This window comes from Peromyscus californicus, unplaced genomic scaffold (assembly GCF_007827085.1).
Source record: "Peromyscus californicus insignis strain IS unplaced genomic scaffold, ASM782708v3 Scaffold_7__1_contigs__length_154581171, whole genome shotgun sequence".
Lineage (NCBI taxonomy): Eukaryota > Metazoa > Chordata > Mammalia > Rodentia > Cricetidae > Peromyscus > Peromyscus californicus.
This window is the reverse complement of record NW_026294595.1, coordinates 101,240,222-101,352,832: the sequence shown is the minus strand read 5'-3', so window position 1 is coordinate 101,352,832 and position 112,611 is coordinate 101,240,222. Positions and strand designations below refer to the sequence as shown.

General features: G+C 38.9%; 1 protein-coding gene across 5 annotated transcripts; it reads left to right on the top strand.

The window, feature by feature from the left end:
* Positions 1-7,585: 7,585 nt before the first annotated feature.
* Positions 7,586-106,515, top strand: Trpm7 (transient receptor potential cation channel subfamily M member 7). 5 transcript variants are annotated; one of them, XM_052723049.1, is made up of 39 exons: positions 7,587-7,869; positions 29,535-29,614; positions 35,497-35,535; positions 36,423-36,621; positions 41,881-42,094; positions 44,266-44,390; positions 45,424-45,595; positions 48,043-48,217; positions 49,819-49,942; positions 51,702-51,774; positions 55,649-55,749; positions 56,378-56,512; positions 58,295-58,348; positions 59,881-60,021; positions 60,868-61,002; positions 62,124-62,404; positions 64,105-64,333; positions 66,015-66,170; positions 66,248-66,391; positions 68,322-68,450; positions 70,906-71,184; positions 72,256-72,430; positions 74,464-74,590; positions 76,634-76,818; positions 79,002-79,134; positions 80,471-81,183; positions 83,643-83,710; positions 86,634-86,727; positions 90,034-90,101; positions 92,831-92,865; positions 94,449-94,474; positions 96,459-96,509; positions 96,589-96,654; positions 97,839-98,122; positions 98,249-98,331; positions 98,469-98,674; positions 101,883-101,934; positions 102,035-102,141; positions 105,099-106,515. In XM_052723049.1, exons 1-39 carry the CDS (start codon positions 7,867-7,869, stop codon positions 105,227-105,229), a joined length of 5,592 nt encoding a protein of 1,863 aa, XP_052579009.1. In that variant the 5' UTR covers positions 7,587-7,866; the 3' UTR covers positions 105,230-106,515. The 5 variants fall into 5 exon arrangements, 4 of the variants coding, with proteins under 4 accessions (XP_052579010.1, XP_052579011.1, XP_052579009.1 ...); XM_052723048.1 differs by having other exon boundaries at positions 90,031-90,101; XR_008214845.1 differs by lacking the exons at positions 98,249-98,331; positions 98,469-98,674; positions 101,883-101,934; positions 102,035-102,141; positions 105,099-106,515 and adding an exon at positions 95,260-95,308 and having other exon boundaries at positions 7,586-7,869; positions 90,031-90,101; positions 97,839-97,883.
* Positions 106,516-112,611: the final 6,096 nt, after the last annotated feature.

The following is a 112,611-nucleotide window of genomic DNA, read 5'->3' as shown; positions in this document are numbered from 1 at the left end:
CTGATGAAACTTTCTAATGTTTAAAATGACTGCTGTGGGGTCTATTTGTGTAGCCATTTCCTGAGAGTAAGACCTATCATCGAGGGAAGCTCATTAAGACACAGGATGTTAAAATGGGGGTAAAAACAACAGGACATTCTAACCTGAGGTGAAACAGCTGGAAGGCTTCGGGAAGTCCCTGAGGCTGACCAGATGCACTAGGTCCCTCCCTCACCAAGTACATATGTAACCTGCAAGGACTGCTGAGAGACTCTTTGACAAGCTGAGTGCCTAGAAAAGGCTCAGACACCCAAGCTACCTGAAGGAGACAGTCTCCTGTTTCCCACTTGTTGAGCTGCCCGAAAGTTGTGTAGTGCTCAGGTTCCCAGCTTTTGTGAGCCATCACCATGTTGAGATGGCTTTTTATTGTTGTTTTGTTTTTTGAGACAGGGGTTTCTATGTGTAACTCACTTTGGAGACCAGGCTGGCCTCAAACTCACAGGGATCTGCCTGCCTCTGCCTCCCAAGTGCTGGGATTAAAGGTGTGTGTCACTACGCCTGGCTCTGGGATGACTTTTTGATGAAACTATCTTTGAGGCATTTCTACTGCTGTGAGCAACCTCTCATCCACACTCTTGTAAGGAACCCCAATCAAATGAGCCGCCTCACCAAGTTGGACTTTGCTGGTATCCTTCCTCTGGCCTGCCATTAGCTCCTTATCTGGGATGAGAGACATTCGTTCACGTTTTCCTGGGAATATTGTCACCCAATAGGCCTTGGGTGTAGCTTAGTCATAGTGCCTTTGCCTGGCATGTGTGAGGCTTCGGGTTTCATCCCTAGCACTGCAAAAATAAATGATTGCTCTACAATGGCCTTATCTGTGCTGCGGCTGTTGATGAAACTGACAAAGTGTACTTCCAAAAGTTTGTAAACTGAAAGTGTACTGTGTATATTTGTTTACAAATTTAAATTAGAGACATAAAGAAACCATGGAGGCACTAACTGACATTTGGGAAACTAAATTTCATTATTCTAGTTCTGGGAATCAAATCCGGGTGTGGTTTCTGTGGACGCTCCCCAGATAAGCTGATACACCCATGTGTAATGGCTGATGAATTCACTTTGCACTGTAGAACACAAATTTCCAGTCTGGGCTTTGCCTCACGTTACCCTCTACTATGTAAGGACCAGCTTCTTGTCTCAATTTGACAAGATGCTCTGTGCGCCAGAATTGGAGGACAGAGTTACATATTAAATTATATATTATGACAGTGTTTGTTTATTTTTATGTATGTGTGTATTTATCTGTCTGTGCCTATGTTATATGTCTATGTGCCCTCAGAGGACAGAAAGAATGTTGGATCCCCTGGAGCTGGAGTTACCAACAATTGTGAGTCGCTGATATGGTTACGGAGAACTGAGTTCTGGTTCACGGGAGGATCAGCCAGTCCTTAAGGATTGTTTGTTTTTAAACAAATGCCCTGAGTCATTAAGTGCTGGGCTGGGATACACTGGTGAAGATGGCTATGGTTAGGATCCTCATTCAATTGACAAATAAACTGGTAATTAGAGCAGAGAAAGAACTGGTGGGCTGGAGAAATGGCTTGCAGTTAAGGGTGCATACTGCTCTTCCAGAGGATGGTCAACAGCCAGCACCCATGTGGTGGTGGTGGGGGTGGGGGCTACAACTGCCGGTATCTACAGCTCCATGGGGATCCAATGTCTGTGGCCTCTGTAGACAATTGCACTCACATGCACAAATAATTAAAAATAAAAATCTTTTTAAAAAATAAATTGTTTAGTAGAAAATATACAGTATGCAATGGGAACGGACATTCCAGAAAAGGCTCCTAAACCAAACTGCATGTGTGTTGAGGGGAGGGCTACCAGTTCTCGAATCAAGGACCTTATAAAGTTGCACTAATAATGGACTCTTCATAGAAGAGTGTTTAGAAGTATCCAGAGGCAAGGCTGAAATGAAAAGATTTTTAGGGCAAGTGGACATTTTTATGTATGTGTGTATGTATGTATGTATGTATGTATTATTGAAACAGGGTCTCACTATGTAGCCCTGGCTAGCCTTGAACTCCCAGAAATCCTCCTGCCTCTGCCTCCCAAATTGTGGGATTAAAGGAGTGTATCACTTATGCCTAGCTCAAAGAGCCACAGAAGGATTTTCAGTATAGGAGTGACTTCAAGTGCAATTCTTATCACATGAATTCTGGGTAATTCTTTTGGGCTCATTACAAGAATCCCAGACCTCTTACCACTTGAAAGGGTTGATGTGGGTTGGTTATGTCTTTCTGCAGTATTCTCTTGTCTGGGAATGCCCTTTTTCTGTATATTTTCACAAGACTCAATTGTAATTCAACTGCGTTGATGATTTCCAAACATCCCCCATGATTAGATTCTACCGTGAAATAACGATTTAGTCAGACCGCAGTTTTACCAGTTAGATATTGCTACATAAATTATCCCAAAATTTAGAGGCTTACAAGAACAGTAAACAGTATTTTTCACAGTTCCCAAGGGTAAGAAGGTTGGGAATGGCTTAGCTGATTTCCTCTCAGAGGTTTTTTGAGTTAATGAGGGTGCTGAAACCTTCCACAATGGCTTACCTACGTGGCAGGCAAGTAGGCAAAGGTTGTTGGCAGGAGGTCTTAGCTCTTGTCATGTGTACTTTTTGAAGGGCAGCTTGGCAGCTAGCATTTTCTGAATGAGTGATCTAAATGAGCAAGATGGAAGCCAAAGCATTCTTTGTGATCAAGCCTCAGAAGTCACACGCTGTCATTTATTTCTACAATACCCCACTGAGAACACGAGGTTAGCCCTATTCATGTGAGATTGTCAACCACAGAGTAAGTAAGACTACCAGGAAGATGAGAAACACTGAGGGCATTGTCAAGGCTAGCTAATAAGGTATCAGTTGTGTTTATCTTCACTGTGGGTTCATTCATCTTATATGGAACATTGTACTCTTGTGTACTACTCACCCTTACAATAACCCACTCCAGGTAACCAAAAGTCGGTGCTCCCGCCCCATGACCTAAAGATCTCCCACAGGACACCACCTTTAAAAATGTTGTTATGATTATTATTGTAGTACAAGAAGATAAGGAGTGGGCTGGAGAGATGGCTCATCTTTAAAATTCTTATTATTATTAGTGTGTGTTCTCTTTCTGCCTTAATACTGGGTCCAGGGAAGGAACTCAGATCTCTAGGCTTCTGTAGCAAGCACCTTTACTCACTAAACCATTTTGCCATCAAAAGTTTCTTGAATTAAACTGCTTTATTTCTATTTTAAAAAATTATTATTTTTATTTTCTGTGTATGAATGTTTTGTTTGTATGTATGTATGTGTACCACAGTGTACCTGGTGCACATGAAGCCCGGAAGAGGAAGTGGGATCCCTTGGGACTGGGGTTACAGGTGGCTATAAACTGCCATGTGGGTGCTGGAAATTGAACCTAGGTCCTCTGAAAGGGCAGCCAGTGCTCTTAACCACTGAATCACCACTATTTACTAAACATTTTCTGAAACACTCAGTTTATAAGTCTTGTTCATCACTGTGCTGGATAGTTATATGTTAACATGACACAAGCTAAAGTCATCTGAGAGGAGGGAAACTCAATTATGAAAATGCCTCCATGGGTGTAGGAGCTGGCTCCACCCCTCACCCGAGGGGGCCTGCCCCAGTGGCTTGGACTAAATGGCTCAGCTACCACCCCGGCCCACAGCCAGGCCTGGGGTTGGCCCACCCTAACATCTACCCCATCTAGGACCTACTGGAGCTTGTGAAGGGACTGGTCCTGTGGAAAGATACCCGGAGGTGTCTGAGAGGAGTTCCAGTGAGGATCCAGTGATGATGGTGTACCAGAAACCAGAGGCCTTGAACCAGACCAATGACTTGTTGCAATGAACATTTGCAAGTAAAGTTGATTGAACACAAGGGTTGGCTGTGATACACCTCGGCTCCCAATGCCACAAGGTCAATGAAGAGGTGTTGGAGAGGCAGGAAAGATGGAAGAGTGAAGACTTGTTTTGCTTGTCTTGTTTTTGTTTTAATTTTTCTTTTGGGGGATACTGCAGGGGTGAGGTGAGGATATGGGGGAACTGAGAGGTTAGAAAATTAGGGTGCATGACATGAAATTCCCAAAGAATCAATAAAGAGATTGTTAAATTTAAAAAATATTATAAAAAGGGAAGGAAGGGAGAGAGAGAGAGAGAGAGAGAGAGAGAAAGAAAAAAAGAGAAACCAGGTGGTGGTGGTGCACGCCTTTAATCCCAGCACTTGGGAGGCAGAGCCAGGAGGATCTCTGTAAGTTCAAGGCCAGCCTGTTCTACAGAGGGAGATCCAGGACAGGCACCAAAACAACAGAGAAGCCCTGTCTCAGAAAAAAAAAAAAAAGAAAGAAAGAAAGAAAGAAAAGGAAAGGGAAAATGCTTCCATAAGATGATCAGGCTGTATGCAAGCCTGTAGGGCATTTTCTTAATTGGTGATTGATGGGAGAGGGCCCATGGATCCCAGGGCTGGTGGTCCTGGGTTCTATAAGAAAGCAGGCTGAGCAAGCCATGTGGAACAAGCCAGTAAGCAGCACTGTTGTTTTAAAAATAAGCAGCGCTGTTACAGGGCGGAAAGATCATGAGACACAAAAAACCCAACATCAGAGCTTTATTGGGGGTGGGGGGACGACAAAAGAACCAGACCTGGGGAAGAAGCACATGCAGAGAGAGAGAGAGATAGTGGGGGGAAGGAGAGAACAGAGAGGAGAGAGGAGTCTGTGTCTGGCTTTTTAAGGACTACTGTGCACATGCACAGGCGTGCTTACGGAGCTACACACGCATGTGCTGATTGTGTGACTGCTGCACGCATTTATGCAATCACGCAGCACGGATGATGTAAGATGTAAGACCCCTTGCTTAACTCCTGAACTGCACATGTGCTGTCATGCAGCTGGAGTGGCAGCAGAATCCTGACAAGCACCCCTCCATGGCCTCTGCATCAGCTCCTGCCTCCAGGTTCCTGCCCTCGCTGCTTTTGATGCTGAACTGTTGTTCTATGGAACTGTGAGTGAAATAAACCTTGTCCTCCCCAAGTTGCTTTGGTCATGGTATTTCATTACAGAAATAAAACCTTAACTAAGGCAGTCACTGACATTAAATACAGCTGCCTGACATATACAGGCTGGCCTTAAACTTGGAGATCTGCCTGCCTCTGTCTACAGAGTGCCTTTGCCTCCCAAGTGCTGGGATTAAAGGCATGTGTCCCTGCACCCAGCTGTGCCTGGCTCATTCTTAGGCACTTAATAAATATTTTTTTATTTAATAAGTTATTCTTCAGAATGACTGTTGGTAAACATGCATAAACTTCAAGGCTGTCTGATATCTGAATATTAGAAATTTATTTTGGTTAGTTCAACTAAAGGTTATTCCCACTCACCATTTTTACTTTATGTTTTTCAATTTATCAGACTTCGGAAGCTTATTTGCCATTTTATTTCTACATCATCCATGAAAAGAGAGAAACATTTGCTACAGGTACAAAAAGACCAGAGTTACAAAGTTCCCAAGAAATAAAGTACTTTCATTTCATTATACTTTGATTTTTAAAGGCACAAAATGTATAGATCCAGTTGAAATAAAAAATATATTTATTGAATGATTGCATAAGTTAGTTAAGATCTCTGAAATCTTGATTGGAAATCTATTAAAACTTTTTTTGTTCCTTTTTCCTTTTTTTTTTTAGACAGGTTCTCACTATGTAGCCCTGGCTGGCCTGGGATATGTAGACCAGATTGGCCTTGAACACAGAGATGTGCCTGCCTCAACATCCCAAGTGCTAGGATTAAAGGCATGTGCCACCATGGCCAGCAATTAAAACATTTAAAAACCCTGTTCCTCCTAGTCCTGCAAGATAGGGAGAGAGTACCTAGTGCCTGAAGATTGCTTATTAGTACCTCAAAGCTTGCTAGCGGAACAGTGCTTGGGTCAGTTTTGTTGAAGAGGCTCTGCTTCAGTGAACTGTGGGTCCTATTGCCTGGGAGATAATAATTATGCAGTATGAAAGAAACTAGACCAAAACAAGTTATGTGCACATTGTACCATTCTTCAGCTTGTACAGAGTACATCTGTAGTGACAAAGCAGGCCAGTGCAGTTGACTCTCCTCATCCTTGGGTTCCACATTTGTGGACTCAACCAACCAAATTTTCCCAATATTCCAAAATATTTGGAAATAAAATTGTATCTATACTGAACATTTTATTAATCTCTAAAGAAATAAACGTTTGCATTTTGTTAGGTATTGCATGTATTAATTTAATGCATACTCAAGGGTGTATGTTATATACAAACATATACCATTTTATAAAAGGATCTTGAACGTCTGCTGTTTTTTATTACAGGTATGGAGGGTCCTGGAACTAATCTTCTGCACACACCTAGAGACAACTGCAGTTAGAGGGTGTGATAGTCAGACATAGGAAAAACAAACAAACAAACAAGGGAGCCTGGGACTTGGGGTTAATGAATTCGTTCACTGCCTTGATTGTCGCGATGAGTTCATGTCGAAGTTTATCAAATTGTACACTTAAATGTGTCAGTTACTCATCAATAAATCTGTTTTTGCTGTTGTTTTTTTTTGAGACAGGGTCTCACTATGTATCCCTGGCTGGCCTGGAACTTGCTATGTACACCAAGTGGGCCTTCAGTTTATAGTGATTCACCTGCCTCTGCCTCCTGAGTGCTGGGATTAAAAGCGTGCATCCTCACGTCTGGCTTTATAATTAAAACAAAAAAATTAAAGAGAGAAGATAGAGTTGGAACAGAGTCTCAAGATGAGGAGCCTTTAAATCTGTAAGAGCAGAAAGAAGACGTGTCAAAAGCAGATTTGGTTTTATTTTTAAGACGACGACACTCGTAACTGGCTAGCTTAGAATTTACTTCAGTCCTCTTACTTTAGCCTTCTGAGTGCTGGGATTACAGGTATGTACCGTTATTCCTAGCCTAAAAAAAAAAAAAAAAACAAAAAACAAAAACTGTTTCAGGCTGGCAAACGCCTGCAATCCCAGCACTGTGGAGTTAAAAGCAGAATCCAAAATTCAAGGTCATATTGGGCCAAGAGCCTGGGCTTACAAGAGACTCAAAAACCACTAACTGTCTGAAATTCCAATTCCAGGGGCATTCAGCGCAATCTTCTGAGGACCCTGCACACACATGATAACACAAGACATACATTCAGGCAAGATACACACGCACAAGAAAATAACAAAATAAGTCACTAATAATAACAGTGATAAAAAATAATGAACAGATTGCACCCTTGATGGGAAACGATAACGTGCGGGAAGCGATCACTAGTAACCAACGTAGACCGCTGCGGTAGCAAAAGAGACAGGCGTGCGCGGCTGCGGGAGCTATTTTTGGCGAACCCTGGGGTCTTGTCAGTAAAGCGGAACAAGTTCTCACTGGCGGAGGCAGGGGAAGCCGAAGCCGGCAGCACCCGGGAAAGCGGCGGCTCGGCCCTTCCCGGCCGGCGGCGGGGGCGGGGCTTCGCGCTGGGCCGCAGTAAGCGCGCCCTTCACGTGACGCGCCCTCCGCGCGACGCACTCGACGCGGCCGTCACGTGGCTGCCTCGGCCCGTCTCCGGCGGAGGCGGGCGCGGGCGCGTCCCTGTGGCCAGTCACCCGGCGGAGCTGGTCGCACAATTATGAAAGACTCGACTTCTGCTGCTAGCGCCGGAGCTGAGTTAGTTCTGAGAAGGTTTCCCGGGGCTGTCCTTGTTCGGTGGCCCGTGCCACCGCCTCCGGAGACGCTTTCCGATAGATGGCTGCAGGCCGCGGAGGAGGAGGAGGAGCCGCTGCCCTTCCGGAGTCCGCCCCGTGAGGAGAATGGTATGGAGCCGGGCCTGGCGCGGGCGGGCCTCGCGGGAGCCTGCGCGGCGCTCCGGGGAGCTCGGCGGCCCTCCGGGACGCCGTCGCTAGCAGAGGAGCCGCCGGGTTGACGCGGCAGAGGAGGGAGGGCTGGCGTGTTAACGGAAAGGGGAAGGGAGCGGGTTCCGAGCTGTGACTTGTTGGCTGTGCCGCAAGCGCTCTACAGGTACATTCTCTCTCTCTCTCTCTCTCTCTCTCTCTCTCTCTCTCTCTCTCTCTCTCTCTCTCTCTCTCTCTCGATATATGTCTATATCTATATATATAGATAGATATAGATATCTATATCTATTATATAGATATATCTATATCTATCTATATATATAGATATATCTATATATATAGCGCCGAACCGGAGTGATTTTGATGGTGTAGACGGTGATGTGGCTCGGGGTTTTCTTTAGCATGAGTGAGGGGACGGGGAAGGGACAATTCCTGGGAGGCTGAGACAGTGCGTTGCCCGGTCTGCGTCGAACTCGCTCATCTGTTGTCCCAGACAGTTTGAAGCGAAGGTGCAGACAGGAGGGAGTCGGTGCGTTGCAGCGTTGGGAAAGCTTTTGTTGTTGCTAAGGGCAGGAACCGGATTTGGAGATTTCTTACAAAGAAAGCCATTTAGATCAAGGACCTGAGCAGGGAAGGCATTCCTGGTCAGTAGTTTCACTTGATAGGCTTTATGCAAACTGGTCTCCCTTTGGCGAAGTCTGAGAGGTTTAGTTTTCTTCCTTTCTTTTCTTTATTTTTGAGACAAGGTATCGTTATGTAGCCCTGGCTGTCCTGGAACTCACTATGTAGACTAGGTTGGCCTTTAAACTCAGAGATCCGCTTACCTCTCTGCCTCTCCGAGTGCTGTGGTTAAAGACGTGCGCCACCACGCCGGGCTAGATTTAGAAGTGCCTTACCAAACTTAAATCAGGGTTTTACTTATAAAGTACTGTAAGTTAAACTTTGTAAGTAGTGCATTTTCCACCTTCTTTTGTAATGTGTCAGTGAAGATGAGTTTTCTGTTCGTTTGTTTGAGACCGGGTCTCTTGTAGCCCAGGGTGACCTCAAATCCTGAGACTGCCAGTGAGTTCCTTATGTTCCTGCCTTGATCTCCTGAGCACTGGGAATACAGTTGTCTGTCACCATCCCTGGCTTTTCCTATTTCCTGAAAGGAAAGTTCATATCCTTCTACCTCCGCTAAATCATTTCGTTTTAAGTACTTCAGTGGCTTTGATGTAAAGGACTCTACTGGCGGGTGAATTGAATCGAAGTGCCTTGCAAGTCGTTAAATACTGAACATATCTAGTTTTTCATTTTAGATGGTAAATAGCATAAATTTGAACATACTGACTCAATATTTTGAAAAAGCTTTCATTAACAGATGAAATTGCCCCAAAAATTACTTTGTAAGTAATTCACCATATATGGCGAATATTAATAGTATGAACTTAATATTGTTTGGACATGGATAAGCTTGTTGAGAGAACAATCTCACTTTAAAATTTGAAATTGAGTCCTTTGTTTTGTTTTGTTTTTGTTTTTCGGCACAGGATTTCTCTGTGTAACCCCTTACCATCCTGGAACTTGCTCTGGCTCGTTCAGGCTGGCTTTGAACTCAGAGATTGTCCTGCTTCTGGCTCCGGAGTGGGGATTAAAGGTGTGGCCATCATACTCCGATGAAATTGAGTCTTAATTTTCTTATTTTTTTAAATACTGCTTAAATCCTGATTTCTATTGAATTGAATGGTTAACATTACAATATGCAGTTGAGTTATAGTGAAACTTTAGGATAACTTAAAATGTGGATTTTGTTTTTGTTTTAAGACAGGGTTTCTCTGTGTAGCCCTGATTGTCAGTAGACCAGGCTGGCTTCCAACTCAGATCCGCCTCCTGGATGTGGGATCAAAGGCTTGTACCACCACACCTGGCTAAAAGGTGGGTTCTTTATTCAATAATTCAGTTCAGTTTCCTCACCATTTAGGTTAATCTGACCAAAAAAGTAACAAGATACCAAAAAAACAAACAAACAAACAAAAATTCAACTGTCTGGAGTAGTTGCGCATGTCTTTAGTCCTAGAGCCAGAGGCAGGTAGATATCTGAGTTCTAGCCAGCCAAGGCTTCGTAGTGAGTCCCTGTCTCAAAAACAAAAACACAAACACCCCCCCCCCCCACACACACACACATAAAACCCTACAACAAAATTATATGTCATAGCTACAGGAAACTTTTGTCTTACTGTTTGATAGTCAGTTGCTTATTTAGTTATGTAGTCCAAGTACTATGATACATTGGAGTGACAGAGATAGGCTGGACAAGTCTACTTTCTTTTCTTTTTAAGATTTACTTTTATTATTTTAAATTAGGTATAGATGTGTATCTTCCTGTAAGTATGTACACCTGAGTGCTGGTGCCCACAGAGGCCAGAGGTGTTGGATTCCCTGGAGTTGGCATTATAGACCATGGTGAGCCACCTGACTTGGGTGCTGGGAACCCAGTTTGGATCCTCTTTGGGAGAGCAGCAAGTGCTATTTACTGCTGAATCACCTCTCTAGTCACTTTTATTTGTTTGTTTGCATTAGTGGGACTAGATCCCAAAGTCTCAAGTGAGCTAGGCAATTGCTTCAACACTGAGCTGCATCCCTTGCCCTATAGACAAATCTACCTTTAAACAGCTCACATTGTACTAGTTATGAAATAATCTACTTGTCCAGTTAAAGATATATTACTTCATGAAGCAAACATTTATTGTCTCTTATGATAATAACCTTGAAGGGCAATATAAGTATGCATAACATAAAAGGAGAGTTTAATACCATTGCCTGGATTACTGTGATATACGTAGATAGGACTGCCCAAGAGAGAAAGGATTATTTTGATTAGACTTGTAAAGGAAATAATGATTGAAGTAAAGAATAGGAATAGAGGTGGTGGGCTGGAGAGATAGCTCACAGGTTAAAAGCACTGCTTGTTCTTCCAGAAGACTGGAGTTTGATTCCCAGCACTCACGTGGCGGCTCACAGCCATCTGTAACTCCAATCCCAGAGGAATCCAGTACTCTCTTCTGATCTCCACAGGCACTGCGTGTATGTGATGCACATACATACATGGAGTCAGAATACCCATACACATAAAAATAAAGGCTGGAAAAAAAAACCAAAACCAAAAACCGGCCGGGCGGTGGTGGCGCACGCCTTTAATCCCAGCACTCGGGAGGCAGAGGCAGGTAGATCTTTGTGAGTTCGAGGCCAGCCTGGTCTACAGAGCGAGATCCAGGAAAGGCGCAAAGCTACACAGAGAAACTCTGTCTCGAAAAACCAAAAAAAACCAAACCAAAACAACAACAACAAAAAACCCACAGAAGATAGGAATTGGTACTGGAGAGATGGCTAAGTGGCTGAGAGCTAGAGAAGACTGGAGTTTGGTGCCTAGTATCCCATGTCCAGTGGCTTAGAACCACTGGTAATTCTTTTTTTTTTTTTTGGTTTTTCGAGACAGGGTTTCTCTGTGTAGTTTTGCGCCTTTCCTGGGACTCACTTGGTAGCCCAAGCTGGCCTCGAACTCACAGAGATCCGCCTGGCTCTGCCTCCCGAGTGCTGGGATTAAAGGCGTGCGCCACCACCGCCCAGCAACCACTGGTAATTCTAAAACCAGGGGATGCATGACTGTCTTCTGGTCTCATGGGCACCTGCATATACATGACTTTCTCTCTTTGTCTCTCTGTCTCTGTCTCTGTCTGTCTCTGTCTCTGTCTCTGTCTCTCTCTCTCTCTCTTACAGACACAAACACACACATGTAAAAAGAAAATAAATCTTTAAAAAGAATAGGAATTAACCTGGAATAGATGAGTTTCTGAATTGGTAATTTTAGTGCAAGGGAACTAATCTCTAGAAGAGAAGGGCATCCTTTTCTAACACTAGTGTACAAAATTAGACATGGTTTGAATGAGTACAGTGTGGCAAGATAGGCAAGCATGGTGGGAATGTTATAAAGATAAGGAGCAGATTTCTGAAGGTAACATGTCATGTAGTGGAGTTTGCATTCCTCTGAAGGTGTTGGGAGTCTACAGAAGGCAACACTAGATGGTGAATTGGTGTGTCATTAAATTGAGAGCAACTCATATGACTCTGTTCTAGGCCATGGAGATGGCTCATTGGGTAAAGGTGGGAAAAAAAGTTTAAAATATTTAAAAATGAAAGAATTAGGTCACTTGAATACAGTAATATTTCTAAATTTTTTATAACCAGCTGTAAAATGAAGCCATCTTTCATTTGGTCATTGTTTAAAATGTGCAAGTATAATGGTTGAAAGCAGTACTTAAAATGTAAGCTAAAAGTGCTTATAGCTGGGTACATAGTTCTCTGGCAGATTGAATGCGTACCTAGTATGTGTGATGCCTTGGTTCAACTTCTAGTATTAAGGATGGGTAAATAAAAGTTTTGAAGTGGTTTACCAAAGTAAGCACTTGCAAAGCTGATGTTGGAACGTTCTAGATAGAGATATTCTGACATAGTACCCTTATATTTTTGTTCAGTATTTGAACACTGGATTACATACTTCTATCTTAAAAAAAAAAAAAAAAGAAAAGATTGACCAGTGGATTTGTTACCAGCCTTAGTTTAAAATTTCCCTTAGCTCATTCACATAATACTTTTAATGTAGTCATTAATGATTTTTGCCGTTGATAATTAGTCTTGATTCCTTTTCTTTCTTTTTGGGGAACTTTCAGCACTGAATATGTTGTGTGTGTGTGTGTGTGTGTTTCTCTCTTTTAAAAGTATGTTTTAAATTTGATATCTGGAAGTAAATTTCAGAATACTTGAGATTAGCTTAGGATATAAGCATCATGAGGATTTGAACTCCCTGTTTATGTGATCTATAAGAACTTAGATGGGTGTCATTTTATTTTTTTAGTGTGTGTGTGTGTATCTGTCTGTATGTATATGTACATGTGTGCAGGTGCCTGCAAAGGCCAGAGTTGTAAGATCCCCCTGAAGCTGGAGTTACAGGTGGTTGTGAGCTATTTGATGGGGGTATTGGGAATCAGTTTTTGATCCTCTGGAAGAGCAGTATATACTCTTTACTCCTGAGCCATCCCTCAGGTCCCAGGTGTCACTTTTTTTTTTTTTTTTTTTTTTTTTTTTTTTTAAATGGAGTCTCACTAACTCTGCCTGACCTGGAAATTGCTGTGTAGACCAGACTGGCATTGAACTCATAGAGATCTGCCTGCTTCTGCCTCCCAGTTGCTAGGATTAAAAGGGTTCACCACTATGCCTGGCTCAGTGTGTCACCTTTAAATGGTATTTTGTAGCTATTAAACTAGTTTGGATGGTTCATGTATACAAATGAATTGGAGAATTGAACCTTTCAGTTTATTTTAAAAAGTTACTGATTCTAATTTGAAGTGGATTAGTACTTTTAGAGATTTATTGATCCTCTGATTCAGTTCCATTTATATTTAGAAAATGGTTACCTAGCTAACACTTTTGGTTAGTATGCTCAGTTCCCTGAAGATTTAGACTTTTTAGAACCTATTAAGTCTTTCTGTGCAAAGGTGAGCAGTTCTTCAACTTTGGTAGACTTGGCTCTTACTGAGCATCTTTATCAGATCAAAATCATTTTTCTCTCTTTCTTTTTAAGAATGGGTCTGGCTGTTTTGCCTAGGCTGATTTCCACCTCCTAGGCCTAAGGGATCCTTGTGCCTCCACCTCCTGAATAACTAACTGTAGTTGTATGCTGCTCCACCTAGTCTAATGGCACAGCGTGCTATCATTATTCACTTCTAAAGGTAGACGGTCATTTTTCTCTTTGACATCAGGAGCTATGCTAGGATTAACGTCTGTGAAGCACTTTTTTTTTGTCTCTCCTATCATTATTCAAACACACCAATAACCTAACACCTCAACTATCCAAATTCCAGAGTGCTGGAAACCTAACCCTTTCCTTTACTCATGGGAATTCAAGACTCCTGAGCTAAGTTATATTGAGAATTTAGCAACCTTGACAAGTTTACATATCGTAAAAGTATGAACAAAGTGAAATTTAACAGGTGTGGTTACCCACTTTCTTCTGACAGTTTGTTAGTGTGCCAAAAGTGATAGAAGAAAAGGTGGCCAAGAAGCTGTTACTATGAGGAGACGACTGGAGAAGCACTTTTTTATTTGAGAAAGAGAGCTTCACCTTACCTTTTAACATGTGAATCAAGTCTTCGTAATGTTTAAGAATATAATTTACTATAACAGACACAGGATATTGTATGTATATAATAGGCTTGAAACAAAATTTGATATGATTAGCTAGTAGATGTTAGCATTTAGATGTGGCTATTGTCCTGAATGTTTTACATATGCCAGTTATAAATCACTCAAGAAAAGTATGAATAAACACTTATTTCTCTATTAATTACCTAAGAAGATAAGCACAGTAACTTATTAAAGATTCCCAAGGTGTTGATCTGCCTGCGAGTGGAGCTTGGTGTTTTTTTTTTTTTTTTTTTTTTTGGTTTTCGAGACAGGGTTTCTCTGTGTAGCTTTGCGCCTTTCCTGGAACTCGCTTTGGAGACCAGGCTGGCCTCGAACTCACAGAGATCCGCCTGCCTCTGCCTCCCGAGTGCTGGGATTAAAGGCGTGTGCCACCACTGCCCGGTGGAGCTTGGTTTTTGTTTTTGTTGTTTTTTAGTTGTTTTTGAGACAAGGTTTCTCTGTGTAGCTTTGGTGCCTGTCCTGGATATCACTCTGTAGACCAGTCTGGCCTTGAACTCACAGAGATCTGCCTAGGTCTGCCTCTTGAGTGCTGGGATTAAAGGCGTGCGCCACCACCGCCTGACTAGAGCTTGGTTTTAAGGAGATGTATACTTGTGAGATTTCAAATGAAAGGTGTTAAGTTGTTGTTGTTTTGTTTTGTTTTAAACTAAGATTGGAAGCTGGAGAGATGTCTCAGTAGTTGAAGAGCACTTGCTGTTCTTCCCAGAGGATCAGAGTTTGGTTCTTAGCACCTGCATTGGGCAGCTCACAATCAGCTGTAACTCCAGCTGCAGGGGGTCTGACACCCTCTTTTGACATCTGAGAGTATTAACAAGCACAAGGCACATATACATAATAAAGATAAAAATCTTAGTTTTTAAAAAGTAAAATCACTGTAAATCTCCCCCCCCACACACACACACACAAGGTTTTCTCTGTGTAGTTCTGACTGTTCTGGAATTCACTCTGTAGGCCAGGCTAGCCTCGGACTCAGAGATCCACCTGCCCCTGCCTCTGCCTCCGTAGTGCTGGGATTAAAGATGGCAGGTATATTTGTTGCTTATACCATAATTTCTTCCAGTGACATGAAACTTAGTAGAATTTACTTTATTGTTAAGCTCCTTATATGTAGATAGGTTACATACAACTCAGTTTTATTAATTTTACTTTGACATAGTACAGACTTAAACTACGTGAGGGATTCTTAGTAGATTGGAAAAGTCATCTACTAAACTAAATAGATTCTTTGAGAGTAAATTCTGTATTAAGGACTGAGAAACATGTATGTATCAATAAAGAGCTATGAAAATACTCGGAAATAGACCATATGTTAATACCATTTGCTTATAGTATAAAAACTAGGCTTTCTAGTAGATAATGCCCCAGTACTTATTTAGGTTTCCCCTTTTCAGAATAATTTTTGTTATATATCCAGATATTATCCTTGGCTATTGGTGGGTATATACATTTATTTGATGTATCTGCTGTTTTGTTAGGAAAAAAGTCACTTTATTAAGAGAAGCTTCCTCTAAGCATCTGCTTTGAATGAGCATGTATAGCCAGAGGTTTCTCTAGACGAATCTTTCCCATCCATGGTTCCTCAGCCACTTATAAAATAATTACTCGCCGGGTGGTGATGGTGCATGCCTTTAATCCCAGCACTTGGGAGGCAGAGGCAGGCGGATCTCTGCGAGTTCAAGGCCAGCCTGGTCTCCAAAGCAAGTTCCAGGAAAGGTGCAAAGCTACACAGAGAAACCCTGTCTCAAAAAACAAACAAACAAACAAAAAATTACTCAAAGGCTTATATTAATTACAAACTGTATGGCTCAGGCTTCTTGCTAACTAGCTCTTTCATCTTAAATTAACCCATTTCTATTAATCTATATGTTGCCACATGGCCATGGCATTACCGGTCTGCTGGCATCTTGTTGCTCCTTGGACGGCAGGATGGCATCTCTCCTGACTCCACCCTTCTTTGTCTCTGTCTTCAGTTTGAATGTCCCACCTAACCTTATTCTGCCTTGCCATTGAACAGCTTTATAATTAACCAATGAGAGCAACACATATTCACAGCGTACAGAAAGACATCCCACAGCAGACATATTTCCATATCTCAGGCATTTGAACACTTGGTCCCCAGTTGGCGGTGCTGTTTGGGGAGGTTTAGGTGGTACAATCTTGCTGAAGAAAGTATATCATTGGGGGTGGGCTTTGAGATTAAAAAGTCTAGTGTACTTCCAGTTCTTGCTCTGCTTCATATTTATGGTAAAGGGTGTTAGTCTCCTGTTCCTGCCGCTTTCCCACCATGATGAACTCTTATCCCTCTGAAACTGTAAGCCCCAATGAAGTCTTTATAAGTTACCTTGCTCTTGGTGTTTTATCACAGCAACAGGAAAGTAACTAAGCATTCGTCATTAACTAGTGAGCTTTCCCGTTAGCCCAGCAGTTCTCGACTTGTGAGTTTCGACCTCTTTGGCAAACCTCTGCCTCCAAAAATATTTACATTACGATTCATAACAGTAGCAAAATTACAGTTATGAAGTAGCAATGAAAATAATTTTATGGCTGGGGGTCACCACACTATGAAGAACTGTATTAAAGTGTTGCAGCGTTAGGAAAGTTGAGAACCACTCCTCTAGCTTCTTTGTGGTTTTAATTTTTTTAAAGTATTTATGTGTGACACCCCTCTCGTCTTCCCCACCCATATCGTAATCCAGGGCCTGCTTGGATTTACTTGGAGCAACACTGTTGGAATGTGTCTGGCTCAGAACCGTGACATTTTAAACCTAGCTAAACTACTTGAAAGCCAAGAAGAAACCCTTTAGTTCCTGATGCCTACCCAGTGCTGCATTCTGGACTCACTTATTCCAGTTCTTGTGGATCCTGCTCCATTTACTGACTCATCCCAAAGCCTTTGAGTTCCTCTTCAGTCTCAGACCCTGTGTGTTGCCTCAGCCAACAGAGGGCCAAAAGAGTCACCCTTCGTGTTTTCAGCAAGCTCACTTCTTCCCATAGTCTCCTTCCAGCTACTTGGAAGGTGTAAGACTGAAATTATGATGCTAGATTAGCAAACAGAACCTTTAATTGTTGCCCACCCATCCTATTATCAGGAAAATTACTGAGTTTCAATATCTGATCAGCTATAAGCAATGTTGCTAATTTCACTGTCTAGCTAGCAGTTTCGAGGGTGTTCGTTAGACTTTTTTTTTTAATTTTTTTTTTTACTAAATTTTATTTTAAGGTAACTAAAATTAATATATCAAAAGTTACATAATATATATGAATGTATGTATTGTAGTTAGGGTTTTTATTGACTGAAAGCACATGGAATCTTAAAAAGTCAAAAACAAGCAGAATACAGAACAATGGTTACCAGGAGTGGGATGGTAGAGTGTCAGGATAAAGACTGAAAGCCCTTTCCTGCCTGATCTTCATATGGAAGAATGATGCTCCAGAAGAGCCTGTAGGGTAGGTGCAAGAGGTAGATGCTTTATAAAGGGCCATATACTCTGTGTGGCTCAGCACTTTTGGGGCTTTTCCCCTCAGATCACTTGCCCACTCCCATTCTCAGGATGCTTTCCCTTTCTGAAACTGTCTCTATTTTTTTTTTTTTTTTTTTGGTTTTTGGTTTTTGGTTTTTCTGGATCTTGCTCTGTAGACCAGGCTGGCCTCAAATTCAGAGATCCGCCTGGCTCTGCCTCCCGAGTGCTGGGATTAAAGGTGTGCGCCACCACCACCCCCCGGCTCTACTCCTATTTCTAATCATGTGTCACGGGTCCAGTTCTTTGCTGTGGGACGTAAGAACCTAAATACTTAGGCAGGAACCTTTAGACTCAGATCCACACCTATAACATTGGGAGAGAATCGAGGGATAATGTTTAAAGTGTTTAAATTTATACTCATAAGAGGAATACAATCTGGAAATCTAATTGACATGATGAATGTTTTGTATACTTGAAATCTGCTGAGAGTATATTTGGATGATAGATACATTAGTTGAATTACAGTTGCTTCACAGTTTCAGATTGCATACCTTGAAGATACACTACTTTTCTTACTGTTTTGTTTTGAAACTGGGTCTGGCTTACAACCCAGTTAGCCCGGAACTCTTTGTGTATCCCAGACTGGCCTCAAATCCCTAATCCTCCTGCTTCCACCTTCTAAGTGTTGGAATCATAGGCAGTGCCACTACACCTAGATAATTCATACAGTTCTTTTTTCTTAACTTGCTTTTTTTTTTGTTGTTGTTGTTGTTTTTGGTTTTTTGAGACAGGGTTTCTCTGTGTAACAGTCCTGGCTGTCGTAGAAGCATACAGTTCTTATTAGTCAGTTATACATCAGTAAAGATATAAATTTTTTCGGAGGCTGGAGAGATGGCTCAGAAGTTAAGAGCACTGGCTGTTTTTCCAGAGGACCCAGATTCAGTTCCCAGCATCCATATGACAGCTTACAACTATATGTAATTCCAGTCCCAGGGGATCTGACACCTTCATACCAATGCACATAAAATAAAGTTAAATAAATTATTTTAAAAAAACGAAAGAAAGAAGCCGGGTGGTGGTGGTGCACGCCTTTAATCCTAGCACTTGGGAGGCAGAGGCAGGTGGATTTCTGTGAGTTCGAGGCCAGCCTAGACCACAGAGTGAGTTCCAGGAAAGGCGCAAAGCTACACAAGAGAAACCCTGTCTAGAAACCCCCCCACACACACACAAAAAAAGAAAGTTTTTTCTCTCCCTCTAAGAACAAAAAAGCAGGATTAGATTTATCTGCTCTATGGTTGATCTAAGAACTCTCACAAGAGAGGAACAATTGATGCTGACTTGTTGATAATCTGTGGTCTTTTTTAAAAGAAATTTTTTGATTTTTATCATTTTGTGTGTATGGGTGTTTTGCCTGCATGTATGTTTGTGTACCATGTGTAAGCAATGATAGTTGAGGCTAGAAAGGGCCTCAGACTCACTAGAACTGGACTTTCGGGTGGTTGTGAGCCACAGTGTGAGTGCTGAGAATTAAACTCAGGTCCTCTGGAAGAGCAGCCAGTGCTCTTAACCAATGATCCATTTCTCCATCACCATCTGTGACTTTCTGAAGTCCTTATCTTTCGTTGGGTCTAGGAAGATTCCTTGGAAGATGTAGTAGATATTTGTCTGTTGCAACATATGGAAGAAGGGGTATATTTGGATTTATAGTTCAGAAGGATAGAGTCTCTGTCATGGTGGGGAAGGCCGACAGCAGGTGTATGAGTCATACCTGACAGTCAGGAAGCAGAGAGATTAAATTTCATCTGCATAGAGCAAGCAAAGAAAGAATGAGTTGGGCAATCCTATGAAACCTTAAAGCCTGCCCTCAGTGATTATTTCCTTCAGCAAGATTCCGCCCAAAGGTTACATAAAATCCCCAAATAATACCACCACCTGGGTTCAAGTGTTCAAATACATGAGTCTGTGAGGGACATTTCTTTTTTTTTTTTTTTTTTTTTTTTTTTTTTTGAGACAGGGTTTCTCTGCGTAGCTTTGCGCCTTTCCTAGAACTCACTTGGTAGCCCAGGCTGGCCTCGAACTCACAGAGATCCGCCTGTCTCTGCCTCCCGAGTGCTGGGATTAAAGGCGTGCGCCGCCGCCGCCGCCGCCGCCGCCGCCGCCGCCGCCGCCGCCGCCGCCGCCACCACCCGGCAAGGGACATTTCTTATTCAAACTACCACTGTAAGTTTTTGTACTCCCATGACTTTATTGTATATTATTATATAAAGCAATTATTTACATACTTTATTATTTTGGAACAAGATCTTTCTCTGTAGCTCAGGTTGGCCTTGGACTCACTATAGCCCAAGCTGGCTTTAAACTAGTGTGTTGTGGAATATTTATATGTTGTGTGAAGGTACATTGCTATGATTGGTGTAATAAAAAGCTGAACGGTCAATAGCTAGGCAGGAAGTATAGGCAGGACTTCCAGGCAGAGAAAGGAAGTAGGAAGAAATAATCCGGTGCAGGGGAGAAGCCAGCCAGTCACTGAACGAGTAATATACACACAATGGGATAGAGGAAAAAGCCACATGATAGACTGTAGATTAATAAAAATATGAGTTAATTTAAGTTATAAGAGCTAGTGGGACAAGCCCAAGCTAAGGTCAAGCTTTCATAATTAATAGTAAGTCTCTGTGTCATTATTTGTTAGTTGGCAACCCAAAGAAAAATCTGACTATATTAGTGAGCCTTCTGCCTTAGCATCCTAAGTGCTAGATTACAGCTGTGTACTACCATTCATGGCTCTATAAAGTAAATTATAAACAACTATCTTCAGGTATCTTGCATACAAAACTGTAGTTGGAAGTTTTCCTGTGTCCCGACCAGCGGTCGGGACAGATTTCTCCCACTCACATCTGCCAAGTAAATACACAGAGGCTTATATTAATTATAACTGCTTGGCCATTAACTCAGGCTTTTTTACTTTTAACATAGTAAAATTATATATAATAGAACAGTTATCAAGCAGGAATTACAGTTATAATATCTAGTCTATTTGTATTTGGCAAAATTAAAGAAAATATTCTATCTATCCTATATTTATGAGTCTGAAGTTTCATATCTAATGTATCTTTTATCATAACCAAGGAAAATTATAACTATCTACTCTTAAACTATATCAAAGACCCCAGAAGAATATATTACCTAAGTAAGTAGGAAATGCATTGTAAGCAACTTCTAAAAATCTAGAATGGTAGCCACAGCTGGCTGCCTGGACAGTCACCTATAGTTCCTCTGTAATGTTTGGGCATCCATTCTTCAGCCTACAGGCCTAGAGTCTCTCATTCGCTTCTTCCTGTGTCCTGTAGAACGTCTGGCAGTCTCCTCTGCAAAGCAGGAACCTGAAGGACCATTTCATCTTGCCAAGTTTAGTGGTCACGTTCCTGTGCGTCCTGCATGTCTAGTCAATACAACATTTTGTCAAGCAGTCCAGTCTCTTGCTCAAATGGCTATTTTTGCCAAGAAGAAGATGAACTCCATATAGAGTGTCTTTAACGCCCATCTTTCTCTTTGAAGTAAATCATTGCTGACAGGAGCAGATGTGTCTCATTGTCCAGAAAGTCTAAATTTTTAAACCATTTTAAATGCCATATTCTGTAGGTCTTTGAAGTGTTTGAAGATTACCTACCTAATTGAAATATATCTATGTATACCTAGAAAATGTAACTAACATGACTATAAGTTTGATTATCATGGATGACTAATTATTAATCTGTATTTCTTAATTATACAATTTCAAATGAGCTTTACAAAATACCTTAAACAAGAATAGAAATATACATACAGTATGACAAAATTAACTTTAAATTTGTAAGGAACTAAAATCTAGCTGGGCGGCGGTGGTGCACTCCTTTAATCTAGCACTCGTGGGGCAGAGCAAGTCAGATCTCTGTGAGTTCAAGGCCAGCCTGGTCTACAGAGGAAGATCTAGGACAGGCACCAAAACTACACAGAGAAACCCTGTCTTGAAAAAAACAAAACTAGGGACTCTGACCCTGCCACATGGTACCAAGCCTCAGCTTGGCCTCTTCATTCCTGGACCTTCTGCTGCAACTGAGGCTGCATCTTTACCACTGGCCTCTCCTGATCTCTCATAGTGCCAGGCCCCAGCTGTTCTCCTTGACTCTTTCATTCCTTTAGAACCAAGTATCACTCTTATACATCACCAAGTTTGGCTGCCAACACGAGGTACAGCTTTGGCCCCCTCTGGACCAAAGCTTTTATGTACTAACCCTGAGGAAACACTTCCCAGAAGATTTTGCCTCAGTTATGCTGTTCTCTTCTTAATTTTTTTTCAAGGTTTCTTTTTTTTTTTTTTAAAGATTTATTTATTTATTATGTATGCAGTATTCTGCCTGTATGTGTGCCTTCACATCAGATCTCGTTATAGATGGTTGTGAGCCACCATGTGGTTGCTGGGAATTGAACTCAGGACCTCTGGAAGAGCAGCCACTGCTCTTAACCTCTGAGCCATCTCTCCAGCCCTTGTTTTTTGTTTTTTAAGACAGGGTTTCTCTGTGTAGTTTTGGTGCCTGTCCTGGATCTCACTCTGTAGACCAGGCTGGCTCTGCCTCCTGAGTGCTGGGATCAAAGGTGTGAGCCACCACTGCCTGGCTAATCTTTTTCAAGTTTTGATCATTTGTTACTTTTTTTGGTTTTTCTAGACAAGGTTTCTCTGTGTAGCCCTGGCTCTCCTGGAACTCACTCTGTAGTCTAGGCTGGCCTTGAACTCAGAGATCCACCTGCCTCTGTCTCCTGAGTGATGGGTTTAAAGGCATGCACCACCACTCCTGGGTTATTTGTTGTTCTTGCTTTTTTTTTTTTTTTTGGTCTGTTGGAGCTGAGGACCAAACCCAGGGTCTTGTGCTTGCTAGGCAAGCGCTCTACCACTGAGCTAAATCCCCAACCCCTATTTGTTTTTCTTAAAGACTTATTTTTGACTGGACTCAGATTTAGAAGTAGAAGCTTTCAGACAGTCCACATCTATGTCTCTTGACAATCTGTTCCTGGCACTTTGGCTTCCTTCATTCTCTTGTCCAAAGTTTAGCATATTCTGAAACCTGTTCTTTGCTTTTATTCTTGTGTTGTTTCTTCCGAGTAATATGTTGGCATTTATGTTGCAGGACATGTGGAGTAACAAGATTTCAATCTTGGGTGCTTTGGTCCTGGACTCCTTATATTCTTTGTTCAAGAACTGTCTGATATCATATTGATACACATCATCTTCTTTAAAGAGTTTGAAAAGCTTTCAGACTCTGTGAGCTCTTTTGGCCCCCAACCCTTGAGGTACAGTAATATCTGTCAGCCATTGAGGCACAGTAGTACTCTGTTAGTCCAGGAAAACACACATGCATGCACTCTTTCCCTCCCTCTTTCCCTCTGCCTTTCTCTCCCCACCTCCCTCTTAACAATAACCAAGTTGAGAGTGTCCAGATTGGCATCCAGAATGCATCCCAGAACAGACTTGTGCTTCCTCTCTCCAGTTCTTGCTCTATAACAAGAATGCCCCTTACTCAACAGCAGGCACACTCTGCCACGGCTCAAGACACCTTGCTTCATAGGAAAACCTTGTTTGTTGTTCCCACCACATGTTCTACCACATAGAACCTCTCCACTCCTCACCCAGAGCACCAGCAGCTACTTCTGCGGCCATGTGCTTCTCATAGAAAGTACGAAGTCTGCGTTCATCACCCACTTCAGTGAGCTTCTGACAGCTGATGGCTGGGAAGGAGATATTCAGCTTCATCTCAACACGACCGACTGCCTAGGAGGTGCCACAAAAAGAGTTGTTCTTTCCTTTTTTTTTTTTAATTTTATTTTCCAAGACAAGGTTTTTCTATGTAACAGTCCTGATTATCCTGGAACTCACTCTGTAGACTAGGCTAGCCTCTAACTCACAGAGATCTGCCTGCCTCGGCCCCCTGAGTGCTGGAGTGCACCACCACCATCTGGCAAGCTGTTCTCTTTTTTAAATTATTTATTTTTAATTTATTTGCATTGGTGTTTTGCCTGCATGTATGTTTATCAGATCTTGGAGTTATAGACAGTTGTGAGCTGTCATGTGGGTGCTGGGAATTGAACCCAGGTCCACTGGAAGAACAGCCAGTGCTCTTAACTGCCATCTCTCTATCCCAAGCTGTTCTTTTCTTAATCATAGCTGATTCTTCAGCCCCTGTTGACCAGTATGGATTGTCCCAGCAAAGCAAAGATTTCACTTTAGTGGTTCTGGTCTCTTGTTAATGAAAGCTGATTCTTCTATACCAGCTGACCAGAACCACAGGTTTTTAATTCAGTATATGGAATGGTCCCCATATAATTTTTAAGAAACTCAAGCTTCCTCTGAAATGGCACAAGCTAGGCCTCTGTTGTCTGCTCTGTTCTCAGCATTATCTTCTGAGTTCCCACAGCAGCTCGTTAAACTCCGAACACTCAGTGGGTTTTCCAGCCCAAAGTTCTAATGCCCTTTGACAGTTATCCCCCAAACATGGTCAAGTCTGTTATAGAAATGTCGTATAATGTAGGTACCAATTTCTATTTTAGTTAGGGTTTCTGTTTCTGTTGTGAAAAAACACCATGACTAAAGCAAACTGAGGAGGAAAGGGTTTATTTCAGCTTACAACTCTCAGGTCACACTCCACCATTCACTAAGAAAAGTCAGAGCAGGAATTCACAGGGAGGAATTGAGGCAGAAGTCATGGAGGAACACTGCTTACTGGCTTGATCATATGGCTTGCTCAGTCTGCTATATTATATGAACCAAGACCACCTGCCCAGGGATAGATAGCACTGGCCCCAGTGTGGTGGGCTCTTCTATATCAATCATTAGTAACCACAGACTTACCTACAGTTCATATGAGGGAAGCATTTTAGGTGTAGATTTCTTTTTATAACTTTGCTTGGCTTCTCGTCTTGATGGCACTTGTAATCTCCACAGTAGAGAGCTGTATTTCAGTCACTACAGTATTGAGAGAATTAATTTGCCATTTGCTGAGATAGGCAAAACTGCATGAAGAATGAGTGTTTGCATGAAGGTTCAATTTTAAGTTTGAGGTGCATTTTAGGTATCAAAAGAGCTGAATGCCAGGCAATTGATATGTGACATAAGAGTTTAAGTGGAAGATTTGGATTGAAATACAATTTTTTGTTTGAGATCTCTATATAGATCAGGCTGTCCTTGAACTCACTCCCAAGTGCTGGGATCAAAAAGGTGTGCACCACCACACCTGGCCTGCAATTTTTTTTTTTCCAGTGTTGAGATGGAATGTAGAAATAACTTTTTAAAGGGCTGGAGAGATGGCTCAGGAGTTAAGGGCACTGGCTGCTCTTCTAGAGGTCCTTAGTTAATTAATTCCCAGCACCTACATGGTGACTCAAAAACCATCTGTAATGAGATCTGGTGCCGCCTTCTGGCACGCAGACATACATGCGGACAGAACACTATACATAAAAATAAATAAATCTTTAAAAAAAATAAAAAATTAAGTATACCAGCCTTTAAAAGATTGAGACGGAAGGTTGGGCATGGGGGTACTAATCTCAGCATAGAAACAGAGGCAGGCAGATCTCTTGAGTTTGAGACCATTGTATTCCAGCCCTAGAGTTCTAGGCTAGCCAGGTCTGCATAGTGAGACTTGTCTTGTCATTTAATTTCATTTCATTTTATTTCCCTCCCTCCCTCCCTCCCTCCCTCCCCTTCCTCCCCTTCCTCCTTCCTCCCGTCCCTTCCTCCCTTAAGGAAGGAAAATAAAAACAACTGGAGAGGGCTGGGTATATAGCATAGTGGTAGAACGTCATTAGTTATGGGCATGTCCCTGAATTCAGTCCCTGAGAACCAACCCCCACCTTAAAAAAACAAACAAACAAACAAAAAACCAAAAAACTGGGAAAGGAAATGAAGAGTGGACCATGTAGTAACAGTCAGTAATGATCTACTTTATTAAGTGCTTCTCTTTTATAAGTGAGAACAAAGTCTGAGAATTGACCTGGGGATCTAAAGAATGTCAGTTGGTGGTCTGTCAGACATATTTCAGAGATGGGTGTATTGGTGCATGCCTTTAATCCCAGCATTCTAAAGTCAACGGCAGGTGGATCTCTTTGAGTTTGAGGCCAGTTTGATCTTTATAGTTCCAGGCCAACCAGAGTTGCATAGGGAGACTCTGTTTCAATAACATTGAAACTTACATAAGAAAGTTGACTTGAAAAGCCTGACTCTATACAGTAGATTCTAGAAGGTGTTGGAGGAGATGAAGAGAGTAAAATCAACACTTTCTTCTAGTGCCCTTGTGGTACCAAGTAGAGGCAGAAACTCCAACTGTTTAGCTTGAGGGAAAAGTGGAGTCAAGAAAAGGTTTGTATTTTGTCTTTAAAGAGTTGGAGATAATATGCTGCATCCTGATGAGAATGAGCCAGTTAGTATAAGGGGAAAAAACTAGAGAATTGGTGAAGAATGTCGGTATGGGATCCAAGGCCAGTGGTTGGCGTTGAGTGGGAACATAGTTGTCACATAGGGGAAAGTGACTGTGTTGATACAGTAGAAAGGTAATCTTGTTGTTTTGTTTTGGGTTCTTTTGTTTGTTTTTACTGAGACTGGGTCTGACTATGTAGCCCAGGCTGGTCACAAATGCTTAATGCTCCTCTGGCCTTTTTCCAGGAATCAGACTCAAGTTACCAGGTTTGTCCTGCACCTACTTTTGCCCTCTGAGCCAACTTGCCAGCTCTAATAGGAGTTTGTTGCAGTTCTCTTCTGCTTGCTTCAGTTTTTCTCAGTAGTGGGATAAGAGACTGAGAATGATGATGGCAAGGTGGGAGTTTGAGAAAGAAATGCAGGTATACCTGAGGAGCAAAACAATCCGTCAAGTTTCAGGTGTTCTAAAAAGACTGCCAGGGTAGTGAAGCCACAAGTTTTCCTCATGTGTTTTGTTTCCTGAGTGATGGAAGAGAAACACATTCTTCAGCAAATAACCAGATTTTAGTTAGACTAAGAAGGTTCTGGAAATACTATGCAAAATGAGTTTTGTTATGTAAGAAATGTTGAGAAAAGACCCTAAGTTCCATAAGGCCTCACTTGTGACTTTGGTGGCTGAGGGCCATGGTATAATTTTTGTCTAAGTAAGTGCATTCAAAGGAACCTTTCCTAGCAGTAAATGGAGAGTTTGAACAAAGTCAGAATGATTGAATTTTGGAAACAAGTGGGTTTGAGATGAATTAAGAGTTATCATTAGGGTGTTTGACCTTCACTCCTAATTTTGTTTCTTGTATAGTTTTCCTTTAGAAATATATCCTTCTGTATTGTCTCTGTGTGTCTGCACATGTCTGCATGCTTGTGTGTGTGTGCGTGTGCATAGGATATAACAACATTTTTTCTTATGTAGTTCTGGAAATTGAACTCAGGGACTGTACATACTAAGAATTGCTCAGACACTGAGCTGTGGTTCTACAATTTTTAATTACTCAACATTAGAGAATTTTTTTTTTTTTTTGGTTTTTCGAGACAGGGTTTCTCTGCGTAGTTTTGGAGCCTGTCCTGAACTAGCTCTGTAGCCCAGGCTGGCCTCGAACTCACAGAGATCCGCCTGCCTCTGCCTCCCAAGTGCTGGGATTACAGGCGTGCCCACCACCGCCCGGCTAGAGAATTTCTTATAACTTAACTTGATAGCTTTAGTTCTCCTTCCTGTTGTTTTTTGCTTTATTATTGTTATTATTTACACTTATTTATTTGGTGCATGTGTGTGTCCACGCACATGTGAAGATCAGAAGCCGGCTTTTGGGAGTCAGTTCTCTCTTCCTATATGTGGGCTTCAGGAATTGGATTCTTTTATCTACCAAGCCATCTTACTGGCTCAGTGATGTTTTTTAATTTTATCTTTTCTTTCTTGGAGTGTGTATGAGTGTGTGTGTGTGTGTGTGTGTGTGTGTGTGTGTGTGTGTGTGTGTGTGTGTGTCTGTGTCTGTGTCTGTGTCTGTGTGTGTTCCTGAAACAAGGTCTTAGTGGGTAGCCCAGGCTGGCCTGGGTCTCAATATGTTCCATTCTCTTGTCTCTCAAGTACTGGAATTACATGTGTACTCCACTATGCTTGGCTTAAAAGAAACTATATAATTGTTTATGTGTATGCCTGTATGTGTGAGGAAATGATACTTGAGTGTTCTTTTTTTTTGGAGGGGGTGTCTTGAGACAGGGTTTCTCTGTGTAGCACTGGCTGTCCTGGAACTCTGTAGACCTCGCTGGGCTGGCCTCAGACTCAAGAGAACCTGGTTTAAAGGCATGTGCCATTACCACCTGGCCGGCACGTTCTTAATTGTTACTTGATGTACTGTAAGTCGTGCTGTCCTTAGGCAGGTGGGCCTAGGCTATATAAGAAAGGTAGCTGGGCGGTGGGTGGTGGCACACCTCTAATCCTAGCACTCCAGAGGCAGAGGCAGGAGTATCTCTGTGAGTTCGAGGCCAGCCTGGGCTACAGAGTGAGTTCCAGGAAAGGCTCCAAAGCTAGAGAGAGAAACCCTATCTCAAAAAACAAAAACAAAACAAAACAAAATAGAAAGAAAGGTAGCTGTGTGAGACTGTAAATAGTATTTCTCCATGAGCTCTGCTTAACTTGACTTCCCTCAGTGATGAACTGTTAGTTGGAAGTGTAAGATGTTTTTGGGTTGTGGTGTTTTATCACCACCACAAGGAAGCAAACTAGAACAGACTGACCATCATTCACATCCAAGAACTGTAGATACTTGTGACTTTTGTTTTGATTCTTAAGTATTTTATTGTGAATATTGAGGGCCGATTTTATCTGTGCTTTGTTAATTACAGTGTGATCAACCAGTATGTTGTACAAGTATACATTGTATGAATATTTGTTGATTCATCTTTTATGGATAAATATACTGTCATTTTCTTGTGAAATTCCTATGTGTGCTTGAAGAAAGTGAATGGGTCTTATGTGGTATGCAGAAATAGGCATGTGTTCACTAGGTTGAACTTGTTAATTGTGTTAAAACTTTTTTTTTGGTTGTTTTTTGTTTTTTGTTTTTGTTTTTCGAGACAGGGTTTCTCTGTGTAGCTTTGCGCCGTTCCTGGATCTCGCTCTGTAAACCAGGCTGGCCTCGAACTCACAAAGATCCACCTGCCTCTCCCTCCCGAGTGCTGGGATTAAAGGCGTGCGCTGCCACCGCCCGGCTGTGTTAAAACTTTTAAAAATACCTTTCCTGAATAGAGAGAAATGTGATAAACGTATGTGATCTAGAATTGTTTAGTTATCCTCATCGAATTTTTGCTTTGTTTTTTAAATCTGTTTAATGTGGTTGATCTTACAAAAAAGATCAACACATAAATTTGGCAGATTAAATGTTTGTAATCAGTTAATAACTTACTGTATCTCCCATCTGAGCTTCCAAGATCAGATGAGATTGACTGCTTTCTGAGTGGATCATAGATAACCTTTATTTCTGTTGATGTTTAACATTTTTTTCCTGATATCTTTCCTTTGACTAGAATTTTGCTTTCTGTCTTTTTGTATCGCTGTACCATTAGCCATTTATGTGCCCTTTAGCTTTCTAGAAATACCTGATAGCTTAGGGCTTTTGTTTTCTCTAAATTAAATGTGACTGTCACTTTTGGCTCTTAAATGGCTTAGGATCATATTAATCCCTCTTGAGGCTGTGAGTCTCACACTTGGTTTGTTTCCTTTGGCACAGCACTGTTAAATCATGTTGGATTTAAGTGGAATTATTTTAATGATTTAGGTGTGCCACCACTGAGAATAGTATATAGCACATATTTAGTGGATTAAAACAAAATTAAATACCACACACATTTTTGTGTATGTATTGTGAAATCATTTCCTTAGATTAGCAGGCTGTGAAATTGTAAACCATCTTTGAACTCTGTTTTAGTCCCAGAAATCCTGGATAGAGAGCACTTTGACCAAGAGGGAGTGTGTGTATATTATACCAAGCTCCAAAGACCCTCACAGGTAAGCACACGTTGGTTTCTTCTTGGATCTTCTCAAAACTTAGATGTAAATTTATTGTTATTTGCTTGTAGTAAACAAAAGTCACATACATAATAATTTAAGGTCACTGTTAAGTTTTCTTTTGAGAATGGCAAGGGAGACCAAGCAAGGTACCAGTGTGCTGGAATTTCTTCCTTACACTGTTTAGCTGTCCCTGAATCCTAACTGTCTAATCACAGTAGAAGCTACAATAAATAAAGCTCTTGCCACTACCACCCCCATCCCAAGAACAAAAAGATACTTTAGAATTTGTTTATTGGACATCTTAATATACATGTTATAGTTGATGCTGAAGAATATGAGTTCAGTAGGCACTTCCTCTGCCGCCTTATTTGAAGATCAAACCTAAGGCCTCTCACATTCCTGTTTATATAGATTAATATTTATTAGAAAAACTGTCACCAGAGAATTATAGTTATCTAATTGCCTTTTGATCTTTTTTTTTTTTGGTTTTTCGAGACAGGGTTTCTCTGTGTAGCTTTGCGCCTTTCCTGGAACTCACTTGGTAGCCCAGGCTGGCCTCGAACTCACAGAGATCCGCCTGGCTCTGCCTCCCGAGTGCTGGGATTAAAGGCGTGCGCCACCACCGCCCGGCGCCTTTTGATCTTTAAAATGGCCTTGAGAGGAAAGGAATTTGACAGTTGACGACATTATAAATCCAGAAAAAGTTGACCTTGTGAAAGAAATAGCTAAGAAATAATCTCAATATGACTAGAGAGATGGCTCAACAGTTTAAAACTCAACAGTAAGTTTTATGCTTACTGTTATAAGTTATAACTTAGAGAGGACCCAAGTTCAGTTTCCAACATCCACATCAGGCTGCTCGCAACTGCTTATAACTCCAGCCCCAGATCTGACACACTCATTTGAACTCTGCTGTCATTCATGTATACATATCCCCCCACAGTTACACACATATGCACAGAATTACAAATAAATAAAATAAAAATGTAAAAGAAACATTCTTGGGCCAGTGAGAGATTGGCCCAGTAGGTAAAAGGGCTTTCTGTACAATCCTCATGACTAGGGTTCAGTGCAATCCCTGTGACCCACCTTGAAGGAGAGACCATTGAAAGCTGTTCTTTGACTTACTTCTGTGTGCACACACACTAGTAAATTTTAAAAAGTAATTAGTAAGATTTTTTTCTGAAGCCTAAAATTAGTAAAAAATAAATTAAAAATACAAATCAAAGGTCATTCCCTTTTCTTCTAAGGGAAGAAACATGGCAAGCATTTAAAACACTGGTTCTCAAGCTTCCGAACACTGTGATCCTTTAGTACAGTTCCTCATGTTGTGGTGACCCCCAACCATAAAATTAATTTGTTATTACTTCATAACTAATTTTGTAATGTAAACATCTGATATGTAGGGTATCTGATATTTGACCCCCGAAGGGATTACAACCCACATGTTGAGAACTGCTGATTCAGAAGATCTCTGGATCTTGTCCTTTTTCTCCGTCAGACCCTGTTCTCTGTCAGATTACCTGCTCTGTAACTTTACTTCTCTTTGATATGTGATTTTCTTTCTCCCCTCCCCTCCCCTCTCCTCTTTCCTGCCTAGCTTCAATCTCAAGGCAATCCTTTCTCAACCTCTAGAGTGCTGGGATTACAGGCATGAGTCACTATACCTAGCTAGGTATATAATTCTTTCAAAAATTGCTAAATGATCAGCACCTCTGTTACCCAGGAAGCACTGGGCTTGATCTACACCCCCCCCCCCAATGAAAGATTTTTGTCAATAATACTTTTTGTTGTTTTTGGTATTTAAAGACTCCACTGTTTATGTAATGCCAAATGATTTGTAAGAGAGTGAATTATGACTGGCAGCTAATACAAGCAGGTGCTTTATTGAATATTGGCTAGGAGAGTGGATTCTGTTATCTTTAAGAAATAGTGATAAATGGAGAATAGTTCTTTTTCTCTTCGCTTTTTCAGGACAGGGTTTCTCTGTAGCTCTGGCCATCCTGGAACTAGATCTGTAGACCAGGCTGGCCTGCCTCTTCTTCCAAATGCTAAGATTAAAGGAAAGGAGTGTTTGACCCACTACCCTGCTTCTCTCTCTCTCTTTCTTTCTCTCTTTCTCCCCCCTCTCCTCCTCTCCCTCTCCCCCTCCTCCTCTCCATGTCCCTCTCCCCGCCCCCTATTCACTCACTTACTTTTTTTTTTTTTAAAAAAAGGTTTTTTGGTTGGTTGGTTGGTTTTGTTTTGTTTTCCAAGACAAGGTTTCTCTGTGTAACAGCCCAGGCTGTCCTGGAACTCACTTTGAAGACCGGGCTGGCCTTGAACTCAGATTCATCTGGGATTAAAGGTGGACACCATCATGCTTGGAAGGTTTTTTTTTTTAAATGTGCCTGGTATGTATGGGTATGCCTGCCTGCATTTAATTGTATCATTTGCATGCATGGTGCCTGTGGAGGCCAGAAGATAATACTGATTCCCTGGAACTAGAGTTACAAGTGGTTGTGAACCTCCATGTGTTTGCTGGGAACAGAACTGGATCCTTTAAGAGCAGCAAGTGCTCTAAACTACTGAGCCATCTCTGTAGTCCATTTTTCTTTTGTTTTCGCACTGGGCCTTGCTGTGTTGCCCAGGCTAGTTTTTGAACTCCTGAACTCAGGTGATACTGTTCAGTCCTCTGGTTGCCAGGACTGCTGAAAGAAACTGTCAGCCTCTTGATTTTCAGTTGGCCATAATAGTGTATGTTATAAATTTGAATTTAGTTGATGACTCTATAGAAAATTTTTTTTTAAATGTTCTCCAGATTTTAGTAAATTCTGAAAAATTTTTTTCTTTAATTTTGTGTGTATATATGTGTTTGTGTGTGTGTGTGAGTACCTGTGTGTATGGGTGTATGTGTTTATGTAGAATGTGTGCATTCATGTGGCAACCCTCCATCTTACCTTTTGAAACAGCCACCCAGTGGCCAGGCTAGATGATCTGCAAATTCTAGGGAGCCCTTCAATATTGGGGTTGCAGGCATGCACTGTTTCTAGTCCTCCCCACCCCCTTTCTCTTTCCTAAATGTGGATGCTGGGAATCTAGACTCAGGTCTTTATGCTTGGGTGGAAAGCAGTTTACTGACTGAAGCAATTTTCCAGACCCTGCAAAGGATTTTAACTCTTTCAATCATTACAAAAACTTAATATTCCTTGAAAGAATGAAATTCTGTGATTTTTTTTTTCCAATATCTTATAGCTTACTAAAGATAAGTTCTGTTGTTATATCACAGGGAAACACGATGAATAGTTACTAACACTGGGGTTCCTATTTAGGATTCTAATTTACCATGCTAGTTCTAAGACACCATTTTTCTCCCAGAAAAGTGTGATTTTTTTTTCTTTATTAAAAACAATAGATTCAGAGCCAAGGGTGGTGACACACTTGGGAGGCAGAGCTGATGGATTTCCAAGTTCCAGGCAGAACGAGTTACAGAACAGCCAAGGCTATACAGAGAAACAAAACAAAATCTACCAAGACCCTCCCAAAATATCACCACCAACAAAACCCAATAGCTTTGGCAGGGTGTGTGTGTGTTGGTGAAAGCCTTTAATCCTAGCACGTGGAAGGCAGAGACAGGTGGATTTCTGAGTTTCAGACCAGACAAGGCTTGCATATTGAGACCTTGTTCCCCTCTCAAACAAAATCAATAGATTCTGTTATTGATAAGGACTTTGTTGTGGTTTTGTTAGTTTTACTCTGCAGTGGAAATAATATAAGCACTCATCAGACATTAAAGAAACCACAAGTTGTTATCAGATACTTTAAATGAAACTCTTCTTTCCACTACTATTCTTTGGCCATAAATTCACTTCAACAGAATATTCTAGTACTGTCCATTCCTTGACATACCTTCCAGAGAGACCTGGATAAAGAGCAGTGAATGATGAATTTAGCTCCCTAGCACTCATCTAAAGCTGAGTGTGGTCTCATGTACACAGTAATCCTAGCACTGTGGTAGGCAGAATAGGCACGTCCGGGGGCCATGCTGACATGCTAATCTAGCTGAAACAGCAACTTCCAGGTTCAGTGAAAGCAATCCTGAATCAAAAAACAATGTGGAGGGCTGAAGCAATGGCTCACTGGTTAAGAGCACTGACTGTTCTTCTAGTGGATCCAGGTTCAAATCCCAGCTTCCACATGGCAGCTCACAATTGTCTATGACTCCAGTCCAAGGGGGTTCTGGTTCCCTCTTCTTGAAGGGCATTACACACATTTGATACACAAACATAAATTCAGGCAAAACTCCCATACACATAAAATAAATCTTAAAATAATTAATAAGTTGGAGCTGGGCCATGGTAGGGCACACAGAGACAAGTGGATCTCTGAGAGTTCAAGGCCAGTTTTGTCTCTGGAGTGAGTTCCAGGACAGCCAGGGCTATATAGAGAAAACCAAGTTGAAGTGATCAAGGAAGCATATCCTTCCAAACCTCCTAGAAATAGTCTTCGCATGTCCAAGCAGATGTATGTATAACCTTCTTCCCAACTTTAACATATATACTGTTTTATCTGTTGTGTTGACTTATCTTGGAGATCATCGCTTCACTCTGGTTTTTTTTTTTTTTTTTTTTTTTGGTTTTTCGAGATAGGGTTTCTCTGTGTAGCTTTGCGCCTTTCCTGGATCTCACTCTGTAGACCAGGCTGGCCTGGAACTCACAGAGATCCGCCTGCCTCTTGCCTCCCGAGTGCTGGGATTAAAGGTGTGCGCCACCACCACTCGGTACCTGTTTTTTTTTTTTTTTTTGGAGACAGGATCTTACTGTTCAGCCCTCACTGACCTGAGACTTGGCTATGTAGACTAGACTGATTTAGAACTTAGAACCATGCTGCTGCCTCCCATATGCACCATCACACTAGACTGAAAACTTTTTAAGTGGTACTAGGAATAGAACTCTTAGCCTTGCATGTGCTAGGCAAGGGCTCCACCACTGAGCTATAGCCCAGCTTAGTTCTTTATTCTCATTTGTTGCATTTCTGAGTTCTATGTCAGAATCATTTAGTAGTACTTTATTGGTGAACATTTAAATTATATTCTGTTTTTCTCTGATGTTCAAAATGCTTATAATGTATTGTGTTACAGTTTTCATTTCTCACATACACTTCAAATGCTTTAGACTGACTTTAGTACATATTTTCAAAATGCTTTTTGGTTATTAGTGCTGGGGAGTTGAAGCCAGGGTTCCATGCCTGTTAGACAGGTGTTCTACCACTGAGCTACATCTCCAGTTCTGGTCCGTACTTTTAGAACTTGAGATAGAGTGTGAGGAATTGGTATTTTTTATTTTGACAAATATTATAAAATTGTCTTCCATAAAAATACAGTTCACAAAATATAGGTCACCAGCAGATAAAAAACTTCTCTATATGTTCATGAAGCTATTCAAATATTTTTTAAATCTTTCCTAATTGAATCTTTATATATGTTTTTACTGTCAACTCTGTTCATATTTTTTCATTGTTTTATGTTAGATTTTTACAAATTGATTTAAAGAAGCTCTTTATATATTGGGGAAACTAACTTGTTTTAAAAGTTTATGTTTAGATCTTATTAGTTGCAGATTTTTACTACATGTAAATGTAGTTTTATGTAGTTAAATTTGTCATTTTACTCTGTAGTTGCTTAGTTTTATTTCAAAATTAATAATACTTACAAGTCTATGCAAATTTAAAAAGGGTCATTTGAATGTATAAACCAAGGTGTACATGATCTATGGTATCACTGAAATTAATTATATAATATAGTTTTCCTTTGTTTCATACTTTTGTATGAATTTAATATAGTTTACTTTAAAATAAATGTTTTTTCATGAAGTAATAATTTATCTTTCTGCATTTTATAGATGTCTTCCAGGATGTCAGATATGTCAGCAGCTTGTCAGGTACGTTTAATATGCGTTGCAGAAATTTTGAAAAATAACTGATATATGAGAAACACTCACTAGGTATAACACAGTGGGATAAAATTCACATGTTCTAGAGTAGTTTTAGGTAGCATACTATAACTCTTTCTGCTCCTGCCACAGGTAATCATTTTATCACCCTTCGAAAAGATAGGTTAGTTTGCATTTTCTTGAATTTTGTGTGCTTGGAGTCGTGTAAATACATTCATTGTGGTGGTTGGCTTATGTCACTGGCAGCATGATTTTGACTTTCATCCATATTGTGTCTATTCAAAGTTCATCTCATTCTATAGCTGAATATTATTTCTCTTATATACCACAATTTATAAATGGCTTACACTAAATTTTTCATTATCATATGCTATTGTACTTGTTCTATTCCTAGTCTGTGGTTAAAAAAAAAAAACAAAAAAACGTAGAATCAAAAAGTCAGACTTTTTATGTTCATTTTAATCCAGTTTTTCAGTAACTTAATTTTTAAATTTACTTTCTAATTAGCTTACAAATGAGCAGGTTTCTTTACAGCATTTTCAGACATGCACAGTTTGGGTTATTTCCCCCCATATCCCTGTTCCCCATGCCCTTCCCTTGCCAGTCTTCCCTCTGTTACTGTTGTATCACAGGGATTCTGTTACCCTTCCTACCCCTTTCCAGTCACTCTTAATTTTTTGAAAGGTCTCTTTAATTTAATTTATTTATATTTCAAGACAGAATTTCCCTGGCTGTCCTGGAACTCACTTTGTAGAACAGGCTGGCCTTGAACTCACAGATCTGGCTGCTTCTGCCTCCAGTAGTGCTGGGATTAAAGGTGTGTGCCACTATTGCCTGGTGAAAGGGTGCTATATGCTCTTGCTTTTTCTTTTTAGGTGTTTCTGTGGTCGTTTGGTCAAGCAACATGCTTGCTTTACTGCAAGTCTTGCCATGAAATACTCAGATGTGAAATTGGGTGAACATTTTAATCAAGCAATAGAAGAATGGTCTGTGGAAAAGCACACGGAACAGAGCCCAACAGATGCTTACGGAGTCATCAATTTTCAAGGGGGTTCTCATTCCTACAGAGCTAAGGTATGTCACTTATTTGGTTTATTTTTTATTTCAATTATCTTGTAATACGTGTAGCACCAAAACAGAAAGTAAGGTTCAGTGCATATATTAAAGTTATTTATATGGTTGACATAAGTGCAGAATTATTGTATTTTTATAGATCAAATCATTTATCATTATAAAAAGTCTTATTTTAATTCTGTTGAAAGAATCTGTGTTTTCTGAAAGGAGAGCTAAACCTCCTTTCTTTCCTTTCCCTTTTAAACTCTTCTTAAGGTAAAAGACATCATTTTCTAGGCATTGAACCTGTCACAGTGTTACTTGAGAAAGCAAAGTACAAGGATCACTTGAGCCCACTTTTGGCATCAGTCTAGGTAGTATAGGAAAAGCCTGTCTGCTAAACAAAATCAAATCTCCAAAAGTATCTTTTTAGTAGCTTGTATAGATTATTTTTTAAAATTAAATCTTTGTATTTGAGTTTAAGTTTAACCATCATAGTATTACCTATCTGCTTGTCTCCCTATTTTTCCTTATCCCCTTGTCTTATTTTTGTTAAATAATTTTTTTTGTTATTGGCTTCCTTAATTCATACATTATCTGTTCTTTAGTGTGATCTTGTAATAAACACAGTTTTTATAACTTGCTCTCTGTTAAATATTAACCATCTCTCATTTTTACCACTCTACAATGTAAGAACTTTCAGAATATCTGTAACTGCATTATTTCTCTTATGACTTATATGCATTTGTTGGCGGGAATTTAAATTCTGTGTATTTAAAAGTTCTGTCATGTAATTGTTAATCATTTACATTGACATTTTATAAACTTTGCATTGTTCTTCCTCCTCCCTGTCTTAGGAAAAGTAGTGCATATTCATCTCCAAGTTTTCCTGTTTAATCCCATAAGTTCTTACTGCTTTTTAGCTGACTGGTTCCTAAAACATATGTTCTTTGTTAATGTTTCCTACTCTTTGTGTACTCATAGTTAAACAGGGCAGTAAGTGCTGCTGATGAATTAATTGATAATTGAGTATAAATAGATAAATGAATATTTGTATTAATTTGTGTGAGTTATAATGCTAGTACTATATATCACAAAAATTTTTCAAAATTTAAAAGCCATTTGCTATTTTATATTTTTAGGAATGTAAATATTGCCTAATTTATGTAAATTTTTGTTGGTTTTTTTTGTTTTTGTTTTTGTTTTTGTTTTTTGAGACAGGGTTTCCCTGTGTACGCCTGGCTAGCTTAGAACTCACTCTGTGTAAGGAGTCTTTCTCTGTCCTGCCAGCCAGCTCCTAAATAATGACAGGGAGACTTGTATTAATTATGAAAGCTTGGCCTTTAGCTTAGGCTTGTTTCAACTAGCTCTTTTATAACTTAAATTAACCCATTTATATCAATATATATTCTATCATGTGGTGTTACCTGTCTTTCCTCTTGTACCTCCTGTTTCCTCTCTGTGTCTTCTGATGCCTCTCGTGCACCTATAGTCCTCTTTCTTTCCCGAGAAATCTGCCCTATACCTCCTGCCTAGGTATTGGCCATTAGCTTTTTATTGCATCAATTACAGCAATATATCTTCACACAGTGTACAAATATTCCACATTTCCCTTTTTTTTTCTAAATCAAAAGGGAAGGTTTTAACTCTAGCATAGTAAAACTATATACAATAAGAACAGTTATCAGGTAAGAATTAAATTTACAATGTCCAGACTATTTATATTTGGCAAATTTGGAGAAAGTACTGTGTTATCTATCCTATCTTAGTGAGTCTAAAGTTTTATACCTAAACTATCATAACTTATATTATCATCCTAATAAGTATCTTTTTAAATAGCTTAAGTTTTTATGTTTCTCAACCTTATAAACTTTACATCTCTTATGTAAGTTTTTTTTCTGAATTTGATAACAAGGAAAACTGTAACTATACCTATCTGGTCTTCAATTCCATCAGAGCCCTGAGAAGGATATATTATTACCTGAGTAAACAGGAAGTGCAGAGAAAGCAACTTCCAAAACTATAGAAATGGCAGAAACAGCTGACTGCCTGGACAGTCACCCAAGGTTCCACTGCAACGTTGGGGCATCCTTCTTTGGCATATAGACCTAGAATATCTGATAGACTTTTTTGTGAATTAGGAATTTTGAAGGACTATCCTACCTTGTCTTGGCAAATTTCGGCAGCTGCTTTCTTTGTGTCCTGCTTGTCTGGTTTGGACAACATACTGTCAGCAGTCAAGACAAGGGCAGTTTCTTTGCCTAGTGGCTAACTTTGCCACAAATGAAAACAAACTCTATATGGAGGTTCTTTGATGCCCATCATCCTTTTTTGAAGTAAATTGGTGCTGCCAGGAGTTGACATGTCTCACTGTCATGAAAAGTCTTAGATTATTAAAACATTTTAAGTGCTATTTATGTAGGTCTTTAAAGTGTTTGAAGACCATTTATCTATTTAAAATATATCTCTGTTTGTTCTTGAAAAGATACCTAACATGACAATAAGTTTGATTATTATGGATGACTAACTACTAACCTGTCTTTGTTTATTATCCTACATAGCTTAGCTTTCAAGGACTAAAACTTTACGTTTTTAAATGAGCTGCATAGGCACAACAATACTTTCAACAAGAGTAGAAAGGCTGGGTGATGTCTTTGGAGGCAGAGGCAGGCAGATTTCTGTGAGTTCAAGGCCAGCCTGGTTTACAGAGTGAGTTCTAGGACAGCCAAGGCTACACAGAGAAGCCCTGTCTCAAAAAATCAAAAAACAAACAAGAGTAGAAACATATATACATTTAACAAAAATAACCTTAAATTTGTATCAATATACAAAAATCTATACCAATGTAAAATATTGAGACTAGTAGTTGGTCAAAAGGAGACTCAATAATCTACCCTTTTATCTCATCATTTTTGTGTTCTATGCCCCCTTTTTCTCTTCAGAATGAGATCCCTGAATCTAACCTCCCTGTTTCCTCCCTTACCATGACAAGTAACAATTTGCAACCAACCCCCCAAACAATGACAAACATCCATAACCCACCAAATGACCAAAAACCACACACTCCACCTCTTGTGAATGTGGGCGTCACGTTCTCTAAACTGCTTTCTGTTTGAGTGTGATGGCATCTTTTGGGGACCCTGAGAAAATTGGGATAATAATGGTCAAGTCGTGGGAGAGCTAGCTGAACCATCTCAGCTAGCAGTTTTGAAGTTGTTCTGGATGTAGAATTTTGAGGAAATTGCAACAGTGGCATTCTGAGAGGCTGGATCTTCCAGGCTATTTCTCTTTATTGGTGTCTGGTCCTTTTTTGTCTGAAAACACAAACTTTTCAAGGCAACATATATTTCTTCATTAACACAAGTATAGAATATGCAGTATGCACAAGTCAGTTAAAGATGATTTTTTGTTTTATGTTTAAGCAGGTAAAAGGCATCTGTCAACTTAAGTCCATTTGGATTGTATAAGCAAACCTCTATTCATGCCATATGAAAGGATGGCATGTAATAAGTCATGAGGACTCTGTAGCGAAGAAGATTTATCGTGTCTCATCCAGTCTCAGAGCTGTTCCCATATCAAGGGATCAACATGTCATATCAACATGTCATCTGTCCTGTAGTCTTCTCTCTCCTCTCTCTCTCCTCTGTCCTCTGTCCTCTCTCCTCTCTCTCTTTTTCCATGTCTGTAGCCAGGATTTTCAGGAGTTCTCCCCAAATCAAATCTGATCTTCATTAATTTTGAAGAGAACCATAACTTTTTGTTTCCCATGGAAACAAAGGCATTACCTCTCCCCCAATGCAACATATTTTTTGACTTCCATTTTAAAGTTAAGACATTCTTTTTTTTTTTTGGTTTTTTTTTTTTTTTTTTTTTTTGGTTTTTCGAGACAGGGTTTCTCTGTGTAGCTTTGCGCCTTTCCTGGAACTCACTTGGTAGTCCAGGCTGGCCTCGAACTCACAGAGATCCGCCTGCCTCTGCCTCCCAAGTGCTGGGATTAAAGGCGTGCGCCACCACCGCCTGGCAAGACATTCTTAGAATATATAGATTGGTTTACTTTAGCAGTTCCTTTCATAATCCAGTGTCTCTCAGCAGCTGCTGTTCTCTCATCAGCATTCAAAAAATTTAAAGTCTTCAAAGCACCATACAGGATCCAGATGCCCTGTGCATTTTCCATCCTTACATGGCGCGTATGTGTGTGTGTGTGTGTGTGTGTGTGTGTGTGTGTGTGTGTGTGTGTATATATATATATATATACACACACATTATTATATGATATATTATTACTTTAATATATATTACTTTACTCTTTCTTTAAAGACTTTATTATTATTTTTAACCTTTTTTTTTATGACTGTCTATTCTCATTTTTTGCTGTACCTGTTTTAGAGGTTTTCTTGGTCTGGACTGCTTTGCTGTACATCTGCAGCCTTCTCTGACTGTGCGTGCCAAGCCTTAAACCTGCTTGCTGCGTGGCTCTGAGCTGGCCACTGGCTCTGTTCTGCTCAGGTCTGTGAGAGCCAAGCCTTATGTCTACAGCACCAGCTGGGAGCAGCATCTCCAGCTCTGGGAATTTGCTGAGCCTATGCTGTTTCTGCTTAGCTCGATGGCTGCTCAAGTGCTCACTGTACAGCAGCCACCGTCTCTTAAGTCGAAAGCACTAGGTTACTATAAAGTGCTGCTTTTTTTTTTTTTTTTTTTTTTTTTAAAGTTTTCTCAGGCCTTATGTGGAAATATGTGCCTGCAAGTTGGGCCCCATATGTAACAAGTCTTTCTCTGTCCTACTAGCCAGCTCCCAAATAATTATACAGAGACTTATATTAATTATGAAAGCTTAGCTTTTAGCTTAGGCTTGTCTCAACTAGCTCTTAGAACTTAAATTAACCCATTTATATTAATCTATTTTCTATCACACGGTGTTACTTCTCTTCCATCTGGTACATCCTGTTTCCTCCCCATGTCTCCTCCTGCATGCCTATAATCCTCCTCTTCTTCCTTTCTTTCCCCAGAAATCCAGCCTATACATCCTGCCTAGCTATTGGCCATTCAGCTTTTTATTATACCAATCATAGCAGTAAACCTTCACAGTGTACAAATATCCCACAACAACTCTGTAGACTGGGCTGGCCTCGAACTCCCAGCTATCTGCCTGCATCTGTCTCTCAATTGTTAGGATTAAAGGCATGTGCCACCAACCCTAGGCAAGTAAATTTTTTGAATAACAGATAATGTTGCATTATTAAATCTGTGAACATTGTTATTTTGGCCCTTTGTTCATTTTAGTATGTGAGACTGTCATATGATACCAAACCTGAAATCATTCTGCAACTTCTGCTTAAAGAATGGCAAATGGAGTTACCCAAACTTGTTATTTCTGTACATGGAGGCATGCAGAAATTTGAGCTTCATCCAAGAATCAAGCAGTTGCTTGGAAAGGGTCTTATTAAAGCTGCAGTTACAACTGGAGCTTGGATTTTAACTGGAGGAGTAAACACAGGTAATATGAACACTTTCAGTTTTATTAAATATATTTGTCAGTCTTTCATATCAGTTAGGCATTTGAAATAATAAATTATAAATATATTTGATTCTTCTATTAATCTATAATCCTTGGTAATATCACTGGTAAAAATAACTTAATCTGCTTGGTTGTCATTCAGGCCATTAAAACACACACTTTAGAGCAAAAGTTGGCAAAGTTAACCTGTATGCCAAATCCAGTTTAGTTAATCTTTGTTCGTATGGGTAAAATTTTATTTGAACATAACCACATTCATTTGTTTATCTGTTTGTGCTACAATAGCACAGGTGAATAATTGTAACAAAGACTAGTAAGTAAATACTCAGCACAGTCAAAATGCTTACTGCTTGTCCTTTACAAAAATATTTGCTGACTACTGTAAAGCAAAGTGTTACCGTTTTCTGACTACTGATACACTGGTAGAAGAATGATAGTCTGCTCCTTTGGTAGTGGTAAAGGCGTTTCCTTTGCCAGCAAGAGAGATGGCTCAGTAGGTAAGAGTATTGGCTGTTCTTGCAGAGGATGAATTTTGTTTCCAGCACTCACATGGCATCTCACAGTTGTCCAGTTCCAGGGAATCTGACACCTTCTTTTGGCCTTGTCAGGCACAAGGGACATATGTGGTTCACATACATACATGCAGGCAGACTTGTATGCACATAAAAATAAAATTGTGGAAAAAAATGGCCTTCAAAAATTAATTTTTTTATCTCTTATTCCCCCTTCATTCAAGATCTTTTGTGTAATGTTTAAACTTGGAATTGAAGGAGGATGGGTTAATTTTAATGATTAAAGTGAAACATAATTATTTATTTAAATCACCTTAAGTATCTCATTGATTCATTATTGATAATTATTTATTGAGCCTCATTGTTACACATTCTTTGAGCTGTAGTATATATATATATATATATATATATATATATATATTCTTTAAAATAGACACTTTCAGTATTATAGTGGGGGATATGTATGCAGTAGGAGGATAATTTAGATATGTATATATAGTATATTAGATGATCAGTGCTATGCAGAAACATGGGATAAAGAAGCACCATCTCACAGAATGATAGACTACTATAGCTGTTTCCTTACATTACCCATACCTGAGAAAAACCACCTTTAAAGAGAGGTACTGTTTATTTTGACTCATGGTTTTAGAAATATCAGTCTGCCATGGTGGGACGAGCATGGCAGGGTAGAGAAGTTCATGCCATATTGGCCAGGAAGCAGGGAGGTTGAAATATAAGGAGCAAGGACATGTCTGTAGAGATTTGCTTCCTTCAGCTTGGCCCTATCTCCTACCCTTCATGACCTCTAAATAATGGCATTGTACTATGAATCCATTTATCACATCAGAGCCTCCCTGATCAAATGTGTCTGGAAACATCAGACACCCAGACCTGAGCTTTACCAGTCTCTTCACTTCTCAATTCAGTCAAGTTGACAAGAGTAAGCAGATTTTTACTGATAAGATGACATTTCAAGAAAGATGAAAGGAAACAAAGGAACAGAAAAACTTAGGGCAGAGCACGGAGAGATGAGAAAATCACTAGTGTATTGTAATATAAGGGGAAGTAAGCAATGAGTGTTGGTTAGAAGTTCTTGGGAGATGGTAAAGCATGGTGATATGGAAGCGCAGTGGATCACGGGTAATAGACTGATAACTTTTTAAGGTCTTAAAAGCCATTACAAACATTGTGCCTTTACCTCTTGAATAAAAAGTGAAGGTTTCTTAAGGTGCTAATTGGTAAGAACAAAGATTACTTGAATGTGTTTTGAAAATAAGACTGTAAGCAAGGAAGGCAGTGGGAAAAGATCAGTGAAGATGTTATTTTCTATGTTTTATATGAAAGATGGGATCTAATATGTTACAAGAAGCAAACTAAAAGATACATCAGTTGGTTAGGACCAGGACTACTTACCAGTGTGATAGGATTCAGTTTACATGTGTTTTGAACAGTTGCAATGGATTTGATATTGTGGGATTTTGTTTTGTTAATCTATTTGGTTATTTTACATTTTTTGTAAGCTTGGCTTAGGATCTTACAGCCTTAGAATCTTCTGTTTAAAGAAACATCGTAAATTGTAATGTTAGAAGGTAAATACAGGGTTTTTCTAATGGTGAATAAATTTTGTATGAACAGGTGTGGCAAAACATGTTGGTGATGCCCTCAAAGAACATGCTTCCAGATCATCTCGAAAGATTTGCACTATTGGAATAGCTCCATGGGGAGTGATAGAAAACAGAAATGATCTTGTTGGGAGAGATGTAAGAATGCTTTTTGTATGTCTTAAATTTGAGCCTAAACAGAAATAATGTTGGCCGACTTGATAGGCTATACTATACTTTAACATTAAGTTTAAAACAAAAGTTCCAGTGGCCTTTTTCTGATCCTTTGGAAAATGCATTTATCAATATAAATGCTTATAATAGTGTTGGTACTTTTTGTTTTCTGTCTTTGATGTATGTAGAATGTTATTTTAACATGTTTTCCATATCATATTAGTATTTGTAGTTGATTTTTTTGTTTGTTTTTTGAGAGCCCTGGCTGTGCTAGAACTTGCTCTGTAGACCAGGCTGGCCTCGAACTTAGAGATCGGCCCTTTGTTTATAACATTAATGATTAATTTTGTCATTAAGATTAGGAATCAAATTACAGTATTTTATTTGAATAAGTTGAAGATGTGAATTGGTTTATAGATATTCATCACAAGCCTATTAAAATAAAACTAGCTGGGTATGGTGGCACAGGCCTTTAATGCCATCGTGAAGCAGTGGCGGCAGAGGCAGGCCAGTCTCTGAGTTCAAAGCTAGCTTGGTCTATGTGGTAAGTTCCAGGCAAGCTGGGACTATATAGTGAAATCCTGTCTCAAAAAACAAAACAAAACAACAACAACTGAATTATGGAGATCATTTTCGAGTGTTATTAAATTTCTAATGTCAGTTTGAAATGGTTGTATCTATGCTTTGGAAAATAACACTATCATGTTTTGCTGTTTTCTTATTGTCTTCTGTATTGTACTTTACTCACTAAATAACCTTATAGTTTATTAGCACTGTATATATACTTCCTTACTGCTCCATTTGCATGTGATGATAAAAAGCATCATTTTGCAGAAAGGAGCAATATGTAATTATGTGGTTCAATCTGTTACTCATCTTCAAATACTTAAAAGCTTATGCTTTTTCTTCATATCTAAATGAAAATAGAATGATACCTTTTGTGGGTCACTTCAGAATTTAACTTACACTGAATTACATTCAGCTGCCTTCCATTGACTCTTATTTTGCTCTTGTTTAGGTGGTTGCTCCTTATCAAACCCTATTAAATCCCCTGAGCAAATTGAATGTTCTGAATAATCTCCACTCCCATTTCATATTGGTGGATGATGGCACTGTTGGGAAGTATGGGGCAGAAGTCAGACTGAGACGAGACCTTGAAAAAACCATCAATCAGCAAAGAATTCATGCTAGTAAGAAGGTCACAGATTTGTTACTGTTTAGTTATTCAAAGCTGTATTAATAGCCAGTAGCATACTTGAAAAGTAGCATGCTCTTTGAAGTAAGTACACCTTTCTTTACATAGCAAGAGAACCTACAAAGCATCTAAAAATGGCTGATCTTAAACAAAATGGTACGACCTAAGAAAAGGCATCTCAGGCCAAGTTGCATACTTAGGTTTCAAGGCCAAATCCAAAAAGAAAAACTTTTGTTTGTTTTTAAACTTTGTTGCTATTGGAAACCCCTATAGCTCAAAGTAGTTAATAACTAACAGCCTTAATGTGTGATAATTATTATTTTGTTTGTTTGTTTGTTTTCCGAGACAGGGTTTCTCTGTGTAGCTTTGGCACCTTTCCTGGAACTCACTCTGTAGAACAGGCTGTCCTCGAACTCACAGAAATCCACCTGCCTCTACCTCCCGAGTGCTGAGATTAAAGGCGTGCGCCACCAACGCCCGGCATGTGTGGTGGGTGATTCTAATACGTATCTTCAACATTCAAGATAGTGGTGTATGCCTTTAATCCCAGCACTCTGGAGGCAGAGGCAGGCTGATCTTTGTGAATTTGAGGCCAGCCAGGGCTACACAGAGAATCCCTGTCACGAAGAAAAAAGAAAAAAAAAAGGGGGGTGGGGGGTGGGGGGGTAGGGAGGCAGTAGTGATGTAAAAGGAGCAAGCAATACCAGTAAGAATGAGCTTTGCCTAAAGTTTATCAAGTGAGCCTGTATTGCTGTTGGCAAATGAGTCTTCAAAGCTGATGTTCTTGGAACAGATTTTCCTTTCCAACTGTGACTGAACTTTCTTCTTCAACCTCTATATTTTATTACAAGTAGAAGGAATTCTATAACCCTAGTACACCAAGAAGATGAACTCTGATGCTGTGATATAGAAATACAAAAATTACAGAAGAGCATACATAGTAGAGTCACAACGTTTGTGTAAACCAGTAATTTAAAAAATATTCTTGGACTGGATAAATGGCTCAGTGGTTGAGAGCACTTGTTACTATTGCAGAGGATCTGAGTTCAGTTCCCAGCACCCACATGGTGGCCTATAGCTGTCCATAACAACAGTTCCAGGGGATACAGTGCCCTATTCTGACCTCAAAGGACGCTAGGCACACATGTGGTGCACAGACCAACATTCAGACAAAACACTTGTACACATAAAGGACATCTTAAATAAAAATAAATACAATTATTCTATTTTATTACTTCCTCTCTCCCTGTGTGGGGTGACTGGAGGTCACAGGATAGCTCCTGGGAACTGATTCTCAAGATCTGCTGTGGAACTTGGCAGTTGAACTCATTGATGCTTTGCTTTGCTCACTGAGCCGTCTTGCCCACTCTGAGAACTAGTGATGTTTTATAAACCTATACTTAAAGTATTTTATGGGGGGCTGGAGAGATGGCTCAGATGTTAAGAGCACAGACTGCTCTTCCAGAGGTCCTGAGTTCCCAGCAACCACATGGTGGCTCACAACCATTTATAACGAGATCTGGTGCCCTCTTCTAGCCTGCAGTCATACATGCTGTATACATAATAAATAAACAAATCTTTAAAAAAAGTAGTATTTTATGTTTTGTCACCACACTTTAGGTTGTTGTAAAAATGAAAAGTAGCATTCTTCACTAATTTCTTTCTTTTATCTTGTAGATGTCTTAGATTCTTTTTTTTTTTAATTTTATTTATTTATTTAACATTTATGGGTGTCTCATTTTCCTGTATCATATGTCTGTGCACTGTGTGCATGCCTGGTGCCCACAGAAGCCAGAAGAGAGTGTCAAATCCCCTGGGACTGGTGTTAAAGCAGGTTCTGAGTTAAAGATGAGTTTAAGCATGTGGGTGCTGGGAATTCAGCCCGGGTCCTCTTCGAGAACATTCAGTGCTCTTAGCTGCTGAGCCATCTCTCCAGTCCTGGTCTTAGATTCTTATTGAAATTAAATAAAAGTAGATATATATTAGAAATTCAACCAATACAGTATTAAAATGTAAAACAAGCCCCACATGGTGCTCTTGCTTGTAATCACAGCTCTCAGGAGGCTGAGACAGGAGGATCTTATATTCTAGACATGCCTGGGTTACATGACAAGACTTTCAAAACTAAGAAAAAAACAAAGAAACTAGGCATACTAAGCCACAAATTAATCCTAATACATAACTTACCAAGAGCTCAGTTAATAAATACACAAAGTTTATTTTCAGTAAATATGCACATTCTAGTTGGCACTAAGTCATTTTTTGAATTTCTGATTTTATCACCCAGAACAGATTTCAGCGATTAAGTGTTTAGTGCTCCGTTGTATGAGACTGACTGTTACTAACATCCAGTGCATCAAGAAAAGCCAACTGTCTCATAAGAAATAAGATTAAATTACTGAGTTTTGTTAGATTTACTAATTAAACTTTTATCCTTTTCAGGAATTGGGCAAGGTGTTCCTGTGGTGGCTTTGATATTTGAAGGCGGGCCAAATGTCATCCTTACAGTACTGGAGTACCTTCAGGAAAGCCCCCCTGTTCCAGTTGTTGTGTGTGAAGGGACAGGCAGAGCTGCAGATTTACTAGCATATATCCATAAGCAGACAGAAGAAGGAGGGTGAGTGTAGAGTATAGCAGACTTTATAATATATTAGAGTCTTGTAGTTTATGCTGTACTGGACTCCTTTGTCTAATGAACATGAAAATTTCAGATTGAATAAAATACTTTGTTCAGACCTAAGGCAGTAGCTTGTGTCATACACTTTTGGAATGAACTAAATTTTGGTCATCTTTAGAAAACAATGATTGCTTTGGAGACATACCTTTGACCTGATAGTTTAATTTAAAGTTTTTTTTTTTTTTTTTTTTTTTTTGGTTTTTCGAGACAGGGTTTCTCTGTGTAGCTTTGCGCCTTTCCTGGAACTCACTTGGTAGCCCAGGCTGGCCTCGAACTCACAGAGATCCGCCTGGCTCTGCCTCCCGAGTGCTGGGATTAAAGGCGTGCGCCACCACCGCCCGGCGATAGTTTAATTTAATGTAATGGTTTCTACAGGTGAACACTTGTATAGAATTTCTTGTTGTAGGGTGATTTGTACAAGCAAAGGACATAGTGTAACATAGTGTAACATCTACCAGAAGAAGCCTAAATAAATAAATTTTGGCATATCTGTACAGTGGAATGGTTGTAGCTGAGTAAAGATGGAACCTGTGTGTTAAATTTCTGAACATTAGCAGTTAACTAAATGGGCAGATGATGTATGAGTCTGTTTCCAGAGGAGGAGATACCTGTGCTCGCCTACAGCAGCACATACACCCAAACTGGCATGCATGTGCAGAGAGTAGTGTGCCCTTTAGGCCAGGATGACATGGGAACTTGTGAACTTTCACTTTTAAGAAGAAAATTACTCAAATTACTAAAAAAAGATTTTAGAACATGTACGTGGAGTTTTTCTGTGTCCTGGCAGCTGCTCCCAAATAACCACAGTAAGATTTATTATTGATTATAAATGCTCAAGCTAATAGCTCAGGCTTGTTACTAGCTAACTCTTACAACTTAAATTAACCCACTTATATTAATCTACTTTTTGCCACATGGTTTTACTTCTCTTTCACCTTGCATCTTCTGTTTCATTTCCATGTCTTGCTGGCGACTCCGCTGATACCACCCTTCTTTTTCCCGTGTCCTTAGTCTGGTTCTCCCGCCTAACCTTATCCTGTCCAGCTATTGGCCTGTCAGCTTCTTTATTAAACCAATCACAGCGACATATATTCACACAGCGTAAAGGAATATTCCACAGAACATCACATTTGTTGACTTTTGTGATTCCTGAAAAGAACTGAAGTGAAACTAGACCAACAGAGACTTTGATCATGAACTTCTCCATTTTGATACTTTGAGCTGTGTAAATGTGTCCATGTTGAAGACACCTTGGTAAATTGTTTTATAAGTCATAATATAGAATTATCCTTATGATACCTTGTAAAATCTGAGTACTAATACTACACCACATACTTTGTTTAAAACATTCACAAAATAATTTGAAGTGAAAATACTCCATTCCTTTTCTTATGCCATATATTAATAATGGGTGTCTCAGGAAGTTACTAATTAGCATTACTACAGAACCTTCAGGAAACCTTGCTTGAGTCTACCTGTACTTCGTTTTGATCCTACAGAGAGGGTGAAAGTGAAATAAGTTGTTTTTCTTCTTCTACCAGGAATCTTCCCGATGCAGCAGAGCCTGATATTATATCAACTATCAAAAAAACTTTTAACTTTGGCCAGAGTGAAGCAGTTCATTTATTTCAAACGTTGATGGAGTGCATGAAAAAAAAAGAGCTTGTGAGTAGATTTTAGCAAAATAAATATTTTATTTCTTTTAAAGCACATTCTAATTCATACAATATTTTACTTTTTAGTTTGTGTTTTAAGTTTTTAAAGCTGTTCTGTCATTTACTTACCGATCTCCAGCTGACTGATGGCATCTAAAGACTAATTTTCATATAGTGTTGAGACATTGTATTTATTCTTTTAAAGGAATTTTCATAACTGAGTCTCAACTGCCTATGCTTAGTATTTAAGAAGACTGCAGAGGAATAAGCAGCATGGCTCAGTGGCTATAGGTGCTTGCCATCAAGCCTGATGACCTGAATTTGTAACTTACCTGGTGTAAAGAGAGAACCAACTGTTGTTAATTGCCCTTTGCCTTTATGTGGATGCTGTGTGCAAACCACACACACCACCACCACCCCACCCCTGCACACACCCACAAAGGAGAAGAACTATAGTTGCTAGTGGCTTCTCTAACTAACAAAATGTTTGGGAAAGTATTTTAAGCCTTTTACTCTGTTGAAGACTACTAGATTAAAGGTCTGTGCTGCTTCGTTTCATACATGTAAACATAGGCTTATTTTCAGAGATAAAAGTGTAAGTTTTGTAAGTAGATAGGAACATGGAATTGCTGTCGCTTCTTGATCTTTGACTTTGATCAAGTGCTGATGTGCATTGTCTGTCATTGCAGGCTTTGTTCTCCTTGAAATGAAGGTAGTTGAACACTTTGTACTTTTGTAGTAATCACCTTTTACTTTTTGAAAGTACTTACGTAAAAGCTTCCTACATTGCAGGAATTTTCCTCAAAAGAAAAAAAGGAATACATTAATCACTTGAATAAATTCTCACTCTGTAGAAAGAGCAACATGATTTGTCCTGATAGTAATCTCTAACCTCTACCCACAAACTGCTTAGTCAGCTGACAGACATAAGATAGATTAAAAAGAAGTGATTGTGATATGAAACAAACTACTTTTGGATATACCTGATGATATATTTGATTAGTGATAATCTTAATTTTCTGTTTCATTTTAGGGTTGAAATATTATGTCTATAGATTTAGTAATCTGTAGTTATAGAGATATGTAAGTGACTTCAAAAATTTATTTCTGTATAAAAACATTAATATTGTATGTGTGTGTGATTGTATGGGCATGCATGCATCGAGGTCAGAGGACAACTTTGTATAGTCAGTTCTTTCCTTCCACCTTTACATGGTTTCTGGAGACTGAACTTAGTTGTCAGGTTTGTATGGTGTCTTAATTACTTTTCTTTTGCTGTGTAGAAACACCATGACCAAGGCAACTTACAAAAGAGCATTTAATGGGGTCTTACAGTTTGAGGGTGAGTTCATGATCATCATGGCAGGGAGCATGGCAGTAGGCAGACAAGGAGTTGGAGCAGTAACTGCGAGCTTTCATGTTGAGACAACCACGAGGGAGGGGAGCTAACTGAGAATGTTATAGCTTACCAAACCTCAAAGCTTACTCCCAGTGACATACCTCTTCCTATAAGGCCACAGCTCCTGATTCTTCCCCAACAGTTCTACCAACTGAGGACCAAGCATTCAAATACGAGCTTACAGGGGCCGTCCTCATTCAAATCGTCACATATGGCAAGCAAGCACATTTACCCACTTAGCCATCTTGCCAGTCCTGCAGATATGTTTCTATATAAAGACATTTTTCTTTGTAGTAATTGAAATTGTTTTTTGTTTTATAATACCTTAGCTTTAAAAATAAAGACATAATATTAATATATTTTGAACTAGATCACTGTTTTCCACATTGGATCAGAGGAACATCAAGATATAGATGTGGCGATACTTACTGCACTGCTAAAAGGTAAGGGTTTTTTATTTTGTTTGGTTTTTTGAGACAGTCTTGGCCATAGCTGTGGCTGTCCTGAAACTCATGTAGATCCTCCTGCCTCTGCTTCCCGAGTGCTGGGTTTAAGGTCTGAGCCACCATGCTTGACTAAAAAGGTAAGATTCTAAAATCTTATAATCTTTAATTTGTATCTTATTTATATAAGGTAGGACTTTTCATTTAGCTAAAGGTTAAGGAGTGGGTTTTCAATAGTTTTTTTTTTTTTTAAATGAAAGACACCATTACTTTTTTGTTAACAACAAATTAGTTTTGTAGATTTGTAGTTTTCTGTCCTGTAGACCTTTATTTTTATTTTTGAAAATTTATGCCTCCAGAACAGGTTTTGCATTGACCAATTATTCCTGGACATTGGAGCTGCCCTGGCATCTGTGGTTTATTTTTGTAGGGGGAGAATTTTTATTTCATTTTAGTCTTTTTTTATTTTATATTATTGGCTTTCTGTTTGTTTTCATTTTCATTTTGGGGTTGGTTTTGTGTGTCTGAGTGTGTAAATGCTTACATGTTTGATAGGGGAGAGAACATGACATTGAGGAGGTAGAATGGATCTAGGAGGAATTGAGGGGAACTTGTTCAAATACATTATATGGAAAAGCAGTTTTTTAATTTAAAAAAAAAAAAAAAAACAGGTGTGAGTTGTGGGTAAAATGCTTGCTGTATATAGGCCCCTGTATGTAAAGTCAGGTGGTGCTGTGCACTTGTAATCTCAGTACTGGAATTCCAGAGCGTCTCACTGTCGGCCAGTGCCTCTGAAAGGGCATACTCTAAGGTAGTAAGATGCTCCATCTCAAGCAAGGTGTGTGTGGGATATGCTGTTTTCTTTTGAAGAAAATTTGAAAACTAGTGTTGTCTTTTAGGAATAAGGGATTGATACGTATGTACTTTGTTTTTCTCCCAAAATCTTACCAAACATATCCACTGATAGAACAAAATGTCACAGTGAAAAATATTTTCAGAAATAAGACATGAAAATAGTGTCTTGTCTGGGTACCTGAAAACGACATATTTGGCAGGAGCAAAGGTCACTGTTTCGTTATCCATAAGGATGTCCCAAATATTAGACCACAACAACTTGCCAGTATGTTTTTAAAAATAATGTTTTAAAATGTAAACAATAACATAATTAAGTATATATCATCTTGGGATCAAGAGATGCATAAGTATTAAGAAACCCAGAAGCTATAAATATAGTAAAAAGAGAGATGACATAGATATCACAACGTAAGATAATAATAGAACACTATGTCTCTTTACTGTTTGTCATATGTATTCTGTGTGCTAGCCAGTCATCCTACGTGGCCTGTTGTTTTTTTTTTAATCTTTTCTTCATCTTACAAAGGAAGAAACTAAGGAATCAATGTTAAAGTGAAGGAATTTGAAAACGGCTATATTGGGCCATTGAGACAGCTGAGCGGATCAAAGCACTTGCCACATGAGCCTGATAATATAAGTTCAGTCCCTGGAATCTATAGTGGAAGGAGAGAATCAATTCATGAAAGTTGTCCTCTGGTCTACACATGATTGCTGTGGCACAGACACACCCAGACACACACACACACACACACACACACACACACACACACACACACACACACACGCTCGCTCGCGCTCTCTCTCTCTCTCTCTCTCACACACACACACACACACACACACACACACACACACACACACACACACAAGTAATAAATAAATTAAAAGTTGTAAATTTAAAAAAAAGATGAATATCTTATGGAGAAAATGAGTATGAAAATTTGAGGAAGAATCCAAAGACATGGTTAATGGAATTGTTTTCCAATATTATTATTGTATAAAAATAGAAACAAGGCATTCTGTGTGCTGACCTAGTCTAATAAATGTAGCTCTCACTCCTCATCAGAGAAGCTTGTTTTAATGTAAGATAGGGATGTTCACAAAAACCACAGCTGCTGAAAATGTGGAGAACAACTTGCAGTGGGGTGCTCAATCCCAGTTGCTGCATTTGCAACACAAATGTACACCTAAGGAACATTTTGCAAGAAGACTGTAAGCCAGGAGACCAAGAAGTCTGCTGTGATATTATATCTTCTAGCTGTGAGAGGGTTGCCACACGAAACCTCAGCAATATGTTATCTAAACAAGACCAAAACAGTAAGACCAATTGACATGTAAAGTGGATGGGTGACTCTCACAAAGTTCCTCCCCCTAGATGAATAGCTACAGGTAATTAACCACTGCTGAGAGTTAGTCTTCATCAGGAAGAAGTCCCACAATTGGTTATTCTAGAAAATAAATTTTATTTATTAAAAATAATAAATTAACTTTGCTGGGCAGTGGTGATGCATACCTTTAATTCCAGCGTTCGGGAAGCAGAGGCAGGTAGATCTGAGTTCAGAGCCAGCCTGGTCTACAGAGCGAATTCTCGGACAGCTAGGGATATACAGAAACCCTGTCTCAAAAACTCAAAAATTAATAATAATAAATTAAAGTAGAAATAAATTCTAAGTAAGTGCCACTACCTCTCCTCCCACGTAGAGAAGTACAGATCTTCTATATAAATGGTACAAGCTTCTTGAATGTATCGAAAGCTTTAAAGTGATATTTTGTTTGTTTGTTTGTTTGTTTGGGTTTTAAGACAAGGTTTCTCTGTAAAGCCCTGGCTATCCTGGAACTTGCTCTGTAGACCAGGCTGGCTTCAAATTCACATAGATCCGCCTGCTTCTGACTTCCGAGTTCTGGGATTAAAGATGTGCGCCATCACCGCCTAGCTTAAAGTCATATTCTTATATCCAGAAAATTAGCTTCTAGAGAATCATTGTATTTAAATAATCAAACATGAACTAAAGTATACTTGAAAATTTTCAGAGTAACCTAAATATCTATGTACTGGAATGTTTTAACTATTTCATGCTTTGAAGATTATTACATACAAAGTAAACTATTCTGTTAAGGAAAGCCACGTAGAGTGAGTCTCATAAGGCAGCTACTAAACTTAGGTTTTTAGTCAGACTTGCTCTGTAGATTTACCTGGCTTTAATCTCATGGCAGTCCTCCTGATGCAGCGTCCCAATGCTAATATTACAGATGTTACATGTCATGCTCATCTCTGACTCCATCTTTCTGTGTGTGTGTGTGTGTGTGTGTGTGTGTGTGTGTGTTTAGTTCACTGATCTGTTGAGACTGGTTGGCAAGCAAACTCCAGAAATCCACTTGTCTCTCTCCTCCCCATCCAAGCCATAGGGTTACATTCACCATTTTTTTCCTTCAAAGGTGATAGGGATCAGAACTCAGGTTCTCATGTTCGCAGAGCACATACTTTATCCACTCTGCTATCTTCTCATCCCTGATCCTGTTTATTCAATCTTTAAAAAAAAAATGCATTTATTTATTTATGTGTGGTGTGTAAACCCATTCACATTTGCGCATGCTGTGATGCACATGTAGAGGTTGGAGAACATTTGTTTACCATGTGGGGCCAGGAGATGGAAGTTGACAGGCTTGGGAGCAGGTATGTTTACCCACTGAGCCATCTCTCCAGCTCAGATCCCACTTACTAATGTATAGTCTATCCCTTTCTTAATAATTTAAAATATATGGCTATACTTATATATGTGCAGAAAAGTACCTGAAAAAACATTTTTCACAATCCTTGAAGTACTATGCCTGTGGGAGAAACAAATCATCTTTGGTTCCTCGGTTCCTACATTCTGAGGCAATGTAGTTTTTATACTTGAAAATACAAATGCTCCGTGGTGGTAGACACCAGCTGTGTAAATTAAAGGGTTCTAGGGACAGTTTGTAAATGCTTACAAAGTGATAGAGATATACTCACCAACTGTTTTCTTTATTCAATTAGGTACTAATGCATCTGCATTTGACCAGCTTATCCTCACACTGGCATGGGACAGAGTTGATATTGCCAAAAATCATGTATTTGTTTATGGACAGCAGTGGTTGGTATGTAGATAATCTAAATACACCATATAATGACAATGGACACTTAGTAGCTACAGGTTTTATATCCATGGATTCCCCCAACCACAAAATGATATTAAAACAGCAGTGTACACACAGTGATTTCCAAATTAATTTTTACTACAAAGAGTTCTTTTTAAGCATCTAATGATGTAGTATTAAAAGTAGAACTGGGATGTAGTCTAGTAGGTAGAGTGCTTGTCTCGTTTGTAGGAATCCCTGGGTTCCATTCCAGCACTGCATAAACTGAGTGGGTGACACACTTCTGTAATTCCAGCTCTCGAGCTGGGCAGCAAGCAGGCACCTACCCACTGAGCATCTCCAGCCCTGTTTTCTCAATCTAATTGGTGATGGATTTCGTAGCTCCTTTCTCCCACCCCCATACAACATTTGCTGTCTTACAGATAGAGCATTTATGCAACATTATTTAGGGAATCCTGTGTAAGGTGGGTCTTTGTATACATTCTCTAAATACCTTAGGTAACCGTTTTGCATCTTTCTCATTTTGTTCCCACACTTTGAGAACATTTAGGTATAAATCATAAGGACTTGTATTTAAGGAATTGATAGTTGGAACATGTGAAATGTATTTATTAATTTGATACTCTAGGTTGGATCCTTGGAACAAGCTATGCTTGATGCTCTTGTAATGGATAGAGTTTCATTTGTAAAACTTCTTATTGAAAATGGAGTAAGCATGCATAAATTCCTTACCATTCCGAGACTGGAAGAACTTTATAACACTGTAAGTCTGATAAAATTCTTTGTTCACTGTTTTATTGTCTTTGAAAATGTCATTTTATCTGAAAATATACACTCCTATTGCTAGTTTTCAGTGTCTTAGTTGTTATGGGGGAGAAATGCAGCGTTTCTTACTATGGATTCTTGTTTGACAGTCTGAAGCCACTCTCCGGTTTTATAAGCCCTTCTCTATTGATGTAGCCATGTGGGAAAAGTGATGTTGACGTAATAATCCATCTTTTCTTTCCCTTCTTACCTTTTAAAAGTATAGGATCCACTTCTAACTTAGAGGATGATGTTTTATTTTGGTTTTTTATTTTTCGTTATTGGAGAATGTACATAATAGTTTTCCTTTCTTCTTAAATTCATGGTTGTTGACCTTCTGGTATATTTCTTTTGGTGTATTTTTTCTTATAAAAACTTAATATTCTTTCTCTCTCTTTTTTTTTTTTTCATATTTCGTGTTAGTACCAATGGGAAAGGTAAACACTTCCTCATAGTTTTCTGTGAATCCAGTGCAAATTTAATTGAGCTATGCTGTGAGGAATACTGAACAAAGCCAAGCTTTATAACTTCTAGAAAACTCAATACTAATTCATCAATTTCTACTACTTTTTTTTTTTTTTTTTACTCCTGATAGCTTTGTACTACTTGGTCGTTTTTAATTGAGTTCACTACCACTATTTATCATTTTAATTTTCTTATCTATATTTCTTTAATCTCTTTCCTTGATCAAATTCTTTAGGTTTTATAATAACATACTTTGCAATATCTTTCTGTAGTTTAGAAATCTTTGGTGGCTCTTTAGTATCCTCACCATATAGCTGGATTGTTTTCAGAAATAGACACTGGTGATTTTAAATTTCTGATACAGGGTCTCACTATGTTGACATGGCTTACCTGCAACTCTCAGTATAGACCAGGCTGGTCTAGAACTCATAAAAGTTGGGCTGCTTCTGCTTCTAGAGAGCTAGGATTAAAGGCCTATGTCATTATGTTAGATAGTAGCCACATTTTCACCCTACCTACCTTTCTTAGTCTTTTTTTTTTTTTTTGGTTTTTCGAGACAGGGTTTCTCTGTGTAGCTTTGCGCCTTTCCTGGAACTCACTTGGTAGCCCAGGCTGGCCTCGAACTCACAGAGATCCGCCTGCCTCTGCCTCCCGAGTGCTGGGATTAAAGGCGTGCGCCACCACCGCCCGGCCCTTTCTTAGTCTTTTTATTTGGTACCTCCAACCTCAGATGCTGTGTGTGCTGAGTATATTACCTACCATTTTCTTAACACACAAACTATTTAGTAAAGTATTGATTACTTAATATGCTGGCCTGCTTTTTTCTGTCTATCTAGTCTTCATTTATTGAAATTTTATTCTGTGCTTAAAGCAGCTCACATATTCCACAGCTTTCAGTAAATCTAGACTAGTTAAGAAGAATTGTATCTTCCCCCCTGGGTTATAAATTTCTTTTAAATAGGGTTATAGCCTTATTTTGGTTTTATCCATTATTACCATCTAATATAATTACACTGAACCTTATTTGTGTCCTGTCTCTAAATTGATGTAAAAATTAAAAGGATTACTCATTGTTGATAAGAAGTTTCTCCCTGAAATATAAACCAAATATAAAACAGTAAAAATTAAAATTGAACCCATTAGCAAGGAAGTCTTTAGAATGTGTTCAAGAGGCTCTTGGTAAGTACTGTAAGTATCAGTATGTACTGTAAGGAACAAAATGGGAGCTTATTTATTTTAGACCAAAGCTAATAGTTTCCTCTTGTTTTCCCTTAAGAAACAAGGTCCGACCAATCCAATGCTGTTCCATCTCATTCGAGATGTCAAACAGGTAAGAGACTGTCTCTGTTATAGGAAAACTATACCTTTTAGTCATTTGCACTTTATTTTTGCCCTCAAAACACCTAAGTACGTTTTTAAAAATGAGAATAGAAACAACAGCTTTTTGTGCAAGATAAAATAAGAACTATCTTTGTCATAAAAGTAAGTAACTTAGCACTGCAGAGATGGGTCAGCTAGAAGAGCACTGGAGAGAACTCCAATCCTTTTCCCAGCACCCACATGAGCCTAATTGTAACTCCAGGTCCTGCGCATCGGTCCTTTTCTGCCTTCTGGGCAGTAAGTACACATGTGATTCACAGACACACATGTAGACAAAATACCCATACACATACAGTTTTAAAAAACTGTATAATAAAGAACCTACTATATTCACACCAAGAAAAAAGAAAACGTGAAATTAATCCCAGTCTCCTAAGCTTCTACTCATAGCAGATAGAACACAATATATTTTATAATGTTAATTGGTCCAGAAGAGGAAGGTCAATGATAGGATATGTCATCTTTCTCTTATCAGAAATATCTTACCTAGAAATATGTCTCAGTGTAAAGGACACTGAACGATGATGATATTCAGAGCTGAAGAAAAGCCAAATGCTTTTAACACTCATGCTAGCAGTTGTCACCCTGGATATATGAAGCATGATACCTTTCTTCTTTTATGTTTTTTGTGAATTAGTCATTTTAATTTTAGAGTCAAATTGTTGGGGTCAAATACTTTTTTTTTTCTTCCTTTCCATTTTTTTTTTTTTTTTCAAATTGTGAGATCCACCAAAAAAAAAATTGTTAGTTTTTTGAGACAGGATTTCTCTGTATAACAGCTCTGGCTGTCCTTGAACTCGATTTGTAGGCCTGGCTGGCTTCAAACTCACAGAGATCTGCTTGCCTGTGCTTCTGGAGTGCTAGGATTGTTTTCTTGAGACAGGGTGTAACTATGTAGCTCTGGCTGTCCTGGAACTCACTATGTAGATCAGGCTGGGCTCACAAGAGATCTGCCTGCCTCTTGCCTCCTGAGTGCTAGGATTAAAGACGTGTGCCACTGCATCCAGCTTAAAATACTTTTTAAAATTTATTTTGTCAAACTTTGATGTTCTACTGTTAGTGTACTATTAATAAATCATTTTTCTTTTTGAGAAAGGATCTCTAAATAGCCCTGGCTTTCTTGGAACTCACTATGTATACCAGGATGGCCTTGGTCTCAGAGATCCACCTGCTTCTACCTCATGAGTGCTGGGATTAAAGGTGTTTATCACCACACCTGGCAATAAACCAGACTTCATAAACAAAAAAATGTCATTTCTGTGGTTTTTGATGTAATAATATAGGAATTATGTGGTTTTATGTAATAATATAGGAAGAGCTTAAACTTTAAAGAAGTGGCCAGTTTGTGATATGTACTGTATTTAGGTTTCATAGATTATAGCCTCTGTGTATGCAATGTTGGAGGGTGTAAAAACAAGCTGTCTTTCTTTGTTAGGTTGGACTGACTCATACCATCCTGTCTATTTAATATTTTGTTTTCAGGGTAATCTTCCTCCAGGATACAAGATCACTCTAATTGATGTAGGACTTGTGATTGAATATCTCATGGGAGGAACCTACAGATGCACATACACACGAAAACGTTTTCGATTAATATATAATAGTCTTGGAGGGAATAACCGGGTATGTATAATTTTGGTGGTTAAATGTTAAGAATTAGGTATATGAGCTGAGTTTGATGGGGCATACCTATAATCCTAACAGGTGCAGGAGGCTGGCTGTGAGTTTTAGGCCAGCCTGGTTTACATAGTAAGTTACAAGTTAACCAGGACTGCAGCTGAAACCCTGTCTCAAAGCAACAACCAAAAAAATTAAGGGGATTTCCAAGGTAGAATGATTCCCTAGTTTGTATCAGTCACTTCCTAAATTAGACACCCAGCATCATAAAAAGGACAAAGTGTTTTAGTTTTATTAGAATAGTGACAGTGATAATTGTCTTTGAATGTGAGATATCAGTTGGTATAGCAGTGCACACCTTTAATCCCAGCATTCATTCGGCAGAAGCAGGAGGACCTCTGTGAGTTCAGTGTCAGCCTGATCTACAAAGAGTTCCGGGCCAGCCAGGGCTACTTTATGTCATAAAACTAAACCTGACATTCAAACTAAAAGTAATTAAAATATTTTTTAAGTTGGATAGGTAACATGTACGTACTTGTAGTACCAGTTCCTGGGGTGGCTGAGCCAGGCTTGACAACATCAGAGAGAGCTCTGTCAGAAAGAAAGGAGACTACAGCCAGAGGCTGGATGAGTGCATTTGTTGTGATACACATGTAATCCTTGCCCTTTGGGGCCAGAAGCAAGAGTCACAAGACTAGCCTAGGCTACATAGTGAGACAGATATTTCAAAAGAAAAAAGGGAAGAAATCCTAAACCAACTATTTTTACACATAAATGTTTATAAATCATCCTGAAATTTTTTGTAACATATCAGCATTTTAAAATTTTTTTAAAATAAGCTCTCATTTTCAGAGATCAGGTCGAAACACCTCCAGCAGCACTCCTCAGTTGCGAAAGAGTCATGAAACTTTTGGCAATAGAGCTGATAAAAAGGAAAAAATGAGACACAATCATTTCATTAAAACAGCCCAACCCTACAGACCAAAGGTATGTTGTTTTATTCTTTAAAGAAAATAGGTTTGGGCCAGCAGTAGTGGTGCACACCTTTAATAGCACTCAGGAGGCAGAGGCAGGTGCATTTCTGAGTTCAAGGCCACCCTGGTCTACAGAGCAAGTTCCAGGACAGCCAGGGCTACACAGAGAAACCCTGTCTTGAAAACCCTCCCCTCAAAGAAGGTTTGTTAAGCATACTAAAGATGGAAATATTTTCCTTCCTAAATTTTGCTTTTTACTAATTAGTATTATTAAGTAAAAACTTGGATTATCTTTTGGTTTAGGACTTTTTTATGTCTTTGACTCTTCATTTTCCCACAAAGACAGAGAATTATTAATTATGATTCTATTAAATTTGTCCAATTTTAGCTGTGATAATAGCCAGATTTAAAAATTTTTTTTTTTTTTTTTGGTTTTTCGAGACAGGGTTTCTCTGTGTAGCTTTGCGCCTTTCCTGGAACTCACTTGGTAGCCCAGGCTGGCCTCGAACTCACAGAGATCTGCCTGCCTCTGCCTCCCGAGTGCTGGGATTAAAGGCGTGCGCCACCACCGCCCGGCGTAAAATTTTTTTAACTGACTTTAATTTTTATTCTAGTATACCCAACAAGAGTATTATCTAAACTTTTACTAAATTTGTATTTTATCAGATATTAGTTCAAATATTATGACCATGCCTCAGCCTTTTTGTTGAATTGACATTTTTATAAGATGAATTATGAATTTTGTTATAGGCATTATGAGTTGAATAAAGGATATTTATTTAAAAACTTCACTAAGCCAGGCAGTCAGTGGTGGCACACGCCTTTAATCCCAGCACTCAGGGAAGCAGAGGCAGACGGATCTCTGTGAGTTCGAGGCCAGCCTGGTCTACAGAGCGAGTTCCAGGACAGCCAAGGCTACACAAAGAAACCTTGTCTCAAAAAAAAAAAAAAAAAAAAAAATTCACTAAGATGGTTGTCATATGGCCTTCTTATTACCGTCACTAATGGTTTAAGATGCTGGAGGTCAGGTCCAAACCTCTTTGCCTAGTAGGCAGGCTGTGTCCTACAGAGTTATGTCCCCAGCCTCCTCATGTGGCCTTACTATGAGTCTTACAGTATTTTTTTCCCTTGAAGATGGATACAGCTATGGAAGAAGGGAAGAAGAAAAGAACCAAAGATGAAATTGTAGATATTGATGATCCAGAAACCAAGCGCTTTCCTTATCCTCTTAATGAATTATTAATTTGGGCTTGCCTTATGAAGAGGCAGGTCATGGCCCGCTTTCTGTGGCAGCATGGTGAAGAATCAATGGCTAAAGCGTTAGTTGCCTGTAAGATCTATCGTTCCATGGCTTATGAAGCAAAGCAGAGTGACCTGGTAGATGATACTTCAGAGGAACTCAAACAATATTCCAAGTGAGTGACATTTTAATGACATTTTAACACATTAAAGTGTTTGCCTGCATGCTCTGTCGGGTGCTGCTAAGTCTTTAATAGGGATGTATGTAGGGTTGAGGGGCATATTGAGTTTATTGGTGTAACTAAGACAAAAATATTTTAGGTGCATTATGTAATTTTAAAATTTGAAAAGAAATTTGCTGTTTGATGTGTTAAAAATTTCAGAAATCAAGAAATAAATGGGAGAAGTTAAATAAGTATACATAGTAGCAATTACATTAAGAATTCTGTTTGGAATATAAAAAAAAGAACATGGGGCTGGAGAGATGGCTCAGCGCTTAATGGAACTGGCTGCTCTTCCAGAGGACCTGGGTTCAATTCTCAGCTCCCACATAGCAGCTCACAACTGTCTATACCTCCTGTTTCAGAGAATCCAACACCCTCATACAGACATATATGGGTAAAACATCAATGTACATAAAATAAAAATAATTTTTTCTTTAAAAAGAATATTTGGTTTGAGGTGTGGTTGTTTTGGTTTTTCAAGACAGGGTTTCTCTGTGTAGCTTTGCACCTTTCCTGGAACTCACTCTGTAGATCAGGCTGGCCTCGAACTCACAGAGATCCCCCTGCCTCTGCCTCCCAGTGCTGGGATTAAAGGCGTGCGCCACCACCGCCTGGCTTGAGGTGTGTTTTTGAGAAATGAACTGAATTTAAACAGGGAATCCATTTTGGATGATGGAATCACAGATACTAAAGAATAAAATAGTTTACAAGTTTATAATTTGCTTTGGGAGATAGTGTTCACATCAGTCTAGAAAGGTAATTTTTAGAATTTTTATAATAGATATTTAGTTCTTCCTGTCTCCAAGTAAGCCAATTTTGGAAGAGATTAACAGTTGTTGCTGAAAACTTATAGGGATTCTTTTTCTACTTAGTGGGAATTTACAGTGTATGTTATTTCTGGTGATGAAATTAGACCCTAGCTACATTGTTCCTGTTTCCAAGTTTGAAATACAATGTAGAGGGGCTGGAAAGATGGCTTAGTGATTAAGGGCACTGTCTGTACTTGTGGAGGACCTGGGTTCAATTTGCAGTACCCACAGTAACTACAGTTCCAGGGGATCTGATGCTTTCTTCTGACCTCTGTGGGCTCTGCCCACTTTTAGTGCACATACATATACTTAGGCACACACATACCCATAACAATTAAATTAAAAATCAATATTAAAACAATAAAGTTAAAGGATAGTTTAAGAGTAGTTGGTTAAAAGTGCACTTGTAGACTGGGGGTGTGTGTAAACTCAGTAGTAGAGTATCTTTAAAAAAATTTTTTTCAGTTTATGTGTATGGGTATTTTGCTTCCATATATGTCTGTATACCTCTTGTGTGCCTGATGCCCAAGGAGTCCAGAAAAGGGGGTCATATCCCCTGGGACAGAGTTCCAGACCATTGTGAGTCGTCGTGTGGGTGCTAGGAATCACACCTAGGCCCTCTGGAAGAGCTGCTAGTGCTCTTAACTGCTGAGCCATCTCTCTAGCTCTTAATTTTTTAAATTATATTTTATTGATTCTTTTGTTTGGAGAGGGTATTAGAGTTTCCGACTAACATGCTTAAAGATGTTTTATTCTCAACAAAAACAAAATAGCCTTATAGTTTCTTTACCTGTGTATACTTTAGTGGGTTTTTGTTTGTTTGTTTGTTTGTGTGTTTTGTAGTGATTTTGGCCAACTGGCAGTTGAATTATTGGAACAATCCTTCAGGCAAGATGAAACCATGGCTATGAAATTACTCACGTATGAACTGAAAAACTGGAGTAATTCAACCTGCCTTAAATTAGCAGTTTCTTCAAGACTCAGACCTTTTGTGGCTCACACCTGTACACAGATGTTGTTATCTGATATGTGGATGGGACGGCTGAATATGAGAAAAAACTCCTGGTATAAGGTATATCTGAAAAATAATTAGATTTGAAGTATATAATGAGATTCAAAGTATGTCAGGGACCCACCCTCAACTTTTCCAGGGTTCCTATGAAGATGTGAGAAGAATAAGGAATGATAGATAGAATGATAGGCCTAGCCAAGAAGAAGATAAAAAGAGACACAGGTTAGCTTCAGGAGGACTTGGATCAATATTCAACAGCCCAGAACTTTATTCAAAAGGGCTTTTTATAACAATGCCACTGGGTGATTCAAAAGACCTCACTTACTAGATACAGCCAAGTGCAGACCCTTCCAAACACCTGGTACCCAGGCCCGTGATCCAATCATCCCTTTATGCAGCCCTGTTGGTAAAGCAAGCTCAGATCTCACTAGGAAACCTCTGTGGGCTTCCACAAAAGTATGAACAAACTAGCCTACACATCTGCAGTAAAATGATTTGTAAGGATAATAGAAGGCAATTAGAACATGAGGAAATGAGTGATTACTAATTTGTAAAATTCTAGAGCTATCATCTACTGACTTAATGTGTTACTGAAGGATACCGAATACATTTATCCATGTGCCTAGTTTATAGTATAGATTAGTGTATCAATGTATGCAGAATTTAAGGTTAAGAATTTGGGTAACCGGGCGGTAGTGGTGCACGCCTTTAATCCCAGCAAGGGAGGCAGAGGCAGGTGGATCTCTGTGAGTTCGAGGCCAGCCTGGTCTACAGAGCGAGTTCCAGGAAAAGTGCAAAGAGAAACCCTGTCTCGAAAAACCAAAAAAAAAAAAAAAAGAATGTGGGTAAAATGGCTAGTCCTTTTAGTTTGTCATTGTATAAGAGATACTACTTTAAACTTCCTTTTTATTCTCTCTTACATCTTTTAATACAGTAAAAAATTAGAAGGCAGAAGGTTGGATAAGAATGATATGTAAAGTTTAAAAAATAAACTTTGGTTTATAGTTGTTTTTTTTTTTTTTTGATTTTTAAAAATTTTTATTTTATATGCATTGGTATTTTGCCTGCCTGCATGTCTATGTGAGGATGTCAGATCCCCTAGAACTGGAAATACAGACAGTTGTGAGCTGCCATGTGAGTGCTGGGAATTGAACCCAGATCCTCTGGAAGAGCAATCAGTGCTCTTAACCACTGAGCAGTCTCTCCAGTCCTGGTTTATAGTTGTATAATGAGTCATCATGCTATAGCATAGGGCACTTACAAGAGAAATCTCAGGTAAAATAACAACAGCACCTTTATAATGCTGAAGTTTTGCTAAAAATATTTTTCTTAACAAATTATAATGATTATTTGTTTGTTTGTTTATTTATTTATTGGTTTTTTGAAACAGAGTTTCTCTGTGAAACAGTCCTGGCTGTCCTGGAACTCACTCTGTAGACCAGGCTGGCCTCAACTCACAGAGATCTGCCTGCCTCTGCCTCCCAAGTGCTGGGATTGTGTGCCACCACCACTTGGCTTATAATGATTTTACTTAAAGGACCGATTTGTACTGGTTATTAAACCTATGCTGTCACTATCATAATGCTAAGATGATACAGTATGTAAAGAAAAATGAATTTTTAATTTTACCTACAGTTTTTAGGGCAAAATGGGTAGCAATCAAAAGATATTTAATGCATAACTTGCTGTTTTATTCTCAAACATTTTAAAATGCAAACTTTTATGTTTCTAAAAACTCTAGGTCATATTAAGCATTTTAGTTCCACCTGCCATATTAATGCTAGAGTATAAAACCAAAGCTGAAATGTCCCATATCCCACAATCTCAAGATGCTCATCAGATGACTATGGAGGACAGCGAAAACAATTTCCACAACATAACAGAAGAGATACCCATGGTAAGGATGGAAGACTTCAGAGTAGATGTAAGTTTGTTATGAGGAAATAGAAACTAAATACGTATTTTTAATTTTAGGAAGTGTTTAAAGAAGTACGGATTTTGGACAACAGTGAAGGAAAGAATGAAATGGAGATACATATTAAATCAAAAAAACTTCCAATCACACGAAAGTTTTATGCCTTTTATCATGCACCAATTGTAAAGTTCTGGTTTAACACGGTATGTTTTTAAATTGCTATGTTCATGGTTTGGTTTGGTGGAGTTTGTTTATTTGTTTTTAGTTCTGGGGAAAGCATGGTGTTTTTAAAAGATACTTTTTGGGGCGGCGGGCGGTTCATGACAGGGTTTCTCTGTGTAGCTCTGGCCGTCTTGGAACTCATTCTGTAGTCCAGGGCTGGCCTCAAACTGAGTGAAATCTACCTGCTTCTATCTCCCAAGTGCTGTGATTAAAGGCATGCACCACCACTGCCCAGCAAAAAGTTGCTTTTTAGAAAACTTTTAGTCTGGAATCCATATTAATCTTCATATAATTTAGATCACTGAAAATACATTCCTTATTAAAAGAGCATTACATTTGGCTTACTTCATGTAAGCTGCCAATGTCTAGAATAATAAGCACTAACAAATTTTAGTACGGATTAGAAATTAAAATTTTATTAAATAATGTAATAAGCATACACCTTTCTAAAAGGTAACAAGTATAAGCCGATTGTGGTGGCACATGCCTTTAATCCCAGCAGGTGGATCCTTGGGAGTTCAAGGCCAGTTTAGTCTACATAGAAAGTTTCAGGACAGTCTTCAAAAAAACAAACGAAAAGAAGGTAACTTGTAAATTTTCTACTGAAAATAAAGTTGTGAATATAGCCCAGTAGTAGAATATATGCTTAGCATGTGTGAGGCCCTGCATTTAACCTCCAGTACTTGATGGATATGGGGAAAAAATCGAAAGTAATGCTGGCAGTTGGCAACATGGCTGTAAAGATAGTGAAGAACCAAATCCACAGTGTTGCTTTCTGACCTTCACATGTGCACTGTGTGACACACACACACCCCATAAGCATCAAACACACACATCATAAGAAAAACAAAAATAATGCTGAAAGGTCAACTCAAAACAATAAACTTTGTACTTTGTGTTTTAGCGTTGTGCATATAGCACACAGAAAGGTTCAGAAATAAAAATCTGCTTCTTTAAGATGGAAGGCAGAGAGTAATCCAGATGATCACTCTCATGGCTTTATTTACAGTGGCCATTTCTTTAGTCATGTGCTCCATTGCTTTCCTGCATTGGCCTTTCTCTTAATCTGTAGAAATAATGTATTGACAAAAGCATAAATCCATAGACGAATGTATCCATATGTTGAAATGTAGTTTTTACTCATTGTTGGTTCTCTAGTTAGGAACATCTAGTTGACTGTCTTGTTGGCATCCTGTAGGAAGGAACATGTCTGAAGAAACGCATGAAATTAGCCTCTCCTGCAAACCACAGGCTTTATCTGAGATGATTTGGGGTTATTTGAAACAGGGAGGGCTTCATGTAGCCAGACTGATCTTGAACTTGCTATGTAAGCAAGGCTGGCCTTGAACTCTTGATCCTCCTGCCTCTACCTCACAAGTGCTGGGCTTAGAAATTCCTGATGCTTGTATATGTTGGCATGTGCCACTGTACCTTGCTTGAGAGAGTGAGTTTTTATTGCCTTTCCCAGGAAAACAGCAATGGTGTTTGTTCACTTTTATCAGTATTAGACATTTGCCAGAGTTGACAAATGGTCTCATGTTAGGATGAATATTTGAGTTTGTTCATTGCTTTCTCATTCAAATTCACACCTTATTATCCCCAGATTAATTTATTGCGTTTCTTCTGTATATGAAAATTTCTTGTTCCTTCTAGATGGAGATAATGCAAACACCTCTATTATCTGATCCCCAAATTCTGCCCCACTAATGGAAATAATGAGAATTGCTTACATTTGCATTTATGTGAGTGGCTGCTTAAAACAGCCAGCCCAGGTTGCCACATGTATATCTGTCTTTACATTTCTGTAGCCTTCCATAGCTCAAATTAGATTTTGTGTGTACATGAAAATATCCATAATGTTTTATTTTGTAATCAATTTTATTCATGTAACTTTTATTTCTCTTTTATTAGTTGGCATACTTAGGATTTCTGATGCTTTATACATTTGTAGTTCTTGTACAAATGGAACAGTTACCTTCAGTTCAAGAATGGATTGTTATCGCTTATATTTTTACCTATGCTATTGAGAAAGTCCGTGAGGTATGTCTACAGTTTTTCTTACCAGTAACTTACGTATGCATGCAAGATTGTTTAATTTTGTTGTGTGTGGTTATGTTACTGTAATTTCAATAGTGATACATAGAAGTCTGGAGCATGTTTAATTTTGCCATTATGAAAACCATGGTTTTAAAAAAAAGTGGTTCAACTGGGCGGTGGTGGTACATATTTTTAATCCCAGCACTCTGGAGACAGAAGCAGGCAGATCTCTGAATTCAAGGCCAGCCTGGCCTACAAAGAAGTTCCAGGATAACCATGGCTACACAGAGAAATCTTCTCTCAGAAAAACAACAAAGTGTTTATTAGTAACTTATGTTCACTTTGCCACCATTACAAATATAATAATTTGTCTCAGAAACAAAGCATAGGTTTTCTTTTTTATCTTACTTCCTCAAGTTTTACATGATCTCTGACACTCCTCAGAAATAATGACTATGCATGTGAGTAGTCAGGTAAATAAAAGGTAGGTTTCCATTGGGCACTTATGCTGTATACCCACTCAAGTGTCCTGTGTTGCCCCTAGTCACCAGTTGGGTTTATTTCTGTGTCTCTTATTTTTCCATTTTAAAATTGTCAGCTTTATAACACCCTAAGTTGGGAGAGGGAGGTTCTTTCCTTAAAACAAACAAACAAAAAGCTTAAGGTGAGGGATGGTGGTGTACATCTGTAATCTCAGCATTGGGAAGCAGGCTCAATGGTTTAGATGTTCAGGGTCATCCTCTGCTATACAGTGGATTTGAGGGCCTATCTGGGCTACTTGAAACCCTGTTTCAAAAATAAAAACAAATAATTTATTTACTTGTTTTTTTTTTTTTTTGGTTTTTTTTTTTTTTTTTTTTGGTTTTTCGAGACAGGGTTTCTCTGTGTAGCTTTGTGCCTTTCCTGGGACTCACTTGGTAGCCCAGGCTGGCCTCAAACTCACAGAGATCCGCCTGGCTCTGCCTCCCGAGTGCTGGGATTAAAGGCGTGCGCCACCACCGCCCGGTTACTTGTTTGTTTTTTGAGACTAAGTTTCTCTGTGTGGCTTTGGAGCCTGTCCTGGATCTCACTCTGTAGACAAGGCTGGTCTCAAACTCAGAGTTCTGCCTGCCTCTGCCTCCTAAGCGCTGGGATTAAAGGCCTGGCTATTTACATTATTTTATTTTATGTGTATGAGTGTTTTAACTGTGCTTGTGTCTGTGTATGATGTGTGTGCCTGGTGCCCATTGAAGCCAGAAAAGGGCATCAGATCTCCTAGATGAGTTGAGGTATGTGCTGCCGTGTAGGTGCTGGCAATGAAACCTGAGTACTCTGGAGGAGTAGCCAGTGTTCTTTACCACTGAGCCACCTCTCTAGCCCAAAAGACTTTTTTTTTTTTTTTTTTTTGGTTTTTCGAGACAGGGTTTCTCTGTGTGGCTTTGCGCCTTTCCTGGGACTCACTTGGTAGCCCAGGCTGGCCTCGAACTCACAGAGATCCACCTGGCTCTGCCTCCCGAGTGCTGGGATTAAAGGCGTGCGCCACCACCGCCCGGCCCAAAAGACTTTTTTATGTTATGAATGTTTTGTTTGCAATGTATGAATATGTACTATGTGCATGCCTGAGTATTTTCTATTTAGACTAGTAGCTATATTCTTGTAACACACTTGTGAGTAGTTCTAAGTTACTCCATGTCTGAAGAAGTAGTTAGGCATAGTATTTCCCTCCTGCTTTGCTACTGCATGTGTTTTTGAAATCTATTATTTTGTCAGCATGATTGAAATTAATTTGTTTCATGATAACATATTCATAACACTTTTTGCATGTATTTGTGAATATAGTACTATTTGTATCTGCCTTTAGTGGGAAGGGAAATTGCCTGAGAGGAAAGCAAAAAAAGCAGGCTTCACTATTGGGGAACACTTTTATTTTGTAGCCATGAATATATTACTCAAAAGGTAATTGTTTTAATTACTTGGGTAGTAAATATTTTTAATAAGTTAGATATACACAGCTACTTCAACCATTGAATTACTTATTTTCTGCAAATAAGGCGTCTTTGGAATGTACTACCAGTGTGTTCAAATACTGCTTTGATTTGAAAAGAACATTTCAAAAACATTCCACATTCCAGCTTCCTATTTACATCACCTTGTTGAGCAAGTCATTCATTTATAAGAAGACTTTTTTTGTTTGTGTGTTTTTTGGTTTTTGTGACAGGCTCTCACTATATAACCCTGACTGCCAGTTCTGCCTGTCTCTGCCTCCTAGGTGCTGGGATTAAATGTATTTGCCACCATGCCTGACCCTGTAAGGAGTCTTTTACCTGTTATTGTACTGTTTTATTATTAAGTACATTGTCAGATACAAGAGATCTCAGATACTTTGAAACTAAAATTCCTCTGTGATGTTATAATTGGATTGTATATGTGTTTTAATAGGAAGAATTTAATTTAACTTTTTTCCTTGCTAAACCTTTAGGTCTTTATGTCTGAAGCTGGGAAAATCAGCCAGAAGATCAAAGTGTGGTTTAGTGACTACTTCAACGTCAGTGACACAATTGCCATAGTTTCTTTCTTCATTGGATTTGGACTAAGATTTGGAGCAAAATGGAACTTTATGAATGCATATGATAATCATGTTTTTGTGGCTGGAAGATTAATTTACTGTCTTAATATAATATTTTGGTATGTGCGTTTGCTAGATTTTCTAGCCGTAAATCAACAGGCAGGACCTTATGTAATGATGATTGGAAAAATGGTAAGTTGAAATGTCTGCTGATATGCATGAATTAATTGTTTCTTTAAAATTATAAAAACATTTTAATATAGCTTTACTTGGATCCACAAAGATCTCTTAGTTAGGTTTATTTGCCTCATACTCTGAATCTGCCATTCCTTAAGCTTACTTCATCAATGTGTGTGTGTGCTTATGTGGAGTGGGTTTGTGGTGTGTGGGTGTGTGTATGCATACGCACATCTGTAGTGGACAAAAGATGACATTAGATAGCTTCTGTTAGCCTTCATCTTATTCCTTGCAGACAAGGGCTCTCACTGACACTAACTTTTCTTCTTCCCTTCCTTCTCTCCCTCCCTTCACTCTCTCCTTTGCAGCCTCCATCCGTTCCTCCTCCCTCTCTCTGTTCTGTTCCTACCATTTTTCTTTAATTTTGAGATAATTATAGATTTCACATGGAGCTGTGAATCTATAATAATAATATTAATATAATTAATATAGAAATAATAATAATCCCAGTAGCCTTTATCTTGCTTCCTCCAAAGGTTACATCTTCATTTTTTCCATTTAAGCTTTATCTCATATGTTCTTGGCCTCTTATCTATACTGTACTCACAGGGGCTTTTATATTTCTTTCTATTGAAGATTTGCGTGGTGGTATGTCTCTAGTCCCACCTTCTGTGATGTGAGCAAAGTACAGATATATGAGGCAATGTAGAAGAAAGTCTGCACCTCCATTGTTAATTGACAAGCTTTAAAAGTTGGCATTTACTGAAATTAAGTCTCCAAATTTACCCATGTAACTATAGTTTTTGATATATTTGTCAGATAGGCTATATTTTGAACTACTGATACAGTTTATTATACAGACAAAGACACCTGTGACTTGCTTGGCTTCACTGGTCATTTTAAAGTACAATCTCATAAGGTTTATGTAGCAATAACATTTTCCTGAATGCTATTATCAGCAATAAATGGAAACTCAAATATTCTACTATCTATTTCAACATTAGAAACACTTTTTAGGATGAAATTTGTTACAGGAATTAAATTTTCTTGTGTCTTAACAGTGACTTTGTTTTTTTTTTTAAACAGGTGGCCAATATGTTCTACATTGTAGTGATAATGGCTCTTGTATTACTTAGTTTTGGTGTTCCCAGGAAGGCAATACTTTATCCTCATGAAGCACCATCTTGGTCCCTTGCTAAAGATATAGTTTTTCATCCATACTGGATGATTTTTGGTGAAGTTTATGCATATGAAATTGATGGTAAGGATTTTTGTTTGCAAAATCATCTTTTGGTTATCTTATAAAGTCAGAATTGCATTCTAAAAGTATTGCATATTTTCCTTACAATAGTTAACAGTAGAAAAAGCAAAATACGGATTGAAAAGTGTTTTGAAAGCTGTTCAACCATATGTAGTAGGAGTTTGTCCTACATTCTTAGACAGTGAGGATAATTATTAACTCACAAATAGAAAGTTTCAGAAGTAGAGTAGTGTTTAGGGTTGGTTAATTCATAGCTAAGGACTAATAGAGAAAGAAATCTCTTTAGAGGAGAAACCTGTCTTTCCATCCTACTAGTTTATGTCAACTCTTGACTACTTCTCTCTTGAAAGGTTACCTCTCAAGGGATGAGGGTATCTAGACCAAGTTAGGGTGGATTGGTGTTGGATCAAGCACAGTGTTACTGACAAAAGTAATGGTCCTATGTGAACATGAAAAAGCTTACATGATGTTAGCTTTTTAAGGGGATAATTGATTTTTTTTTCAAGTTTATATCAAAATTTTGAAAGCCTGAGTAAACTAATAAATGAAGCATTCCTCTCTGTTCAACCCTTTCTTAGTAAAAGCATTATGTCTGTTACACATTTCTGCGAGATAATTTTTGAGCATGGCTGATTGGTAATAGCTTTCAGGGTGTGCTGACCTCTGCGTCTGAGCTGTAGAGTGCACTGTGTATTCTCGTTCTCTCTCTCTCTCTCTCTCTCTCTCTCTCTCTCTCTCTCTCTCTCTCTCTCCATTCTTCCCTGCCCCACACTTACATCTCTCAACACACCCCTAGTGGCTAAAATAGTGATGCTTTGTAAACCTGTCAGAATGTTTATTTGATGGCTTCTCGTTCAGTGTCATTTTTCAGGGTTTTGTTGCCTGCTATTTTTCTAATGATGTCTTACTGTGTGGTTGTTATAAAACATGTTTTTTCGAGACAGGGTTTCTCTGTAGCTTTGGAGCCTGTCCTGGACCTTACTCTGTAGACCAGGCTTGTCTTGTCTTGTCTTGTAGATCCGCTTGTCTCTGCCTCCCAAGTGCTGGGATTAAAGGCGTGCGCCACCACTGCCAGGCTGTAATACACCTTTAAAATCCCAACGCTTGTGAGGCAGAGACAGGATATCTGTGATTTTGAGGCCAGCCTCGTCTACATAGTGATGATGATGAGAACCTCAGTTATATACACATTTCAAAATAGTGACTAAATACTAACTGTAAGTGTACTATAATTATATATATAGAATTATCTCTAATTCATGACGGTTTCATCCCTTCCCTACCAATTAAATCTTGTGTTATTTATTGTAACTGTTTTGGATATTAAAACTGTGCCCTTCCTCGCTTGTGTTTAGCTATGTCATAGTTTTGAAAAGATTTCAGGTATAAGTAATAGAGAACAAGGAATTCAAATCTAGTCATTTTAAAAATATATATTTGTTTGTCTGTGTGTGGGCATGTGCCCCTAAGTGCAGGTGCCTGTGAAGGCCAGAAACATGGGATCCATTCAAAGCTGCAGTTATAGGTGGTTCTGAGTCACCCAACCTGGGTGTTGGTAACTGAACTCAGATCCTCACTTTTAACCATTTAGCCATCTCTCCAGATCCCAAATCTAATAATTATATTTAAAGTGTATTTTAGTACTCTTTGGAGGTGCAATGAAGTCTGTAACTTCATAGGGTTTACTATAGAGCTGTCATATACTTTTTAGGTTTAGATATTTTTCTCATGTAAATTTAAAATTTCACTGTATCTAGGGGTTTTTATCTGCCTTTACCCTCAGTCTAAGCCTGACTTCGGAGAGATATAACCTGTAATACCCCTTGTTCATATGTCATGGTGTGGCAGAACAGAAGGCCCCACAGCCCTCAGTGTTGGAGTCCTTGTAAAGCAGAGCTCCAGTGGCCACATCTCAGAGATCCTTGTCATTTAAACTCTTAAGCAGATTTGCATGTGCTCAGCATTTTCTGTTGAGACAAAGAACCTGAAACACTGAACTATTATATTTAAAATTCTTTTCTCTCTTCCCAAAGTGTGTGCAAATGATTCCACTATCAAGGAAATCTGTGGTCCTGGCACATGGTTGACTCCATTTCTTCAAGCAGTCTACCTCTTTGTACAGTATATCATTATGGTTAATCTTCTTATCGCATTTTTCAAGTAAGAATTTTATTCACTTATATTTATTTGGTACACAGTTCACATTTTGAATGAGATACTGTATTTTAAAAATCTCAATTTTATTGAAACTTAAAGTATTAAATTATTTTTTAAAAATTACAAATAAGACATGAATTTTCAAATCAAAGGAATTCTAAATGTTAGGTTTTATTATTTTCAACATAAAATTCAAGTGTGTGTGTGTCAGTCAGTCAGTCAGTCAGTGTGTCAGTGTGTGTCACATTCATGCAGTGCCCACAATGACCAGAAGGGAGCATCAGATCCCATGGAACTGGAATTACAGACTGTTGTGAGTGCTGAGACCCAAACTCTGCGAAAGAGCAGCCGGTGTTGTTAACTGCTAAGCCCTCCACCTTATTTTCAAAGAAAGGGTCTCACTGACTCTGGACGTTGTCAGTCTGGTCAGACTGGCTAGCCAGTGAGCCTGTGTGGTCTGCCCATCTCACCCCTCAACATGTACTTTGTTTATAAATATAATCTTCTGGGAAACAAAAAAGAGAAAAGACTGGGTACTTATTAACAAGTCCAATGACCTGAGTTGATTTCCTAGGAACTACATGGTGAGGAGACCTCTGCGCATGACACACATAGGAAAAAAAATTTTAATTAAATTAAATTTTTTAATTTTTACCTGAGATTTTTCCTAGGTTGCTAGAGAATTATAGAAAAACACAGTACTTATCAGTAATTACAAATGATGTCTAGGTGACATCCATAAACCATTTTGGTGAATGTATAAATTGTGGTTCTCAAAGTAATCTTTGTGTACATGTATTATTTTTTGTTTGGTTGGGTTTTTGTTGTTGTTGTTGTTTAAGACAGAGTTTCTCTGCAGCTCTGGGTGTCCTGGAACTCACAGAGATCCTCCACCTGCCTCTGCCTCCCAAGTGATGGGAGTAAAGGTGTGCGCTACTACACCTGGAAGTTTTATATTTTTTAAAGCAAAACTTCATGTTTATTTAACAGTTCTTAACGTATGTCATTCTCCATGATCTAGACCATATTTCAAGCCAGTGTATTTAACTGCTCAATTAGATTATAGTTTTTTGCTACAAAACATTTCTTCAAAATGTATTTTTTCCCTGTCTCTCTAAATGTTCAGAACTGTTTAGGATATATACTTCTAGGGCTTTTGGCTTTAAATCAAAATAAGGCTGTATCCCTAACTTCCTGCTGATACTTAGTATTATGTTTCTTATTAGTTTCTAATTTTGATAGTGTATAAAAGAAACTAGATTTTATTTTTACTAAATTAGTATTAACTATCATTTATTTTTTAAGTTAGAGTGTCTTTCTGTAGCCCAGACTAAACTTAATTTTTGGGGGGTAGAGGTGTGTGTATGTATGCGTGTGTGTTCTGGTCCGTGCACACATAGAGGATACCAAGTTTTCCTCTATAGCTGTCCATCTTACTCCCTTGAGACAGGGTCTCTCACTGAACCTAAGGCTTACCATTTCACCTAGGCTGGCTGTCTGGTACAATCTTAGGAGGCATTTTCTCAGTCCCACAACACTGGGGTTACATGCATGCGCAGCCACACCTGATTTACACATGGGTGTCAGAGATTTGAATTCAGGTTCTCATGTTTGCATATCAAGCATTTTGTTTGTTTGTTTGTTTTTAAATTTGTGTTTTGAGACAAGGTCTTTCTCTGCATAGCCTTAGCTGTCTTGGAACTATGTAAACCAGGCTAGCCTCAAAGTCACAGTTATCTGTCTACTTCTATCTCCCAAGTGCTAGAGTTAAAGACTGTTCTATCAAAAAAAAAAAAAAATGTTTTATCCATTACATAAAATTTTGTAAAAGCCTCAAGTTACTCCTTTCCTTCCCATTTTTCTGAGGTCCTTATTAAGGTCCTCAACAATATCAACCTTTTGTGTGGCATAAATTTGTTATAGTTACTCATTTACTTTTCTTCAATGAAAGTGTACTCGAGTATGTAGTGCAAAATTAAAGTGAAATATTTAGCATTTAAATTTTCAGGAAATAATTGTTTGCTTTATTTTTGTTCATTATTCTAGTAATGTATATTTACAAGTGAAGGCAATTTCCAATATTGTATGGAAGTATCAGCGTTATCATTTTATTATGGCTTATCATGAAAAACCAGTTCTGCCTCCTCCACTTATCATTCTTAGCCATATAGTTTCTCTGTTTTGCTGTGTATGTAAAAGAAGAAAGAAAGATAAGACTTCTGATGGACCAAGTAAGTGAAAAAAATTTTGGAAAATGTTTTTCTTGCTTCTCAGTATTAAACTTGAATGCTTAGTATTGATTTTACAGACAGCCTGTTGGATTAGTTACTGTGAAAACTTAAAATTCGCCTCAACATAAAACAATTTTAGGTACAATTTGAGTCTTGATTCATTTCAAGTATAGTAGTCCTTTTATATGTCACAAATAAATATTATGTCAGATACAGAGAACAAAAGGTTTTTTTCAGCTGGGTGTGGTGGGTCATCTCTTTAATCCCAATACTTGGGAGGCAAGAGGCAGGTGGATCTCTGTGACTTTGAGGCCAGCCTTGTCTACGAAGTGAGTTCCAGAACAGCCAGGGCTACACAGAGAAACTCTGTCTCGAAAAACAAAAAAAAGAAAAAAAGAAAAAAAAAGTCAGACCTGGATTGGGATTTGCTGTCCTCCCTGCTATTCAGCCTCATCTATATCAGATATTATGAATAACCCATCCTACTTATGTGGGAATTTATGGCTGTATTTAATAATGATGTATGACCACCTTCCCATGTACACAAAATGTGAATCCCTGGAAAGAGGTGGTGTCTCCAAGGACTGACTGATGATTAAAACCCCAGTAACTGGACAGAGGTTGGAATGTTCAGGTCCAGAGCCTAATTACAATTTATTTATCTTGGGCAATCTTTAGTTCACTAAGTAGCTGTTCCTTGCAGCCCCCCTCCACTTTCCACCCTGTGTTGGACCTAACATCCCGACTATAGATAAAACTTTTAAAAATGTGTTAACTTTAACAACACTCTAACTTTCTACCAATCAAAAAGCTAAGTGTCATCAGATCACATAAGATCATAGCTGAGATGTGTGTTCTGTATATTTGAAAAGTGCCTTGGTTTATGACTTTCTCTGTTCTATTACTTCGTGAAACAGCTTCCATGTTTGAACATAGAATTTGCATAATCTAAATCTCTATTTCTGGGCCGTGGTAATTCATATTTGGCTTCGGAATAAACTATTGATCATTTAATTAAAAGCAAACAGTATGATACATAAAAATCAATTTAATATTTAACTTCTTTTGGGGAATGGCACTTAGGGGTTTTTGTTGTTCTTGTTAAAATGGTAGTGCAAGCTGTGTCATTTGACCTCTTCTAAAAAGCCATTCTTTTTTTTTTTTTTTTTTAAGATTTATTCATATATTTTATGTATATAGGTGTTGTGTCTGCATGTACATCTGCACACCAGAAGAGAGCATCAGATCCAGTTGTAAACCACCATGTGGGTGCTGGGAATTGAACTCAGGACCTCTGGAAGAGCAGTCAGTGCTCTTAACTTCTGAGCCATCTGTCCAGCCCCTAAGAAACCATTCCCCCCCACCCCCAAGCTGAGGACCGAACCCAGGGCCTTGTGCTTGCTAGGCAAGAGCTCTACCACTGAGCTAAAATCCCCAACCCCAAGAAGCCATTCTTAACATTCTATAAACAGACAAAATTAATGCATCTTTATATAACCTGAGATAAATCACCTCAGTTGTGCTTAAATTTTTTATGGTTTTATTTCTCAAAATTATTTCTTAAATTTCTCCAATAAGGTACTTGACAAGAGAGCTAAGCAAGAAATAGGAAAGACAAAGTACAAAAAAAGGAATTAAAAGGAGACCAAATACCTAAAACTTGATAGGCCTGGTCTGTATGCCTTTAATCCCAGCACTTGGGAGGCAGAAGCAGGGAGATGTCTATGAGTTCCAGAGGTATTTAGACCCTTATATTGAGAAATCCAAGGGAGTCTGCTTAAGGGGTATAGGCAGTTTATTAGGACATAAATTGGAGAAAACAACTCACTAAACAGAATAGGCAAAATCGTAGGGTCCTGGAAGGCCAGTGTCCTGTCCTACACTGCTCCTGCCGCCTGAGTCAGTCCACACCCGCCAAGCCCACAAGGGAGAGAGTGGGCTAGGCTTACATGCCCCTCAGCTTAAGCTAGCCCCGAGGCCATGCCCTAGTTCATATGTGGAACAGGTACCCACTACAGATCCTGTCTATTAAATAAATAAGTAAGCAAGCTGTGTGGAGAGGCACTGTCCATAAAAATAAATAAGTAGAAAGAGAAAAAGACACAAGAGCTGAAATTTGAAAACCTGGTGGGTAGCCTTCATTGGTTTGTGTTCTAATTTCTTTTTTGCCTTCTCCTCCTTAGAACTTTTTTTAACAGAAGAAGATCAAAAGAAACTCCATGACTTTGAAGAGCAGTGTGTTGAGATGTATTTTGATGAAAAGGACGACAAATTCCATTCTGGGAGTGAAGAGAGAATCCGTGTCACTTTTGAAAGGTAGATAATGCTCTTTAATTATCACTAACTATATGTTAGAATGGATCCTGTTAGTTGATACATGTTCACTGTTCAGTTTATTTTACCAAAAAGTTTTATATTACATATTGAAAAATCAGGTTAGTTCTTTGCATTTATTACATGTAATCCAGTAGATCTCTTGTTACAAGCTTTTATTTTACTTTTCATAAATATTTTTAAATTTTATTTTATTTTTTATGTGTATGAGTGTTTTGCCTGTGTGTGTGTGTGTGTGTGCGCGCGCGCGCATGTGCCATGTACATGCATGCTTCTTGTGGAGGTCAGAAGAGAGCATTAGATCCCCTGAAACTGGAGTTACAGACATGAGACTGGAGTTACATGAGCCACCATGGGGGTGAGGGGATTCAAACCCTAAGTCCTCTGAAAGATCAGCAAGTGCTCTTAACCACCGAGCCACCTGTCTAGCCCCTGACTTACTCTTTAGTGGTGCTGGGAGTCAAGTTCAGACCTCACACTTACTAGGAAAGTGCTTATGCTCTGAGTCAGGTCATCAGCACTCCTGTCTTTTGACATAGTTACAAAGGAGAGAAGAATTGGTGTTCTTAACTGTTCAAGAAGATAAAAATAAAGCTATCATAACTATTTTAAAGCTTTTGTTTTTTTACATTGTTTCTATCTCATGTTAGAAGCATGTGGTATTTGTGTATGACACTGATGGTAGTCTTTTGTATATGTAGTTGCATATACATTTTGTGAGGAGTTGACTCAGATAGCCTATGGAACAAAATTTGTTTGTAAAACTTTGTGTTTTGCCGGGCGGTGGTGGCGCACGCCTTTAATCCCAGCACTCGGGAGGCAGAGCCAGGCGGATCTCTGTGAGTTCGAGGCCAGCCTGGACTACCAAGTGAGTTCCAGGAAAGGCGCAAAGCTACACAGAGAAACCCTGTCTCGAAAAACCAAAAAAAAAAAAAAAAAAAAAAAAAAAAACTTTGTGTTTTAAGCCAGGCATGATGGCGCACGCCTTTAATTCCAGCACTTGGGAGGCAGAGCCAGGCGGATCTCTGTGAGTTCGAGACCAGCCTGGTCTATAGAGCCAGTTCCAGGACAGCCAGAACAACACAGATAAACCCTGTCTCAGAAACAAAAAAAAAAAAATTATTCTCCCTGTGTATGCATGACATGTGGGTAGCACATACGCCGTGGCTTGAGTGTAGACATTAGAGGATAGCCTTGCCAGAGACATTCTCTCCTGACTGGGTTCCTGAGCTTGAACACCAGTCTCCAGTGAGCCATCTCCCTGTCCCATCTACATTAATTTTAACATCTGTAAAATGTCCTTTTTATCACCTTACAGAGTGGAGCAGATGTGCATTCAGATTAAAGAAGTTGGAGATCGTGTCAACTACATAAAAAGATCATTACAGTCTTTAGATTCTCAAATTGGTCATCTGCAAGACCTCTCAGCCCTGACAGTAGATACATTAAAAACACTTACAGCCCAGAAAGCTTCAGAAGCTAGCAAAGTCCACAATGAGATCACTCGAGAACTGAGTATTTCCAAACACTTGGCCCAGAATCTTATTGATGACGTTCCTGTGAGATCTGTGTGGAAGAAGCATAGCGTTGTAAATACATTGAGCTCCTCTCTTCCTCAAGGTGATCGTGAAAGTAGTAATCCTTTTCTTTGTAATATTTCTGTGAAAGATGAAAAAGACCCCCAGTATAACTTGTTTGGTCAAGATTTGCCTGTGATACCCCAGAGAAAAGAATTCAACATTCCAGAGGCTGGTTCCTCCTGTGGTGCCTTATTCCCAAGTGCTGTTTCTCCCCCAGAATTACGACAGAGACGACATGGGGTAGAAATCTTAAAAATATTTAATAAAAATCAGAAATTAGGAAGTTCGCCTAATAGTTCACCACATATGTCATCCCCACCAACCAAATTTTCTGTGAGTACTCCATCCCAGCCAAGTTGCAAAAGCCACTTAGAATCTGCAACCAAAGATCCAGAACCTGTTTTCTATAAAGCTGCAGAAGGAGATAACATAGAATTTGGAGCATTTGTGGGTAAGTTTGACAAACTCTTACTGCGTATTAGTGTTGCTTTTGATGTCAGAAACACTACCTTAGAAAAGTAATTAGCTAATTAATGAAAATATACTGTATGACAGGTGGCCTTGTCATATAGTCTTCTAGAGGAATCAGAAGTAGTCAAAAATAATTGAATTGGGCTGTAAGAGTTCTGTTGTTATATACCTGTTTGGTGCCATTGAATTTAAATATATCTTCAGTTGGATTTGTCAACTGTTAGAAGGATCTGAGTGATTCATGAGTAGTAGATGCTAGGGTAAAAGTCAAGAGGTACAAGAGAGGTTAGAAGCTGCATACTGACACCAATATGAATAGGGCCAATGTGTAATTTCGTATATAAACCAGGACAGTGTTGAAAGTGAGAGGTGCACTACAAGTAATTGTGTTAGGATTATAGGGACAGCACATTCATTCATTACTTAACAGTGATACACTAGGCAATATGATGTTCCTATGAAAAGCTGTTTAATAAAAACTATGTCTGTGTTTGTGGTCTACTTAATTACATATCTAAAGATGAGAACATTTCTAGAAAGATTTTTTTTTTTTTAAGATTTTTCTTTATTTTATGTGTATGAGTTTTTCCCTGCATATATGGCTGTGCACCATGGGTGTGTCTGTTGCCCACAGAGGTCAGAAGAGGATATCAGGTCCCCTGAAAGCAGAGTTAATGGATCGTTGTAAGCTACTACGTGGGTGCTGGGAACTGAACCTGCATCCTCTTCAAGACCAACAAGTGTTCTTAATTGCTGAGCCATCGCTCCAGCCCCCTTTCCTACTTTTATCAGCTACCTTGTGCACTAAAGAACCAGCACAAAGGAGGTACCTTTTAAATTCTTTGCACCTCCTTTTCCACACTGTTCCCTGATCATTGGCTAGTGGGTTAATACCATGTCTCATTTAAGGTTAGCACTCACAGTCATTTATTCTCAGCTCCTTAACCAGTTAGGAGTCTCTGCACTGACTGCTGCCCACTGCCAAAAGACACTTCTCTGACCACGGTTGAGGGCGGCCCAGGTCTGTGGGTACAGAAAGACATTTAGAACAGTTAGCAAAGTAACAGACCTGGGTTTACACTATCAGGCATGGATGTCTTGTGGAGCAAGTCTCAGGTCCATTAGAAAGCAGTTGAATCTACAGCAATCATGCCAGTATTGCACCAGAAAAGACTGGTGCAAAAGAAAAGTCTTGTACTTGTTGTGATAGTTTGAGTAAAGTAATGGGAGAGAAAAAAAACCTGTTTTGACAGTAATCATGTTAATAACATTTATGAAAATTATTTGGCCAGGGAAGTGATGGAGAGCTAGACTTTAGTAATAAAACATAAGTGTGAGGAGAGTATAAAAGGGTAGTTGGGCAATTCCCTGAAAAGCTTAATCATGACAGGAAGAAGAGTTGTAACTGACACTGGTTTTTTATGCTTAGGATGTTTTATTTGGATTTTTTTTTTTTTTTGAGACAAGGTCTAGTTGTATAGCCTATGTTATCCTTGAACTTGGAATTTTCTTGCCTCAGCTTCCCCAGTCTGGCATTATTGTAAGCATAGTCTGTCATACTGGGCAGATGGTTTTGTGTTAAATGGTAATATAGACCTAAGCATATTTAAATGCTGACAGCATGCCATAGAGGAGAATAAAGAACTGAAGAGAGAATATCATAGGGCTAGCTGAGCTCTGTGATTTGGGAGAGGATAGTCTTCTAATTGTCTCCTGATAAAGTGTGAAAGTATTTAACTAGAGAGGTTTTTGTAATAATCTGTTCTTTTAGAATTATATTCATACTATTACAAGGTCTGCCTGAGGCCTTTTGCCTTTTCATGTCTGACTTTGTCCATTGGCTTCCTACTGTAGTCTTTAACTGTTTTTCTAGCTTTCCCAGCCTACAAATTTACCTAGTTGTGGACACTAATGATTTTCTGGAGAATCAGTTAATAAGACCATGTAGAATATCCATATTAAGTCCAACCTGGCATGTTATCTAGGTATTAGATTACTGATATTTACTATTAGCTTATGTGGAGAATTGAATAACATTTCCTCCATTAAATCTATCCCAACCTAACAAAGTCCAGGTTTTTTTTAAATGTATTTGAAGATCGTGTTGCTCCTGCCTCCACCTCCCAAATGCTGGGCTTACAGGTGTTCGACTATGCCTGGCTCCATCTATTGTATATTTCATTATGAAGAGTAAAGTGTCCCCCTTTTCATTCTGAGGTTGACTTAGACTGTTTGTGGTGTTCTCAATAGGAGGCCTTTGTTGTTTGCCATTAGATACCTTCTTGGTAGATATTTTCAGTATGACTTATAAGAAGAACTAAAGGAAAGTTTGCAGAGCCTGAAAACTACTTGAAAGATCGTTTGTTTCTAAGATTTTACTTCATCTAATAGGGAAGAAAAAATTTTCATTGTAACCTTTTTTCCTTTCCCCCTGTTAAGGACACAGAGATAGTATGGATTTACAGAGGTTTAAAGAAACATCAAACAAAATAAAAGAACTGTTATCCGTAAGTGACATTTTATAACAGCACAATTAAATGTAATTTCACTTTTGTGATCATTTCTTCTAAATAGAACTAAACTTTTTTTTCTTCAGTAAAAAGTAGGTTAGCAGAGATTGTCATTGGTATGATTACCCCAGATACTTGAAACTGATATGCTTCAAAGAGAAACATGAAAAAGTTCAAATTAACTTGCATTTTTGTTAACTAAAATAAAATGTTTAACATTTTTCTTTTTAAAAATGCTTTTCCCTGTTCCATTTTCTATGGAGTAATTAATGAGCTTAACTTCTCTTCAGGATCCAAAGTTTATTAGAACGTGATCCTTGCTCTCAAAGAACTTGGAATCTAGACGTAAAAAAGCTATGTATAATGTACATATGTAGAGGATTAAATAAATTCTTATGATGTCTAATGAGTAAATGCAACAACTGGCAAAAAAAAATTTTAAATGTATTTCTTGCCTGAAAATTAGTTTTTATTTCTGTTGCTTTCATAAATTGCCTGTAGCTACTCATCACCTCCAGAACAGTGATGTAGCTACACTATGAGCTCCTTGAAGTGCTTGAACGCCTCTGTCCCTCAAAGAACTTAACATTTTAGAAATGATCAAATGACAAATACAGGGACACAAGATTTGCTCCCAAAGATGTAGCCAAGGATATAATGACTGACATGCTCTCTGAGTCATCAGTCCTCCTATGATCAAAGTGAACTGTGTCGTTAATGTCAGGCATGTTGTATGCTGCCTGCATTGAAGGCAGACTCAGATGCAGTGTACGAAAATGGTGGACATAGCATGCACTAAGTAGATGCTGTAAACTCAGAATGTAGTTGGTGAATATATGCACATTGAGAAGTGATGATTCTGTACTTGTTTTCTATTTGCCTTAAAGTATGAAAATAGTTGTATGATTTTCTTGCTTCAAAGGAGGAACAGCGGGATGATACCTAAAACATAATCATGGTGTATTCAGAGGTGCCTGAATATCCAGTAAGATCTCATTAGTGTATAGGAGTCAGAAGCTCAGCTTAGCCTTCACATAAGCCTGTAAATGAGGCAATCTGTAAGTTTAGTGTACCAGCCCTGAGACTGTTTTTACTCACAGTCCCTCCTCACCCCCATTTTAAATCTTAATGGTAGTTTTGAGACAACCTCATGTAGCCTAAGCTCAGGCTGGTTTCTAAATCCTTAGCTGCCTTGTCTCTACTTCCCAAGAACGGAATTGCAGGCATGTGCCATCACATCAGCCTCTTTGCACAGTATTTTCTATCCATTTTAATTCTGTTGGCATACTTCTAAAGTTCTGAATATTTTCATTATATGTGATGATTTTGAAGGAGAAAGCTAGATAAGTGGGTTGGATTCATTTTAGGTAGCCTTAGCTGGCACATGATAATGAAAAGAGAAAGAGCACAAGAAATAGATTACTGGAGCTAATTTTAGAATTATTGTAGTGGAAGATATGCCATGTGCTGTGTCTTACTTGATTTAAGGTTTTTATTGAACAGGTTCCAGCTGAAGTGGATTTTATAGGTAAATGAAGTACTCTGTGGATATTTATAAGTCTTAGGAAAGCTGTTATAATCTGAAATTATTTAAAATTAGTATATTTCCTTGTCATTTTCTGTTAGTATATGCAAATAATTTACATTAATGTAGTTATATGGCATTATTTTGCTGTTTGAAGCACTTCCTATACGTAGAACATGAAGTTCAGGGTAAGATAACACAGACTATAATACCTAAGTCAAGACTCACAGCATTGCTGTGTAAATTAGCTACAGTGTGAAGAGTGTGCAGCATCAAAGCCAGAGATGCTTAGTTTTTTGAGGTAATATTTTAATTGAATGAAAATAGTAGGTTATTCCAGCAGTAATGTTTTGGTGGTCAAGGTTCGGAAATATTTTAAAGGTTGTACAATAGTGTTATAGTTGATAAAGTAAACAGTATGGGGCTGGAGAGATTGCTCACTGGTTAGGAGCACTTGCTGCTCTCCCAAAGGATCCTGGTACCTACATCACAGTCAGCTCCAGGAGATTCCATGTTCTCTTTTGGCCTCTGTGTGTAGCCACATACATGGCATGCACGCAGACACATACATAAAAATAAATCTTGAAAAAAAAATTGGTGTGATGCCTTTCCCAAATTGCTTAATGTGACTCATTAGTCTGGAAAGAAGAAAATCAGAGAGAGGTAGCTGTCAGATACTAAAATATTTTGTAGCTAGAATAGTTGAAACATAAATATTTAATGAAATGTCATTGCTGTTGAAATAAATCTTGAACAAAGCAATTTAGTAGGAGGGCTGAATTTGAAATTGATGAAGGAAGTGCTTTGTTAGTATAAATTGGAGAATTGGGTAGAAGTTAAAAAAGACTTATGTCATCATGATTTCATAAATTTGGATGAATTCCAGAGCTAAATATAAAAAAATCTAATCATAGAAAATTTTAATAAAAATGTAAAATAATTATTAGCCCAGAAAAGCAGCAGGCCTTTTTAAAGGTATGAGTAATTCAAAACAAAAGGAAAACTTCAGAGAGATTGAAATATCCACGTGTCAGAACAAATTCAAAGAGAAATTAAGGTTTGACACACACCTACAAAGCAGTATGTATTAAACCATGGTGGTGTCTACTTTTTTTCTTTTTAAAGTAATAATGGTTTTGGTTTCAGTTTTCCCCAATTTTCTATATTTTCCCAAACATCTTGAGAATCTGTATTAGTATAGAAAGGATTCATTCAGATGAGTAGGTAGTTTCAAGTATTTTTGAGATTCACACTAAGTAACCAGATCTCTGTTACATACCTTTTAATGCTGAAGTAGAATAAAGCATATTGAGGTAGATCAAAAGAATTTCTATGTTGAACAATGACCTGAAATTCAATTGTTTTTTAAATTTATGTATATATACATCTATACAGACTGATACTCCTTCTGAAAACACTTTGAAACATGTAAGTGCTGCTGGATATAGTGAGTGTCACAAGACATCTGCTTCTCTTCACACAGAACAAGGTGAGTGTTTTGACCTTATGAAATCTGTTAGCAAACATACTAAGTTTTAAGTATGTATTTGCCAAGTACCTTAGTAGTAAATGGTATGTGAGTCAAAAGTTGAAAATCCTGGTCGATAATAGTTAATATAACCTTGGAAATGAGTAATATAATCCTTACATTTATATATAATATATAATCAGATGAAAAAATCAGATGAAATTTAAAGGTCTTTTGAATCTAATCTGAACATTTGCAGAATGTATCAGTTCTTCAACACATTTCTAGTTTAACTTGGTTAAATTCTGTTGAAATTAAAATACACTTTGAAAAATTACTACCTCTCATCCAACCACACATGGAACCACTATTATTTTTGTCTGTGTTTAGCCATTATATCCATTTTTTGGCCTGCAAGTCATATGCAGCCATGGATATATGGACAAATACAGGCCAACACAAACTAGTAAATAAAGCATAAGAGTTTTGATTTTTTTTTAAAACTTAATTATGCAATTCTTAAACATGAACTTGGTAAATGACTACATTATATCACAGTGTCAAAGGTTGGTCGTGTCTGCTAGTCTTTATGCTTATGCAGTCATTTATAACAATATGTTTTCCTATTTCTCATAATTTATACAAAAATAGCATATTGTTCTTTTCTACTATTAATTTTTCATTTTCTGTATCATGGTGATATTCCCATATCAGATATTTTCTTCTTTTTTTGTTGTTTGTTTGGTTGTTTGAAACAAAATCATGTTTCCCAGACTGGCCTCAAACTCCCTGTGTAGCTGAGGGTGTCTTGAATTCCTGATTCTTCTACCTCAGCCTCCTAGGGCTGGGATTACAGATAGGTCACCATGCTTAGCATCCTTGTTTTTGAGACCAGGCTTCACTGTAGCCCAAGCTGGTCTCAAACTTTTAGACTCAAGTAGTCCTCCTGCCTCAGTGTCCCTTGTTCTTGTACTACAGGTGCACACCACCATACCTGGCTTTGTTTTTGTATAAATGCCTATAATTGAGAGGTTGAATAATTGTGAAGTTTTCCTTTTAAAAGCAGTGCTTTTTTTGTCCCCTCACCATCACTTTTTAATCTCTGTCTGTCACTGAGTTCAACAGTGTATATTACTGTAGAAATTCGGGTTGGCTTGGCAATCAAATAATTACTGCAGTGAGTGACAGTAGCAGATTCAAGCCTAAAAATCATGTCAATAGCTGCAGAAAAGGCATTTGATAAAATTGAGCCATCTGTTCATGAATAAAACTTAGTAATGTAAGGATGGAGTTCTTTAATTACAATAAAAGTAATCTGCAAAAACGTATCAAAAATGAATTGTAGCTATTTGTATTTTATATTCTAGTGCTGGAAATAAGGTCAGTAAAAGAAATGATAGAAGTAATTATCAAGGAAAAGGTGAAACTGTCAGTACTTTAGGGTAATGTGTGTATTGTTTCTAAAAATAACACAATTATATTGCTCTGTCTTATTTCATTTTACGTCACATCTCTTAAGTTTGCTGGCTTGCTTTTTTATTTTATTTATTTGTTTGTTTGTTTCTTGAGACAGGGTCTCTCTATGTATCCCTGGCTGTCCTAGAACTTGCTATATAGATCTAGACTGGGTTGGCCTCTGACAGCAATTCCTGCCTCATCCTCTCAAGAGCTGAGATTAAAGGTGTGCACCACTATGCCTAGCTCTTCGCTTTCTTAACTAAGTGTAGACTAAACTCTTTTTTCCCACCATTTTCAGACTGAACACATACACACAAATACACAAGCCTTCACCCTTTCTCACTAGTGTGGTCATGTCACGAGTTTATTTAAATCAGCATCCTAAATTCTTTGATACTTAACTAAATTTCTTTGAGATACTCAGAGTAGCATATATTCTATCATTTTCAGCTTACTAAAAAAGTTTTTCCCTGAGTTTTAGAATATGTTTCAACTTTCTGTGAGAATGGGTCTTCTTATGGCCCTTGAACTCAAGGCATTCATCCTGGCTCAGTCTCCTAAGTGCTGAAAGTGAAGGAGTGTGCCACCATGACTAACTTTTCTCTGTGCATTTGGCATAGAACTTTTTTTCTGAGATTTTTCATTTCTTGATCTTTCAAAAAAAAGTTCATTTAGGATTTAAAAGAATGATTGTGACAACAAGGATATCATCTTAAGTCAAGAGTGGGAAGAATAATATAGCACTCTTTATTATTATCAGAGTAAAACATTAGGAACAGAGCACTGTCAACCGGTAGTTTGTCTAGCTTCGTTATTATACATCTGTACTGTGAAATTAAAGTTAATATGAAAAAAAAACCAGGTGGGCTGGAGAGATGGTTCAGCCATGAAGGGCACTGGGTACTCCTAAGAGGATCCAGGTTTGATTTCCAGAACCCACATAGTGGCTCACCACCATATGTAACAACAGCCTCAGAGAATCTTAATTAACTTTAAAATTTTAATGATAATAAGACCAAAGTCAGGTAGATCTCTGGGAAGCAAGTGTGTTTTACATAGTAGGTTCCAGGCTAGCCAAGGCTACAAAGTGGGACCCCCTTCTAAAGTAATAATAATAAATAATAATAATAATGATAGAGAAACTCTGTGTACTTCCATGGAACATCTCAGAGCTTAAAGTTAAAAACCTAACCAAACCATGCACAGTATCATAACCAAAAGTTACGGATACTTGGGTGGCAGAGGTAGTAGGATCATTTTTAAGCTCAGGACAGCCTGAGCATCATGCACAGACACCTATATCTGAAAACAAAACCACCTAACCATTTAAAAAAAAAAAGGTACCCTTAAAGTATGTGTTATGCTGCGGTTTATGTAAAGTGGTAGGGGCTATTTAGTACATTACATAAGCTGACTGAAACACTCTCCAGAAAGATGCACAAGCAACAAATAGCCTTGGCTGTCAATAGGGATGATTTGAAAATAGAAGAGGACTTGTTTTATGTTTTGCTTCTTACTGGGTTTTCACAATAAATTGAATAATTTACTTAGAATAAATTTTATGGCTTGGAGATTTATAGGCCTCTTATAACTCTTGGGTTCAGCTTTGTTGAAGAGGAGAAACCATCTTATGAAGGTTATACTCTGCCTAGAAACACTTTGCTTTGTTAGTTGTTTAGCTGGGTAATAGTGGTGCACACCTTTAATCCCAGCAATTGGGAGACAGAGGCAGGTGGATCTCTGTGAGTTTGAGGCCAGCCTGGTTTACAGAGCGAGTTCCAGGACAGGGCTATAGAGAGAAACTTTTGTCTCAAACCCCCCCCCCCCCAAAAAAAAAGTTCAACTGTTTTTTTTATTTTCTCGTAGCAGAAAGCAGTAGTAGAAGAATGTCTACAGAAGATTCCCCAGAAGTAGATTCCAAAGCAGCTTTGTTACCGGTTTGTATATTTCAGTTGAGTAGCATATTGGCAAGAACATATACATACTTACTAATGAATATTTAAAAGTCGTGATTAGTATTTTATGGGCAATTATATCAAGCCTTAAAAAACAGTTTTCCTTAGAAAACTGACCTCAGTACATGGTGACAGTTTTAAGAGTCTCCTCCTGCTGTTGCATGAATCCTAATTGGTCTTAATAAAAAACCAGAGCCGGGTATCAGGATGAAAGCTGAAAGATCAGAGAAGCAGAGCAAGTCACAGCTATCACCTCTTGCCTCACCAAATCCTCAGCCTGAAAGAGCTTGAATTCTGTCTCCTCCCTCTTTATATTCCTTTCTCCACCCAGACTGTCACTTCCTATTTCATCCTTCCTGCTGCTGGGATTAAAGGTGTGAGCCACCACTGCCTGGCTCTTCTTTTAGACTGGATTAATCTCATGTAGCTCTGTGTGGCCTTGAACTTACAGAAATCTAGATGGATCTCTGCCTCTGCCTCCCAAATGCTGGGATTAAAGGTGTGTGCCACCATTGTCTTGCCTCTATGTTTAAGCTGCCTCTGTCCTCTGGTCAAATAAAGGCAACCTTTATTTGCTAAGAGTACAAACAAAATATCACCGCATCCTGTTATGAACATTCAAAAAGTTTACACAGACGAAAAGCAAGACTTCTTGTTTGAATTGAAGCTAATTACGTGAATTCATTCCCAGCCACTTGTGGTAGTGTTTGGTTTTTGTAAACTCTCCTTAAAACCAGGTGAACAACCAAGACCACTAACTTAGGCGAAGGCAGATAAGTATCTAGAAATCAGTGCTCATACAGTTATATACAACAAATAGAACAATAACTTACATGGTTGGGTTGTTAAGAATCACCTTATTAAAGTCAGGTGATATTAATCCCAGCACTTGGGAGACAGAAGCAGGTGGGTCTCTGTGAGTTCGAGGCCAGCCTGGTCTACAGAGCAAGTTCCAGGAGAACCAGGACTGTTATACAGAGAAACCTTGTCTTGCAAACTGGAAAACAAAAACCAAACAAACAAACAAAATGCATGTTATTAAGCAGTTTTGGTTTTTTTTGGTACAAATATACAATCCCAGAACTGTAATCTCAATCCACAGATTGAGGCAGATGATCTCATGTTTGAGGTTAGCCTGAACTACATAGTGAGACCTTGTCTCAAAAAAACAACAAAAAAAGTTGTTTCATTAGGAAAAAGAGTTTGTTAATAGAATTTCACTGTGACAAGTCCTGTTCTCTAGGAGTCTGTGTTGAATCTAAGTTGTACAATACTGCAACAAAGTTCTATTAAGATGATTTCCTAACTACAGAGACTTTATTCAACCTCAATTATTCTATTAAAAATAGAAAAAATTGATTGTAATAATAAAACATTAGGTAAGGAAAAGATACTATTCAAAAATATTAGCAATTTCAAAAATATGTAGAGAAAGAAGTAAAATAGTCAACAGGCATGTTGACACATCTTATAATCTTAGTACTCAGTAGATGTAGATCTCTGGGAGGTCAAGGTCAGCTTGGTCTACAAAATGAGTTCCAGAACAGCCAGGGCCACACCATGAGACCCTGTCTCACAAAACCAAAAAAAGAAAACAGCCGGGCGGTGGTGGCGCACGCCTTTAATCCCAGCACTCGGGAGGCAGAGCCAGGCGGATCTCTGTGAGTTCGAGGCCAGCCTGGACTACCAAGTGAGTCCCAGGAAAGGCGCAAAGCTACACAGAGAAACCCTGTCTCGAAAAACCAAAAAAAAAAAAAAAAAAAAAAAAAAGAAAACAACAACAAAAAATACTTTGTGATATAGAACACATGCCTGTAACCCTAGTACCTGGGGACAAAGACTGGAGGGAGCATGTTTAAGGTTAGCAAATTCCAGACCAGCTTTCCTGGCTACACAGTAATGGTCAAGATTAAAGACCAGATGTAACAGGTGAGGCACTCTGAAGAGAGATTTACTAAGTAAGGCCAGAATGCAGCACATTTAGATGGAAAAGAAAAAAAAAAGACCAGGGAAGTACCTCTAATTGGCTGTGAGAAAGTAGAATTTCAAGAACTGTAAATGAATTGCGATTTTCTAAATTAATATATAAAAATTCAAATTCACAAAATATGAATCCCAGTCTAGGGAAGCTAAATTTGTCTAGAAACGTGACTAATAAGTTTACTGAATAGAAGCCATATGAATGGGTATATAAAATGGCTGCAGTGTCTTAATGCTTGTGTTTCCATTATTTTATTTGTATTTATTTGGTGTGATTTTAATTCTATTTATACTTTGGTGTTCTTTTGGCAAGAAGCACAAATTATTTTTAGAATCAGAGACATGCTCGGAGAATAAGATTGTCATCAGAAACAAAGAATTTGAAGAGCTAGAAATCCTGGAGGCTGGGGCCATTGAGTCAGTAGGTAAAATGCTTTCTATACAAGCCTCATGGCTTGGTTTTAGATTACCAGCACCCATGTGAAACCAAGCATGGGTTAAAGGAAGATAATACCCACATAGGTGCACAGAGAGACACAAACACAACTCTTGGAGAAAATAACATTCCTGAATTTGCTTATTCCTCTTTGTGGTTATTTGAAACAAGGACTTCATATTAAGTTCTCAGCCCTTCATTTTTAAAGAGTGTTAAGAAACAGTGTTAAATAGTTAACATTGCTTCTAGAGAACTGCTTCTATATTGAAATTTTTGTGTTTGTTTTTGACTAAAGGATTGGTTACGAGATAGACCATCAAACAGAGAAATGTAAGTAAGTCTTTTCTTAGTGGCCTGAAAAGTATCTGAATTAATGAGTCCCATATTTGTTCTTCTCTGTCTGTCTTACCTCTTTTATACTCCTTTTAAGATATTTGTTATAGCATTTCCCTTTTTTTTTTTTTTTTTTTGGTTTTTTTCAAGACAGGGTTTCTCTGTGTTGCTTTGCGCCTTTCCTGGTACTCGCTTTGGAGACCAGGCTGGCCTCGAACTCACAGAGATCCACCTGCCTCTGCCTCCCGAGTGCTGGGATTAAAGGCGTGCGCCACCACCGCCCGGCCAGCATTTCCCATTTTTACAGAGAGGAAATTGGAGGAACTTGGTTAATATTAACATATTTGTCAGTCATTCTAATCAAGCATTATTACTGCTTTTGGAAAATACCTTGATGATTAGAGCAGTAATACACAGTATACTTGAGAAAGCTTTGGTACTGAAAAGTTATCTAATGAACATGATAACTCCAGGACCAAAAAAGAAACAAAAAGCAGTCTGATGGGTAATTGCCCCTCAATGACTGACACCCATTTGTCAGTACCCCCAGATAAGTACTACTGGGGAAGAAAGGCAATTTTCAAGCAGTACATATAAGTGTCTCCACTTTTTTGAATCTGCAGTAGGTATGAACACAGAGGAAAGTAAGTGGTGTTGGCATAAATAAGTTAAGACTTAACTACTTTTAATCCCCTTCTGGGATTGTGTCTTTATAACCAAAGCTTTAGGAGATAAAAACAGAAGAAGTTTTGTTTTTGATATTTCTTTTTTCTTTTGGTTTTGGGGATTGAGTCAAGTACTGAGAAAAGAGTGGCTCACTAGCAGCCGAAGAGTGAATAATGCTGCATCAAAATATTCCTTACAAAAACATCTTTACCTTACTAAAGTGAAGATGACCTGTGGGGCACTTGGAATGTGGGAACTGGGAAGAGGCCATGGTCGTTCTGTGTTTACAGGGTCCTTTTGGATCTTGAACTTTAGGTCGCAAGTGAGGCTCAGAGCTGCATGGTGGGAGAACTCAGCCTGGAATTCATCCTGGTCACATCCCACTCCCCCTTTCATTGTATCTACCTCATTTGCATAGGAATCCTTAGAATTCAGAGAATTCCCACTTGGAATCAAGACTTGTTATAAATAAATGGATTGGATATTGGATATTGAATCTTGCAAAATAATGCCTCATTCCTTTTCATATCAGTCTGTGGGAGTACTTCTAGAATCCTAGAAATCATTTCCCGGCATTGTCACAGTACTGAGTGAGTCTCCACAAATACTGAGCCATGAGATAAAATATTATTCTATTAAGATGTAGTAGCCACCATTTTGGCTCCAAAATAATATTTATGTAGCCATAAAGTATAGGTACAAGTTGTTGGTAACATGAGTACATGTAAATACATGCATGTCTGTATATGGAGCAGGAGAATGGCAAGTATTCAGAATACAGATCTGAATATCTTTATTCCTTTAGTTGCATTTCATTAAATAATTATGGTAACCTTATAAAAAAATCACAAGTTAAATGATACTCAAAACTAAGGTTGTTGTACAGCTTATATTATTTTTTTTTATTTCCTTAGGCCATCTGAAGGAGGAACATTAAATGGTGAGTCCGTGTAGTAGATTTAGTTTGAAAAATTAAAGGTCATAATTAAACCATTTACCACATTATCATAGGCAAGACATTTTAGACTTCAAATATTAAAAAGCCAAGGTAGTTGGAAAACTCTTCCCTCATCTTTAGAATAGATGTTTTACAGACACATGACCCACCCTGTGAATTATGATGGCCACTTTTCTGTCACCACTCCCCACTTAACCGGCACCCAAAACCAGAATATTGCTAATATGCCAGGCTCTTGCTGTGGCCTCCATCCTAACTAACACGGTGGCTTACTTTATGGTACAATATAAATAGAGTCATAGAGATGTAATTGTTATACAGAGATTCATCAGTATTATTGTATTAGTGTAGTTTGTGCATTATTAGGATTTCATAGTATTTTCTTGTTGGAATATATTGAATTTATCCATTCTATTTGATGGGCATTTCAGTAGCTTCCAATGTGTAACCATTATGCTTTCTGTTGCTGTGAGCATTCTTTTTCATGTTGTTTGGTAAACATAAATTTGCTTTCCATTGGTTATATGCCTAAGGGTAGAATTGCTGGGTCATAGCTTATGCATATGTTCATATTCAGTAGTTACTGCCTGCCAGATAGGTTTTCAGAGTAGTTATTCCAGGCTGACTTCCTGCCTGTAGTTAACTGCTAGTCTATCTTCTACCACCAAAATAATTCTGAAAGATTTGATCTTGCCACTCCTCTGCTTTACATTTTTCCCATTGTCATTCAGTAAAATGCAGTGTCCTTTCTTTGCATGACATATTAGGCTCTTCACAATTTGATATTGCCTGCTTCTGTAGCTTCACCTCCTTCAGGTACGCTTATGCTCTTGCTCGTTAATTTGCAATCTTGGTTGCATATTCAAATCACTGTAGAGTCATCTGTGATACCACAAACCTGTGGAATTAGATATTGTGGACGGAGTATCAGTGGGTGATGTTCAGAAAGCTCCATAGACTATATTGATTGTATTCTTTTTTTTTTTTTTTTTTTTTTTTTTTTTTTGGTTTTTCGAGACAGGGTTTCTCTGTATAGCTTTGCGCCTTTCCTGGAACTCGCTTTGGAGACCAGGCTGGCCTCGAACTCACAGAGATCCGCCTGGCTCTGCCTCCCAAGTGCTGGGATTAAAGGCGTGCGCCACCACCGCCCGGCCTTGATTGTATTCTTAAGTAGTCATTCATACTAAACTGCCTTGGGTTTCTCAAATGTAGCATGTATGATAGCACTTCAGATATTCTTGTACGTGTATCCCTAAAAATCCACTGCCTTGCAGATTGCTGTTTCTCCCCCAGTGTGAGGTAGCCTCTACCCTGATTAACCAGGCAGCCTTAATTACCCTCCTTTGTAGTCCTTATGATGCAAGTGTTTGTGTATAGGTGTCTGTATGTATCTTTTTATATTAACATAGTGTTAAAACTGTTAGCTTTTATTCCCTGTGTAATAGTAGATTCCTTCTCATTTATATTCTAAAACTTAGCACATCATAGATCTGTTATTCTCCCATCTCTTCTTCCTGTGGTTAAAAGTAAAAATCCTCAAAATAGATAAATACATAAAATATAGATACCAGAGGAGAGGGTCTGGAGTCTCTTTACATTCCAGAAGCTCATTTCTCACATTAGATCACCTAAAATGGTTAGATAGTTACTGTCCCCAACCCAAAAGGCCAGAAACAGAACATTTTTTTCTTTTTGAGTGGCAGGTGTGAAGGTGCAATTTATGTCAAGAGCTGGAGAGTGGAACATCATGTGCTTCTTCCCAGGTGTTTGAAGCACAGTGGCCACTGTTTTGCCTCAATGAAATGGGGTCATGTGATATGTGATAATAGTTTTGTTACCTTCCTTTTTCCCCCCTTGGTTAGGAGAGGTTATGAAAGAAATTTAAGATTATTATTTGAGAATGTCTGAGCATAAATTTATGCTGCACAAGTGCTTTTTAAACAGTCTAATTTATTTACAATTTTAGGTCTTGCTTCTCCATTTAAGCCCGTTATGGATACAAATTACTATTATTCAGGTCAGTGATACTGGAAAAGCAAAATTTACTGATACTTGAATCATTAGAGATTTCATGATTTCTCTCTATTTCAATGCAGCTGTGGAAAGAAATAACCTGATGAGGTTGTCACAGAGTATTCCCTTCGTGCCTGTACCTCCGCGAGGTAAATCCCAAAAATAAATAAGAAGCAACACTCAGTGATGTCTAATCATAACTTAGAACATGGGTCAGGACAGAATGAGAAGGATTCCTATGAAGAAATAACAGCTTCTTCATGCACCTTCCTTGCCTACTAGAAGGACAGGGTATACTGAATAGGAGGGAGCACTAGAAACCATGCTGTGTTCTCATTCAGACTAGAAGAACAGGGTATACTCAAGTGAGGTAGGGCAGGCATTAGAAAAAAAACGTTCTATTTCAGAAACCTTGATCCATTGTCAGGTAGCAGAAGTGTAGGAAAATTGACATCATAGCATGTGAGACAGATTGCTCTAACCTCCTGTGTAGAACCATTTGAAGTTTACTTGCTTTCTAAAAATTTATCCTTGAGAGCTGAAGAAGATGATTCAGTCAATAAGAAGATGAGTTCATTCCCCAAAACCCATGTGAAGAAACCAGGTGTGCCAGCATGTATTATCATTTTGGAGCACTCTGACCAGCCAGTGTAGCCTAATCACTGAGCTCCAGGCCAGTGAGAGACCCTGCTCCGAGAAGTAAAGTGGGTGGCTGCTGAGAAATCATAGCCTAAGAATCAAGTTACCTTCTGGCACCCACTTGCTCATGTGTATATGTACTCCCCGATACAGTTTGTCTTTAAAATATCTTTAATTTGAAACATGCTTATCTTTCAACATGAGTTCAGTGACACTAAACTGGTTTTTAAGTTTATTAGTTCTAATAAATGTTTGTGATTCATAAAATGTGCTGGTGTGTGCCCACGGAGACCAGAGGAAAGCGTTGGGTGTTATACTCTATTACTCCTTACCTTATTTCTGTGAGACACGATCCCATTGCACCTGGAACTAGGCTGGCAGCTCACAGAGCCCAGAGTTCTAAGTAGCACTGGGGTTCCAGGTGCCCATGTGTTGGCATTTTACACGGGCTCTGGAGGTTTGTACTCAGGGCCTCCCTCACGATTGCCCCACCAATGTTTTTATCCAGTGAGCAGTGAGCCACATCCCCTCTCAAAGAAGTGTATTTTTGTTTCCTGTTATTTATCACTTTTTATAAAATTGCAACTTTGGTTTTATCTTCTATTCCTTGCTTAATATTAACCATAGATACTTGTTATTTATTTTATTTTGTTGTTATACTTTAATCTTAAACTGTGTCTGTTCATCTTGCCAGGTGAGCCTGTCACGGTGTATCGTCTGGAGGAGAGTTCTCCCAGTATACTGAATAATAGCATGTCTTCTTGGTCTCAGCTAGGCCTCTGTGCCAAAATAGAGTTTTTAAGTAAAGAGGAAATGGGAGGAGGTTTACGAAGAGCAGTCAAAGTACAGTGTACCTGGTCAGAGCATGATATCCTGAAATCAGGGCATCTTTATATCATCAAGTCTTTCCTTCCTGAGGTGGTTAACACATGGTCAAGTATTTATAAAGAAGACACGGTTCTGCATCTCTGTCTTAGAGTAAGTATTAGTAAACACGTGACTGAAAGCTGTGATCTGACTTTGCTATTTTACCTTTTAAAGTGTGAATAAACCAAATGAAATCTTAGTTTAAATACTAATCAAGGGATTTCTCCTCTTCTGTAGGAAATACAACAACAGAGAGCAGCGCAAAAGCTCACATTTGCCTTTAATCAGATGAAACCCAAGTCCATACCATACTCTCCAAGGTAAATCTTAACATTTGGTGAAGACTTGGTGTTACTTAGATAGCAGTCTTTTTTGGCACTCATTATTGATGTTGAGTATTTATTAATTAGAATCTTACTAACAAATCTCCTGGTGATGTTTGTGTCTTTTCTATAAGGTTCCTTGAGGTTTTCCTACTGTACTGCCATTCAGCAGGGCAGTGGTTTGCTGTAGAAGAATGCATGACTGGAGAATTTAGAAAATACAACAATAATAATGGTGATGAGATTATTCCAACAAACACTCTGGAAGAGATCATGCTAGCCTTTAGCCACTGGACCTATGAATATACCAGAGGGGAGTTACTGGTACTTGACTTACAAGGTAAAATCTATTACTGATTGAATTACTAAGGTGTAATTGTGTGGTAGGTTCTCACCTATTCATATATTACACATGATATACAGAAATCTGATCAATTAAAATCTTAGGCTGATAGGAAGTATAAAATAAGTCACAATCATTTAGCAGTCTAGTCATTGGGGTTTTGTTGTTGTTGTTTGTTTGTTTGTTTGTTTTGAGACAGGGTTTCTCTGTGAAACAGTCCTGACCGTCCTGGAACTCACTCTGTAGGCCAGCCTGGTCTACAGACCAAATTCCAGGACAGCCAGGGCTGTTACCCAGAGAAACCCTGTCTCAGAAAACAAAAAACCTTGATAATAGTTTAATTGGAATTAAATATCTTAGGTCTCTTCACTAACTGAATTCACTCCCTGTTCGTGTGACTAACACGGGCTTTCCTTTAGTAGGATGGTTTTAGGTAGTTGACTTCTTGCGTGGCAGCTGCTTTTACCAAGAGAAAATGCTCAAACTTTCCCCTGCCCTGGTTGTTTGGTTGTTTTTTGACAGACTCACAATGTATCCTTGTACTTATATCCTTGTCTGACCTGGAGCCCACTGTGTAGACTGGGCTGGTCTACAAACTTAAACCCAAGAGATCCCCCATCCGCCTTCCTTTGCTTCCCGAGTGCTGGAATTACAAGTGTACACCATTGCACCTAGTGGTAGAGTGCTGAAACTCCTAAGAGTTTGTTCGAGAGTCTTTCAACCCTTTTTCTCTCCCTCACATGTGATTTTTCAAAACATGCTAAGCAAACACTCTGCTATTACCTCTCTTCTTTTAACAATTGTGTGTATATGTGTTTAGACTTTTTGAGTTTTTTGTTTTGTTTTTCTTGAGACAGGATCTCACTGTGTACCTCTAACTAGCCTGGAACTCTCTGCCCTCTGAGTGCTGGGCTTAAAGGTGTGCATCACCATCTGAGTCGTGTGTGTGTGTGTGTGTGTGTGTGTGTGTGTGTGTGTGTGTGTGTGTGTTTGGCACACATGTCAGAGGACAACTTTGTGGAGTTGGTTCTTTGCCTCGGTCTTTTCCCAGATTCTGAGAATCAAACTGAAGTTCTCAGGCTTGTATCTTCAGGTAGCAAACTCCTAAACCCATCTTGCTGGTCCCCCATCAAAGACACCCATTTTTTCTTTAATTTTTAAAGATTTTTAATTTTTGTTTTATGTGTATTGTTTTACCTCCATGATGTCTAAGCACTACATGTGTTCCTGGTGTCCGTGGAGGTCAGAGGAGGTCATTGAATCTCCTGTAATTGGGAGTTACAGACAGTAGTGAACTCCCATGTGCTGGGAACTGCACCCTGGTTCAGTTTATGAAGAAGACACAGTTCTTCTTCTGGAAGAGCAGCGGGTATTCTTAACTGCTGCACCATCTCTCCAGCCCGCCCCCTCCCCTCTTTTTTTTCTTCCTTTTCCTTTTTTTTTTTTTAGATAGTGTTTCACTAAGTTGTCAAGCTGGCCGTGACCTCATTCTTTAGTCTAGTTAGGCCTTGAGTTTTGCAGCTCTTCTGCCTCAACTTCTCAAGTAGCTGAGATTACAGTCCTGGGCCATTAGGCCCAACTGAGCCTTTTTTTTTTTTTTTTAAAGAATATTTTAGATGATTATTATGACAATTTCATGATACAGAATACAGAATTACCTTTTTGGTTGCTCTTGTGAAGACATACAGAAACTGCAACTCATCACTCCCATCTATGCTCACAGATTATTACTGTTTATTTTTTAGTTGCTTGGGTATGATATGGTGTGCTGGATTTTCCAAAACTAGGATTACTAAAAACATGTTTTCAACTTAACACCTTAGGTGGCTTCTGTCACTGATGAGTCAGAGTCACTGCTTTCAGTGCCTGTGTGATAGTCTGTAGTGTGGAGGAGGTGCATGATGTGTACCTGCGTTGGTAGACTAAACCGGTGTAGTGTAGAGACTAGTGCAGTTTTGATTTCAGTAAAGCACTACCAGATTACGTTCAAAAAAGGTTCTAGGTCCATCTCTCCACTATTGATAGAGTGCTGAGCATTTTCAGTCTTTTCCAATCCATTGGGTAAAAGGTAGCAGTATTGGGGTCCCAGGAGATGACTGAACTGCCAAGCCTGACAGATAGTTTTGATCTGAAGAATCTGTATAGTGGAGACAGATAACTACTGACTTCTGAAAGTTGTCATCTGACCTCTGTACATGCACCATAGCATATACATATTTACACAAACTCTAAATGTTCTTCAGAACATTTTTATAAAATAGAAATATATTGTTGGTGTTCGTTTTGTTTTACTTTGCCTTTTTTGTCCTGTTATTTTGTTACTTGTTTTTGTGAAATGGGGTCTCATTTATCCCAGGCTGACTGCTAGCTACTTCACTGTGTTCAAGAATGAATACAGATATGTGCCACCTTCACAGTTTATTCATTGCTGGGGCTTACATCCAGAGATTTGTGTATGCTGGGCAGACACTCTACCAGCTGAGCCCTGCTATCAAGTTTTAATTCTACATTTTCCACTTGTGAAACTGGACCATTTTAATTGGGTTTCACTGTAATGGGTTTAAGTATTTGTGATTATTTAAAAAAGATTCAACCAACTTTTTTTAATACCTCTGGGGAAGGCTGAAGGTAAAAATAAAAAACCAAAACTTTTCTTAAATGCCAAATAAATGTTCCATAGACTTTTTAAAAGCCTTCAAATAGCAAAGCACACTTTACTAGTGGAGGTGAGCCCTAGGCAGCTTGTGCAGATGTGTGTGCTCTACGCTCTTCCACCAACTCCTCCCTCATCTCCACTCTGCCCATCCTGCTTCCTCTGAGTCTGACTAGCGACTCCATTTTTCTTCCCAGAGCTCTCTCTGTCCAGAAGCCCCTGCTGTACCTCCTGTCTAGCTATCAGCCATTTAGCTTTTTATTAGACCAGTCACAGTGACATATCTTTACACAATGTAATCAAGTATCTCAAATATCAACATTGTGCCCACCTCACCCACTCTGAGATGTAATTTTAAGCATATCTCAGATATGGTGGAGTGCTAAAATATTAAGTTGTGAAATATCAAGAGAGAAAAGTACTACTTTGAATAATTAACAATGTAATTAAGAATAATGCTATAAAACCTCTCCAAACCTTTTTATTATGTAAACATAAATGCTTATATCGATTGCATAATACATGTTGTCTATTTTATGTCTACACTTAAAGGTGTGGGTGAAAACTTGACTGACCCATCTGTGATAAAAGCTGAAGAAAAAAGGTAAGAAGATTTAACCATTTCATTGAGGCATAATTTGCTGTTTTTTAAACTCCACGTTTCCACTTGAATAACCTCCCTTCTTTCCTTGCCAATTCTGCAGATCCTGTGACATGGTTTTTGGCCCTGCCAATCTAGGAGAAGATGCAATAAAAAACTTCAGAGCCAAACATCACTGTAATTCTTGCTGTCGAAAACTGAAACTTCCAGGTAAGAATGTTCACTCCTTTTCTATTGTTATGTAGCCCAAGTTAGCTTTGAACCCGTGATTCATTTGCCTTAACCTCTGGGGTACTGTAATTATACATTTGTCCCTGGCTTTTGTGTTTTTAGTCCATATGGCATATACATTGTTATCTGAGTTGTTTTCGATAATAATGAGGCCATAGGTACAATGATTTGGTTAATTGGTCTGGAATTCCTGTGGCAGCTCCTTATATATACACATGAACTCTTCTTCATTACTTATAAAAACAAAGCTCGTCCATTTAATTTATTTACTATGTCTGAAGAATGCCAGAAATCATTCTAGGTTTTGGTGGTAAAATAGTGAATTGTTTCTTGATTCACACTTTGAGATGATCTGTATAGTTAACAAAGATAATTTCATTACTTTTCTCTACTGTGTGCCTTGTTTTTACCTTTGAGGTCTTACACTGACCAGGCTTTCCAGTGCAGTGCTAAGATGGGTACAGCAAGGACAGGTATCTCTTACCTTGGTCCTGGAAGCATTGAGTTTTCCAATATTATGATAATGTTAAGTGGGGTTAGAGAGGCTGTCTGTCAGCAGTAAGACTTTGGGTCTTGTGGAGGACCGAGGTTCAGTTCTCAGCACCAGCATGTGTAAGCTTACAGCTATCCATAACTCCAGTTCCAAAGGACAGGGCACCAGACACAACATGTGATGCACATACATACATGCAAGCAAAACACTTGTTTGTATACATACAAAAGTAAACAAGGCTTAGAGGGAGAAAATGATTTTTATTTTTTTTAAAGTAAAATTTATATTAAAGATGTTAACTATATTTTTGCACTTGGATTAGATTGAGAAAATTTCTTTTTGTTTCTTAAGAATGTTGTTTGGTAGGCATAGTTATGCACGCCTTAATCCCAGCCTTCAGGAAACAGGCTGGTGGATCTCTGAGTTCAGGACCAGCCTGGGCGGCACAGGGAATTCCAGGTTAACAAAGGCTACATAACCCCCTCTCCCAAAGGGGGAGGTTATTTGTTCTTGGAGAGTTCCACACAGTGGCTGTGGACCACACTCCCACGCCTGCCCTTCGCCGCCTTCCCTCCTGCCTGTGTGTCCTCTTCCTTTTTTCTTTAACCTATGAAGTCTGTGCTACCCAGATATTCCCAGATGTGTCGCCTTCCCCTGGAGTATAGTTAACTCACTAGGGACTGTATTTTATTTATTTATTTTTGGAGTCAGGTTCTCACTTGTATCCTTTGCTGTCCTGGGAATTGCTATGTAGACCAGGCTGGCCCTGAACTCATAGAGATCTGTCTGCCTCTGCCTCCCACCCAGCCACATCTGACTGATTTTTTTCTTTATGTGGGTTCTGAGATTAGAACTCGGGTCCTCATGCTTATGTGGCAAGTATTTTACTGACTGAGCCATCTCTACAGTCCAGAGACAGCTTTTTTTTTTTTTTTTTTTCCCCCCCCCGAAAGAATACTGACTCTCAGATAGTTCCTTGACTGGGTAGACCTGGATAGCTGCCTCCCCTCTCCTGTTGACATTAGTCTGCATGGGGCTTGTGCATATTGTTCAAACCCATGAGTTCTTACATGCAGCTGCCCTTTTGTATCTGACAGACACCGTTTCCTTGTGTTCATCCACCTCCTCTAGCTTTTAAAGTCTTAGCCCTTTCTTCTACAATGCATTGTATGTCTCTTGGTGTTTAGTTTGTGTGTGTGTGTGTCTGTGTTTGTGTGTGTGTCTGTGTGTGTGTGTGTGTGTCTGCGTATTCAAGATACCAACCCTCTGTCAGATATGTAATTGTTAAAGATAATTCCCATTCTTTGGCTCTCTTCACTCGAATGATGATGTTTCATGCTGGACAGAAACTTTTTAATTTCACGAAGTCCTATTTATTAATTGTTGGTCTTATTGTCTGCACTGCTGAGGTCCTGTTTAGAAAAATCCTGTCCTATGCCAGTGAATTCAAGCCTATTCCCAGTTCTATCCTATACCTGATTCAGGGCATCGGGTCTTCTGTTGAGCTCCTTGATCGGTTTGGAGTTGGGTTTTGTGCTGGATGAGAGAGAGGAATCAATTTTCATTCTTTTACATGTAGCTATCCAGTCTGAAAGCACCATTTGTTGAGTATGCCCTCTTCTCTCCAGTGAGTCTTGTTGGCCTCTTTGTCAAAAGTCAGGTGACTATAGGAGTGTACACTTAACTGTGTCCATTGATCTGTGGGTCCGGTCTGTGCTGGCGCCCCCCCCCCCCCCATGTTTATATTATTACAGCTCTGTAGTGTATCACTTGAAATCTGGAGGGTGATTTTTTTTTCCGTGATGATAAAGAGGAGGAGGAGGTTTTGCTCTCATTTATGTTTCCCTATGAAATTTAAGATTCTTTTTCGGGCTCGAGAGATGGCTCAGCAGTTAAGAGCACTGGCTGCTCTTCCAGAGGACCCAGGTTCAATTCCCAGCACTCATATGGCAGCTCACAATTGTCTGTAACTCCAGTTCTGGAGGACCTGGCATCCTCACACAGACATACATGCAAAACCCAAAAATAAGTAAATAAATAAATCTTTAAGATTCTTTTTCAATTTCTGTCAAAAACTGTGTTGCAATTTTGATGGAGATTACAGATTGGATCTGTAGATAGCTTTTGGTAGGATAGCCATTTTCGCAATCTTACCAATAACAGTCCATGAGCATGGGAGGTTTTCTTCTGGTATAAGACTTGGACCTGCTAAGCTTCACAAAAGCAGGGCCTTTTATACTGTGTTCATTACTGTATGGTCATACGTGATTTACTGATTTGTGGTCCTCATGTAATAATTGTATAGAAATGTATGCCTATTAAGTGTAAGATTAAAGGAAATAGATCTGACATGATTAGAGGAAAATTGATGTAGAAAAATGTTCTTAACTTTTCATTTGTAAATATACTGACTTTTCCCCCCCTGCTGGGGTTGTGAATGTAGATCTGAAGAGGAATGACTATACGCCGGATAAGATTATATTTCCTCAGGATGAGTCATCAGATTTGAATCTTCAGTCTGGAAATTCCACCAAAGAATCAGAAGCAACAAATTCTGTTCGTCTGATGCTATAGTACTGAATTATTGATTTTGCCTATACTTCACAAAAGTGTGACTGTCATTTTTCCTTCAGGAAGGAATTGATGATATAAAAATGTGTGTGCAAACTGAGCTTGCTGGCCCCACACATAGTTTAGAGGTTAATGTTCTCATTGAAAAGCGCCTTGATACAAAATGCAACTGGGAAATGTTAACAGTGATTGAAAGTTAGTGCTTTCAACTGGTGAAGGGCTCTTTTGGCAGGAGATCTGAAACTTTGCTCCTGTCAAGGGTAGTGATTCCCTGTCACTCGGTGCAGTCCTATTAACCAAAGTCAGGTGTCTCTGAATTGTATTGGTTGCTCAGTTACAGCCATTCAGCTAAAGAAATGAAATCACGCAGCATTTTGGTTAAATGGCAGAAGTCTTCCTCAGTTTGGTGTGCTGCATGGTAATGATACTAGCTTTCAACTAGATTTGTGGCCACAGGAAAAATGACTCCTTACTATTCTAGCTTCACGGGCATCTTAAAAAGCCTGCACTGACAACCATGTGTCTTCCCTCTCGCCTTCCTTAGTGTTGAGTATCAAATCCAGGGCCTCATGAAGACCATTTTGTAAGAGGGATTTTATTTAAGAATCAACTTTAGATTCTGTTTATGGATACAGCCAGTTTCTTGTTAAACAAAGCCTGAATTGTGCACAAGGGTTTTTTACATTATTTTATCAATGTTAAGTAAAAGAAAGCCATGGTGAATGAGAACTCACTGTTCAATGGTGTCTCCTGTGAGGAAGGTTACAGTTGTAACAACCTGCAGTTGCATACATCTCCAAAGATTTACTGACTTAGTGTATCCAATCAGAGTGTCGTGGGAGCGCTCACATTGAAAATTGTGTAGGAATGTGTCAATGTGAATTCTGTTTTTGGTACTTATTTAAGAAATCAGTTGTTGGATTATCCTTATACAGTATAAGGAGATCACAATCCAACTTTATGCCAAGAAAATGTAACTTAATTGCCCAGATATTTTTGCATATTCAGCAACAAGAAAAGCTTATCATTTGTCTCAAGTTTTATGCTTTCTCTTTCTTTTCATTTGCTAGGTACTAATTTTAATTTTAATTTGGAAGGGAGCAGTGTAAAGCTTATTTGTATTCAATAGTGTATCTCATAGATACAGACAAGGCAAGCAGAGATAAGCTGTTTAAATAGTGTTTAATGTTGATGTGGAGAGAAAAAGTGTATTACTTAAAGATACTATACCCTATACATTTTGTATATCATTAAATCTTTAAAAGAAATTAAATTTATTCTTGTTTACAGATGTTGAATGAGTTTACTCATTATGAAATGTGTGATTTTTTTATTTTCAGTGTCAGTTTGTGTGGGTGTGTCTGTGTGGCCTGCCATGGATTGTGTGTGGTTAGGGGACAACTTCAGGGGTCAGTCCTCTCCTTTCACCTGAAGAATAATTTTTTTTTACATTCATCTATCTATTTTGGCTGGGAGACATGTACATCTCATGGTGCGCATGTGGAGGTCAGAGAATAACTTGCAGGAGTCAGTTCTTTCCTTCCACCATGTAGGTTCCAGGGATCAAACAATTGGGGTTCCAGCAAGCATTACCTGCTACTGTCTTGCCAGCTGCCTCAGCCTTGTTTAGATAAGGCCTCTTGACTCTGAGCACCGTGTGCACAGGGCAGCTGGCCCTCCTGTGTCCAGGGATTCCTCTGTCTTTTCCTTCCATCTCTCCGTACTGCACTCTGGGGTTACAGGTGCACACTGCAGCTGGCTTTCACATCTGTGTAGTACACTCTGGGAGTACAGGTGCACACTGCAGCTGGCTTTCACATCTGTGTAGTACACTCTGGGTTACAGTGCACACTGCAGCTGGCTTTCACATCTGTGTAGTACACTCTGGGTTACCTGCACACTGCAGCTGGTTTTCACATGGATTCTGGGGATCTAACCTCAGAGCTTACAGGAGTCAGTTCTCCTTCCACCTTGTGGGTCCCCGTGCTTAGTGACAAGCACCCTTCCCCATACACCGTGTCTGTTATCGTACTTCATCCTTGCAACAGTCCTATAAAGTAGATGCTAGTCTATTTTGTAGGAGAAAGAAATCAAGGTTACTGTAAATGTTTTTAGACTGTAGCTTGGTTAGGATTCAAACCCAGGCATGCTGGTTTTCCCATGCCTTTAAGCAGTATCCTGTACTGATTGTCAAACCCAATGACTGTTGATGGTTACTTTTTTTTTTTTTTTTTTCTTCTTTTTCAAGACAGGGTTTCTCTGGGTAGTTTTGGTGCCTGTCCTGGATCTCGCTCTGTAGACCAGGCTGGCCTCGAACTCACAGAGATCCACCTGGCTCTGCCTCCAGTGCTGGGATTAAGGGCGTGCGCCACTGCCGTCCAGCTGATGGTTACTTTTAACTGTCAACTTTGACACAACTTAGAACCACCTGGGAAGAGAATTCAGTTGAAGAATTACCTAGCTCAGGTTGGCCTCTGGACGTTTCTATGGGGGATTGTCTTAATTGATGTGGGAAGTTCCAGCCATTCTCTGCTCTGGGGCTCTGGACTCTGTAGAGTAGGAGGGCTGCTGAACACAGGGCAGTCACTCCTTCTGCAGACTGGCTGGAGCTTCCCTGAAGTGCTGAACAGGGACCTGCAGTTGTCATTTTGTCAGGAAATCTCATCACAGCAACAAAAGAAAAACTCTTAAGAGTGACCATTTCCTGGACATTGCACTCAAACAGACACATTCCCTTTCACATTGTTGTTGTTAATTCTGGAGAGTGAGTTTATCTGTAAAAGACATTTTTATCCCAAACAACTGTTGCCTTTGATTGTTGATGTTCTTAATTAGTAATCTATGTTTGAAAATAGCACTGATTTAATTTCTTTTTTCCCTTCTGATCTCATCCTGCTGAAGAGGTTTAAACTGTCTTGCCAAATCATTTTTTTTTTTTTTCTTTTTGGTTTTGGTTTTTGGAGACAGCGTTTCTCTGTGTAGCTCTGGCTGTCCTGGAACGCCCTCTGTAGACCAGGCTGGTCTCAAACTCACAAAACATTGCAGCTTGGATGGAAAGGGATCCTGGCAGTCAGGAGCCGAGGAATACCACAAAGCCATTGTAAGCTTAGCAGCAGCTTAGAGCCCTGTTCCAGAAAAAGGTTTCCCTAATATAACAACTCTACACTGGCAGGGGAGTTTCCCCAGTGACTCTGTGGCTGCTCTGCTCTGCTCTGCTCTGCTCTGGCAAAGTGTTATGGGAAAGTTTCCCCAGCAAAAGTGTTAAGTCCTGCACTGCTCCACTCTGCTCTGCTCCAAAAGTTGTTGCAGCTTGGCTCCCCTCCTACAAAAGTGTCACACCACACAACAAACCTCACTCATGAGATTTACTAGGAAGGAAAAATCCAGGAGGGTGGCTGCCTCTAGGATGAGAAGCAGCAAACTGAACAGGGTACAGAGCTTAGGTGGGGTTTCTTTGGTGAGGGTGCTTTCCAGGGTGGTTCGGGATTGGTAGGTTTTTGTAGCCTGATTGTGGGGCAAGCTCAAGGGTCAGTGGGGTTTCATGCCCTGGTCCTAGGGTCATGTCAGGGTGTTTTTCCTTGGCCCCCCCCCCTTTTTTTTTTTAACCGTACATAAAGACCTGACTACTTCTGCCTCTCAAGTGCTAAGATTAAAGTCTTGGGCCACCATGCCTGGCTTGATGACTCAGTAATTAAAAGCATTTGCTGCTCTCCCAGAGGACCTGCTTCAGTTCCCAGTTCCCACATGGCAACTCACAACCATCTGTAACTCTAGTCCCACAGGATCAGATGCCCTTTTCTGACCATCTGATTCATCAATGCATGAAAATTGTGCACATGCACATTCAGGCAAGACAGTCCATAGACTCATAAAAATCTTAAAGTGTTCCCACAAAACCAAACAATGTGGAATATGTTTGAGTAAACAGTTAAGGCAAGAATTCCTAATAGTTGTTAATTGCTTATGAGTTAGTCACATGCAGAAAAGCTGTTTATACTGTAGATTTTTTTCTCCCTATTTACTGAAACTATTTTCACACAAGACATCTTGTCTTGGGAGGCCCCACATTATCTGTGGGCTTTTCCTTAGGGAGAATCCCAAGCTCATAGTTGTTCCAGTTTTCTCTGATGCACTTTTTGTTTTCATAGGTGCTTGTTATAGTGTGAGGGCAGAGGTACTGTTTCAGTGTGTAGCATCCATCAGGACAACATGGCCTTCATACCTTTTTCTACCCAACAGATAGCTCTCTTCCCTGTGTCACATATTGCACACATGGTACATATGAGAAAGCATAATAGACATTAAGAGCATATATATCATCTGGGTGTGGTGGCGCACACCTTTAATCACAGCACTTGGGAGGCAGAGGCAGGTAGATCTCACTATGTAGAGCAATGATACATTTAGCTATTTATTCCTTACTAATAAAAAATTGGGAGTTAGATATCAAGGTAAGACCCTGAATGATCAGAGGAGTGGCAGAAAAGCGACCAGTGACCTCAGACACACTGAGATCCTCTCTAAGCCCTGCCTTAATATTTCCAGTTTCTATCTGTCCTCAGTCCTCCAAAACCTCTGAGATTAATTTTGGTCAGCTATTGGCTAGCTCCACCCTCTGATTCAAAACAAACTTTATTGTCAGAATGTGATCAAAATATCACAACATTTCTCCCTTTTTGTCTAAATAAAACAAAGGTTTTAAATCTAACATAGTAAAACTATATACAATAAGAATAATTGCCAGGTGGTGGTGGTGGCGGCGGTGGCGGTGGCGGTGCACGCCTTTAATCCCAGCACTTGGGAGGCAGAGGCAGGCGGAACTCTGTGAGTTCGTGGCCAGCCTGAACTACAGAAGGAGTTCCAGGAAAGCCGCAGAACTACACAGAGAAACCCTGTCTTGAAAAACCAAAAAATAAAAATAAATAAAAATAAAAATAAAAAAAGAATAATTATCAGGTAAGAATTACATTCACAATGCCCAATCCATTTACATTTGGCAAATGCAGACACAATATTCCATTATTTATCCTATCTTGGTGAGATCAAAGATTTGTACCCAATTTTCTTTCCAACTTGTATTACCAACCCAAAACTATCCTTTTATGTATCTTTAAACCTTATATACTTTGCACTTCTTTTGTGAGTTTCTTTTCTGAATTTGGTAACAAGGAAAACTATAACTATCTAGTCTTCAACTCTATCAGAGACCCAAGGAGGAAATAATATTACCTGAATAGGAAATGCAGAGCAAACAACTTCCAAAACTATGAAATGACAGAAACAGCTGGCTGCCTGGACAGTCACCCAAGGTTCCTCTGTAACATTAGGGCATCCATCTTCAGCTAACAGGTCTAGAATATCAGACACATTTTTGTGAAGCAAGAATTTTGAAGGACTGTCCCACCTTGTCTTGGCAAAGTTTAGCAGTCACTTTTAGGTCCTGCTTGTCCAATTTGGACATCATACTGTCAGCAGTCGAAGCAAGGGCAGTTTCTTGCCCAGTGGCTAACTTTTGCCACAAAGAAAACAAACTCCATATGGAGTTTCTTTGATGCCCATCATATTCTCTGAAGTAGATTGGTGCTGCCAGGAGCAGATATGTCTCAATTGTCATAAAAAACCTTATATTATTAAAACATTTTAAATGACATATTCTGTAGATCTCTGAAGTGTTTGAAGACCACTTGTCTATCTTTTTGACATTGAAAACATACCTAACATGACTAGAAGTTCGATTGTAATAGGTGGCTAACTACTAATCTGCATTTTTTATTATCCTGGATAGTTCGTAATAGTAACTTTCAAGGACTAGAAATTTACATTGCATTGTTAAATGAGCTGCTTAGGTACAATATCTTAAAGAAGAGTAGAAACATATGCACAGTAAGTTCTAACAAACAGGACAGGCACCAAATCTACATAGAGAAACCCTGCCTCAAAAACAAAAAAGAAAAAAAAAAGTGTCCTGACAGCCAACCCTTGTAGATGTAACCAACCGTCTTATTAAATAAGAAACACAGAGCCAATTCAGAGAAGAAAGCCAAGAGGTCAGAGCTAAGAGCCTCACCCTTCCTGCTTCAGCGATTCTCTTCAGTCAAGAGAGCTCTCCGAAAGGGACCTACTTCCTGTGTGTATGTCTTTATATAGTCTAGCTGTTCTGCCTTCTAATTGGTTGTAAACCCAAACACATGACTGCCTCGTCACTGCCTGTATGTACAGCCCTCCAAGTCCTCTATGGTATTGAGATTAAAGGCGTGTGCCACTGCTGCCACGCACTTGCTATGGCTCTAATAGCTCTGACCCCCAGGCAACTTTATTTATTAACATACAATTAAAATCACATTTCAGTACAAGTAAAATACCACCACATAACCAAGTTTGTATCAGTATACAGAAATACTTTAAGAATAGAAACATACAGTATAACAAAAATAACTCTAAATTTGAATCAATATACAAAAATCCATACCAATGTAAAATATTTGATTAGTAGTTGATCTATAGTTTAAAAGTAGATTTAGTAATCTACCCTTTTATCCTACTATTTCTATATCCCCCCTTTTTCTTTTCAGAAAGGATCCCCAAATCTAATCTTTGTTCAGCTTTTTTCCTGACAATGACCAATAACAACTTGTAACCGACCAACCCCCCTAAACGATGACAAATATCCATAACCCATTGAACGACCAAAAACCACCCATGCTACCTCTTGGGAATGTGGGCTTCGTGTTCTTAAAATTACTTCCTGCTGTCTTGGGGTGACGGCATCTTTAGAGGAGCCTGAGAAAATTGGGGTAATGGTCAAGTCCTGGGAGAGCTAGCACTGGAACTCACAGATCCAAGAAGCATACCAATCTTTTGAGACTTTTTTTCCCCCCACAAATGAGTATCATGATATAGCTGCCTCTGTTAGGAAAAGTATGAGTATGCACACTTAGGAGACATGTAGATGTATAAAGTGCATCAAAGTGTTTAACTCTTATGTTTAAACACACACACACTCTTTTTAGTGTGGATGAGTGAGTGCCTACATGTATGAATGTGCACCATGTGCATTCTGGGTTCTGGTGGTGGAGACCAAAAGAGTGTTGGATCCTCTGGGAGTACATTATAGGCAGTTGTGAGCTACCCGACTCCAGTGCTGGGAACTGAACTCATCCTCCATAAGAGAGAGGCCAGTGCTCTTGACCACTGAGCCATTTCTCCAGCCCTCTATGTTCAATTTTACATATTTTTTAAATTCTTTTGTGTATAGGTAGTTTGCCTGCATGTGTCTCTGCACCCTTTGTGTGCCTGGTGCCTTTGGAGGCTAGAAGAGGAGCTGGAGTTACAGACAGTTGTGAACAGCCATGTGCATGCTGAGAATGGAACCTGGGTCCTCTGCG

Bases quoted from the DNA above. Each gene is read 5' to 3' on its own strand.
- Trpm7 (XM_052723048.1), top strand. The intron at 66,171-66,247 runs GTAAGGATGGAA...TTTTAATTTTAG, and splicing joins TAACAGAAGAGATACCCATG to GAAGTGTTTAAAGAAGTACG. The intron at 72,431-74,463 runs GTAAGGATTTTT...CTCTTCCCAAAG, and splicing joins TTATGCATATGAAATTGATG to TGTGTGCAAATGATTCCACT.